The sequence below is a fragment of the Tachypleus tridentatus genome, chromosome 10 (genome assembly GCF_004210375.1).
Source record: "Tachypleus tridentatus isolate NWPU-2018 chromosome 10, ASM421037v1, whole genome shotgun sequence".
Classification (NCBI taxonomy): domain Eukaryota; kingdom Metazoa; phylum Arthropoda; class Merostomata; order Xiphosura; family Limulidae; genus Tachypleus; species Tachypleus tridentatus.
The window spans coordinates 144,437,756-144,581,934 of record NC_134834.1 but is presented as its reverse complement, the minus strand read 5'-3'; the positions used below and the strand labels follow the sequence as shown (position 1 = coordinate 144,581,934).

Below are 144,179 nucleotides of genomic sequence, written 5' to 3'. Positions count from 1 at the left end.
CACACCAAATATGCTCGCCATTTCAGTCGTGGGGGCGTTATAATGTGGTTGATAATTCCACTATTCGTTGGTAAAAGAGTAGCCCAAGAGTTGGCAGTGGGTAGTGATGACTAGTTGTCTTCCCTCTCGTCTTACACTGCTAAATTAGGGATGGCTAGCGCAGATAGCCCTCGTATAGCTTTGCGCGAAAATTCAAAACAAACAAACAATCGTCTGGTTTATTTAACATCTTGTAGTTACATCAAAACGCTAACTCACGGTCTATTTAATCATTTGCATTTTGAGTAAATATGTGTGTATAAGATGATGCTGGCACCAACTTCACTCTTGGTAATGTTAATATAACGGAATATAATGTAAATTTATAATCACAAGAGGGGTTGTACTCTTTTGACCTACTCTGTGAATAAATATCCTACCAGAAATTTCACTGAGAAAAAAAAAAAAAAGAGAGAGAAAAATTGTTTTTATCACTCGATATTGAAATGCATTTTTGGAATATTGTTTTTTCTTAATGGATCTTTCCTTCTGATTCTTTTCATCATTCCATTATTATTGATTTATTAATGTTTATGATAAATCGTTTGTTAATATTGGTGGGAAGTCCTAGCCAGGGTCTTAGATTTTGTTGTTAAATGTGTTTTGGAGTCTTTTTTTTTATATTCATGCGACCTAACATCAGTTTCTAAGCAAAGACAAACATACTTTAATACCTACAAGGGTCCGGCATGGCCAAGTTGGTTAAGGCGTTTGACTCGTAATCTGTGGGTCGCGGGTTCGAATTCCGATCGCACCAAACATGCTCGCCCTTTCAGCCGTAGGGGCGTTATAATGTGACGGTCAATCCTACATGTAAAACTATGCGTTGGTAAAAGAGTAGCCCAAGAGTTGGCGGTGGGTGGTGATGACTAGCTGCCTTCCCTCTAGTCTTACACTGCTAAATTAGGGAAGGCTAGCACAGATAGCCCTCGAATAGCTTTGTGCAAATTAAAACAAAAAAAAACCTATAATTTGGGAATCTCTCTTTAGTGGGTCTAACGACCTACTCTGAGGTAATTCTGTGTGATAATAATTTTGTAGTGTAGCTTTAATTTCAAATAGTAAGTAAATGCCTCATCTAACAATAAACCAATTTAATACACCTTACACAGTTTTAGGCAAGATAACATTGTACTTTGATATACATAAACATTACTTAGCTGACTTTATTGTTAAAAGAGCAATCAATAGTTTATGACCAAACAAGTCAAATTTTGTTTATATTTTACTGGATTATTTGTTTGCCAGTCCCTGAGCTAATACTCAATTTCAAATTTCAAAATTTACCTTCTTTTTTTTTTTTTTCTTTCATGTCGATTTTGTCACAGAAACTTGCTTTAGTAAATCCTAAACTTTCCCTATTCTAGCTTTTCCATGGACCTAGATTTATTAGTTGGTAATTATATTCTCTTCTGTAATAAAGAACTTTTGGTATAGAATTTGGATATAACTCTGATTAGGAAATAATGTAGAAAACTTTTTTATTCATTTTAGATGTTATAATAACTCGCAGAGTGAGAGTTTCATCTACCTTTTAATATATCAGTATTGCAGTTTAACTTGGAGGGCACTCTGGATTGGTGAAAGAGAACTTAATTATGGTTCATTTCGCCAGTGTAATACCTTCGACCCTTTTTTTTCTTTTTTATTTGTGTTTCTTTTGTTTTCGTACTGGTGATTGTAGTTGGGCATTTATGTGCCTTAACTTTTTATTTGATTGGGCTTGTAAAAACTTCAGTAGATACTCCTAAGTCTGTGCACATGCATTGTCTTTATAGGATGAGAAGTGTATGACATAGAGGGAGATGAGTTAGGAGCCGAGGCAGGATGGTTAAAGTTGGAGCACGTCATCTCCTGGATCTGTTATGAAGATCTTTAATGGTCGTTCCTTTGCTGTCACGAGTCCAGCTGGAGCACATAAAAGTATTAACAACGTTCTCTACCCGAGGTTGAGACTGTGAGACTGTCCAGACTGTGATAGATCTTAAGTCCAACAGATCCAACGAATGGTAGCAAGGAATTCTGTGATATATGGGCTTACCATACGATTTTTAAATATCTTCTGCTTCTTAAATAGTAAACTGCTTCACATAAAATTGAGGAATAATCCCAAAATGGCCACCCCTCACTGGTGTAGAAGGTGGTGGTGGGGGTTATCCCCTGCTTTTTAATCTGTGCCAATAAAAATGCATCTAAATTATGAAAACTACTCTCAGGAAAGATGAAAGAATGCTTAAGATTTAATCTAAAACCCAAGGATTCCAGGTTACTCAGGCAAACCCTGGCTGTTATGGGTGCCTGTGGAAAACATACCTTTGGTCATGCTCAGTAAAATAAACCTTGCTTCACACACACACACACGCACACAAATTCTCTTAAGTTGACTCCCATAATTTTGCCATTGTCATCTTCCAGTAGTTAGCCTCAGATGGGATGGAAAAATACATAAAACAATCTCAAAATCAAAAATGGTAAAAAACCTTTGTTAGGCCTATTAATAAGTATTCCACCAAAGGAATTTTCAGTAAAATAATTGAAGTGTGAAATAAAATCTCACAACAAAAGCTTAAAACAATGAACCCAATGAAATAATTTAAAAATTTACAGTTAACAGTTTGACACTGAAATCATGGGCACCTACTAAAGAGGGAATTTGCTCCCTACTAGATTAGTTAACAAAAAAATGGAGGGAAAATTTCTACTTCCCTCTGTGTCCTATTGATGTCCATGGTTAAAATCAGTGTATAGTTGCAGTAAATACATAGCTTTTAAAACTATATTCATACTTTAACTTAACAATTGCATGTAAATACACATATACACACACACACATATACAGGAGAAGACAAAACTCCTAATTTTCCCTACTGTTGCAAAGTTGGTGTGGAATATTGAAAATCTGCTGACAGATTGTTTAGACTTACTGGGGGGCATTTGTCACTGAAGCAGAGTAATTTCATCAATTACCTATGACAAAGAAAATGTAAAGTGTCAAATTTGATGAGAAGAAACTCAGAATAAAAGCTACCCACTGGAACAAGCCAGATCTCATCAATAAGGACCAGATTAAAAAAAGGCATGAAGATGGAGAACAGGAAAGATTCAATGGAGTCACAGACAAAAAGGTAATGGAGAGGTAAGCTGGAACTGAAGATGCCACAGAAGCCACAACTGAGCTGGCCAGTAAGGATTAATCAGAAGGACTTAAGATGGAGTGGCATGGATAATGAAATCATCCAATGAAGAAGTTGAATGGAAAGATAGACGTAAAGGTATTTGTTGGTCGTGTCCTAGCTGAAAGTATTGACAGCCAAAGCAAGAGGCTGAAGGACCAAAGACAAAAATAAAGGCAATTTTATGGTTGAGGGACATAGCAAAAGCACTGATGTGAGGTGTACTCCATGAAATCAAAGCCACTGGAAAACAAGACTGAGGAAAACCAATCTGTGAAAAGATTTGAAAAAGAGTTATAAAGTTTAAATATAATTGAATAGAGCAAATATTAGACTATCATGTAATAGTAATAACATAGGATAAAGGATTATTGTTTTTTTACTAGTTTCCACAAATGTTCCTTTCACTTCTGAACAATAAAAGTACTTCAATCATGTCAACCCTTAAGTAATGTCCAATTTTAGGTTCAGAAAAAGAGAAAGGATTTCAAATGCTTTTCATGTTATTTAATCAACAAAGTATGTTCCATTATTATTAATTACTTCCTGTTAACAATTCAGAAGCTTCTGAATACCACTTCTATAAAATTCTTGGGGTTTGGAAAAAAAGAATGTAGAGAGGGTAGTTTTGACATCTTCATGCGTTCCAAGCTCTTTTCCATCAAGATAGTTCTGCAAACTTCGAAATAGATGATAATCAGATGGGGGTAAGGTCTGGAGAATAAGGAGGATGTGGAAAATTTCCCCAGTCTAGCTCTTCTATCTTTGCAAATGTGATCCTTGCTGTATGGAGAAGTGCATTATCCTGGTGTAACACATCTTTATGACCAATCAAAACAGGCCTCTTTTCTTTCAGTGCAACATTCAAGTACTCTAACTGTTGATAATAGAAGTCTGATGTAATTGTTACATTGAGTGGCAGCAACTCAAATGGATCACCCCAACAATATCCCACCTAACACTTAACAAGACTTTCCTAGGGTGGAGGTCAATTTGGGCTGTGCTTTAGCCAGTTTATCTGCACTGAGCCATTGTCTGCAGCACTTAACATTTTTATAAGATATCCATTTTTCACCTCCAGTCACTGACCTGTCCAAAAAAAAGTGAGTTACATTCACAAGAATGCAGAGAAGTGGAAATGTCCACTCTTGTTCTAAGGTTGGCTTCTTTCAAATCGTACATTGCAGATGACAGTGAACTGTTGAATTAAGCTTCTGTGCTAGTTCTTCAACAGTTACAGCACAATCTTCATCAAGTGCAGCCAACAGCAAGTCATCATTAAACTCAACAGGACGACCTGAACGTGGCACATCACTTTAGCTGTAGTGAACTGATCTGAACTTCTGAAACAACCTTCAACATTTTCTTTCATTGAGAGAGACTGCACCATAAACACCTTGAATGTTTTGTGTAGTTTCTGCTGCATTACTGCCTTTTTAAAACTCATAAAGCATTATATGTCTAACGTGCTCCTCAGACAAATCCATCTTCATTAGGGTTTATTTGATTAACGATCTGAAAAAGTGGAGTTGGGTTAGTTTCTTTTATTTGTCTGAACATTTATATACATGTCCTACTACATATTTTAGTCATTAAAGGACACAACCTAAACAAAATACTTACACTAACAGAATACTTACAGTACCATGCTGTATGGTCAACTAACAGAACACTTATGGTGCCGTGAAGTATGGTGAACTAAGAAAATACTTACAGTGTCAATTTGTGCAATACACTAACAAGCAGCAAACATGGTTAAATGTACACTATTTTTTTGTCAATAAATCAGTAATGCCATATTTTTTGTTCAGAGAATCTTTATCTAGCAGTCAAGTTCTCCAGTCCACAATTTTCCTCTGTATGCAACTTTTCTACAGTTCCAGTTTTTTAAAAAAGTGTTTGCACATTATGTGAGCAATCAGCAGATACCAACAATTTACAGAAGTTTAAGGAAACTTAATTTCATAAAAATAAAGTGTGGTCTTAAATGTACCTATCAAGTGTTAGCATGCAAATACACCTTTGAAGGAATGGATAAGCCCTAGTTTTCCATACATTAACAATTTGATATTTTTATACTGAAACTGCCACAACTTGTTAACTCTAATAATACCACTGTAAAATAAATCAAGACAAAATTTGAAACACTCATTATGTTACTTTATAGAAAATAACTAATAATTTTGAGGATTTATTGTCAAATATTTTTAAAATTAGTTACTGTGCTTTACGAGTCCTGTTTTTTTCTTTTAGATATGATTATTTAACTTAAAAAAAGTATGACATCATTCTCCTGCCAGTTTTGTTATGATATTCTTAACTTTAATTTTTGTTTGAAACTAATTACATGGGTTTATGAAAGATTAAACTGCATTAATGAGTCAAACATTTTCAATTTTGTACTATACAGTTGCCCAAATCTTTGAGGGTAGAAAGCTAACAACATAAATTAACCAATCATTTATTATGTTAGAAGATACTAAACAGGAAAACATATAATCAGCTGTAAGTACAATTAATTCTGATATACCTTTCATCTTTTTCTTTTTTTGACATTTTCCTATCATCAGCCATTTTCTACATTATTTCTTATTTCATATTTTTTCCTCTTCTTTATCTTACTTTATTGTAAGGTACAGATATTTTAAATAAATTTAATCTTCAAAATATATCAGAATTCTTTGTACAAATAGGAAAAATAAATATATAATAATGCATATAATATCAAATCTATACATTATGCCATCAAATCAGTGATGAAACACAACTTTAGCATTTTACCAGTATTTAATATACTTTTACTGCAAACTGCAGTTAAATAAGAGTGACATTAAAAAATAAAAACAAAATATTTGCAGATAAACATAGCTTTAACTTCCAGAACATTGATTGATGGGCAGACACACAAGTGAAAGCATGACTAAAAATATTAAAGGTCATGGAAAGAATGATATGAATCATAGACATGTTTTACAATAACTTTCAATTGCTTTTCAATTGTAGAGCATATCTTCAACTTTTTAACTTCTAAATGCATGGTTCATTGACATTCAGGTGATAAAGGATCAAGTGTTTTTTTTTCAAAACTATCATAAGCTTCAGAAGTCTGATCCAAACAAAGCCTGCCCTCCAGGCTAATGCTTGATGTACACAATGGTTGATACCTAAATCCTGGATAATAACATCTTCTACAAGACATATAAGAAAATGGTTGAACTTTACGAACCTCTCATTAATTTATTACCACCTCTGAATCAGATATTTAAAAGAAAGAATACTACGATATGAGTTCAGTAACACTGAGTAGCTGATGAAAACCAAGTTAACTGTTTCTACAATTACCAAGCATGAAGAAAAACACATTCTGAATGATCTTAAGAACAGCAAGGAATCTGCACCTTAGCAAGTTTATGTGGCTTCAAACATTCTGGATTTTGCATTCACAGGAATGTCTTTCTTCCTGGAAGATGATGTCAATGGATGGTCCCACTTATTAAAAATAGCAAAAGCAGATGTAATGACACCATCCAGTTTGGTCCAACACAGAAGAAGCAAAACTTGTTGGCCAACCACTGCCACAGAAAAATCTGAAAAGTAGAACTGATGACACAAATTGTCTACTCTAATATGGTAAAAATGTCTTTCTTCCTGGAAGATGACGTTAATGGATGGTCCCACAAATTAAAAATAACAGAAGCAAATGTAACGTCACCATCCAGTTTGGTCCAACACAGATGAAGCAAAACCTGTAGGCCAACCACTACTACAGAAGAATATGGAAAGTAGAACTGATGACACAAATTGTCTACTCTAATCTGGTAAAAATGTACTTGTGAGTCTTCTCCAAAGAGTAAACTAGCTGTTGCTATTTTCAACTTCCTTTCATCATTTGCAGTAACTGGGCACTCCTTTAGTGCATTGGGGTTTGTGCACTTTAAAAAGCACAAGAGACTTACTTCAAACAAGAATGATGTACTAATTATTAAAGTTTACAGTACACAATCTAAAGATCTTGGTATGGACTCGTGTTTCATACTGATTGGATGAGTTGAATATTTTAAATAATAAGACTAACAAGTTCACTTAAAGGGTGAAGAGGATCTTGGGAAGGGTAAGAAGATGGCTGAGGTTGAGGAAAATTCCCATTAAAACAGTACCATTAAAATTCAGTCTAACCATTTTACAGTTACAATAAACAGAAAAATCATAAGTCACTGTTGAATTAACATGTTTATATAAAAAAAATGAAATGGGAAATGAAGAGTGATTATTTTGTAAAATCTAACAGTTACCCTGTGTAGCTTGTAACATTACTACTATAAACGTTATCAGAATGAGTTTTGTTACTTTTGTGAAGTGTAAATGCTTTCATCATTATTCATATCAGTAATGTTGGTCTAATTTTTAATGATATACTAATAATCAAACTGTAAAGATTTTTAAGTCATATTTAAATACTAATAATTATTTCTGTTTTAAATTGCGTTTCAATTCCCTAATTACTAATAAGAGAAATACCAGTTTTTAAATTAACAGCAGGTAGTAATTTAGTTTATATCACTAGACACTACTTTAGCAACATCTACGTTTCTAAATCTGATAATTACTTACACCTAATGTTTCAGTATCATAAAATTTACAAGCAGAGTGTTTTAATAAACTGATCACATCCACTTTGGTGGATGTTTATAACTTGTAGTTATAAAGGCAAGAAATTATATTCTTCCTAGAATTACATTAATGATTAAAAACTTCCGTATCGAACCATTTTCGTCATATGTGCATTACGATATTCGAAGAATATTCTTAAAATACATGCACATTTGGCCACTAGTGAAAATCAAACAGTTTAGCATCAATGTTACACGTATAGGCGAATTAACTGCTTATATGCGGCTCCCTTGATCACATCGTCCGCCAAATAGTCATCGTAACCTTATACAGTTACGCACGAACAGTAAACTAAAAATAAGTAACGGTAATATCACACTCAGAGTATTAAAAACATAAGAACCTTGAAAATTCAGTATGCATCATTTACTCACAAATCGGAATGGCGGAAACAATAAATGCATTTCCATAAAACAAAGCTGAAGACTTAGTAGACACATTTCTACTAAAGTCTTGTAATAAAAGTTTATCTTCCTTGGTGAAAGATATCTCACTTCTAACACTTGCTATCTTCCAGCCCAATGTAAAACGTGATTATTGACGTTGCAATGAGTTTGAAAAAAAAAAAAAAGAGAGAGAGAGAGGTAGACTGCTTGAGAGAAACTAAGAAGTTGAGAAAAACCTGACGGTCAAATTAAAGAAACGGAAAAAACAATGATTGTTTAGTACAAGAATGTAATATTTTTAGCTAATAATATCTTGGACAGTATATATTAAACAAATATTATAGAAATATATTTAAATAATTTATACAATAGGATCTATGTTCAACGAATTTTGGATGCTATACACACTTTTGCAACTTATGCTGCTAAGTTGTGATATATAGTTTTTTTACTCACCACTAACAACCTAATGTATTTTTCTCGCGAAAACTGCGTGTCTTATTGATAAATTTATGATGGAAAGATTTGTAAGATAAGCCTAGAACACTTAAAAAGTTCCGAAAAATTTAACGTCAAGTTTTCTCGTACATTTGAAGATAGCTTATAACTATGAGATAGTTGCGAACATTGTAGAATTATTTCAAGGTATATGTTTCTAGCAGGTAACTTTATTGTATATATTAATATAGCGCAGCGTAATTTAAAAACATCGCCTCCAAGTTCTATAGTGTGCAAGCTTCTGAGAAACTGAAATGAACTAATTTCTTATTGTTTATAAGGGCTCGACTTTGAATTATTTTCACCAATTAAAATAAAATAACCTGCCAACGAATGAAAATCTTATAGCATTGCTGTCAGAATTTAGATTATTCAGAAGAAGTTTGTTTGTTTTTTGGAATTTCGCACAAAGCAATTCGAGGGCTATCTGTGCTAGCCGTCCCTAATTTAGCAGTGTAAGACTAGAGGGAAGGCAGCTAGTCATCACCACCCACCGCCAACTTTTGGGCTACTCTTTTACCAACGAATAGTGGGATTGACCGTCACATTATAACGCCCCCACGGCTGGGAGGGCGAGCATGTTTTGGCGCGACTCGCGCGCGAACCCGCGACCCTCAGATTACGAAGCGCACGCCTTAACGCGCTAGGCCGTGCCAGGCCTGTTATTCAGAAGAAGATGAAACAAAACTTTGAATATACTTGAAAATGAACCATGAGGTCAAGTATTGACATTTAAACATTGCTTTACATTATGAAATTGTTAAGTAAAGATTGAAAGAACAATATATATATATATATATATATAATAACAAGATCGAAAATTTAAAGATAAAGATGATAGAAAATTTAAAAAAAGACTTGGAAGAACGAGACAGAAAATTGGAATAGTGTTATAACAATTTATTAGATGAGTTAAAATAAAAAGACTATTTAAAGAATAATTAAAATAAAAAAACAAGTCTGATGGAAGACAAGACTGATAAAACTCTTGGAGATGTAAACTGAGATTATAACAATAAACCTGAAAAATTATGAAAAGGCTGTAATGATAAAAATAACGAAGTAGGAAAGAAGATCTGTGACAGAATAAAACATTTAAAGAATTATTTATTAGCCACACCTCTTTCTACACGGCCGCTAGAGTTCTAAACAAAAACATCATCTGCTACAAATATGAATTAGGAAGTTACTTGGTCTACAATTTTTACTACTATTGCTTTCCACGTGACATTTAACACATCTATTTCCAGAATTTAGCTGCTCAGTTCAAAATTGGCAGTTAGAGAAACCGGTGAACTATGGTAGGAAAGTAAGTACCATTTTACTTTACTCGTAAAATCGAAGTTTTTTACAAAATAAAATTGTATGGGTCTGCAAAAATTGGTTTGTTTTTGAATTTCGCACAAAGCTGCTCGAGGTCTATCTGTGCTAGCCGTCCCTAATTTAGCAGTGTAAGACTAGAGGGAAGGCAGCTCTAGTCATCACCACCCACCGCCAACTCTTGAGCTACTCTTTTACCAACGAATAGTGGGATTGACCGTCACATTATAACGCCCCACGGCTGAAAGGGCGAGCATGTTTAGTGCGACTGGGATGCGAACTCGCGACCCTCGGATTACGAGTCGCACGAGTCGGCCATGCCGGGCACTGCAAAATTTGGAGATTCAAAGAACTTATGTGTGGGTATGTTTTCTGATAGACGTGAAGTGTTGTGCAACAAAGAGTGAGACTGATGCAGATTTTACAAATAATGTAAATCCTTGATGAAAATATCAACACAAACAAGAATATCCTATAATATAATTCGATGTCACACTTTATATTGTTAAAGAGCTAGTAATGATGTAAAAATGAAAAATGTAATCAGCTGAAGATAAAAAAAAAAACTTTATGGATCATGTCCTTCAGGGGCGTAGCCAAAAATGGCCAGTGGGGGGGGGGTAGTTTGAATGCTTGATGCAAGCGCGCAGGCGCGAAGCCACGCTAGGGGGGTCCGGAGGCATGCCCCCCCGGGAAATTTTAAATAAAAACACAAAAGAAAAGCCTGAATTATGCATTCTGAGACCACCTTTTTGGCAAATTTCAGAATGGCACACTGAGGTGTTTGTCTTATTTTTTTAATCATAAATAAATATATAGGCCTATATATATAATATATAACTTAAAGTTATCAGGCCCAACAAAGTTGGCCTACAGTCCTGTCATCAACATATAAAATATAGAATCACTCAGGAGAGTGCAAAATATATGTATAGTGTCTATAATCTGTATTCAAATATCATGGACAGTGTATGTTCAGATTCCCTGGATTTCAAGAATTAACTTCACAAATAAATAGTGGGTGGCACCGTGGTAGGCTGGCAGCACCATGACACTAACCTAGTACCATTAGCGCCATCTATAGTGAATGATTCACTATAGATGGCGCTAATGGTACCGTGAATGTTAACAAACAGAGGTTGCGATAAACAATCATTCACTATGTCAAGCCTGAAAAACCAAAACACACTGCATGGGTTCTTTAACCCATTCATGAGGCTAAACCTGATCAATCTGCTGCAGCCAATCAGGTTAAATCAGAATTGTCAACTGAATTGTCAGAGTCATCACCGTGGCCTTCTACCAGTGCTGCCACTACCACCTCAGGTCCAGTTTGGGACAATGGAAATTACATTTCTGATGATGTCAGTATTGGTAAACAGGTAAGTCGACTTCTTATTATATTAATTTTGTATTAAAATCATGCAAACACTCTGATGAGTTTTAGACTGAATATTCATTGCTGCTAGTGATTGTGAAGTACAGCTCTAAGCCTTTCAATTCGAGGTTATTGTACTCTCATAACAAACTTTCCTATGTGCAAAATAACTTAATTAGAACTATGTCTTTCTGTCTCTTTTAGATAAACACTGAAACCAAAAAACGCCTCCTTCAGAGTGCCTGGAAGCCAGGAAGTGATTATATTTCCCCCAGTGTGGTCCAAGAAAGCTGCGTTTTCAGCATCATTGGCTTTAACAGTGGAGATGGCTACTCTACAGTCAACATGCAAAGGGTGCTTTCTGCAAGTACTGCTGTCATTTTGCTCCTGATGGTGCTGGAGTTGGGAGCCAGAAATTGAGACAACTAGTGAAATTTCCATACACAAACTGGAAGAAGGCTGTTGAAGACTTCTAGGCACATGAATTGAAACAGTACCACCAAGACATCAAAAAAGACGCTAACAATTTTCTACAAGTCGTAAACACAAATTTGTCTGTGCACTTGCAGCTTTATGCAACTTACAAGCAAGAAATTGAACAGAACCGGCAATATTTAATGCCTATTATTCATACTGTATTGCTATGTGGGTTTAGCATTGAGGGGAAAATATGATTCTGGTCCAATGTTTGTTGGTGAAACTGATGAGGAGTCCATCAATAATGATGGGAATTTTCGGGCAATTTTCCACTACAGGGCAAAGGGTGATGTAAAGCTTTCAGCAAGCCTTAAGAGTACAAAGAGGAATGCTACGTATCTGAGTCCTCAAATTAAAATGAAATCATCAATGCCTGTAATACTCATGTTCTTGATGCTTCGGTCAACAGGGTTAATGCTGCAAAGTGTTTCTCAATATTAGCTGATGAAACAATAGATATTTCAGGCATTGAACACTTTTTGCTGTGTGTTAGCTATTTGAATGCCAATGACAACTCTGTTGCAATGAGAGAAGATTTTTTGCAATTTATACCTGTTTATGATGTGACAGGCAGAAACTTGGCTGTTGTTATCATAACCAATCTGACAAAATATGGTATTGACATAGCTTACCTACAAGGACAAGGGTACGACGGTGCTGCCTCTATGAGTGAGAAATTCAATGGCGTCCAGAGGCACATAGCTTATAAATTCCCACTTGAACCCTATGTACACTGCAGTGCCCATTCCCTAAACTTGGCAATTTCTGATGCTTGTAAAGAAGTTCCTGTGGGAAATTGGTTGGGAGTAATTTCTAGCATTAAAAACTTTCTTCAATACACCCAAACGAAAGCACGTTTTGGCTCTTTCGGTGGAGAATAAAGCACCTGGATCGAAAAAAAAGTTTGAAAGGTCTATGCCCCACCCGGTGGGTTGAGAGGCATGACTCAGTCATTGTCTTTCTAGAATTAATCCATGCAGTTGCAGATGCCCTTGAGACCATATAAGGTTGGCAAGACAAAGATTCTGCCACGCAAGCCAATCAATTGTTGTGTCCTATAACACAGCCAGAATTCATCATCACTCTACTTACCATTGCTAAATTGTTTTCCTTTAGTTTACCTCTGTGCAACTTACTGCAGCAACAGAACATTGATTTAGGTGCTGCGATGCATCACGCAGAAATAGTGGAAGATTTAATCCGTTCACTCAGAAATAATAGTGTGAATGAATTTAACAACATTTTCTGTGAGGCTCAAACTCTGTGTAGTGAGCTTTAAATTGACATCATAATGCCAAGGCAGGCTAAAAGACAGATGTACTGTGCTAACCCACAAACCACTAGCCCTGTATTGTTGTATTTGTACCATTTGTTGATCACTTTCTTTCACAAATATGTGACCGTCTGTCCAGTTACAAAACTCTTCTTACAAACTTCATGTGTCTACTACCATCAGTATCTACCACAGAACGGTCAGAACCTACAGCACAACAATGTGACCAAATTAGAGTTGGTCAATATATACAAGGCTGACATTGACGGCACTTCACTAGTTGCAGTAGGTGAACTTAGAGTTTGGTACAAATCACTTGAGAACAACAGACCAAAAAATGTTATAAATACATATGCAATGTGCAATGCAGAAATGTTCCCACTCATTTCTAGACTGTTGAAAGTATTTGCCACGCTGCCTGTGTCAACAAGCTCAGTGGAGCGTTCGTTTTCAACTCTCAGAAGACTCAAAACGTATTTGAGAAAAACCACCACTGAAGATCGATTGAATCGCCTGGCCTCATTATACATTCACCGTGATATTAAAGTTAAACCAAACTGTGTTGTAGATGTCCTGGCAAGAACGAACAGGCGTATGAGCCATTCATAGATATTCGATTGTATTTCTCTAGTTCTAACAAAATTTGCTGCATTAAAAGAGTGTTCAATCAGAAATTTGCATTTGACCATTTGTTGAGTGTGAAATTATCTGCCATGCAATCACGGATCTTCATGAAACTTCACAGGTAGCAACTGAACTTGTCTAAAAAGTTTGAGTCCATGGGGGTTAACCCCCAACCCCCCCGGCTACTTCCGTCAGTAGTCTAGGTAATCATATAAAAGATAATCTTCACAGGTTAACATGTCAAACAGTAGAGTTAATCTTCAGTAAAATTCCTTCAAAATCCAATTTTACTCTCAGGTTTCATCACAATAATAAATTATAACAAGGAAATTATTTTTACAATATATTAACATAATGATCATTTGCGGGAAACTTGTACTACTAATTATTAAATTTAAGTGTGAAGTTTCAATATCCACAGAACTGAAAATGAAAGTTAACTCCAAAATTACAAAAAATTCTGTGGAACTCTCCACTAGTTAAATTACACAGAAATAATATAACAGCTTGTGATTATTACAGCGAGTAGCAATAATTTTAAGAATTCTTTTAAATTTACTCAAACATTACTCATAAATTCAAACAAAATCTATATAAGAAAACTGTACGAAACAATGTAAAATTCTACTTACATTTTAGTGAAAGTCTACACAAAACTAATTGAAAAATCTTACTAAAATCTATGTAAAATCTGTTATCTAAAGTCTCAATACTGTCTTAAATATGGCAATATACTCTCAAGCTTTTGGCATCTGTTAAATCACTTGACCAATCAATGGGTAGTGAACATCATGGGTGAGTCCATCTGCAGATACTGCCTGATTTGCTTCCAAGAATTACTTGGCACGTTAATTAAAACCACATTATACTTCCTGTAAAATAATCGAAGAAAAAAGATATTTTATCTTCACTTGAACCAGCTAATCTCCAGGAACGTTAAAGCCAGAAATATGCTTGAACAATGCTGTGTCCCATCTGGAGAACTGTATGCAAACTTTTAAGAATTTAACTTTAAACTAAAAGGAGTGAAAATCGTGTATTACAGTCTGTCACTATAAAGATAACGTGGACGACACAACCCTTTAACAAAGAATTACATTAAACTACAACAAGATAAAACCATGTAACTTTAACTTTAAAATGACACAATTATTTCACACAACATGGAAAGCTATACAATGTACATTACGAAAGTAAAATAAAAATGCTTCAACTTCGATCCATGAATATTTTAATACTAAAAGTTACAATTATTTAATGATAATCGAATAAGATCTACAATACGGCAATACATGAAAATAGCCCTTTAACACTAAATATTTCAGTATCCTTCAGGATGAAAATGAATTGCACAAGAACGTACTTCCCTGAACAAAAAGCAAAATTAAGTAAAGAAAACGAAGGTGGGCAGGCTAACACAGAAAACTAATTATAAAACTAACGTAAAATGAGAGAAAAACAGAATTAAAACTTTTAACAAATAATAAATTGTAATTATCAACTTTATCTACAAAGCTCATATAAATAGTTAAGGACCTTAACTGGTGAAAGTGAAGAACAATGAGAAATAATAACGTTAAAATCAAACTCCACGCAAAAAACAACAACACTTTAAATAGAAAAAGTCAACCATTTAAACTTAAATAAAGAATATCCCTAATAATGAATAAGAGTTAGTGATGACAGGTTAAATGCAAAAAGAAATATGTATATACATACAAAAGCTTCTAAATCTCTACTCTTTTAAACACGTTCACATGTTTGAAGATGTATGTCACATTATTAAAAATGTAGAAACCAAGCTGCTCTCTCCTGAAAATGGCATTCGAATACTAGAACCTGCTAACATTCGGTGCTTCATAATTATTTTAAGTTTATTTTGTGGGAAGTTCTACACTTAGCCCCTTTTGAGAGATTTCCTGTGGTTTCTTTGCCAGTGATGTCTTGGGGACAACAGTGTTGTATGTCTTCCTCAATCATTCAAAGCTAAAACTGCTTTTTGGTGGCAAGAAACTTAGGACTAGCTGTTTGGCTTATCTACACTATTGTTGTTGTCTGGTTTTCCTTGCTGTCATCACTCTTGTCTTAATTGCTGATCTCATAGCTTTAATGGACCCAAGACGCAAATATATTAATAAAATCCTCTTGGTGGTTATTCTGTTGCACTCACAAGAGAACAAATTACTTTCCTTTTTTTCTTTCATTACTCAACTCCTTGAGCAGCACAAACATTAGAACTGATTTCTACTGCTGGATCACTTTGAAATTCAGTTCTTCTTGAAATAATGGTGTCAACTCCAACTATCCAGCATGGGTGACTTTCATGAACTTCCTAACATCATCAGAACCTTCGTGATTCAGATTGACCCTCGGAGACATCAGTTCCAACTCATTTACCAAATCAATTATATCTTTCAAATTAGATACATCAGCAAGAAATGTATCTTTGTTCATGGGTTTACTAATGGTAAGCATTAACCTGGCACTTTTCCCCTCCTCAATAACTTCATGTCCCTTGCTGTAGAGGAAATCCTAGGCATCCTGGAGCATACGTAAAACTTCAAAGGTTGGATCATGATGGCAAGCAAAGAGATCAGAAACGGGCATAGAATACATAAACCGGTCAGTTATACTTTCAAACTTAGTGCTCACTAAGTTCTATTTAGTCAAAGTTTCAGTTGGGTACATTGGTTAAAAAGGGGTTATAATGCTCAGTCACAAACGTGAACTAGGTACTAGTTAAACAAAATAACTCCAATACCCATAAATCATGCATTCAAGGAACTTGGAGTTTCAGAGAGCTAACTGTGCTGCTCTTTGTTTTTTGTACCGAACAATGAGAACATGCACATCAAACTTTCACGTCTGTCCTCATCCCTAGCCTACTATTTAGGTCTTGTACAATTATTTTTACTTGTGTTAGGTACTGTTAATCTTACATTTGACTATTAGCCTGTGCCAACACTTTAATTGCCTTTCTCCCAGTTACAAAATGTATAACAGTTATGGTGTAAATCACAAGTGAACGTCTTTGTTAGTATTGTCTCTTCTATGAAAAATCTATAAACCTACAGAATGTATCAGTGTAAAACTTGAAACATTCTCTCGCTATTCACAAAAATCACATGCATACTCCATCTTCCAATCTTTCTTCTCAGGTTATTTATCACAGTTAATATCATATTCATCAATTCTTAATACCGTGTTTAAAATTTTTTGTCTCCACATTCTCATTGATTTCTTCTTAGTTTTTGGTGTCTTATTATTTATTAGCATTGTCGTTGTTTAGAGGATTAATTTGGTTTAACTTATTCAAAAAATCTATGGAGTCTGTATAATGTTTTAAACACATGCAAGTTGCTACACATTCGTGTTTGTTTCGATACGCATATTGTTTATTAATATTCTGCCATCATGCTTTTATAGGTACTCACACCTCTGACTAGTATATAAAGAGACAGAATTAGTGATGTCTAAGTTACCTGCCAAAATTAGTAATGACGTTAGTGTCATTTAGGGGCCATCAAACTCAACTGAAGTAATGGGCTATCGTGGCGTGTTTATTTGGGTTAACCTATGATGCATTTTTTCAGAAAAAATTGCACTTATACAAATGCAATTTATTTTTTCCAATATGTTTACCAATAACTCTGATACATCTATCAACTTAGTTTAATCTGCAGCAGAATTAATGTTTAGTACTTTCCTTCCCTCGGACATTATTCCTTACAAATGTTGTTAGACTAGACAAGAGATGGACATTAACTGTTTACAAGGTGTTTGTAATGATGCATAGTTTCAAAACTTCAGAGTATGGACATTCTGAAATTCTACAGGAAAGCTGAACAAATCAGGACCTGCTTCCACAATCAATGTCGAAGTGTTTTATATTACTTAATATAATTATCATTCATTAAGAAGTTCAGCTTTCTTAATTCAACACGTGCTTCTTCTAATCCATTTGTTACTTGTTAATAGTTTGGACAGATCTTTTTCTGGGCACTTATACACTGACATGGAAGTAGATATCAGAACCTACGAACTCGGAATGTGTAGAGAAAGAGTGATTATTTTTGCTCTTGTTACATATATTCTTCCACTTGTTGCTTTCTTTAATGGAATTGCTACTGCTGATAGGCGCAAATAAGAAGAAACATTGGTTGCTACTTCTCATGCGTTTCCAGCTAAATAGTTTAATGTATTTCGAGTTTTTTCTATCTTTTTTTTGTGATCTTGTTCGATCGTTAGCGTCACACGACTTTTGTTAACGACCTGAGTTAGTTAATAGTCCCGTTATGTATACTTTATCTCTTTATTTGTTCTCAAAGTTTCAAACTTTTCTACATTTCGAATTTTATAAATCATTCACTTATTTTATTTCAGGCTGTACAAAATAAATCGCTGCTAAAACACATACGAATTACGACTTTGTGGAAGGTATACTGAATCTAATGAGCACCAAGACGTGTACTCAAGTTTCTTACCATTCAACTAGATATCATTATTGATGAGGTTTTGCATCAGAAAGGTTATTCTATATTCTATGCTTCTGAAAGTAAGAAGTTAGTCTTTTCAATAACTGATTTATAAATCACATGTTCATTCTAATCGTTATTAATCTAGTGATATTCTACAATCTACTACATACATCACATCTCAGTATCACTTGGAAGCTTGAAAAGCAAGGAATGCAATCTTTTTAAGTCCATTACTATTCAGATCAGCAACTGTTCTGTCAATAATCGATTAGCAGCCACAAAATGCAGACTGTTCAATGAACAGCCTGTTTATCCCTGTTCTATTCTCTATATATCATCATTACATATAGAAAATGTTTGTCTCAGTTAGTTTTGTCGAAATTACAAACAGTTTAAGCATATTACTAGAAATTTGTATTATCCGTTCTGCTAAACCATCACTGAGGCTGATAAATTGAAATACGAGTCATTACCACACCTAAAACTTTATTGAATTCAGAAAATAGTTTGTTAAAATTGGCTCATTGCTGTGAATTATGCTATCCATTTCTTAGAAATATATTCATGATTGCCTGGACCAATGAATAAACTTTGGCTTACTATGTGAAGTGAGCAAAGATGAGTTTAATAGAAATAGAGCAAAGCATACCAGAGATATGCAGAGTTACCCTCTGCAGAGGAGACCAAACAATTTTTTGTTATGGTTTACCGACTTGACTAGTCTTTTCTCTGGGTGACACACACGTTGCACACATTCTTTGTGTTGTGAAAATTCTTGAATATTACTTGTCACAATACTGTTGTAAGCTGATAACAATGGTACAAAGCATCTTGTAGGTACCATAGGTTATACATGTTTGTATTAAGCTATTCTACTTATTGGCTGCCTGGCATGGCCTAGCGCGTTAAGGCGTGCGCTTCGTAATCTGAGGGTTCGCGCCAAACATGCTCGCCCTCCAAGCTGTGGGGGCGTTATAATGTGACGGTCAATCCCACTATTCGTTGGTAAAAGAGTAGCCCAAGAGTTGGCGGTGGGTGGTGATGACTAGCTGCCTTCCCTCTAGTCTTACACTGCTAAATTAGGGACGGCTAGCACAGATAGACCTCGAGTAGCTTTGTGCGAAATTCCAAAACAAACAAACTTATTGGCTTGGCAGTGAGTAGTGTACTTGCTAGATCAGTCTGCGAGTTGCTTGATCCATTTGAAAGGCTTGAAATAATGCAAGGTCCACTATTGTCATCTTAGTTCCTGTTTCTACATCTTAACTTTTAAGTCTCTCATGTGAAGACTACTGGTTGTTAACCCTCTGATTGAGCTTATTCCATCACGATGGAAATATTATCCAATTATTACCACTAATTGTTAGTGAAATTGCTACTACAGCTGCTGTTGCAGGCTTATTCCTCTCAGATGGTCGATGTAAAGTGACTACTTCTAAGCTTATTGTAATTAACTTACTTATCAAAATGTCCTAATCTACAAAGCCTATTACCAGTACCCTTCCTATACAAGTGCAGATCACTTGCACAGGAAGCCAGTCTCTCAGTACCAATCCTCTTTTCAAGTCTTGAGCTTAGCTTAATGATTCACGTAATCCTTCACTAGGTCGAACAGGCAATGCAGTTAATATAGAACAATTTGTCAACTATCTTGCTGCTCCTCATTCAGGCGTTTGATAACCCTGGGGGCTAAATCATCTAAGAATCAGGTGTTGCACAGCAATAAACTGCTAGAAAAATTACAGAAAATCTACTTGACCTGTTAAACAAGGTCCTGTGTAACAGAACAAAGCTGTTTACTCATAATACCAACAGATGCCAGAAACATATGCCACTAATTTTGTTTCTGGGTGGAAGCCACTCACAATGATTGCAACATTATAGTAAACAGTACATCCCTAATCCAGATCTACAGGGCAACAAACCACTGCATGATCCAAAGATGTTGAAGCTACTGTCAACATGACAGGGAAGATTTCCGTCATGAAAGGTACCCCACTCTCTTGATCATGGCTTTCACCCAATTGTGTCATTACCTCACCAGCTAGAAAACTAACTAGTAGTAAAAATTATTCACCAGTAGAATATTCAGTTGATTTGCTCTATTAACCATGTTCTCATCTAAAGCTGGAATTGCTGTTCTTTGATTGGTTGCAATTTGAGAAATCGGTAGATCTCCCCGCACTGTCTTGAAGTTGCCAGGTTCTTCTGACAATAGTTAGTCGTTCACGCTTCCCTTCGCCAACGTCGATTTTTAAAGGGCACAATCTGCAAGTAACTCCAAGTCAGCATTTGTAGCATGACTGATGCAAAAGTCCTACCTCTAGGAGATAACTCCTAGACTCGACACCTCTCCCATATACCAATCTTTCTTTCCACTTGTAAACTCCTCCTCCTCTATTTCGAGTACTTTTGCTTCCAGAAATGGCCACTTTGGCGTTAGAATTATTCATTAAAATTCGTGAGAATATTATTTGAGAAACTGTGTAATGGCACCAAAATTTCTCATTCCTATCACTTATGGTATTTTAAGATAAAAACTACTAATCTCTCTGTGAGTATCCGATAGACAGATCCACAAATAATTATTGATTCTTTATAGTGATTCTGATCAAATAATTAGAACTGAGACTTCCTAGCACGAGCAAGCGTGTATATAAAATGAGACCGACAAAAAATAACGCTATGTAACACAGCTTTTGTTCCTGGAGGGTATGCGTTATCTTTTAATTGCTTATGTTGTAAAAGTACAGAAAATGGCCATTATTCCCCTTCAAACTGTGCTTTTGTGACCTGGATAATGAAATTTAGAAATTAACCTATTTTCGATGTAAAAACGGGCAAATTTCCACATTTTCATTTAAATAAGGTCTGAATAAAACATAAACCAAGATTTACATGTATTTACGCTAAAGTTATGTTTAGCAGTGAGTAGTTTTTCGAGATTTGAGACTAATGTAAATCACTTTCACGTATCAGCCCCCAAATGTAGTCTCCCATCATGTTTTCGTTATACGCTCCTTGGTAACGTCGTTCAAAATCCAGTAAATCTTAGTAGAAGCACTCGCCTTGCTCCTCTGAGTATGGCTCCCATGTTCTCCTTGAATTTATCAAGATGAGCGTCAAGGATATGGACTTTCAGGGACATCCTGCAGCCCATTTTGCTGTAGTTCTTCACCAGATCCTCAACCAGTTCCACATCATTTTTGGCCTTGTGATTGCCCAAAAAGCCGCAAGGTCTTGAAGCTGTTGTATTCCTCTTTGAGGTGCACTGAATGAGTCAGGGGAAGAGACAGATACTTGTACCCCTTATGGAGAAGCACAGCTTTGAGGCTTCTGGATGAGCTATCAATGAAGAGGCGCCATTCGTTCGGGTTACAGACAATTCCAATTGCCTCCCACAGACTGGATACATTGTGGCAGAAGCAGAGTCACTCTTAATGAGTGAAGAAGCTTGAAAAATGTCGGTGACGCTTGCGACTTGCACACATTCATCTAACAAATCCTATTCCTTGAGCCTAGATGTCAAAAGCTCGGCATTCGACTCTATTAGACCATGATCTCTGATTAAGTAATTGGAGTCTCTTTGGTTGGGATAGCTAACCTCTGAAATTGTAATGTGGCTCTCTAACGCCTACCCCCTCTTCTGATTTGCTGTTCTCTTCCGAAGTTGGCTGCTTTATCTCTGGTGGAGTGGGTACAGAGAACTCAGGGCAGTGTGCAACTGAGGCAATGGATGATAGCAGGTGTATTCTTGCCAGCCTGAGGTTTGGAATGGTCCACCATGCAGAAGTAGTAATTGCTCGAGTGATCAGTGGGTTCACGCCAAATTCTTGGAAGATCAAACTTCATGGCTCTCTTTTCCCCTCGGTTTTACATTGTTACGATCATAACCAATAAAAGAAACCAACGTTTATAAACGATGATTTGGTGCAACAAAGATGGTGAATAATCACTACACAAAACTAAAATATGACAACTTGCAATCCTGTTTCCAACATCGTTTATTGAATTACTGTGTAGGGAATAAAAACGTCAAGCTTAATTCTTGACCTGTAATATTTGCTATACTTGAGGCATTCTCTAAAGACTAACCACAACAGTCGGATAATGAAATGCCATTCTTTTGCAAGTTGCTTAACATAACACCAACTAAGTATTCTATTGTTTGATCATGAATCGAGATAAATTGCAGAAATCGCTAAATTGGAACATGACCTTTAACATATTGACCTGAAAAGGTTAACTGATCAACACGTGATAAGTATGAAGTTCAGTCCACTCAGTGAATAATACTTTAATACTCCTAATAATTCTGATAGTGGGGTGAACCTACACTTAAACTATTTCCACAGAATGTTGAACTTATTATTGCCAAGAGTTTCGTAACATTTTAGAACACTTTGCCAGTAAAACTGCTCTTTGGTAAACTGTTTCAACAATGCTTGGTCCACTTTAACTCATTTTTTTTGTAAAGACTGTAGTAAATAAAAGTACACTTTTGATGTTCACGATTATTTTCATGTTCAGAAATTTGACGAACTGCATGTTTTCAATCATAAATCATTGTAGAAAAATAGTCGAGTTTGTACTTGAAAATAACATTCACACAAATCATCAGACCGAGCTATAGTTGACGGTGAAGAATATGGTAAACAACCACAAAAAAGAAATTCACCATAAGGCAATTTATGCTCAAAAGAAATTTCGACAACTTTTAGGGGTTATAAACATCATGTATTCAGAATTCTTAAAATAAAAAAAATTCTGGCATAACAAACGATCATTACCAACCCAAATAGAACGTAACTCATTCCTGGCAAAATGACATCATGGGATCAGTCGATAGATTTGTTTCAGTAGAAGTGCTTGACACAGTTGTCAACTCATGTTATTGGCGATCTGTAACTTCATTAAATGACGATATGGTAATAATGTTATAGTTATCAAGTTTTTACACACAAGTGAGCTGACGATTCTTCTGCAGGAAGTGTCTGACTTGTTGGGGATAAATTCTAACAATAAACGCACAGCACACAAGCCACTTGTCTTAAAATATATTCAAAACATGGTGAACGTACGTTCAAAATTTATTACCTTACAGTTGTTACTCTCTTCTTGTCAAAAGTCCACTCAAGCTGATTCAATCACTTCAGGATCCAACTGACAATAAGAACTACTTTTCTCTACTTTGTTTTTTACTACACAATCTGTTATAGATTCACTTACATTACTCTGAGTTACTACAGTTTGATATACAACTTATAATTCTCTTTTCCATCAAATCCCACACGAGTTTAAATACTGTTGAAAACTCTTTGGCAGGCCAACTTATTCTCCTCATCTCCACTAAACTGGGAAACCCGCTTTAAAATACTAGCCGTTTTGGTTAATCACTGACATACTAGCTAACTTCATATTTTTTAGCTTTCTTCTGATTGAAGTCTTCGGTGAAGACTTCAGATTTTTATCCACTAAACAAAAGGTGCTATAACGTAACAATACTCATTTAAGGTAACAAAAAATACTGAAGATTTGAGGGATGTGACGTCAACAATACTAGTAAAATCTACACAATGTTATTGCAAACAATTACAGTTATGTAATAAAAACTGTCACAGCTAACACTTAATCTTCTACACTGCTGTCATGATAATTATTAGATATTACGTCGCAAAATAAATTACATTATAATACACAAAACAGTTTTGTACATTGAACAACCTTTTCCATCACACCAAACATACTCGCCCTTTCAGCCGTGGGGGCGTATAATGTAGTGTTCAATCTCACTATTCATTGGTAAAAGAATAGTCCAAGAGTTGGCAGGTGGGTGGTGATAACTAGCTGCCTACCCTCTAGTCTTGCACTGCTAAATTAGGGACGACTAGAGCAGATAGCCCCCGTGTAGCTTTGCATAAAACTCAAAACAAACCAAACAAATCTGTTCACTGGGGATAAAGCTTATTGAGCTAAGATGGTAATTATGATTGCAGAACTGATTGTACAGTATCTTGTAACCAAAACCACAAAGTCAATTTTGGTAATGTAGCTTTCTTTTACTGTTAACGCTTGTCTCCATTTTAAAACCTACTCTGATCAGTCCTGTCGCTCATTGTAACAAAATAAAATTTTAAAGCAAAAATGAAAATATAAAAAAATTAACACAATAAAACAGTGAAGAAAATAAACGTGTGGCTGTTAACCATTGCTTAATCATATTTTTTGTACGTGTTACGTTAATGCAACTTGCATAGGTTAAGGTGCAAAAACATAATTGGGTATAATAGACAAGAAAAATAAATTAAAAATGCTTAAAAATCTACAAAATAGCATTTATCTCAGTATCAATATAAAACGCAGAAAATATCTTCATGAGGATTCTCCTTGGACAGTGGAAACACTTTGGTGCACCACTTGAATTATTTATTTTGAATGTGGGTGAGAGCATGGAAGGTTGTAGCCCAAAGCTGTAGTTTAGTTAAATAAGACTTTTCTACAACTTCTAAAGGGTCACTTTAACAAATTCAAACTTTTAATAATTCGGATCAACAAAAATCTCATCCTTATGTAACTTTCATAATTCAAGTTTATAGGTTTTATATTTTATTTATTACACGTTATTTTATACTTTATAAAGGAAATAACCACTTTAGAAACAGTGCAGTAAGTAGAGGTAACTTAAGTACTCTTAAGCACAATATTGACATATGAAAGAAAAACACATTAGTGTTATTTAAATCAACTTGTAGAAAAGCCTGAAATCAACGTATCTGTACAGCAGTTCTTACAAAATATTACTGAAGTTGGGACCGATGTCCATTGCTACAGAGAATGAACTACCTCAGAAATTCATACATAAGCAGACCAAACCAAATATGTTTACACTGTATCAATTTATTATTTCACAAACAATAATGGAGAGACAAAATTATGTACATACATTATTAGTACATGATGTCCACTCTCACTTTCTATACGTTGTTGTTTCAGAATAGAATTAACAAACTACCAATGTATCAAACATTTGACAGACCACATTTCTTAGCACATTAAAGACAGACCAATGAGAACAAGTAACAATACTAAATGGAAAGTGTAATTTATACTTGACAAATTTCCTTTAGTAGAAAAAAAGAGACTACTGATTGTGAATGAAATCTACACTTACATTTTTTTTTTGTTAGTGTTTACCTTTTGGTGATAAAGTTTCAGTTCGGTAAACATACATTAAGCACATGGCAGAAAGGGTTAAGCATGACTACATTTCATTGTCTGAAGTAAAAAAAGACATTCTTACTGAATACAGGATAATTTACAAATATTAAATAAATTGATTTACAAAGCATCAATTTTACACAATTTGATTTTTAACAAATTGTGACGCATGTTAACTTAATTCAAACAGACAACAAAAACAAATAAATAATCTTCACTGAATCTTTTTTCATTCCATCCCTAAAAAAATTTTTAATACAAAAATAAGTAGCTGTTATATGGATCCATGGCATTTGATGTACTAAACACACTAAATACTGACCATAATATAAAATGGAGTGGCTATATGTATTTGGTTTCCTTTCTTAGCCAACCAACTTTATTTGCATTATTATTCAAAACATAAGAAAGGTTCAATAAAGGTCAGTCTTTCTTTACAAAACATTATCCCCATAGATTTCCCAACTACGAAAAAAAACAAAAAACTACATTTGTATTAATTTAACTAATTAATCTGTTATTTCAAGACTCTGGCTCAGACTCCTCAGATTCCTGCTCAGCTTCCTCTAACCAGGTAAAAAATGACATCACTGACTTCAAAGCCACACCTTTCCCTTCTTTTTCTGCTGGGTCATCACTCTTCTGCCATTGGGTAAAGGCATCATCCGATATTAAATCCTCATCATAGAGAGCATCAAAAATTAAACGTAAGAGACCTATAGAAAGAAAATAAAAACCACCCATATTTCATGTAAGATCAGTCTGCATTATGTATTTAATAAAGTGTTAAGTGTATCAGTGCTTTGCTTGGTAAATATTTTGTCATAACAGGTATTTTGTGCATGCATGCAAAAAGTTACCAGGTCAATTGAATATGGAAGATCAGAAGTTAGCTATGACATGTATGCATGTGTGGCATTACAAATCATGTAAGTTCAGCACTGGTTCATGTAATAATTGAAATGGTTGCTAAATGCAAACCAGTCAAGATTATTTATCATTTGAAAGTTTGTTGTCAGGTGGTTCCCACCAGACATTCTGTACCAAACTTTACAAAGAACAGTTTAACCTGATTTTACCACTTCGTGACACCCTACACACAGTCACAATACACTTCTTTACCTACAGATTAACTTTTGATTAAATGCTTCACAAACTTAACCCATAAAACCCACTTGCCTTCAGAATGTTGTGTGTACAACTTGTAATGCAGTCAACCACTCACCTTAACCTGTTGGGTGGAATCCATATTGAGCTTTTAATTGGTTATTCATGTGTAATATATAAAATTAAGTGGGGTGAGCAGAGTCACTATATCTGATTTAGCATATTAGTAGTATCATACAGAAATCAGGTTATTTTTATATTCTAGCTGTTAACTTTCACTAATTTGAGCTCCTTGGTTGTATAAAACTACAAACTTCGTATTTTGACATCACAAACATCTATTCTGAACCAGTGCTGCATTCAACTCACAAAAATTGATGTAGGTGTTTTTTTAAATATTTAATTTTAAATATATAATATGAAAATTTGAATTATAATCTACAGTTTGATACCACACTAATTACATAAACTCACAAACTAGTTTATTAAAATTTTATGCAAGTCAGCAAACACGATGACATGGCCTTAAAACAGTGACTCATATCAAGACAGGCTTGACACTAAAAAAAATACTTATATAATTAATATTTTAATGTATTTTTCAAGCCTTAAAAGGGATATTTAAATTGCATACTTGGAAAAATGCATTAGACTTTTAATAAAAGTACTCTTCACAAAATCCATATTTTTGTACAAATTCTGTTCAAACATTTTATGGTTATTTTATATTTTAGCTTGTCAAAACTGCTTATCTGAGTTCCTAATTCATAAAAAAAAAATAAACTTAGTATTTTGACAAACATCTAATTTCAACCAGTGTTGCAATCAACATACCACGACTCAAAAACTGAAACTGTTTAATTTATTAATTCAAAAGACCTATATTAAAGTATAATACTAAAATTTGAATTATAATTAACAGTTTGATACTAATTGTACAGACAAATTCATAAAATATTAGTTGAATAAAAAAATTTGAAAGCAAATCAAACATGATGACAAGGCCTTTGAACCCATTGCAATAGAGTTAAAAATGTTCTGTCTATAATTTGTAATGCTGTAAGCCACTCACCTTTAGGATGTTCTAACCTGTGTACAAGTGCTTGTAACGCATAAAGTGCTTGAAGTTCCAGTTCCTCTTTGTGGTCAAGGTAGCGTTGAAGTATAGCAGTCCTTAATGCAACAGTTTTGGCTTTCAGTTCACACCTGTTTTGGTTTCCTAAACACAAACCCATTACTTATATTTTAGCTCCTGCAGAAATGAAAAATTTTAAAAATATGTTTAAGACAACAAACATTTTCTAAAGATTATTTTAAGTTCTAATTTGCCAAAACCTACTAAAATAGTTTCTTAACATCTATAGGCAAACACAAGTAAATCTTTAAATTAACAAAATATTACTTTGGAATCCACAAACCTTCAATACAACTTTCTATAACTGCAGTGACCAGCACACGAACAAACTGGATGTCTTTGCTTTGTTTCTCTCCAATATGGGCCTAGAAAAATGAATCAAATTTGTACAAACCTATCTAAATATCTTTAATCAATGTTTAAATATTAATCTATCCTTACAATACACAGACATGTTTCTCTTATATCCACATGCATAAATAAATGATTTACAATTCAATACTATTTGCCAACTTAAGTACTCCCACTAACAAAGTTACCAATACTCGTATTTTTATACAAATTTATATATCCAGGACATGCACTTTTCTCTAAGCTTACAGGTAGAATTATCTTTAGTATTATCCAACGGATGCATAACTGTAAATGAACTAAACAATCCTAAGTGACTCAAGGAGCTCTCGACAGTTAAAGTTCATTATTTTACCTCTATCCAATCAAGAATTTCTTCATTATTAGCTTTCTTCTTCTGTAGAAGGAAATCAAGTTCTTGTTTTATGTCACCCATGGAAAGGGATGTGTCAGGTGGTGTTTCACTATCCTTTACTGTAAACTCTAGCTTCTAAGGAAACAATAAAATAAACATTACTTTAGTTTTATTCACCAAATCTTTTTCAGCTGTATTTATTGTAAAACTTTTACACATAACATGAGAAATCAGAAAGGTCACTTTAGACTACAACTTAAAAATAATTGCACAATACATAACTTATAAACAGAGACTAGTGCTAACAAAATACCACATGATTCAGTGTTATGAAGCCACCATTTTCAGGAAGAATACTGAAAGATGTAGTGTCTTGTTAAGCCTGGTCTATGTTTAATTTAATTGCGTTAATGTCTGTATGTTTTTGGATCTACTTAAAATCACTTAGTGAAACAGCTTCTGGCGAGTCCTTTGTGCTAACACACAAGTACCACAACCAGTTATAGCATTATCTTAAAGAACTGCTAAATGCTAAGCACAAATATCTAAACTAGTCAATTTGTTCATCTAAAATCAAATGTTATGTTTGATATACCATGTACACTATTTGAAATAATTATGGAACTGAACAATCAATATATCAGTAGCACATTATTACAAATAACACCAAATAACTAGAATTTAGTATCTGTTTAAACCCTTTCCAGGCTAATATTTTTTTATGCTCACAGTAGAAGTATTTCATCATATTCCATAAAACGTAATACAACCTAAACAGCATTTTTAACCCCACATTACAAGTTAAAAATTAAGTTATGAAACATTCAAAATCTCACTGTGAGCTCATGTTAAAAATTCAAAGCTCTTTCCATGTCTCAACATTTACATACATATTTAATATTGATTCAAGAGTTCCATTTAATACATCCAGTTTCAAATCATTTTGATACTTAACAGTATTGTATTCAAAGTTTGCCATTACAAACTAGAAGAAAAATATTTCTGAATATTAAAGTTTATGTAGCACGAAACTGCTGTTAGAAATTAAAATAACAAAACTTTGTTCAAAAAAGATTCTTCCAAAGATTGGTACATTCCATACAAGTTTTTCCATCCACACCATGTGTGTTGTGAATCAAACATGTTGATAAACCACAAAATTTTGCTAAAATACTTTAATCTACACCAGTGTTAGTAGCAGTTACTCGCACCACACTTGCAACACATAAAAAGGCTCAAAACATATGGGGTTGTAGTAATGAAGCTCACTAAAACACAGACACAACAAGAAAGACTAAAGGTCAGTTTTGTATTATTGGATACAGTAATAACTGTTTTACAATGGTTATGAGGTCAGTCAAATTTACAGATATACAGTTAGGGTATAGAAAGGTGACAAAATATAAACTTTTAGTGAAAAAAAAACATTTGAAATGTATTTAGATGGTTTTAGAGATCACACAAATATTATTCAAGATATTTGGGACAAAGAGTATTTTTTTTACTGTAACATGAAAATTGCTTTGCACTTTGACTAGTAATGAAATAGATTATAAAACAAATCTTTAGCAACAATATTTAATTAAAAGATCTGATTTTTTTTTTTATGTACAAAAACTTGCAATGTTTACTAAATGTCAAAGTTTGTGAAGATACACAAGCTGTATCAAGTTATAGTATAAATATTTAATGTGTAAATGTACACGCACTAGTTTATGTTATAGTGAGCCATTCTCAAAAGGGTTACATTTAAAATTTTGGAATGAAAATGTACATTGAAAGTTAAACACCATTTGTAATAGAGTTAAACATTGTACACCTTGTTTCATTTGTTCCATAACTATCAAGTAAGTGATTGTGAAATATTACTACCCACAATTCAACCAATTTGTTTGGGTGTCAGACCAAAGTTACCATATAAACTCAAAAATTCAATATTGATACTAAAACCGTGCAAACCAAATCATTATTGTCACAGTTACATTCTTTCTTTCAGGCATGGTTTCACTTGGGGTCACTAATTCACTAGAAGATGAATCCTTGTCCAGCAAGTCTTTTTTCTGGGGGATATTATGACAATCTCCTGGTCCTATCAGCAGTCAGGGTGCCACAAATTCTGCATAGGTTTGCAACAACACTTCCTTGGAAGCAGATTGCACTTGTAATGATCCCTACACATTTGACTGCAAATGACGTATGCTGACATGACATTGTGGTAATGGTTAATGAGAAAATGGCAGAGACGAAAACACAGTATTAATTTACATTCATCTGTAAAGAGCTCACATTTTACCAGATTCAATTGAAGTTCGATTCCCATTTTGAACACATTGGTTTTAAATTTCCTGAACAGTGGTTTTTGAGCAGTTACACGTCACCTAAAGCCACTTGTTTTTGGTATTACTCTTCTGAAAGGAGAGTCCTATTTGTAACTAGTTCTTTGGGAACATATCTTATTGAATTGTTCTCTATCTTGTAAAGAGCATGCTCTGTTATTTATTCTCAAGCTACACCTATTATGAAGAGTATGTTTCTTAACTTTGTTAAAATTCCTGCTTATACAAAAATTTCCCACTCAACATGTTGCTAACAGTAGTCTTTACTAATCAACACTTAATTTCTACGTATTTATTATATTTCTACTTTAGGAGTCAACTACATTCAAGCTACTTCTAGTAATAACAAAATTCCATGTACTTTTATAGTCATTACACTGGTTTGGCAATGTAAATGATCAGACAACAACCATCAAGTCTTTAAAAGTATTAATACATCACTGTATTCTAGGGCAGTTTTTATACAATAGATGGGAACATTCACCTTTCAATAATTATTTTCAATACTTACAATGATCAAGATTTGATCAAACATAGAAACAAAAATATATATATAGTTTTTACATTTTATAAACAGTTCAGAACTTTCAAATGTGTAATCTAAACTAAAGTAACTACGTTAACAATAAATGAACTACAGACCAACTACTAACATCTCCACTGTTATAGGAATGTATATTTTGTAGTTTTATGTATCATATTTGATAACTAACTCGGCAAAAACCTCGAGCATTTGCAGTTTTTTTTCTAGTATTTTGTATGCAAAATAATAATGTCTCACTTTAGATGAAATCATAAAATTTATATTTCTGTATTATTTCAAACTTGGTCAGTAGTTCAAATTACTCATTACATTAGATATCTGTATCTAACCCAACTGATTCCATAGGTGGTGTTTTTATTGGAAGCTTAATCAGACTTACATTAGTATGAATAAATTTATCAACATCCTGACCAGGCTTCAGGAAGTCTTTCCACTTCAGACCAGAAGATCTCCATAGTTCACCCACTTTAAGAGATCCCTAGAAATTGATTTAAAATTGTAAGTGTGGGGTGACAAACAATTTCATACTCAAAATCTCAACTGTCAATGACAAAGCCAATTCTGATTTATGCATGATGCCAACAAATCTCCATTTAATTCACCAATGCACCTTCCTAAAAGGAATTCTTATGTTTGGGATACATGTCTAAAACATTCAATTTAAACAGACAATTAAAATCTCCAGAACTGTGGTAATGTTCAAGAAATAATATTACAAGAACTAGTCCTTACAAGACGTGGACTGAGAACAAAAACATTTTTTTCCCACTTCTTGAGATTTTATGATAAACAAGTTTAATAATAATACTCTACTGCTACATTATGAATTTTAAAAACAAAAATCAAGTCAACAGCACTAAACAACTCTTGCTAACCTAACACACTAGTGGCTCCAAAATGCTGAGCTACTTTTCTGAAGCAACAGGACATAAGCACAAACCCTCAGATTTACAAGTTGGGCAAATGAACCACTTGGTCATACCAAGCAAGTAACAAGAAAATCTTAAACTGGTTTCTAGGGATGGAAGTTTCAGAATTTTTCCCTTTACACTGAGTATAAGCTACTATTATTTTTGCAACAACAAAGATGACCATCAGCAGTCGGATTAAAATCTTACCAGTTTTTCTACAGCTACATGAAGCACTTCTGATAAGAGAACTCCTGCTGTACCACTAGCTATACACGGTTCAGCTGCATCTTGAAGAAAAACAAGAGATATGCTTCCATCCTGGATCATGGGGGCTATGATTTCACCCAAATACAACCAGATTTTTGGTATGTCTATCTCAAAATCATCAGCTAATTGCAAGATGGACTTAAGCCTGAAAAATAGAGAGAAATTAAGACACTGTCATGACATTTTTTTCAAACATTCTTTTACAATATTCCAAACACATCGTATAAACATAAAAGCAGACTTCACATAAGTAATTTAAAAATTAACAAATTCTGCAAACTGGTATTAAAATACTTTTAACACAAAGAAAATTACAAGTAAAAAAACTGTCATCATTTATATTGATATAGTGTACTACTTTGCGTTTTTACTTAATATTATAATACTTTATGTAATGTTAATCAGTTGTAACTCACCCTTCGATGTACTGATCGACAGTAATCATGTTTTTTCGAATTAAGTCATGAAAGAGCTGGCCCACCAAATGGCGAGCCTGACTAGACCGTTCAAGAACTTGATTAAAAGCATAAAAAATAAATAGACTAACAGTAGATGAAGAAAATATTTCAGCAACACAATGCATGGCTTCCTATTGAAGAAAAAAATTTTTGATCTATTTAGTTTTAATAAAACTGACAACATACACAAAGCATGAAAGACAAATCACTGAAGTTTGAATTTCAACATTACTTATCAAAATATTTAAATTTAGTCATCAGGTCTTTAGAGAATCTGTTCAGTTAACTTAATTTCACTACTCCAATGTACATAGTTCAATAAAATAACTTACCTGCTACTGTTGTATGAAGAAATACAGCAAAAAATATATTTAATAAATTAGATGAAGTTTTGCTGCTTTCTTTTGTGAACAAAATGTTACAAAACAATTTGCTTCTATATTTCTCAAAAATTTTTTGTTGTAGTTAGTTTATTTTTAAATCAAGAAAGAAAATATTATGAAGCAAGAAAAATAAGTTCATTTTATACTTAGATTCTAAGTTACAGGTTCTCAAACACTTGTATGCCCATAGTGATGTTGTGTGAAATGATCCACTTGTACATCATGACAACCTATACCCCCTACAGCAGTTATGCAGCCCATTTATCTTTACTCTGGTTTATAGAGTAATCAGCAGATTAATTACATGTACATTCTTATTTCACCATACTCTCCTACAAGTATAATGTATTTCTTTCCTGTTTTAGTGAGCTATTGTTCATAAAAATTTAAATTTCACCACAATTTTTAATCACAAACAATGGGAAAAGAGGGGGATAGATTGTAATGACTGAAATGTACTAAAAAATACTTCACTTTGTAGTAATAAATGTATCATTGTTTTTGCAAGTACAAAGACAAATACAAAACGAAAAACATGGCAAGATCAACTCCAACAAACAGATGTCCTTTAAGCCTTAAAAAGAAAACTGAAAACATGAACAACACTGGATGGAAAATGTCGTTTAAACAGTTGCAAGATAATATCTAAGTTATAGCACATATAATAGAAATATGCCCCAAATACGTGCAATAACATTTAAGGCATAGAGACAATCCTATGTCTACAAAGTACGGAATGGATGTAACAGTTTTTCCCTGGCCGTTGTGTCATATGGACCACCATAACAAAATATAATGCATGTCTCTATAATCACATATTATTAGGGTTAACCTTAGAATAATACAATTTAGGAAAATAGCGAAAACAGATTTCTGTACAACCTGGTTGCATTTAGCTGTCAAAAACAACAACAAAACTATCAGTTTTACATAGTTCATTCAGAGCACAGTCATATGATCAAGTAAAAACAAGTGTATCTGAAGGCACAAATACTGAAAATGTTGCTTAAAATGAAGTTTAGTAAACAACTCTTTCAATGAGAATTCAAGAGCCCTAAGTTTCAAACTCTTGCTTGAAATATCACTATACATTTTGTTAAATTTCAATGTTTTATTACCAGAATGACATCATTTGGGAAAACAAATCTGTCCATCTATTGCATATGAATATGAACAATATAAAAGTATGGAAAAAATGCATTTACAGGGAGTAACAAAAAACAACTTCCTTACTGAGAAATTAAAAATTAAATAAAAAGTGTACAATACTATACCATCAAAATTTTCCGAAGTCAATTTTCTCAGTATTGTTTGTTATCTAAAATTTTAAAAAGTTATATTTTTAAATTTTAGGAAAAAATCAACATGCAATAAGTGCGTAGCTTTTTAAAGTTTTGTTTACAAACTCAATGTTCTGACAATTCTGTTAGCAAGTAAACACACCCTACAGGTCTAAGTAAAACCTTTAAAGGAAAAGTGTTATAAATTTTGTGTTTTGTTGAAGTTCAAAATGTTTTAGTAATAAATACATTACATTTTAAATTTGTAATTAATACAAAACATGTTCTCCCGATCTCCTAGGACTACTCTGTGAAATTAAAATATAGCAAGTATATAATGTCAAATTATTACCATTTCTGTAACTACATCTGTGCATATTTTCATAAAGTGGGTCAGACATAAGCAAGACAAATCAAACTGGAGTAAGGAGTTTAAAGTGGATACCTTTGACTCGCTGTTGCAGAGAAACTGGTTTTTCATATTTTACCTACATTATTATTTGTCTTGAAAGTAGTTTGAGAGGTTAGAGTGTAGGAGATTGAATTTTGAAATTTCTCCATGTTAGGTAACTATATAGTCTACTCATTGTTTCCTGTAGCAATCTAATCTTGGATTGAAACAAGTAAGGCACAAACAAGACAACATGAAAGACAAATTAGACAAGTACGAAATATCACGTGGGATAAAAACAAGTTACTAATTGAGTTTTTGGAAGCACTTTGAGAAGAAAGAAAACACTGTGAAAATTTGAGAATACAGTTTATAGTTTTACTGATATGTCAAAGATTTTATCAGGAGTGCAAACAAATTTTGTAATAAAGTATAAAAGCTAATTTTTGCTAAGAAAAACAAACAAACTTCAAGCACCATTGAGAGGTTAATAGGAAATAAAAGAAAACCCAAGACACCACACCCCGTTTAATATAGCTCCAAAAAATGACCAAAATGTTTTTTTGTCTTGGTAAAGAATCAAGTATAATGCTTAGAGGATATTTGAACATTCACTAGAGAAATATAACAAAAACCAAATGACTGAAAAATAGAAACCATGTTCAATTACGTCAACAAAAGTTTTTACAAATTATTTTATTAACTAATGTTTCAGCTTACACCTTTTAAAGTTCTATGAATATTGTTGAAAAAGATCCCCCCCCAAGATGTCAAAATTGTTACATGAAAAATACTTAACTGATAACTGCTATCATTACATAAAGTTAACTTGACTACACATCTTAATAAATCTTAAATTTTATGTAGTGATCGTTATTCCACTTTGAATTAATTGTTTGAAAATTTCATATAAAAACGATACTGAAAAAACAAGAAGCACTGAAAGCAACAACACTGAAACTTAATACAAAATATTTCTACTGATTTACAAACCTTAAAATCTTGAAGATGAAGAAACTCATCAATTAAGAGTTTGGCATGCTTTTCAACCTCTTCACTGTTTAAAGGTCCACCATGTAGCATAAGGCCTAGAAATGTCAAAGTTACAATACTAACTTAGATGTATAAAAATAAACAGCAACCATACTTAAACTTATCTGTATTACACACTCGTTTCTTTGAATGGCAAAACATTGTTTTATATAGCAAGAGACTGATTTGTTTTGATTTAAAATTGGATCACAAAGTTTACTTCAAGATGCAATAAAATCTGTGGTATGTATAACAAAGAATAATCTCAAACTTAAATGGGTACAAATATCTTATAACTGCTCATTAATAAATCACCATTCTAGTGATAATGTAAGTTAAAAAAACAAACTAGAATAATGGAAATGGTAGTCTCCAAAGAAAACAAACCTTGTTCCATTATTTTCTTAGGCTCAGTTCTAAATTTCTCTTTGTTAGAGTTTAGCGGAATATCTGTTAATTGTTCCTTCTCTCTTGGTAGTGTTTGGGAAGGTGTCTTTCTTAGACCTGGAGGCGGAAGTTGACTAGTACGACCTCTACTGGATTCCCTACTAGAAGCTGCTGATCTATTTGATAGACAAACATTTCATAACTCTTTTTTAATGTATAGAAATATCTCATTCCATACAAACATAGTATTGGAAAACTAAAATAAATGTAAGTGCTATGTATTACTCTCTTGGTAGTGTTTGGGAAGGTGTCTTTCTTAGACCTGGAGGTGGAAGTTGACTAGTACGACCTCTACTGGATTCCCTACTAGAAGCTGCTGATCTATTTGATAGACAAACATTTCATAACTCTTTTATAATGTATAGAAATATCTCATTCCATACAAACATAGTATTGGAAAACTAAAATAATTGTAAGTGCTATGTATTACTTTTTTAATTTCCTGAGTGCAAAATTATCCAAGTTCTGACAGTGAAAACATTTAACTAAATTGTCCAAAAATGGGTATTCAACTTTTGAAGAGGTATTTCCTACATCAAGAAGTTCATGAAATATAATTTTGTACACGTATAATTTTGTTGGGTGAAAGACTTTTTATACAGTCGTAAAATAGTTTTAAAAAAGAATGGAAGTTTGTTTTTAAGCATATATCAGTGAAGTTGCATTTTAATACTTTATTTTTGCCAACTGATATGGTCAACTTCCTTAAATTATAAAACACAAACTAATGTGTTAATGAGTGTTACCAAGTTATCAGGTATGACAGCACATTTGACAATATTTTTGGTCAAGATTACTTACACTTAGTTGTTAAAGACAAAGTTTTGTTCTTTCAGTGTGTTGTTTATATACAATCAAATTAAAAGTTATTCAACAACAAATTGTTTATGTTATTTGGATAGAACATAATCAGAGTTAAAATTGGTCCTCATTAAACCCAATTATACCTTTTCCAATGCTAGCTTTTCAACAGATAAAAAAAGTTGAAAGAAGAACTGTTCAGCCTTGACTGAGAAACAAACAACTGATGTTTAGGAGCTAGAAATAATATTTAAAACAATCTAGGTGCAACATAAGTTTATTTCAATATTTGAACTCCTATTTTTTTTTTTTTTGAGAAAACCAAGTTGCAAATGTGCACTTGTAATGATCCAAAGTGATTTAATAGATACAAATAAAAGTAGGTTTCCTAATTATATTTCAACAGTAAATATATGAACAGATCAAATTAGTTATTCTGTAATTAATAACTACAAACTTTCAAAGTTTTATTACTCATGGTTGTAACTGTATTAGTTCACTCAAGGACACAAATATACTTTGTTTTAATATTGAAAAAATCTATAAACCCTTTTCAAGATGATCTCTATCATTATGTCAGAATATTACAACAGAAATCGCTACATACCTCTGAGAACTTCTTATAGATTCAGTATATGTAGTTTGATCACCTGCTAAAGCTGAAAACCTAGTTAAAAGAAACCAAAATTACACACAAAAATTTGTATACTTTAGCATTCATTTTTGTGTTTCTATTGCAAGTGGCCTTGATGAAAATAGTGTAGATTTAGTCTAATAATGTCAAAAGTGGTATACAAATGACAAGAAACAACTAAAATATCACTTTTCCTACAACAAGCCTGTAACATCCTTTCTTTCACAAATTTCCATTAATTCTCTACAATGTTTTCTATTACAAAGTTTTGTTCTCACTACAGGTTAAGTTATTTCATCAACAGACAACTTTTGCCAAATTAGATTGAGTACCTAAGGGATTTATTTACTTATGACTTATTCACAAAGCTAGTTCTTATGTGCATACTTCAAAATAGTATCCTATAATTCAGCAGATCATGGAAGAATAACAATCACAAATATACAAATTTATGACTGTACTAATACCATTTACAAAAAAAAGTTGGCTAAGTTTCCTTGGTAGGCCAACAACAAAATGCATGTTCTATGTCAATCATTTTTATCTTTAATGAAGTAATTTTTTGTGCTGTTTATAAGATCAATCATGTCAAAATAGTTGGGATAAATAAAACAGATATGAAGTTTTATTTTGAAAGAAAAAAGTGTTTGATAATAATTTAAAGTTTTTTGAAGTCACATAAAAAAACTGAAAACAGCATGATGAATAAAAGCAACTTTTTATCTTAGTACGATAGTCACCTTTCATTTGAATTACACAACACTACCTATGTTTACAAGCAGATATTTGGTACAGATTAATTTTTAAAAATCTGATTTCTCTGTGTACAAAGCACTTGTAATGCTTATTAAAAGCTTAAAAAATATTGAAGATGTACACAAATATATCAAATGTTACTAGGTCAGTCAAAATAACCAAGCCCACATGCAAACAGTTACACCAATAAAAAAACAATTGTAATGCAACTTCAAATAATTTAAACAATCTTTCAATTAGTATTTTTGTATGCTGTAACTGAGAAATAGTCTCACAAGGACATTATATGAAAGAGATAACAGAAATGCTATTATACCCTTAAATTTAACAGTATTAATTACGTCAGTGAAAATAAACATGACAAAATACTCAGTATTTACGAGATAAAAAAAATGCTAAGTTTAAGTAATGGCACAGTATCCTCATTTTCACTTGCACAACTACTTTAGGCCTGACTGTGCACTTTATTTTAAAAAATAACTTATTTAACAATAATTCTGTAATATTCCAGAAAATTCTGAACCACAATTCAAACCTCAAAAAACACATTTACCTGTTAGAAGGTACTAGTACTTTTGGCTCATCTTTGGAGGTTTGTTTAGTACCACCACTACTTCCTCGACCCCAGCTGGTGAAGGACCTACCCCCAGGGCCTAACTGGATGTTTTCTGTGTTCTGTTGATTCTGTATGGTATAAGAGCAATAAGTAAGTTTTATCTCTAAAAAGCCATTTCTTACATTTAAAAACACATTTCTTGAAAAAACTGCCTCAGTAACGAGGAATTCCACTGTTTTCACCATCACAGTCTGGAGTGTTTCACTTCATCATTGGCAGTTACAATAAATATCTTAAAATGAGTTCAAAAATCATAATATAAATACCAAATTTAACACCAGCTTTTGAAATGACCATGTTCTCACAAGTATAAAATACCAATGGCTTAATGTGAACAAATATCACATAACTCATGTTGTACCATTGCTTATCAGTGAAAAAGATGTATACTAACACATTCACCCAATGATTGTCATTACTATCTGCGACAGCTTTTAACATTTTTATTCTTTTAAACTATCTAAACTAATTAAAGATAAAAATATTGCAAAAGTACTTTATGTTTCAGCCAAACTCAATTAACAAGTGTTTCGGTCTTACTTAACGCTAGATATGAATTCTCCAAACATACATTTTGTTTATAGACACCTGTATATCTTGAAAGGCAACACAGTCACTTCCAAATTTTTATTTTCCAACAACTATCATAACTTGTATCCTTTCTTTAAGGTTATTTTAATTAAAAGTAGTTATTATATATCCTTTATTTTTTTCATATACAAGATATTTTGGTACTGTTAACTTAGTTCATGCATTTAAAGATTAAATTTACTAAACCAGCAAAGCATGACTTACCACAATGTTGTAGTTTTAACAGATACCAAGTGTTAGCCACAATATTTAAATATATCCACTAATTAACTATAACTTTTAATTTCATTGTTGTTTTATTATAACAGTTGTGTTGGTAGCTTGATATGTTTTTATAATTATTTTAGCTCCCCTAGCCTTGTAAAACCTCAAGATATTATTGGATTAATGACTAAAAATATTGTTACCAGCAAGGATACCTGATAGATGAAATAGTGAATTCTAGTCATTCTAAATGTTGTTTGAACAGTATATCTAATTAGCTATAATTTCTTAGTATATTTTTAATCAGTTGAGATCTATATAGAAAACTTACTTTGATTAGAAGTTGAAATAAGTTATAGTATAAATATTCTTGTTTCTTAAGGAAACCTATCCTATCATGTTCAGAGATACCAGGATCACTTTCTCTCAAATTCAGTGCTTTCAAAATGAAGTGGATTGTGGATTTTTCTCACTAAAATATGCAATCTGTATTTGATTACATTTTGCAAGTTAGCAGCTGGACTTGTACAATTAATGTCATCACTAATTTATGGTTGAATAAAATCTTACCAAACAGTTTGTGGTCACATTTCTGTTCCAATTACCTATATCCTGTGTTTGGGAAATATAGCAGTAAACCAAAGAAATTCATTCTGAAACATGAATTAACTCTCCTAATATCCTTAAAATTTAGGTCCAGAAACACAGCTGTCTTGACAATGCACAAAATTCCTTCCTAAAAGGAATGGTTCTGATGATGCACAACAAAAATAGCTTTCAATCAGTAGTGTGAATGAGATGAATATATCACAGTATAGGTGTTGTCAAAAATATCCAACTCACCTTAGCTAATTGTTTTATCTTATTAGGATCAATCTGAATCCTGTGCTTGTTTGATACTATATTCCAAACATCTTCTGAATATGGAGGGTTTCCACGACCTGTCAAATATTCAGAAAAATATAAAACAATTAACAATCAGTAAAAAACACTCAGAAGGTGGATTATTTTCTTGGTTTGTCAGATGTATACAACTAAAACAGTCACCCTTGCTTTGAAGAACATGCAACTGCTTAAATAGCAAAAGTAGGTTAATCTAAACATTGCAAATTTCAAAAGAATACTGGTATATAATGAGTACTGCTATTAACACAACTAATATTAGCTATTTATATAATTTATTATTCACAATATAAAATAATTAAAATCTTAATTACTGCTCTTTTCAAATATGGAAAGCAAAATAGAATTGATCTATTCCATGTTTGAAGTTCCAGTGAGTGTGCATGCAAGTGTGCATTAGTAACAAAAAGGAACAAAGTTTGAGACTTGTTTACAAACATTAAAAGATACGTAAAAACTAAACATTTAAATTCAGACCAATATATGACCCCGAACAAGCTGACTACATATTTCATGACATTTCCTACATCATTAAGAATATAAAATACTGAAACATGTACAGTCAATATTTTAGTTGTCTAATTATATATCTATTTCAATAATTGTTGTTTAATTATTTTAATGAAAAAGAGAAGCTAAAAAATTGAATATTGCACAAGTTTAGTCAAACATTAGAATGCAATTATGTTGTTATAATATACATTCAAATGATATTTATTTACACTAATGCACTCATTAAGCCTACTTCAAGAATTCGATTACACAAAAAAAAAGAACAAAATACAACTTTAACAGACTAATTATTCATGTGTAACGTATTCTTTCTCTGTCATAATAAACTGCTTTTCTTTTAATACAGATTTCTCTGTAGAAGTTTCTAGATCTGGTGTCTTCAAGATCCATAACAATCAGTACACTTATCTTCTATGATACGTTTTGTATTTAAGCCCCTAATTTATCATTGACAGACTAGAGGAAAAGGCAGCTAGTCAAGACCACCCACCGTCAACTCTTAGGTCTACCTTTTTACCAATAGTAAGGTTAATTGTCACATTTTAAAGTTACCACAGCTGAAAGGTGTTTGAACACCAAGATTTAAAAATGTAACCCTTAAACTAAAAATCAAACTATCCACCTGGCAATGCTAGTCCTTTTTAGTTACAGAAACAGGCAATATGTTAATTTTGTTTTGAAAAAATAAATTACACAATTTTAAAAACATTACTATTCTGAATAACTTCAAAATGACAATTTAAAACAAAAAAAACTTTGAAAAATTTAGTCCATTATTGTCCCTTATTCAATGATTTTTGTAAAAAAAATTTTTTTTCTTAAACAGTGCAATGTTCGATAATCCTTCAATCTGTATCTTACATAAATTAAGTGCTTTGCTGTACAAGGTTTTATACATTATTTGATTAATTTAGAATTAAAGAAAATAAAAAATTGCAGATTTCTAAAGAGGAATTCACAAGTTAGGTAGATTTTAAAATTTTTGAATGTTAAATGTAATCCTTGTAGCACGAAAAGCATCTAGTTTGGGGAAAAACACCACTCCAATACATCTTTTACCATCATAAATAGCTGACAAACAGATCACCCAAGCTTGTGTCTAGCTAATAAAAACAATGAAATTACTTTTTCTCCTCTCTCTATCTTCAGGTCTTTTGTGAGGGATCACCTGCTGCAGTAACATCTGCTGCTCCTGGGCTTCCTTCTGAGCATCTTTGTGGATCTGGTCAATTGTCTTGGGGTCATTCTGATCTCTCCTTGGAATCCAGTTTTTCTGAAATTATTGCATCATTTAATCAACAAACATTAAATAACATGAATCACAGTTCACACATTGTCAGTGATGCAATTCACAATAAATGAATGGAACTCAAGTCCTATTTGAGCAAGCAGTAAACACATAGAAAACAGAAATCCAATATCAATAAATTTGAATAAATAGCTGTGCCAACTGACAAAACTTTACAATTTTTATAACCTTCCATAATATAAATGACTAATTAGATCACACAATTATATTAATTAATGCTTTATAGTTCAGTGCACTAATATTAAATAATTAACTTAATCTTTTGGACTCCCACCTGTCGAAGTTCTAGGACATCTTGTAACATAAACCTTATTCTGGAGCATGTAAGTTTTCTATTTACTATATCTTTCATTGCAACACAGTAGTTGTCCATCTGAGGAAAAAGTTTTAAGAACACAATTTAGTAATAAAAAACAAATTTATATAATTCAGATTAATGGTAAAAATCTTCAACCAAATGGTGACATTCAAAAAGTTATTTTTTAACAAAAAGAATTCATTCGTCTTGCACTATTAGAAACATTTCATATTATCAGGTTAGTTATCCTAAAAAGTTGCTTATTATTTTGAATTATTTTCACAGGAATAAAAATACTCAAAATTGAAACAAATATAAAATTCCTAAGAATTTTTAATACACACGTCTTTCCTAACCTGTTGAGTCCAAATTTTATTTTTTCCTTTTTCACCTTCCAAGTCTTTTCCAACAGTGGTCAAAAGCCGACAAAGACATTCTAATGAGTCTTCATCTCCTTGACGAAGAAGACGTTGTATACAACCATCCATGATTTTTGGGGTTAGCATGTTCTGTTTAAACAATTCACCAATAAACCTATAAAAATTACACAAATCATTAGTGTGATTAAAGATACTTTCCACCAAATACAAACATAAAACATGTACATTTGCTGAGTAAAATAAAATTAGTTTCTATACAGGAGTTCTGGTGATACAGCTTAAAACAGATTATAGAGTTTGAACGTTTTTATTCTAATCAGTGTCCATTACTTTTCCATACTTGAAAACTTATTTCTATGACTACCAAAGAATAGTAATAAACAAGTACATTAAATATAAAGTAATTTTGGACTAAAATGACATTCGATACTGCATTGTTTTGCAAAGAAAAACTAAATGTTCATAAAATGTATTGAGTAGAAGGTTCAAATATTCAAATAACTCAGACTACAATTTTCATCTACATTTATTATATTGCTTTATAAACTTTCATGCATACATATGCAAGTTTAATTAAAATGTGTAAGCTATTTATGGATTTTACAGACTAACACTCACATAAGCTGGTAGCATGAAAGCTATGATTAAAAACAACTATCAAACACTATAGCATACAATGTCAGAAAAATTCTAATTCATTCGTTACAAACCTTCATGAAATTGTTTCACTGCGAATGTTAGCTAAACCTCGATTGTTGGTCAGTTACCCGAATTTTATTTTACTTGATTACATTTTTTTTTTTTTTTAAAGACATTTGGTTTATCTATCTCTTCATTCAGATGAATCCATCAACTACACTGGTGAAATTGCACTATTATGCATATACTGTTACCTGACCACTGGCTATCTCTACTTTGCAGCTGTTCATCTGCAACACAATGGCTTTCTTCTATGTTTCAAGGAGGGTTACTTAAGTAAAAGTCAAACCAAATTATCTTTTCCTTTGAAACACTTGCAAACATGTTATGCATTCTTAACATCCAAAAGTGTTTGCTTAGATCTTGTACATTAGAGACAGTTTGTATTTTATCTCATTTTTCTGCAATTACTGTGAAGGTTATTCTTGTAACATTCATTGGTGGTTAGAATGCTCAATCTTATTTTACCACACAGTAAACCATGGTAACACAAGACATCAGTTGTTCCAATCTGGGTACCATGATATTTCACAAGAGTTTGTACTCTGCACTCATGCCAGAAAAACAGTTAAAACTAATGGAAATTTCCCATCAAAAACAAAATAACAGGTGTAATTAAAAAAATACAATACATAAAACAATGGCAGATAGGCCACAAAACCACTCAGAGCATCATCAAAATGATAGCACTGTCAGTTGCAACTAATGAACTGTCACTTAGAGATGCGAAACCCGAAAAACAGAAAAAGTTTTATTTCAAAAAGACTTGGTAACATGTAAAGTCTTGTCTTAATTATCCTAACATGCAAGATAGCCTCAACTTTTCAGTAAGAGTGACTAACAAAATATCTTAGGTAACAAACAAAAAAGTGTTTGCATCTATGATGACTAACAAAAAGATGATCTGTTGACATTAACCATTTGATCACAGAAGTGAGGAGGTTATCATATCACTTGTTTTGCTGCCACAAAGTGGTATTTTATTGCAACACAATTACAAGAGTATATTGGTATTGAAATGTGCATGTGGCATGAATACAAAAAACCAAACAAACAATGACCATAAGAAGGACATCATAACATCCATGTTGTTGCTGTTTAGGGTTTCACTAGTACAGGAATCAAACATACATAATTAGAAGTGTTTTCTATCATGAGAATGTCATGCTTTAGCTCCCATACCCATCAGAAGTGCAAATAAAAAGCTGGAAAGATAAAAGATTCAGCATATAACAGATAGTAAATTTTGCATTAGCATTCAATAGTTTCCTCCATATGAAAAGTTTTTTTATATTTTCAAAGTAACTGAAATTTTATTACAATATTTATAGATTTTCAATCATCTACAACCTAATTTTGTACAACCTAACAAAAGTGCAATTTCTACCTGTTCTGATAAAGCTGATTTCCCAATATCAGTATTTATTTTTACCCTTGTGAATTAAAACAATGATTTTAATGTGTATATTGTATTTTAACAATCTGTTATGAATATAGTAAACAAACCAAAATCTTATTTTTCTAGTTTAGTAATTTTAACTACTTCTCAACAACCAATTTATGATAGCAGGAAGACATAGCAGGATGTAAAGGAAGACATCTTTATAAAAACTGGTGATGTGACACATGGACTGGGTTTCACACATCATTGTAGTTTTTAATGGAATCAGATAATTTACAGATAGGTATACTTCATGAGTGGCAGTTATTAGTGGCTGTTCACAACCAAAATTTATTCTTGGACACAGAATTCAGACTTAAATAATGAGGTAAAAAATTCTATAGAAAACCAAAAAAAAGCTAACATTGAACCACAGAGAAAAAAGATTACAGGCTTGAGCCACTGTTTCTAGAACTAAGAAATGTAAAAACACAAAGGGTCATTACAACAGATTTTTATGAAAAGAGAAAAGATAGTAATGATTGAGAAGTTTATTTTGTTGGAGAGATGTTCAAGATGAGATACCACATGATTCACCTCCACAGTTAAGCTTTTATTTTCACAATTTCTAAATGAAAAACATTCTCCATGAACTCAAAGAATTTCATTTTCAAGCAGTAACACCATGAATAATAGATTCAAGATTAATTGGAAGTATGGTTTTATAAAAAACAAATGTTCATACAAATAAAAGTCAGAAGTCACAAAAAATAAAAACATTTTCATGTACTGTGAAAGACAAATACACCATACACAAAGACTAGTATTCTGTATGGTTTATTTCTCTATTCACAAATTGTACATTGTATTATAGAATTTACTTTAGTAGTACCATAATCATTAGATACCAGCAAATGGTTTTATATAGCAGTTTATTATACAATGTATAAACATTTTTAATTTACTTTATAATTCAAACAAGTTCTGGGACTTCTATTCAACTCAATATTAATGTAACTGTTTACTTCCTGATCTATATTACACCCAAAGAAATGCAGTTTTATATAAAATTATTGGCAATTCATGTTATGCAATTTTCATTTATGAAACAATTCACACAGAATTTTATGTATTAATAATTTAACATAAAATAAAAGTATACGTATCTTACTTAGAATTAAAATCTAATTATTGAGAGTGTCACTATTTCAAATGTTCAGATTCTCTTATGCCTTTAACAGATTTTTCATCACAAAGTAAATAAATTTTATCATCCACTAAATTTATGCAAACTTAAAGGGCTCCCTATGTTTGCAATATTGCATTCTATAATTACAATTTGACTGCTTATAGCAAAGTTTAGAGACAAACTATTCAAGTATATTTTTTGTGTCTGGTGCACTATTAATAGTAGTGTAACTACTACTTAAACTATTAACTTAAATATAAGCTTATCAAGTGAATGATGGCCCACAACATAACAACATACATGTACAGTAGGTTTTAATGCTTTTGGGCCATTTTGTGTGTCGTGTGGATGCAGCTAAGGTTCACCCTAAAAAATCCATTATTTCAGGATCTCCTTTGTACTAAATACAATACTGTGCAAATAAACAAGCACATTTTAATTAACTTGAATTGTTTTTTTTTTTTTTTATGGTACACAAACATAGAACTAATTCCAAAATGGAAGCCATTTGCATTCTTCAGTTCTTCACTTACAAAATGTTTCCTATTGTGATCTTTCATCAATATCAGTCACTTTGTACGCATACTGGTCTCAAAACTAGCTCTTGTGATTTTTATTCCTTACCTTTTAACAGCTGGAATCTTATAAGCTAGAAAAAAGTTTTCCTACTTAAAAACTGTTTTATACAGCTGAACAAATATTTAAATGTATTACTTCCTGCCTTATTTCTTAAAGCACTTAATTCACAACATATAGATTGGAAAAAAGTTATTTTAAAATTTTAATTAAATAACTAAAAGAAATACAACCTTGCAAGCAAAGGCTGAATGAGTTGTTTCAGTTGTGCAGTAACCAAATCAGTGATTATAGTGCAGCATAATTATAAATGAACAATTCAGGAAACAAGTATGGAAGTATATTAAAAATATCATGTAATCACACACCTACAACTAACACTGTGGAACTAAAGACAGTATAATGGATGCCACTCCCACTGTAAACGTGTTACAATGACTGTAAACTGAAATCAAATAACAATTAGACCATGTTGAGAGCTACGCATGGTGCAAGTAGAAGTCTACTGACATGTTAGTAAAGACTGTTTGACTACAAGAGGCTGAGAACTATAGTTGTATTTCCTTAGTTAATTACAAAACTTTGAAATGAGAAAGATAACATTGGACCTCCATTGTATTTCTGAATCTCATACTGGTTTTAATTAATTTTGAATGCATACACAGCTACTAAAATATGTTTACATGACTAGTTTACAACTAAAAACTAACTGATAAAGCACACATTCTAAAAGTTATGATTTTACATTTAAAGTATCTGATTATGAGCAAAGACTAGTACATGAAATCACGTGAAATACCAACCTGCAAGTTAGTTTTTTTTTCTTTGTTTCAAAACTTAAGATTGTCAGATTTATATTTCAAGCTGAATGAAATGTAAAAAACAATCTGTTAAAAAATTGCATAATGATCAAAATAGAATAACTTGTATACCTAATGTTTCCTAAAGAGCGTCTCTTTGCCTTCTTTTCTTCTTCTTCTAAATCATCTTGTAATTGCTTTTTCTCTTCTTCCTGCAGAATAACCGAACATAATTGACTTGTGCATGTCCTGTTACATAACTTAAGTGATGCTAATTTCTATGGTAAAATTTCAGATTCCCTAAACTGTTTCCACAAGTCCAAAACTATTTTTGCATTTGTATCCTACATATACAAGACTACTGCCACACCTAGCAAGATTTATTACAGATGTTTAATGCAAACAAGAACAAAGGACTATCTGAGCTGTGTTCATCATGAAGCATCATGGATCTTAGCATCCTGAGCCCATAAACTCACAGCTGATCTACCAGGGGACTATAAACCACATTTTTCAAAAAGTAGACACAACAGATTTATATATATAAAATACAACTGTGTATAAAGACTTAATCATTTTCACTAACCTTTAAACCATCAAGTAACTATGAAACTATACACAACACTATTTTCATGAAATATGGCTAGCTTTTATTAAACAATTTTGTTGAGTGCAAAAATCCATTAATTAACTAATTTTACTAGTGATTTGTGAGAGGGACATTTTTCATACTAAGAATAAAACTCATCTTAATTTCACAGTTTTCTTATTTTATCTGCATAACCCTTAGAACCTCCTACATGAACATCAAAAGGTTTTCAGTAAAAAACTTATTTTCTACATTCTAAAGTTGAAAATTTTTTTCTATAATAGATGCAATTGCAACAGTGAAATGTTAGGCTGTTTAAGATAATTGTAAGAATTTCACATCTTTCACTTAATTTTGTTTCACAGCTTTTAAATTATAAATTAGTTTAAACTACATGGGAGTTCAATTCAAGTTACAGCAAATCTTTAATACATCTGGCAGCATTCCTCAGAAATAAAGTTTTTACATTTTAATTATTTTTTTTAAAACATTAATAAATATCCAAACTAAGGCAATTTTGAACTCTTGTTCAGACATTTTTTCCCAGTCCATTTCATAGTTTAGTAAGCCTTCATTTTCCCATTATGCTGCTTGTTAAAATTATCTTGTTTTGAAATGCACATTTGACAAAAATGTCAGACACTATGATGCAACCTCATGAAACTACTATAAAACTTTCCTGGTTGTCTGGCTAACACATAAGCAAGTTAAACTTTGTTACTGACCAAAGAAATGTCTAGTTTTCATGATGAATTGTTAATATTTAAAACTGAAACAAAACAGATAACCTGATATATGTAGTGTAAAATTTGCTCTTTGTATTGGCTGAAGACAGAATATGCAGGGGGCATGTCAGTGTGAGTTGAACAAATATGGATGGTTTCTTACAAATATCTTGCATGGCAACACGAGCTACCAGCATTTGCCATCCCTAGTTAGGCAGTGAAAGACTAGAAGGAAAACAGCTAGTCACATACCCACCAACCACAAACTCTCAAGCTACTCTTTTACCAATGAATAGTGGGATTAACCAAATATTATTATGCCTCCACAGTTGAAAGGACGTGTATGTTTGGTGGGACAGGGATTCAAACCTGCAACTTGAAAGTCAAGAGTCCTAACAACCTAGCCATGCCAGACTTGAAGAAATAGTGATATCTTTATAAAGCAATGAGACAAAAAATTTAATTGTTATATCCTAAGATTGTTAATATCTACTGTTGTTTCCAGTTAGTTAAGCAATTTGAAGTAAAGAAGTATAATTACACTCCTTAAAATTCCAAGAAATGGTTTTAAATAAAACACACGCACTGCAATCATAACAGCAAGTGGGAGGATTTCATTTTCTCTAATCATTTAGTGAATTCATTTTAGACATGACGTGATTCAATGATGTATATGAAAATCAGTTACTTTTAGACAAGTTTCTATTGGTGATTAACCAACTACTCTAACTGGTTAGTAGAACATGTTCAGTTAGAACAGAGCCAATCAGTATCAAATTTGGACAAATGTTCAACCATGAAAGAGCAGGTGTAACACAACTTATTTAATCATGAAATGTAACCCCAAAATGAGGGCAAAAAATATACGTACACAAGTGTAATTTCCCGATTCGGTTTTTTCTGTGCAATGTAATAGCTTTTGACAACAGTCATTATGGTGTACAAAATAAACAGAAGATATCAAAGAATACTAAATGAAAGAATTTGTTCTGAGGACATCAATTTGCTTTCCTTGGTAATTTAAGGAGAGCGATTTACAGCTTTCCTTGTATTATTAAACTAATCTGTGTTGGGGAACAGATTAGTGCCACAAAGATGCAACTCCAAAAGATTCAGATTGAGATGTGAAGTACTACCTTAAGAAGTTACTCACTGGTAATATAAAAATTTGAATTATAAATTACATTTTGATTTTGAGTTCAGTAACATACATAGATAACAGTTCAATTTTAAAAGTAACTCCATTAAAATGCTGCAACATATCCACTATGTATGTGGATATAAAACTGACATTATATTCTAAATAGGATGTAAACACCAAACAAAAATCAGACACAATCTAGTTTTCACAGAACTAGTACCAATATTCTAAATGGAATGTAAATACTAGATTTCAGACAAAAATGTTACACATTTCTGATCTTATAGAACTGATACCTATGTCTAAATGGAATGTCAATGCTGAACACCTTAGGCAAATGATCAAATTACAGATTTGGTTTCACAAAACAGATACATTTACACTGATAGTGAAACAGGATAAAAATTGGGAAAGTGAAAGCAAGTTTCATATTTTTTATTTTTAAATATGTAAAAGTACCTTTTAAAGAGTTCTTGGTATTCTGTACCATTATACAACCCCAATAGGAGTTCAAAGTTACTATACATCATTATTTACCCCAAAATACAGAATATGTATTTAAAAAAATAAATTGTTCTTTTTACAACTTTTGATACCTACTAACAATTTTCTCACTTATTACTGAAAAAGAAGTGTTAAAGTATAAAAATTGACTGTAAAACAACGAACTCACCGTTTCTGCTTCCTTCATCTTCCTCAGGTATTCATTCTTGTTGACATAATCTTCAACATCTTTTTCAAACTCCTGCTGACATTTAATTAACAACAGTTTGCTGAACTTAACTTGCTGACCAGTTGCTGAGGGTACTTGAATCTAAAGAGGAAGGAGATATTAGTTTGGTTTCAGAGCAACATATTTTTTGTAGATGTTTATTATAAGGCAAACTCACGAGTGCTTCTGTTGCTTAGCAATTTTAATAATTTCCTTTTCCCTTTGTTAACAAGTCATTGTATTATTCGATCTTTACTTTTCTAACATGTCACAATTTAGTAAATATTAATATGCTATCCATGTTATGAGCACCACAATTAATGCACATTGCCACAAAGTTAGCAAGTGCTTAAGTTGTAGAATCTTTAAAATGTTTACATTTTAGAAGTATGGCCTAAGAAAAAGTCATCTTTTTCAAGAAACTGACTTGTACAGCATACTGCCTTATTTAATGTACATGTTCTTTCAAAAGAACAAACCATCACATACAAGACAAAGGTAAATACTTTGTGTGCCATTTTTTGCTACTTTTCCCATCTCAACTTTACAGCATTGGTAAACAGGTTTAATACTGAAGGGTAGAGATAAAAATAAAATTATAAAAATGACACGCATCTACCAATCCAAAAGATTAAGACTGGTTTTATACCATTATAATACATTATATGTGAAAGCATAACATACATTTGTTACAGATACACATGAACACTTAAATGTTATTCTACTCTAGTTCCTTAATTTTATCTTTATTATGTTGGATATTAACTGCTTGAAATAAAATATAACAATAACAATAAATAGAATAAAAAACCAGATTTCATAACTTTAAAACATATACGAGTTAATGTCCTAGTTCCATGTTATCCTCAAAACCACTTTCTCTGTCAATAAATCTCATGGTTACATACTATCACAAAACCCACAATTTACACTGGAAAACTGTTCTATTATTCTCCAAATTATAGTAAAACCATTTTGAAACAGTTAAAACACTCACCTGTACCTCTTTACTGAACTCATTTTTATATTCTTGCAAAAGAATTATGTACAACCTTATGACAAAGCAACTTGCAAATGAGATTTTTCAAATATCACAATGCAGTTACAATATTTTAAACAGAATTTGGAAATAACAAAACCTAAGCTTTCAACAGGTTAAATAAGCTAGTTCTATTAACATTTCAAATATGATTAAAAACATAATTATACTGTTATAATTCTATTGGAAGTGTACATCTTCTACAGCATAACCAATTTAATTTCAGCACTTGTGCATTAGTTAATTTTAGTATGTACTGAGCATATTTAAAAAGTTGCACTGTTTAAATTATTGTATTCAAGAAACTGAAGAAAACTGTTTTGAAAGCATTTGCATTTTTTTGTAATACTATTTTGAAATGCTTCTAGAAATGAGAAAATTTCTTAACATACCAATACACATACATGCAATACAAAGAAAAGCTGAGCACACCTAATAAATGCATATGAAGAGTTAGAGAATGATGCCTTCCAGTTTTGAGAATCAACTGTTTACATTTTCTATCAACTGATGCCACAGCAGATAAAAATCTATGAACGTTTATATTAACTTTATTAGACTGGACACAACTTCAATAAAAGGAATTAGCAGGGAAACTCTGGAAAGAATTTGACCTGAAGATGATAAGGAGAAATACATGAAAAAGGCTGTCAAATTACAATTTTCAATCATAACCACTTGTTGAATTAGTTTTTTAGTTCCTTAAATTAGGAAGAGTCGTAAGTGAATCTGTTGTTGAATTTCATTTCTAAGTTGAATGTGTAAACTACTTTGAGTATACTAATGAAGCCTGCATAAAAACTCATGTCTGGGAGCTAAAAAAAGAAAAGCCTTTCTCATTCGTAATAAAGAAGCAACTGGTTTTGATACCAGTTTGTCAACTGAAAGTATTTACAGTCTTCTGACTTACAAGAAATAAAAAAATTTGTTGCTGGTTGAAGAAAACTGATGCTGCCAGATCAACTATGTCTGAACCCATAACAATGTTTAAGATAAACATTTCCTGCACCAGCTCCATGCAAGTACCTATGGCTCTCTCTCTACAATGTTCAATCTTACCTGGCAAGTTCCAATGTTACCATGACCATATGTTGCATTTAAGTATAACATCTATGATCCAACAGTATACAGAAAGTTTTAAACAAGTCATCTTCTGACACATGCAAGATAAACATATTTGTAATACATGTGCACCATATACACTGCTACACTAAATTAAAACACTAATAACTTTTAGGTCATTTATTAAATTTATCAATTAAGTTATTCTTTTAAATAAACAAACTTTCATTAAACAAATACTACTCACCGAAGCTAGATTTTTACACAAGTTGGCATATGTCACACTAAAGTTAGGTTCGTCAATAGCCTTTTGAAAAACCAAGTCAATTACACCAATTAGTCGATCCTCGGTGTCTATCTGCAAGTCAAATATCTTTCCAACTAATGTCTGGAACATCTGTGGTGTAAGCTTGTTTAGTATGCCCTTCAATCGTCTGTACAGTTCCTGAAATGAAAAAATTTGACTTGATATAAAATGGGCTTTTGAAAAATAATTTTTCAAATTTTTGAAAATATTTTCAAACCTTAAAGGTATTCTTCTGTTTAAGGTTGAGTAAACCTTTGGTAACATACGATAAAAAGAGCACGACTTAAAAAAAAAATAAATATTTAATACAGTTTACAGATATGATATGAAATGAAAGTTAATTACCTTACCAGAAGCTTCTCACAATAGAGTACAATATTTTAAAAAGTTTCTCCTGAACAAAAAAGTAGAAACCTTTACTGACATTGAAGCAGAGTTTTTAGGGATTGTTTAAATTGTATATATTGCATACTCTTTGTTATTACACAAAGCTTGATTAATTCATAAATTTAGGAATAAAAAATACTTAACTTTCAGAGAATTAACAAGTACATGAAAGCTAATACACAAAAACAGAAATGGATAATACCTATTACTTTATAAATACAATGAAGAAGTACCATACCAATTTTGTTGTATATAAAACATTAAATTGACACCAAGTAAAAAGCAAAAGTATACTGGCATACTTTTAGGTTTCTTCACAGGTAAGTATTAAACACAAGTATCATTATATAACTGCAAACCATGGTGTCTGTCTGAATGTTCGCCTGTCCCACGTTTGAAAAGCTGTGTATACAGGCAAGGCAAAGAACTTTTGAAATGACAGGAGAGCAGGCATGAATAATGTTGATGTGAAACTTCACTTCACAAGCAAGATATTCTACATTAAATTGTTAATCACACAATCACGTTTCAAAAATGTGACAATTTAAAGAATAAAAACACAGACCCACCATATGTTATTATTGAACAGTACATGTAGCTCATAGCCTTGGCTCTGAATGAAACAGATAAATCAATTTAATCTTTCCCCCGTCACTAAGGACAGGTAATTTTGCTTTCATTACACAAAACTTCAGTACCTGAGTCTTGACATCTTCACCATCAGTCTCTGTGGAACCTTTGTGTGATGGTTTCCATGCATTTTGTGCTTCATGAAGTCTAATGTCCTTATTAAGTGATGTAGAGATACTTATAATTTTTTTGGGTTTTTCACTACTAGGCTGACTAGCCCTCCGACCCATGCTGCCAGGAGGCTTTATGAAGAAAAAGCATTGCAGTTTAATGGATACAACTGACAGTGAAAAAGTATGTTTAAGAAAAAACATACTATACAACCATAAAAACATACAACTATGAATGTACTAGGCATAATTTTACAAAATTTAGCCAGCTTTTATTAAACATTACAAGTATGTCATACATATACACAAATGAGATTTTTTAAAACTATTGTTTACTATAGATTTTTGTGCACATTTTATTAGCTCCATTACCAAGTCAGACTAAAAAAATACTCTTCATCTTAGTTTTTACATTTCACTTATGCAGCCTCAAACCTTAAGATTTTTTCTCAGTAAAATCTTTTTCTCTACCTTAACTATTAAAATCAGCAATGTAGAGTAAAACAATAAAGAAAATATGAAACCTAAATTGCTTTGTCTTTCTAGAACTATAACAACCAATTACACACTATTTATTCTTACAGTCAATGCTAAAATGCTTTTCAATTCCAAGATCAATTAGTTTTGCCTTACAGTCTCAGAGTACTTTGTTTATTGAAGCCAAAAAAGTTCTGTCAACAAACAAGCCACACACTATGTGCATACTAGAATACAGAGTATCACTAGAAATTATTTAGATTAAGTTTCCTTAACTCTAAAATTATGAATGTGAGACTAAAGGATACTTGTAGTGATAAACTATTTTTGTGTTACATCAGTTAATATAATATGAAACAGTAACTAATAATCCAAATTTCAACAATATACAAGTTTTACATTGTTAATCTCATACAAAAATATTTTTAAAAATCCTGTTTACCGGACGAGGTGAGCCAGTTCGTGCAAACAGTGGAACAAATGGATCTGTATGATTGCGCGGTTGGAGTGGTGGTGGTCTCAGATTGATATCTGGTAATTTAGTATGAAGCATCTGCAAATAAAATACATGTAATGTGGTCACTTGAAGACTAACTTATCAATTGAATATCATAAGAAAAGGTGGAAATCTTACGTCTTCATTTAAAAAAGAATTACAAGATTTGAACTAGAAACAAAATATTAAACGTTGTATTTTGGATGAAGTAAACACCAACGTCAAAAACACACCTTATCTTTGATGATGTCAAGATCAGGCAAACCTTGAGGTTTCTTGCACTGCTGAGACTGCAGTAGAAGCAAGAAGGCACGATCATATTGCTTCTTTCCCTCCAGGTTCAAGGGACTCCACTGGTCTATAAGTAAAAAACTAGCCATTATTATATTATGAACACTTGCATACAGAAATAAAATAGGTTATTATACTTATATTTGCCATTCATAACTTTATCAAGAAAATCCGTTTAAATATAACAGCCTGACAGTTATTGTGCAAATAAGAGCTGATGGCATGATTTTTGTTAGAAACTTGGATTTCTAAGAATAGAAATAAGAATAAGACAGTAACGAAAAATATCGAACATGTCAACTGACCTACTTTGCCACATCTAATGCTGAGGATGCTTTTTGCCCAATACCAGAATTCAAACCAACTGATTTACACCATAGTGGAAGTAACAATAGTGATAACAAATGTGGGGATTTATATTTTTGTGAACTAACTACTATCACAGCATGCTTACTTCAAACACGTGCATCTCAAAATAATTAGCCTACTGTACATCTGAATGTACTCACATACCCTTACATACACTGGGATGCTGATTAACTTGCCTGGTTCAGAACAAGTATATATAAATGTTTATCTTTAATGAGTATATAACATGAAATCATCTATTAAACAAACTATGCAAGCCACATAGCTTCTAGCTATATCCAACATTTATTTAAATAGCATCTTGAAAATACATATGTAGTATAATAAATTCCATTCAAATAGCATAAATTTCTCCACTGCAAAGAGTTAAAAAGTGAAAACATCAAGATTTATTGCTCAAATAATTAACAGTGTGTGTGTGTGTGTGTGTGTGTGTGTGTGTGTGTGTGTGTGTGTGTGTGTATGCAATACTGTTTTGAAATATTCATGTTACGACTATTAAACCACATTTATAAACTATCAACTTTGCATTTTCACAAGTTGAACATTTAAGTTTCTCTGATTATTGGGTAGTGTGACGACCCTCTGGAACCAGTGGTTCACTCAATGTTTAAGTGAAAGTTAGGAATCATAGAAGAGGTCATTACAATAACTTCATCTAGCATGAACAGTAAAGAAAGTGATACGACATGTGTTGAGAGTGAAAACTGTTCATGAATCTACTAAATGCTAATGAAATGTCTTTACAAATATTTTTAAAATTCTAAAAATGTACCTTTGAAGCTATAAAAAGCAACACTTAGGTCTGTTAGGAGAATCAAAATTCTGATTAAAGAGAAACACATTACAAGCCTGATGAAAACTAGAAGCTCAGTGTTCTTTGATGCAAAGCTAAATTAACAGTGGATTTATTTTCTGAGTAATAATTATCCTCAAGATAAATATTAACCAAGTACAACCCTTCCCAAACTATTTTAAGTATTAAGTTTTTATAAATTCACGGTTTACAGGTTGAGCTAAATTCAAAGAAATTTATGTCACTTACTAAAGCTGTTAATCACGTTTCTACATAAATTGAATAAATTCAACATTAACAACCAAATATTTTTTCTTATTCAGTTTTAGGTGTATTAAATAACAACCTCAACCAATTAATGAAACAATTCAGGACCAAGACACAAAATATATACAACTACTATATACAACAATAATTACTAAAATATTTCTAATAATTGAGTTAACATAATTGAACTAATGTTTTCCATGGTGATGAGAAACCCACTTGAAGTAAAGATGTATTATAAAGAAAGCTGATATGGGTATTAAAACTTTAAAATAAAGTCCAGAATAACATTTGACCTTAGGTCATATTCAGGTTAATAGAGAGAGTTTGCAAGATAACCTAAGAAGGTCAGAACTTTGTTGTGTACTTTAAAGTTTTAATACCATACGAGCTGTCTGTATGATACCTTTTTAAACTAATATTTCGATATTTATGATAAACTTATTAAACCAAACCAACCTGCCCGGTACATGTACTTCAGTTTAATCTCATCTTCAACTAGTTCAAATTCAGATGCAGTTTTTCTTCCCACTTCATTCTCTTGTGACACTCTTATGTTCTCTTCATTCTTCTCTGCAACTTTTCGTTCTACTTCAGATATCTCCAGTTTGTTATCAGTGATTGAAATGGAGGAGACCACTGAGGAAACAGAAGATATGGAAGACACCTGGCTAAATGTTGAAAATACAGGTTCTACTGTTGTCTTTACAAGTGACTCTGAAGTTAGATCATTGCAGGATAATTCAACCTTGACATCATTAATAATTTTGTTGAAGCCAACTGGTAGAGGCAATGAAGAAGACACTACTTGACTTGTTACTGATGGCACAGGTTCCGACACTGTTGTGATTATTGGCTGCACAAGGAAAATAACTTATTTTAATCTATACCATTGCAGTATGTCTATTATTATTAACACACAAAGGGGAAATTTCTAATCTCTTAGAATTAAGGTGCATTTACCAGGTGCTTATTTCAATGTCAATGGTGTATATTTTAAAAATGGTAGTTATCTAACAGTACTTTGTTTGTAAAAGCATAACAGGTATTGTTATTATTAGCCAGACATTCATGTGAATCATTATTTCCACTTTAATGCTACAAATGAAAGTCAACTACAAATTATTTCAAATGAGACCACAGAATCAACATAAACCTGCTTGTCTACATAGGCATCCATTTCTCCACCTTCTTTATTATCTCCTTTTCTATTCAGTTCTCTCACTTTCTTCTTGCCTCGAGTTTTCTTACTTTCCTTTGCTAAAAGAGAACCAACAAGGGTTTGACTTAGACAAAATACTACTATAATTATTTGAAAAACACTTCAGTAAAAAAAATTTAAATTTTTATTTAAAGACTCATTTATACTGTGTTTGCATTATTTCTATTGTGTTTTCATTATAACAGCAGTTTCCAAAAGACAAAGTTTAAAAAGTAAACCAAGCACAAATTAAGAACAATTATAATTTTTATTTGTAGACATTCTCTACTGGTAAACTTAATCTGTTGTCCTATCATTTCATATCTATATGAAAATTTACTTCTAATTAAACTGGGGATGTATCTCAGAATGGTTGTTATGGGTATTAACACTATTATTGATAAGGAGAGAACGTTTCAACCTTCCTAAATCATCTTCAGGTTAAGAAAGATGAAGATGGCCTAGGAAGGCTGAAATGTTCTCTCCTTAGCAATAACGTTAAGCACCCATAACAGCCATTCTGAGATGCATTATTTTAAGTGGGTTTCCCCTCAAGAAACTAGCATTATGTACACACACACACACACACACACGCAAGCATACAAACACCATATTATCTGAGCATATGGTTTTATAATGGTACTTAATACAAGATGTTCATTATTTGCAAACAGATTGGAATGTTATGTAACACACTGTCAGAAAACTAGAGTATGAAATGAATATTTAAGAAACCTCCATACTTAAAATTTAAAGAAGTCTGATGTAGGCTTATTATCTCTTAACCAAACCCCACTAACAAACATGACAAAGTTACCATAAATATTTGATATGCTGTGATAAGTTTAAAAAAACAAACAAACTGGAACATAGCAACAGTTAATAAAAATGTACAATGTGCTGCAAAATAACAGGTCACACACAAAACTAATTACAAAAATCAATTGTCCATTAACTTACAAATTTAATAAATAACTAGTCCAGTTACTTACACTGAACAAATGATTGTCACCCTACTCAACCCTTTGAAATAAATGTGAATTACAGTAACCATCTACCAAATTTTACAGTCTTTTGATATCAGAAATAAACTCTTCTTAGATTAGAAATAAAGAACTTAAGTAATAAGAGAACATGAGTAAAAGTCATTTTAAACAAACTGTGTTAATATGAAAGTTTTGAAATTCTCTAAAGTAAAATATAAATCTGAAGGAATTTTGACAATGCTTCTTAATGTATTCAAAGTGGAAGTAAAATATGAGTAAAAAAAATTAAAATCACATAACATTACTAAATAAAAACTTGTGTCAGTACAGTTTTCAACACTTTCTACCCTCTATCACAGAATGTGGTGAGCCTAAATGAGTCATTTCCAAAGTTCCAAATAGATGGAACCCCATTGGAGTTCACTGTTCATTTTACTCAAGTTTAATATAGCCAAAGTCAGTGACTTGATTGCTATATATAGTACATTGAAAACAAGTCTGAGTTTTGTAACTATCTTGAGTTGAGAAACTCCTACACTAAATATCATTCTAATAAAAGTTGTACACATGACTGGCAACAAAATAAACTCATATTAACAATCCTTGTACAAAAAACAAACTGTTTACCATACTGCAACAACATCATAGAGTAAACCTTTAATAGAAATAAAATCTGTTGCTTAAACACCTATGCACTTAAGATAACTGAAATAAACTAATTAATATTCATAAATGTTCTTAACATTTCACAAATTCCCACTTTTTTTACTTCAATTCAATTCACAAACTACTTATGCAAAACTGTCAATAATCAAAAATTATTATTAACCACACAATTTCCTTTTCAAAAAATATTGTATACTTACATCTATAAATCACGAATTGCAAGAGAAAAGCATTGTATTTAATGTATAAATATTCACCAAGTTAAAATATATATCTAAAACTGTGCTTAAAACTTTCACTATCTTTCAGGCAATATTTTCCAGCCAACATATACTATTATGTTTACTGCCAATTGTTACAAAATTCCAATGGTACTTAAATACAAGAAAAAGAAATTCAAATTCTATAACAAGTTAATTATTATATAACAAAAGAATTAACAGATGGAGTAAGGACAAATGATATAATTTTAGCTCAGTAAGAAAATAGGCTAACATGGTATCGAGGGCTAAGAACACAGCTGGTATTCAAAAACAAGTTTCATACTTTTCCAAGAAAATCAAAATGCAGCATGAATGTACAAACTCACACATGGATATTCCAGTTTAAAATTAGTTGGTTTTGAAGCAACAAGCATCTATAATTTTTTACACAGGAAAACAATATTTTTAGAAAAATTTTCCTAGAACTCTAGCTTGTTTAAACGCCACACCCCATGAAAGTTTTTTTTTTTTTTTTTAATACCACAAACCAGAGATAATACAAAATGTTCATTACATTAATCTGAATTTAAAAGTTCAATTCATGGAGTAACAATGGAGAAGACCTGAGTTAAGAATAAAGTAATTTGCTGAATCACTTTTTTCCCCCCAATCTGTCAACTTGAAAGATACAAATTGGATTTAAATGTTCATAGTCTGATGAAACTGAAAATTTCAAATCAGTTTCAAAGTAGACAATGTACAGTGTGTGTGTGTGTGTGTGTGTGTGTGTGTGTGTGTGTGTGTGTGTAAATTATAAAATGTAGTTGCAACTGAACTGAGAGTACACAGAACTAATGACTAAAATACAGGCTATTGATTTTGGATAATTATCATTATTGTTTAACAAATGGGGCCCTGCATGGCCAGGTGGTCAATCCCACTATTTATTGGAAAAGAGCAGCCCAAGAGTTGGTGGTAGGTGGTGATGGCTAGTGCAGATAGTCCTTGTACAACTTTGTGTAAAATTCAAATTATTAAAAAAAAAAAAAAAAAAGATTTAGTACTCCAGAACCCAAACCCAATAAAAATGTTTCAAATACCTAAATAGCCAAAAGTAAAACTGATCAAACTCCACACGAAAGTTAAATCATCCTACCTCAAACTGCATGCAAGAACACACATCACACATAGAAGGTCAACCTTTAAAAAACCCACAAGGAACTGAAAAATACATAATGCTTATTTGTATCAGATTTTCAGTCACGAAACTGACATTAATCAACTGACTATTCACCATATAATAAAGGAATTTGTTGGTAATATTTTCAAGATCTGATAAACAAAAATCAAAAACAGTTTCCTTATTCCAAAATACAGAACCCAGTTTTTGACTATGTTTATGAATCAAGCAATGCCGCAGGTTCAACACAATTTCACAGCATGAAATAACTACTATTTCACAACTCCAGTTACAGATTACTGACAAGCAACCCCGTACACACCGCTAGATGGTAACTTTATTTCTAAATCGTAAAAAATTACGAACGTTATCGAGACTGGTCCTTACATTACACTTTTTTTCTAATATCATATCCAACTTAACAGAAGTCACTTTAACAAGACTTCATAAAATTCACACGTTTGAACTTTTTAGCTGATGATAGTTTTAATTTTTGTCTAATTTCAATCCTTTTATTTCTTTATAACTGCATGTTTCTACCCTTACCTCTGTTGAAACGAAAGTTGTAGTAGTTAGGCTTACAACTCGACATTTCTGAAGTATTTTCCAAAACTTTTATTCTTCCCAGCAAAAATTAATTTCAAAACATTAATAAGAAGTTAAACTGCTGTTAAAATGGACAAGGTCAGCGTCATGGCCGCCGAAACTTTAGTAACGCTAGTTAGATTATGACCAGTTTCATACTACAGCAACACCGGACGGGTGCGTCAGCCACTATTTTTTGGGGGACCCTATTTAGCTTTCTACGCACGATTCCAGTTCACGTGGAAACACGCAAAATTATACGCTGTTTACACGTAAGACTGAAGTCTAGACAACGGTGGTAGTAGACTTGGAAAAGACTAATTCAATTTTATTCAAAAGTATACACTGACTGACAATAATTATGATTTAATACGCTTTTTACCCATAATACAAACAAAATCTTAATGTGCAGTTTACCAAAATAATTTAATCAGTTCATACCATAATATAATCAGAAGCAAATGACGTAAATGTTTTCAGCACGAATCACACTTCACGATCTGCCAGTAAGTGATGCAGACTATAACCACCACTTAATATTATAACAAAGTGTTCTATTGGCATTTCAAAATATTACATTTCCCAAAGCAGAAACTCCTTACACTAAAAACCAACAGCAGAGAATGCTTTTTCACTTCTCAATTACATCTAAGGACTTATTGATGACGAAAAACCCACTTGAAATAAAAATGGATCTGAGAATAGTTTGTATGGCTATTAATGCTTATCGATAGAAGTATTAATACCCATACCAGCCGTTCCGAGATACAGCTAGGACTATTGACATTTTAACGGAATGGTCAGGAATATATTTCAGCAGTTGCTAAGAATAAAAATAAAACGTGATGGTAATTATGTACACAAAATGATGCTTAAAAGCTAAATCATGTGACTGAAAGTATATTTCGACATAAGCATGAGGGCAGGATAATTAAAATGCCTGAGAACGATGCATTTAAATACTTCTAAGTGAGAAAAAATCGAGGCTTAGTCATACTAATAATGAGTCATGCTTGCTAAATCAAGCGAGGAAAACGCAATGTCATGCGTGAAAGCAAACATTACAAAATTACAAGAACAATAACTGTACGTCGTGCTTAAGATTAATTTGGTGAAAAACAAAATGTACCAATTTTATTCAATCGAAAAATAACAAAAGTAAAGCCGGTCCCAGTTTTTGTTACCCGTTATTCATCACAAATGTTTTTTGTTTTTTTTACTACTTGCGTCATAATTCTCCATTTCTAATTTTTATCCTAATGCGAAGATGCAAGTAGAAGAAATCTTCACTTGTTTGCTTTAGAAGCTGAAATGGGTTAGTCCGAAACGTCCTCCCCTTCATTACCGTGGTCGTACACCTGTTATCTGTAGCACCAGACGTGGTGAATCTTACAATAAAATGCCATCATTAAGTCTGAACAAACGATTACTTTACACAATACCCCTTTCTAGTACGTACAGTTTCAAATACAACTGAGATACAAGCCCTAAATGTTAATTCCTGATAAGTGAAAAATGATTTTCATTTACGAAAGAAAACATTCTATTAATTTATTTTGGAATTTTTTTAGATGGGAGTTGAAATAAAACAGACATTAAAATAGTAAATTTAGTACAAGTTTTTTTATTCATAGTCTAAACACTGCTTGTTGACTAAAGCTTTTAAGTTCAATCCTTCTTGGAAGTCAAGGTTATATTAATTCATAAATATTACGACAGGTGGCGAAACTGATGGAGTTCGAGTACACAGTTAAAGTGGTATGTGTGCTGAGATTTATGTCAAAATGTCATATCGGATAATTCTCACTTATTATACTGCAAACAAAAACAATCAAACAAAAAATCGTAGATACCCAACATTTACCAGAATTAGTTAACTACGTGTCTAAACAACATCAAGTTTGTAACACTTCAAGTTACTCAGTACAATTTTCTTTGAAGGCCCGTCCATACCAATCAGCTATAGATATAGTAATATATATTTAAATACCCGCAATATGATAAGTCTGACAGTGCGCTGCTCAAACGATAAACTAACCACTAACAGAAGCTGACAAGGTTGTATTACGAAGTTGTAATTCTTGTAAAGTATTAATTAACGGCCAAAAATAAATACTAGTTGTAGCACTTCTCATCGTTCAATATTAACAGAAAGTTACACCGTTTCCAATACTTCCCCTCTTACAATATACACACTAGAAAATAAACATGTTGAAATGACAGTTAATATACTTTGAAGTCAGTATTCAATAAAACGTGTTTTGCCAGACACTCTGAGAAACTAAAATTATACATCGACTGGACATGGCACCGTACGACGTGTTTTAAAACCATTATAAAACTACCATTTATTTTTATCTGTACATAACTTCATTTCGGTGCATTTTTTATATATATCAAACACTCCTATATCATCTCTATCACAAAAACTGAGAATGAAAAAGGCGGGTTCCATTACTATACTCCAAGTTTATTTTTAAATTGCATAGTGCATCCTTTCGTTGTAGTCTACTCATTACATCGACCTATATATACACACACACACACACTTTTGTTTTAACATGTTATTATCAACTGCATATTCCTTTTTCCAAAATTAAATTTCGTTCAGGTTAACTTAATTTGTATGGTATCCAGCATGTACAAAAATTTCATATAATCAAAAATACCTATTTTGATCCAACGTAGTATGGTATACCAAATTTGATATTTAATAATACAGAATTTGAGGTTAAAAATTAGGTTTAACCAAGGACAGACAAAAACGCATTGAAATAGAACTAGCTTGTGATAAAATATTTTATGTTATTTACTCCTTTATAAATATATAGTTCACATTTGACCTTGGTTGGTCTCTGCAATATATGGCCAGCATGCTCAATAGATTGCTTATCATACCAGGTGAGAGAGATGCTGGGAACACTGGTTTCCCTTTCTATTAACAAAACAAGACTACTTAGCTGATATCAGTGATACTTGATTCTGTGTTCACCAGTGGCACACATTTGTATGTCTGTGGCCTTTAAAACACTGAAAATCAGGTTTTGATACCCATGGTGAGCATAGCACTGATAGACTGCTGTGAAGCTTTGTTAATTTAAAATAACTTAATTCTGAAAGTTCTGATATTCTATGGTGCCTACCAAATTAGAAATACAGCTACATGTTCTGATAAAAAGTACATCTGAACCACTTATTTTAATTTATTAAAATATTAATTTATGAAACCCACAAGAGGAGGCCCTATCATCTTATTATACATTTCAAATAAATTATTCACTCACCTATCTGTATGATGGACAGGTTTATAACCAATATAAAGAGCATATTGTAGTGTACAAAAACCTTTTTCACTTGATTAGTTCAGGCAATTAAAGAAAATAGCTTACAAGAATATTCTGATGTTTTGTTCTGAACAGTTGATAAGAATTTTTTTAAGCTTATTTATGGCCAAATAAATCATAGTAATTTGGGAACATTTCACTCTAGTGCTCAATATAATTTTATGTTTTAAATACATATTTGAGAGTCATGACTTATTTTTGGGCAACAAAATACTAAAACAGTGTCCAAGTGCAAACCTCAATGTTAAATTTTTTTTGTATATTTGTTTTAGCAAAAGTATCAGTTTACGTATTAAGAGGGTTCCAATTATACTTATAAAACCATACAATAAGATAACATGCAAAAATTAGAAGTTGATGCTGTTAGGATAAATAATTGCAATTGTCACAAGCTATAGGTTATTCTCTTATTATGAAAAGGTATAAATGATTCTATTACATATTTTAGGACTATTCATACTTACAGATAATTTTATTACAATTAGTGTTGAGGTACACTAAAAAAAATAAAATGTTTTGCAATACAAAAATAAACTTAATTATTTTAGAGGTTCTTAAGGTTACGAAACTGAAAGAAAAAAAAAATTAATATAAAGATCACCTTTCACTCACTCATTTTATAACAGCTCCAAAAACCTCCAAACAAGTCTTAGAAATATTTTACTAAAAAATCTGTTTTATGTTTATTAAAAACTTGCCACATTTCATGAACATACATACACCAAGTTACAAGTAGAGTTTCACAGTTATGATGTTTATCAAATTGACCAAGCCTGTATGCACAGGTTTAATTCCTTGGAAATAATTTCTGATCATCTTGTGTTCAAAGTCAATGATTCATAATTGCTGTTCTTTAATTGTGACACCAAATCTAGAAACTTTTGTTGCAATGAGAGAATAACATTTAATTCTGAATATTTTTTTATGCAGGGTGAAATAATTTTTTAACTCAACCTGCAAAATTTTAAAGTAAATTTATCCCATAACCACTGTAGATGTACTATGACCCCAGTCAGATCTACGCACAGGTTTAATTCCTTGGAAATAATTTCTGATCACCTTGTGTTCAAAGTCAATGATTCATAGTTGCTGTTCTTTAATTGTGACACCACCAAATGAATGATTTGGATTAATTTAAAAATATGGATTGTCATAACTTAGTATTTTATTGATTTATCCCAATATAATATTAAACTGGGCTATTGACAAAGATGCTATCAACAAATATGTTTTTCCTCTTATCCAATAACATTGTGTTGTAGGCCAAATAAATACAAATTTGTGTGGCAAGAAGTGCATGAGTGCGTTAAATAATTAAATGTATATTAAAAGAGAAAAGAATGCTTACCATCAGGTACTTTTTCTCCTTCAAATAAATTGGTATTTGGTAAATATGAAATATCTCCATTTTCATGAGATTTCTGAAACTTCGATTTAATGGAATCTAAATCCTTTTTTTTCTTCTTCTGCTTTAACTTCCATGTGAATTTTATCATCCGAGATAAACTTTGTACTTTCTGTTACTTTCTGTTTACCTTCTGAGAAATGTTCTCTTTCAACTAGCAAACCCTCCTTAACACCAGAATTGTCCTTATTTGGTGTTTGGGTTTCCACATTTATTTTTAAATGCACAACCATCTCATCAATTGTAGATTCAAATAATTCTTCACCATTAACACTGCTGAAAGCACAGCTTTCTGACTGAACTTCCTGTTGTGGACCATTAGCTGTAGCAATGGGAATGTCAGCTTTTCTGGATGCAACACCTTTATCTATTTCATCATAAGACTTAAATGCAACAGTTTTCTCCCTACAGATATCATGTTTATTAACTATAGGTTCAGATATGATGAGAGCTGCCTGTTCTTTCTCATTTGGAACTTCAGCCAAAGAAGACATAAATGCTTCAGTTGAGGGTCTATGGTTAATACTATCCTTTGAAATTGTACTAGATACAAAAACACTTTTATTACCTTCTAAAGGAGTACTAAGAGAAATGTCCGAATTACAAACATGATTTGTAACTAAATTCATAGGCTGACTATCTACCATCAGTATATCTTTTGGTGCACCAATATTTAACATATTTGTTGCAGGCTCTACTTGGAATGAGTTTCCAGAAGGTGTCAGCTCTTTTTTAGGTGTTACTGAGGTAGCTGCAGCAGCAACCTGGGTTGCAAACTGTGCAATAATACTTTTTTCCTGGACTATCCTATAAACAGAACAAATCACTTTCTTAACAGAAAACACAAACATTTTGTACACGACACTAGTCACATACAATTACAAAGTTAAAACACACAAGTATTTCAGTAAATATCACTCCTGATGGGTTTATTTCTATTCAACTTACAATGATTTCCAAGCCTTAACAGTTTATACTATCAAATTTCATCATCAATACTATTTATCACAAAACTATAACTCATCTCTATGTATCAGTTGGCCTCACATTTGAAGTATTTCTTTATTCAAGATATGAAAATAGCAGTTGCACTTTATTTTAAAAATATAATTAAAACTTACTTTACATATATACTTATATACAACTGTCACTCATACCCATTCTATGGAACATTTTTTTTATAGCAATCAATCAGATAACTCTAAAATATTTAAAAGTTTGAGTCTTGAAATAATGTTAATAATAAAGTACTAGTCTAAAAAATTTATCTTGTGGTAATTTGATCAAAAAATATTTTTAAAAATATAATAATGTATTAGCCATTCTTTTATTACTACAAGTACATTACAAACCTAAACTTAACAAAAGCTTCATTACATTATACACACAAATAAAACTCTTAACTTTGTATTTCCATTTTTAAATCTTTTATTGCAAGAATTGTGTATGATTGAGTGTAAATTTTAGACAATTTTTAAAACGTTATACATTTAAATGAAAGCAATTGTTTCAATAAGTTCTCTTTTGGTTGTTTCTCAACTAAAATGTAATGAAATAAGAGTAGTGAAAAAATATCGCCATCTGATAAGTTAACTCCAGTTTTCACTTTATAGACTAGGTGTAATAATTTAATAGAAAAAAATGTCAAAGGTTATACCGTATCAGAAATGAAATAATTTACTTTTCTTTTGTCCATGTTCCATTAAAAATAATTGGAATAAGATTGGGCTTCAACTCTTATTAAAGACAAGGAATTTCAAAATTTGTATCTGTAATGTCAAATCAATGCCATTTTCAAGACTTAGTGGAACTGAACTACTTTATTCTAAGCTTTAAAAGCAACTTTGTGGCTGTCCTTCACTTGTATACAAACAGCTGAGCACTTGTTCACACAGTCACTTATACACACTATATTGTGTATGTGTGTTAACATTTTAAAAAAAATTATTGTAACGTTTTTTTTTTTTAGTAAAAAATGCATTTTACAAGTACACACACAGAAGACTGAAATATACATATTTCAAACATTTGCAAAAATGTTATCACTATCCATACAATGTTTCTTTGCAGTGTTTATGATTCTGAAATCTTCAATTCTAAAATTATTTTTGATACTCCTTTAAGATATGTTATGGCAACATCTTCATGTGCAGGCCAATAAAACATCTTGTAATGAGTTACTCCCTATACAAGATAGGAAGTGATATGGATGAGAACTGATTGAAGTTGTGATGAAGATCCTAACTAACTAACTATCATTACCTTTTATTTTCTCAGATTTAGATAAAATGATCTCAGTGCTTAAAAAGTCTGAAATTTTTCAGACCTGAAAGAATATTCAATCATAACAGTTAGAAAGTTCTTTTATAAACACGAGATTTTCTAGCAGGGCAAAAAAGTAAAACAAAACAATTTACAAAAATTCACTATCAGAGTTTCATGCCACTGTATAGAAGTTTTGTATTGTCTTCCTGAATACTTAATTTCTTTAAATTTCATTGTAATAGAAAGAAAGAATATATCTTACATTAAGCAAAAACTACAAGTGTTCAACTTTATCACCCAAAAATCAGAAGATGAGAGGTTAAGATAAAGGTTAGACCTATCCAAAGTATTCACTTACAGTGGAAGTATTTTGAGTTCCTTTACTATTCAAAATTGTTTCTGTTAAATCCTGCCCCGTGTTTGGATCCTGGAATCGAATAATTTTCTTTTCTCTCATAGCTGTACACCCAAGCACATTAGGGAGTGTTGGTTGCATTGCTAGCTGTGGATGTCCCATCACAGGAGGAAGAAGTGAATAGTAGTCTGAAAGAAAAATATTGCAAAAATTGGAAAACGAGTAATCAAATTTATCTTCATATCATTCTCAATTTCTAGCAACAAATTTGTTATTTTTGGTTCAAGTCAAATTTACTCTCTGATGTTTATTGCTTTATTAAAAGTGCACTTTCTAGTTAACTATCTTTATATAACACTTACCCCACATCTTGATCTTCTTTTTGATAGTTAAAATTCAACAGTAAAATAGAAAATGTCATTTGCACTTGAATGACAAACATGTTTCAAGTAAAAAAACAAAACTGAAATACACCTTACACACCTATTACAAAACTCATAAAAGCACTGCAAGTTCCAGGTGTGACACCTTTACATTTATTATTCCTAATAAGGTAGAGTGTGACAACGTACTGAGTATTCCTGAGCAACATCTGTAGTTTTGAAAGTTCAAAATTTTAAATACATGAAAGTGATGAAATAAGTAACATTTCCACTTAAACTAATCTTTAGAATCTCATAATGAGATTTCTACATATAAAAGTCTGAGATTATTTTATGGAAGTTTCCACACTAACTGGGACCCAACTTTATACAAGGCATGTTTAAGTTTATATATTTTTTTAATCATAAAAATAACTACAATTCCCACTATGGGGCTGCAAACAATGAGTGATAGTTGCATTTGGGACAATGTGGGGTCTAGCACTAAAGCCATTCCTATATGCATACAATTTCCCTTTCAAAAATTTTATTTTATTTTTTTTAAATCAGCATTATTTTGAATTACATCTGACAGTTTGACAGACTAAAGTGCTGTGAGTGTGCTTCTATGAATTTCATCTCCCATCTTATTCACAGCTTATAATGTCCTACTACTTGGAGACATTCCTCACTGATAATAGACTCCACAACCCTTAGCTGAGTTAGAAAATCCCCAATACATTTAGGAAATTATTATGATAGACTTTTTCTCTAATTATACTTTTCTATTTTCATGACAGTTTTGTTTTTTTTATTTGTTGTTTCCATGATCATGTTTCTATATTGTCTAAAAAATATGTTTCATACATATAAATAAAGCCTTATTTATTTAGTTATAAAGCAAAATCTCAAACAATATTCAAATAATGACACTTCTTGACTGATTTATCAATTAGACTAAAACTTTCTCTGTATGTTGAGTTTCCTGCTGTCACTAAATTAATGTGTTCTTTATGCTTGTACATGTATCCATATAATATATATCATAAGAACAAGGGACATCTGTAAGTGGGACTTGCATATTTTATAAAATAAAAAGCAAGCAAATTGCACTTTAGCTTTCACATTAAAAATAAGATCATAGTTCTCATTGCTTTATCAAAAAAATGTTTGTACTTGCTTAAATTCATGCTATTTAGAGAAATTAGCTCTGTAATGGTAATTTTCTCTGATTTTTATCAGCAGGTCCTAACCACAGCTAGACAGTTTAAATCATTGGCTCCCAATCACAGATCCACAAATGTGGTTGTTTCTTTGCAGAAGTGTTTAATGGAAGAGAGAGAGAGAGAGAGGGAAAAAATTACATGATTTCTGAATCCCTAATGTGAACATAACTGTATGAGCAGACAAAACTTTATCACTTGTTGGACTGCTGTTACACATATCATTCCCAAGAGTGATGAATTTTCAGTGGCATCACACTACCTCCCTAAATGCAAAACATGCCAATATGTAGTTCTGAGGCATTTTGTTCCAGTATGACTTGATGGAGGCTGTAACTGTGACATTACTTGCAATTTGACATTTTAAATAATGCAGACTGTCATAACTTATTCTTGTATCACAAAAAGGCATACTTCAAGTTAGTAGCATCTTTTATTTGCAAAACTTGCATGTTTTTGCCAAATTAAAACTTACATTGACACTGTTGATGCATCTGTGGGTTGTAAGCATACTGAGGATTACCAGTTGTCAAATATACATGCTGATGAGCATTTGGCATGGAATACTGGGGACTGGCTGCATACTGTTGAGGCCGATGATGATACTTTAGAGAAGTAAAAAACATTTTACGAGTAAAACACTTGAAATATTTACTTATCAGTAAATACAATTAAAGCCTACAATGAAAGCAAATAGCTAGACACATTACTATTCAACAATACAAAAACATTCAACTTAACACTGTGCTCTTCAGTGTCCATGCTCTCCCCCTTTTAATACACTGCAAGAATAATATTCTTATATAAAATAATTTTTTTCAAATTTGAATTTAGCTGTTTAACCACAAGGCTACACAATGGACTATCCTGTTTTCACTGCTGGAATCAAACTACAATTTTTAGCATGTTAACTGTTACTCAACAAGTGTTGTGGGCCTGGATTTCAGTAACGAAATGTACTAAACCCTTTCCATTATTAGTAGTTATCCTGTATCATATTCAAGTGTCTCTACCACAAGTTTGTGGTACTTCTAAACCACAACCCATCTTATATCTATCTACATTACTGACTGGAAGATAACCCCTGGGTCTTTTGATGTATTTCATTCTTGAACTGATACACTGTGGCTATCATTTTCAACAGTTTTTATAAAGGATTAGTTCCCATTATGAGAAAATGATAAAGCATTAAAGTCATAATAAACTCAATTGTTTTAGGAGATAAATCTTGTAATAATTTATGTGAATTTGCTTCTCACCTCCTAACTGACTAGAACAGTTTTCCAGCTCAAATAAAACTTTGAATGTACCTACACACATTTTCTCCACAGTAAAATGTTCATTGGAATCAAAGATTTAAATCTTTTTCTTATATTGAATGAAATAAGTTTTAAAATAATTAACCCCGTCAATTCTTAGACCCCTTTTTATAATTTGTATTCAGGTCATAGAAGTTTCCACCTGCATAGAAACAACTCAAAAGTCAAGAAATAAAAAGCCAAAAATACATAAATGTGAAAAAAAAAAAAATTACCATTAGGAAGAATAGCTTGAAATAAATTTTTGTAGTTAATTTTTAAAAAATGAAAATCAAGTATATGCACAGTTTTAATGGTTTTGTTTTATTTGTGTGCTGTGGAAAAATAACAGGTTGACATGATGGGTTTTCACACATGTTTGTTTTGCTCAAGTACTTGGTTTGGTAGTTCAGTTTCTGCATGCAAAGAAAAAAATTATAATTTGATACATAAGAGAAAGCAATCATTTCTAGTTTGTAAAAAGAGAAATAAACAAAACACATTGTGTACATTACTTTCTTAGACTACTATATGAAGCAGTTGTATAGAATAAAAAGACATGTATAAAATTAATAATAAAAGTATTATATATTTATATTAGTTTAATGCTTTAGAATATATTTTATTGCATTACTGCTTTTAACAAATAAGCTAATGCATTATGTCACTTGTTACTACTGCTCACAACTTTATTCTCATATGATGAGACTCATACAAATATATTTTGCATGTTTGATGAAGTTTAATTGAAGAAATAATATAGTATAATAATGTTTTATGAAAATCTGGCATCAGCACAAGACATTTTATACTTGACAAAGTCTAGAAATGTCTGATCTTAAAACAAAGGTAATTATTATGCAAGGTTTTTAACCATATACATCATGAGCATTATAACAATCAACTCATTAGAACGTTACAGAGGTAGTGATTTAAATGGCTCATTACTTAAACAAGTTACAATAGGATCACAGAAAATTAAGCACTACTTTTGCTGATTCCACCTTAAGAATACATAAAAACAAATGGTTATGTACAAGATGTCAGTAGAACTTTTCCAAAATGGAAAGTAAATAACAAAGCAACACACAAATAAACAATCGAAATCTGTACTTACAGAAACAGCTGGAACTGGATTCTGTATCAGTAGTTGCTGATGAGTTATAGGAGATCCAAAGTTTGGATTTCCAGAATAAATAACTCCCATTTGTGTATGGTTCATTGCTGGTGGATTTGTATTTATTGTAGCCATGTTTGGTCGAGGAATGGTGTGTACAGGAATCGAAGCACTCTGCCGTGAGGATGGGTGGAAGAATGCCTGAAAAACATGCGACATGTTCAAATATAAAACTATTATCTGTCCAAAGTAATTCAATCTGATCACTCATTTGACAGCTTCCAATTCAAGTTTAGTTTTGGGATAACTGACTGTTCCAGAAAATTTATAAACTGACTAAATTATTACTTTAAGTTACTTGGTTGCTTGATACTAGAAGAACAAAAGGTTCATCACCATAGAGCTTGGCAGAGCTTGGCATTAATATGTCCTGGAGTTGTTAGTTAAGCTACAGCCAGGTGTTTATGGGAATACCTCAGTTAGAACATCACTAATTTAAGAGTTTTGCATAACACACTAACAAGGAACTGCTGTAATGTGAAGTCACTAATACAAGTTAAAAGTTTCTTGATCATAAATAAACCACTTGAGAAGAAGACTTCCCAATTCTCAAGTTTTCATCCACTACAACATCAAGAATGTAAAAATTAAGATGCTAAAGCACTGTTAGACAAATATTACCACACTAACACCTCACAATTCAAATACTATCCAGATTTTAATTGTCATGTTAAGTTACATAATCGACAATACAAATTATCACATAGATAAATTTCAAATGTTGTTCTCTCATTAAGTTTGCTTTTTATAGTTAGTTATATAAATCAAAAGCCAAGCAAAAATATAGAAAAAAACAGCAGGTCTTTAGTTTTTTTAATGCCCAATAGAATATAATTTCAATAGTTGTGGTACGTATTTGTTATAAAAAAATATGTTTATGAATCAGTATCTTATAATAACTTTGACAACACTACCTCCAAATTCTGCAGTTGTTTTTTTTTAATATATTACTATTGTTTAAATAACTATGGCAAAACATGCATAGCTGATACTATGTCCAATTCACTTTCACAAAACAGTGTTGTAACTACAGGAATAAAAACAAACTCAAATTTTATTCTATACATGTTATCAAACATTATCAGAATTAACTAAAGTATGCAAATCATTTTCATGACAAAATATGAATTTATTTCATGTATGGGATCCTATTCTGAAAATAATGCATAATGTGGTAAATGTGGTTTACTTTCAAATTAAAGAAATTTTTTTATTTGTATAAAAGAAAGATTTTAAAAGAACCCAAAGAGTTAGATACTTAACAACAATTAACTGTTATACTCCAATAGCAAAGAACTACTATATAAAATACTTCTGTTTAAACTTTATAAACAATTTATATTTGTTTGAGTACAAGTAATTAAAAAATAAAAATTCTCTGTATTAGCTGAAAAAAATTAAAACATTACATTTGAAAAAAAATACTTGACTGTTTACGACACTGTGCCTTCAGTTAAACCTTACAAAAATATTTTTCACTTGCCGTAATTCCAGTTTGAGGTCTTGGAATCTGCTGGCCCTGATGTTGGGGTAACACCCCAGTTCCATTAACAGCTGAAGTGGGCATGCCTGGTTGAGACAATTGGGGATGGTAAGAAAGTTGTGCAGTAGGAGCACCCTGCATGGGCAGAGGTCCAGACTTACTCATGTCATGAGGGTTACCACTCGAAACAGGTGTATGTCCATGTAAGTGCTGTCGGAATGCCTGATGCTAGAGAAGAAACAATAAAGATACTGTGATGAATTTCTTCACACAAACACTTCACTGGGTAATGGTCTTGAAAAACAAAATCTATTGCTAAATACTTATCTTTTCATAATCTCCAAAATTATTTTAACTTTAAAGTATATAGAACTACCAAACCTGGGCTTTTTTATTATTAGAAACCATGCATTTTTCTTTATAACAAAGAAAAAGTTAGTCATACGGGATAACATTTTATGCCAAAAAAGTCTGTTTCAACCTTAATTTAGCCCTGGGCAAAACCTTAGTAAGAAAGAATATTTCCTTCCAGTAAACACTTTTGTTCCTTTTATCATCATTGTATTTTTTAACCATAAACTGAGGTCACCTACTTTGATTTATTTAAACTGGAAATTCTTAACCACAGTAAGCTCTATTGTTTAATAAAATACATCCGAAACATTAATATAAAGACCATCAGAAGATGAGTTTGAACCATATTTATACAAAGACCACTAAGATCTATTCTCACAAATACATCAAACAGCCGAGCAAATTTTGTTTTGTATGGAAGTATATTAGGATTAGCAAGAGTTATGCATCTCAGTAGAACAAACACACTATATCTTGGACAATCTATTGCAAGCAAATTACAAATATTGAATGCTATTTTTCCCACAAGTAATTTAAAATCCTTAACAAAAAATTTAAATACAAGTAATTTATAACTTTCAATATGCATAGCACACCACTTGTTTACCATTATGAAGATTGCCTGAACCTAAAAATCAATGCAAATAAAAGTAATACAAGCATTCTATTCATAACCACACAGCATTAAAAACTGCCATTTGAGACACTAAAGGGACAAACTAGAAAGTTGTCTTACTAATGAATTATCAGATTCTTTTATGCATAACCAAGATGTAGAGATGTTATAAAGAATTGCTGGATTTCCTCTTAGGCAAAATAAACTTAACTCTGGTAACCAGGCGCTAGAGACAGCCATTGGATTTCCTTTCACATTTAATAGCACAAGATTCTGTTTATATACTAACCCTGGCAACCAACAAGAGATCATTTATACAACAGCATATTGTCTTTAATTTAGCCAGTCATTAACACTAAAATTATGTCGTATTATGGATACTAAATATTATAATTCGTACCCTCATGGTATTAGCAACACACGCATGCCACTAATCACAAAAATTATGTACTCTGTAAATAACAACTGCATGATGTATGAACTCCAATTGTTACTATTAATTTTAGTTTTATTTATTGTTGAAACAGAACACTTAGAGACCATGTGAAAAATATCTAGAATATTACCCCTGATATATTGCATACCTAATTATTCATACTAACCCACAAAGTCTTGTCCTATTGTCTTCTACTAACTTTAGTTTGAGAAAGGATAAGGGCAGATTAAAATCTGTGTGGATAGGTTAGAAAATCTTTTCTAATACCCCTCTTCTCTTATATTCCAAAGTTTCTAGAAACCTGGCCACACTTTTCTACTGCCCCTTCTGATTTCATATTGCAAACATTTCTATTCAGGTAACCATTCTTCCTACTGTCACTACTGACCAAATATCAAACTTTCATACAATTAGCCTGATTCCTTACTTCCCTTTTCATACCAAAATGTTTTTTTTGCCACACCAATATTTCTAAAACAATAATACAATATGGTTAATTTGCAATTAAAACATCAATACTTTTTTTCTAAAAGACTGTACTGACCAACTACTGCTGAATAAAGTAAATGTTACTAAACCTTTAAGCAGAAAACATCATTAGGTGAATAAAGAAAAACTTCCATCAAAAAAGCCTTTTTATAAACTTTTGGGAAGAATTCACAATCACCTAAAGCATTAAAAGGTTATATGATAAATATTCTTTGAGACTAGCAAATAGAAAAATTACACATTAAATAAGAAAACTAACTTATGACTCAAACAATAAGAACCATATTAAATCATTAATTATCAGTATTTTCATGAACACATCCACTCAAGTCTAGTAAGCTTTTGCAAATGTATTTTTTGCAACTCAAAATTGTCAAAATACTGCTGCTATTTAAGAATATTAACACCATCCAATAGTTACAAAACCTTCATTTGCACATTAAGTCATGCATTTTCTTAAAATGCAGTAAAACTTATCTGGAAACTTTGATGGTAATTTTAGGTATTTCTACTAGAGAATTCTCTATCTGTCATGGAAGACAAGTTTACTGACCAATCAGACTGAAACTTGTGGTGTAGTTTAAATTTTTCTTGCTTTGATTATTTTTCTTTCTAGATGATTAGTACACCACTGAGAGAGTGTTGTTTTAAGTTTTAAACTATTTTTGTATCTATTGATACATTTAGGCTTTGATAAGTTTATACAATCTTTTGTACAACATACTATTCTTAGTCAATTTACAAATAAATGGCAGTCCAGCAACTCGACTTCGTGAACATTAGAATTTATAAAACTTTTAAATAATAAAAAATTCACAATTAATAACAAATGAGAACTGAAGTGAATTAGAAACCTCACCACAAAAAATAAAGAAAAGCTAATACTTGAGAGTGCAGGGAAAGCTTTAATATTTTCTTTTCATAATCATAGTTTAATATGAAAACCCTACTTACTTGAGGTAGATAAGGCACTGGTGGTCTAACAAAGTCTTCTCCTGAAAGCAACATACTTCCGAGTAAGTAAAAATAACTATGATAAGGTCATCAAATAAAATCAGAACTTTGTCTTTAACCAGTTTGACAAAATCAATATATTTGCAAACAACAAATAAAGAGAAAGTAAAATAACAAACAAAAATGTCACACAGTACAAGCACAATAACTACAAAACAAAAACCACACTGCACACACAAGGAAAACTTTCAATCCAATGATTTAAATATAAATGAATTCTGTATAAAACCTCAACATTTATTGTATTCAAAGCCAGTTATTTTATTCTCTTGAACCTATAATCCATAAACACTAGTGAACCTTAAACAAAATGTTTATACAACTCATTTTACTTTCAAATACAGACCTTCATCAGGAACAAGTATCAGATTTATTCAAAAACATCCAAAAATAACATACCCTAACTAAAGTTTTTATAAAGTTATCACTTACACTGGTGAAAATTAGTTACAGAAAAGAAACATTAACCTTTTTACAACAGGCATGGTATAAACATGCACCTTCAAAAAATTTGGTAGCCTTTTAGTAAAGATTGCACATCTTTTGTATATGAAAAGAATCATTCTTAATGAAGTAATTTTAATAAACATTTGCTTGCAAAAATACTGTTTTATTACTAGTCCAAGTGCAAAGCGATTTTTGTGTTATAATCAAAAAACTATTAATTGACCCAAAAATCTTAAGTATTTCTGTGATCTCCAAAACCACCTACATACATTTCAAATGTTTATTTTCAATAAAAATTTATATTTTCTCTACCCTAATTATATGGGTAGTGTCAATTTGGTTAACTTTGTAACCATCATGAAGATATCAGGAAATAAATTATGCTTTTTGGTGGTCTAGAATAACTAGAAACAAAGGTTTAGTCTAAACAGTTTAAAACATTATACATTTAAACATTTTTGATATGTCAGCCAGGTATAGTTGGATGGTTAATGTAGTAAAAAATAATGATAGGCACATATAGTCATGTTACTATATCTAATATAAAACTGACATTTAGTCTTTACAAAATAACCTGTCTTGGCTGAGTTTTTGTGGACTAGAATTTCGCAAAATAATCACATTTAAATTATTATATATTGTATAGATAAATAGAATACTACTATTTACAAAGTATTTAAAACTTATTTTTCTCAAAACATAGAACAGTAAATGAATAGGTATTGCAAACATTTATATTTTCCAGTTATGGCAGCCTCTGTACTTGTTTGCTGTTTGCCATAGGTTGCAAAGCATCTTCCATCTTCAAATATTGCATGTGGAGGATATGAAACAATGAGGTTATATTTATTCATTTGAAATAACCAAAAATCAAATAGCTATACTGATACTACAGAAATACACTATACAGTATACCCTCACCTATTCGCGGCCCCGCATATTCGCGGGTTAGGCTCTTAACCCTATCGCATCGTATGCCGGTATACCAGGCTAGCGTTATAACGTCATAAAAACGAATGCTCGGTAAACCGGGTTTTTGTAGGTCATAGAGACTAAAAGCACTTTTCGAGGGTATGTCTGTATTTACTCTCTCAAGCAGTTTTATCGATTGACGTCTTTATCGAACAATTATTACTGAATTGTACTGTACTGTATTATTATTACCTGAACTGTGCGTACTGTATTTATCTGTCTAAGTTTGCCTTTAAATTTGTTCCACTTTCTGTCAATTCTAATACATGTGTTGTACGCATAGAAAATGACTTTACGGTACAGTAATACAGTATGGGTAACTGTACTATGTACGTTTCTTTTTGATTAAAATATTGTTGCAGTACAAAATTAAAATGTGTTTACATTATCATTACTACATTAGTGAAATACATGACTGCATGCAATATTACTACATTATTACTATATTAATGAGTAAGAGTGTCTTTAGAAAGTGTCTGGGAAGCATTTAGTACCGTATATAATCTCATACATAGAAGTTTTAAAACTGCATCCAATATTCTTTACCCCCCGCGAATAGCGAGGGAATACTGTACTTTAACATTAATAACTAAACTGTATTTTGTTTAAAAAATATTTCAAGCAGATTAAAGATAACCTATCTGCTTGAAATCTTCATTTGAAAAAACAAAGTGGCTTTCTAACACTTCAAAATGACCCAGAAAGCCACTAGATGGGTATTCTGAGCTTTCAATTGGTTATTCATGTCATATTGAAAGGACAATTTACAAAAATGCAAAAAGATGCAAGTGGGGCCACTGCATTTGCTTCAGCACATAAACCGTATCTCAATAAATGTAAAAGATACACAATTTCTATTTTAACTCACCAATTAATTTGAGTTCCTATTTCATACAAAATCATAGATTTTATGTTTGTACAAACATAATTTAAATACTGCATTCAATGTACCATGTGACACACAAAAACCAGTATCTAAGTATTCTTTTACAATTTACTTTTAAATTAACAAATATATACTGCAATTGAAACTATAATCTGCAGTTTAATATCAAACTTAACAATATAAATTTGTAAAATAGTTCAATAAAATTTTAAACGCAAATCAAACATGTGACACAGCCTTTTATAAGTGGCCTGTCAAGATAGGGTTAACATTCATAACATTAGAAGAAAAAAAAAACGATACATTTAAAACAGTGAATTATATCATTGTTTTACCACTAAAAAAAACAATAATACCACATTAATATCTTAATGTATTTTCCAGCCTTGAGAAGGAACATTCAAATTTCACACTTTGAAAGATGCAGACTTTCGTTAAATTAAAAGTACACTTCACAAAATCCTATTTTTGTACAAAATCTGATTTATTAACCATATTACAATTATTAATGGTAACTTACTTCCAAACTGTGGTGATGTCTGTCCACATGGTTGTAAGCTACAAGTCTGTTAAGGAACACTGGCTGGTATTTCATTCCAAAAGCTAACTACGTCTACCATAAAATACCCTGTGAAACTTGATACCAGAAAATAAACGGTCTGGACATCTTAGCACATAATGTTCATTCACATAAGGCAGTGACCATGTGACAGCATATTAGCGTAATTAAGATATACATTACTATAGAGCCTATATTACCCATTATAAGTATATATAAGCCTACTGACACTTGTTAAAAATACAATTTCCAATTGGTAAAAGATTGTTTTTTTTTACTTAATCCTTTTACTACTTACTTTCACTTCCTTGAAAGACTTACCCTCCAAAAACTGATCAAAAATGCAAACTAAATTACCTTAACTTCCACTAGGTGCAACTCTACTGAAGACAAATATATCTTTACAGCTTAATATATTAATTTTTTTTCCTAACTTACACAAATATTATGAATACTTGAATACCACTATTTATTTTTTTTCAGGTTTACTTAAAATTAAAAGCTATTCCTCATCCGGATGGATGACACGTACATATTTGTTTCAACCGTTGTGGATTTCATTTCCGGTTTAGGAGCTACAAATCGTTCACTTCTGATTTATTACATATGATACAATCTTCTCATTGCAGCATCCTCATGACGTAGAAGCGTTCACACGTGCACTAGTCTCAGCTGACCAATCAAAACCAGCCAGTAATTGTGCTACTGTTAAAACTAGGTCGCAAAGATTCTCTGTTAAATTCACAGTTCTTCACTTACCGAGTAAAGAGATTGTAACTGAAAGCGGATAAAAGTACGAGTAAAATAACCAAAAAAACTTATTTCCGTATTCGTGCGTGTATTTCATAAAGTCAGATACTTCCAATACAAATTCACAATACTAGGAGCTTTTCTTGAACATTCTAGAGGTCATTAAATGGTCTGAACATCCAAACTGATAAAAACGCGTTAACTTATCACAATGTTACCAGTCAATTATTCATACGCCGTGTTTATCATGTTAAACAACGTTACTACTTTCTAATCCTGTTTAGTGTTTTCAACAGTACAACGTTCTGATTTTTTGTTTTGTTTTTAACTTAAAGCGTCTATATCTACGGTGTGTTAGATTTTATTTCACCCCTTCCTAAAAGCACTCGTTAATACAAATAATGTTTGAAATGGTTCGGTACTACCCGTGGTACAAATACTTTTGATAGACATGCATTTAAGTGCGTACCGAGTCTTTTCATGTCTTATAATCTTTAAGCGATAAGATACTTCATTTCAAACACCAAATAACACTGCACAACAATTTTTTTTAAAGTTTTGCCGATTGTGACAGGTGGGTACGCACAAATATAGTTTTGATTTTGCTTCATCACGTAGGACCTCCGAGAAATACAGTTAACTGTTTACCGGCAATAAAGTATTTAATTGCATTTATGTTTCTAATACGCTATTAAGTTCAACATAATTAAAAGTGTTTTGCTCCTGATTTTCGTTTGTATTCAACGTCCGGTGCATCACGTTGCAGTGTCCAACAGTAGTCAGCAAGCATTGACGGATTCCAGTTGCCCTGATATAGTTTTTTCCATTGTAGCAATGTCCTGATAAAACTGAAGATTTCGATGAAACGGTACGTGATGGGCAAATTTGGATGCAATTTTCGTGATCAGCAGCGAAAAATCTAAGGAACACTCAACAGTGTTCAAGAAGCAAAAAACTTTGTTGTGCAGTGTAATTATTACGCACCAGTCTGCGAGTTTAGAAGTACTAAGTGTTTCTTATTATAAAAGCATATATTATATATCACAAGGAAATTCTTATGGGTGGGCTTTGCATCAACGGCTCCCAGTTACTAACGGATGTTTTGATATTCCAAAACTAATAGATCTAATGCTTACTATGGTTGAAATACTACATAAACAGCAGTATAATGTTATATTTGGAACATATACCGGTAATAAAGATGTATTTGTAATAATTCCAGTTACTAATACTATTAGTAATTACAGCTTTCTCATCTTTCGAAAAAATACGTCAAAATTTCCATAATAATAGAAACAAAATTAAAAAGATTAATAACAATATACTTAGTAAGCTTCAGTGTTAGTGGAGGGAATTTTTCGAGATATCAGTCTATCCCCCGGTTGCACTGTGGGGAAAAAAAACCTCCATTACGACCCGACAGTTTACGATATAACCATGTTTTGTAAGTAGTTTCTACAGACGGAAACACATACAAGCTGTTAAATCGCATGACCTGTTTCCTCCTACGAGTTGATTTTTGGCTATAATTTATGTAAAAATAATCCCAGAATTCATTAATTTAATGGCAGATTTCTTAATACAAATAAGAGTAAAAACGGTTTTAAATAAAATTTAAGTACTGAAAAATATATTTTAAAAAAACGAAAGTACTATGAGCGACCAACAAACAGGTAGTTTTATCGTATTTTCCATGGTAAAATACAGAATTTTGTCACTAATACAATAGTATTTTTTAACAGTACCATTTTGTTTTCCAGAAACACTAACTCAGTGTGACGCTATTACAATACATCGTACGCCACCTATTGGAAAACACTTCAATTACTGAAGCAGGGGTGAGAGGCGAGGGATGGAGGCATGGTCTAATATTACGACTACTTTCTCTAGTAAATTTAAAAGTTTTCCCGTGTGCTTGTACTGTATTTATTAGAGCTCAAGAACCTAGCAATGGTCGTATCATATAAGTTCTGATATGAATTAGAACACAGGATAGCACACGAACGGTGCGATAGTCAAAATTCAAGCGCTTTCGAATAGTTAACTTTTTCTTCAGCAGACATATAATCTTGGAGTAATTTTCCTTAATTTAGAATGAATCGTGTCTAAAAACTGTGAATATTAAGCCCTGAACACATAACAAAAATGAAACGAGGAAAATCAAAATACTTTACGTGTATAGTCCAGCCGCACAGAAAAAAGGGAGCAAGTGTTGAAAACATTTCACCCCAGCTCATTCGGATTGGTTAAGTCCCGCGTCAGAAGAGGTGTTTCGTACTCGCAGGTCAATGAAACTTACCGAAAGGAGTGACGTCTCCTCACATGTTCGCTATAATACTTCACTGAAAATCTTCAAAGTTCGTAATCGTGTAAAATTACATTAGTCTCACAGAAGCTTTTCAACCTAACTGTTTTCGTTTTATTACTTAATAGAACAGGCCCCACACACAAAAAACACGAAATTTTCTTTGTTGGTTTGTTACTTAAGACGCAAACTTACAAGCTACAGACAATGAAAGATTTACATGTCTCCATATAATGACGATACGCATTTTATCACTGAACTCTGGTTCACGATAAAAATATCTTTTACAATATGTTCACCCGACTCACCCCGATATAGGCCCGAAGTTTATACGAAATATCGATCACTAGAGCGGCAGTATTTGCTTATCGTGAAAGATAGAGATGGTCCGTTTTAATGTTTCAACCTTCCAAGATAAAGAAATGGGTACTGCAACATTATAAATATACTCTTCAAAAAAAGAAACGCAAAAGGCAAAATATGAGACAAATTGTTAACAAGTTTATTCCGGGTAGTTCTGTATGACATGTGTGAAACTTTGCACATTCACTGCTGAACATCCAAAGTCTGCAAAGGCGAAGTCCACGCTCACTAGGTGAAGTTTAACGTCACTCAACGTCAATAAAGAGTATGCCCCCCGTGAGCGTCAATAACTGCTTGGTATCTCCTGCCCATGGAAGCGATGAGATGACTAATCACATCCTGTAGAATGGCTGTCCACCCAGCCTGCAAAGCTGCTGCAAGCTGAGGTAGAGTCTGCGGTTGAGGTTGTCGCAGACGTCGGTTCAACTCGTCCCAAAGATGTTCGATGGGGTTTAAATCTGGTGATCTGGAGGGCCAGGGAAGAACGTTGATGTTGTGGTGTCTCAAGAAGACAGTGGTTAGTCGGGCTGTGTGAGGACGGGCGTTGTCATGTTGAAAAACGTCGTTGACGTTCACCATGATGGGTTGCACATGGGGCCTAAGAATCTCGTCGACGTATCGTTGAGCCGTAAGATTCCCTCGAATTTGCAAAAGGTCTGTTCTGGCATTGTAGGCGATGGCAGCCCACATCATGACGCTGCCACCACCAAATCTGTCAACTTCCTGCACACGGTTTGCTACAAAACGTTCACCTCGGCGACGGTAAACACGAGTCCTTCCATCCTGCCTACGAAGAACAAAACGTGATTCATCGCTGAACCAAACATGCCTCCATCGTTGATGAGGCCATACCCGATGTGCCCGAGTCCACTGTAGCAGTGCTTGACGATGTTGCTGGGTGAGGATGACGCCTATGACTGTAAGTCGAGTTTGGACTCCTGCATCTCGTAGACGGTTGCGTACGGTCTGATCGGAAATCCTACGCAGCCCTGGTATGGTTGAGACAGTAGACGTCGCAGTTGTGGTCCTATCCCGAAGGTGAAGTAACCGGATGTTGCGATCTTGTGCGGGCGTGGTCACACGAGGTCTGCCAGATCGTGGACGGTCACGAGTTGATCCATGTTGGTGACGATTTCATAGCCTTGTGATGGTGCTTGGGTGGACATTCACAGCTCTGGCAACATCTGATCGAGATTCGCCTGCTTCCAAACGACCAATGGCGTTGTTGCGTTGTGCTTCAGTCAGTCGTGGCGTAACTATATTGCGTGTCGGTGTCTTAACACTGAGCTATGGAAACCGAGAACCCGTCACTTTTATAGGGATTTTGCACATGTTGCACTTGCATAACATGCAGATCTCCCAAACAAATTTATTGGACACGAATACGTTTTGGCGAAAAATCCGATGTTTTCCTCCGTTTTCAAAGTGCACAACTTTTATTGTCATTTTCGTCTGACAATCAGTGCCTTAACACGTGTAACATCACATACTCTGAGCTTGTAACGTTATTACATATATTTCTCTTTAAAATAACAAAAATATCCCTTCTGCGTTTCTTGTTTTGAAGAGTATACTAATGCGACTAAATGTGTACTTATCTACATTATGATTGATATTTAACGAGTGTTTTAACAACTGATAAAAAATGAGGACTGGTACATTATTTGTAGAATTACAAAATCCATTAAAGCGTTGCCTTGGATACCAAGCATCAATATTATGATGCTGTCAAAAGATATCGTTTGGCTGTAGGTGTAGGTTAGCGTTTTACAAGAAGTTTGATTTTTTAAAAAAACAAAGTTTAGAAAATTCAAGTAGAAATACAGAAAATTTTCCAGAGTTTGCGAAATATTACTTACATTAAGTCCAACTCGAATTTGGATCTTACTATTATGACGTCCGGTCCGAGTTCTTCCCACAAGTTGGGTCTGATCAAGGCAGACCTCGACTATGGCCAGTTTGTTTTGAATTTCGTGCAGCGCTACATGCAGATTACCTATGCTAGCTGTCCATAAATTAGGAGTAAAAGGCGAGAGAAAAGGCAGCTAGTCATCATCACCTATCGCCAAATCTTAGGTTACTTTTACCAACGAATAGGGGGATTCACTATCACATTTCTAGTCCATACACCTGAAAAGACGAGCATGTTTGGTACAACTGAGAGTCGAATCCGTGGCCCTCAGATTGCGAGTCAAGAGCTCTAACTAGATGACCATTGTTGGACCAACTTTAGCCAAAAATCTGAACCTTAATGAGTGACAGTCTTCAAACGGTATTTTTATGATTTTCAATCTCAACGTCACCTTGAACGGACACATCGAATAAGTGAACATTTCAAAAAACCTTAATGGTTCACATGTAGCCGTTCCTTAATTATACTTTTAGGTCGAGGTAGGTTGGTCACTCACAACAGTATTACTTACCAACTACTCTTCACAGATCGGCGAAAGTGACTGCCAATTTTCTAACGCGCCTACGGCTAAAAAATATATCGCGGACTTCCGATACACAACCTGGCACACTCACTTCACATACGACCGCCTACTAAATACAGTAAATACATACAGAATGCATCAGATGTAAAGCACGTGCAATTTCTACTCTGGATAAAATACATTGCAATTCAATCATATTAATCAGTGATGATGAGAAAACCCACTTATAGAAAAAAATATATGTGTGTGTAAATTTTCTTTGTGAACCTGACGATGACCGAAGAAGGTCGAAACGTTGTTTGCTCCTCTACATTTAAAAAAAAATTATCAATCCAAACCAACCGTTTTTTATATATATATATATATATATTCAATCATACTGTTCAATAATAAATGTTTCTCTTTCTTAAATAACGAACAAAACTTGATGAAACTTTGTAGAATGGATGGCAACTGCCTGTTGTGGAGACACAAGTGGACGACATTTCGAAAGTCTTCCTCGTCGTCCTCTCCACTTGTGTCTCAACAAACAGTTGCCGTCCATTCTACAGTTATCATGAACACTGCCTAAACAATCTATCAAAGAACATAAAACTTGATAAATAACCAACAAAAGGCTTAGATATAGCAAATTACCTGTACAACTCTGCAGTTTGTGATGCATTATTCAGCTCAGACATAGAAACAAACATTTAACGTTACACTTGATCATAACAGGCACTCGCATAGCAAGATCTTTGTAATAGGTAACTAACTCAACACTGGTCAAGTTAAGCACACAATTCAGACAGTTCTGATAAGTCAACATTAAACAGTTATGTCCAGAGCTAAGAGTATTCGTTATCTAAGAATAAGGTCTTATGTACAAGATGATCATAGTCATCCACTTAGATCCGAGATGTCAAGTTTAAAGCAGTTCAGTTGAGCTCCTTTACACAGAAACGTTAGAGTAAATTTATACTTGTAGCACCTTCGTAACAAAGTCTCTTGTCATAACGGATATGAAAGCAACCTTCAAAACATGGAAAAAAACACCATAACCCTGTGTGCGAGAAACTGTTAGGGCTGTTTTTATTAACGGTTTATGGTTTTCTGTTATCTTAGGAAAAAAAAGTATTTTTGACAAAAGAGATTAAATGTGTTTGTGACTGCAGCAAACAAGTACCTAAGGTTCACACCACAGTTGAGTTTTGTGAAATTCGCTTTCAAGCGATTATTTGTTACGTCACTGATTCACAATTATGAAAATATTCGTGTTTCGTGGCTAATAACTAACCAGTCTTTTAAAACTTTACAATAACTTACCCATGCCTGAAACGGGTACCTTTGTTACGTTTTTAAACTTGAAAGCCTGAAAAAACCCAGTATTTTTTACTTTATGTTTTTATCAAAACAGTAAGTATTAACACGCATGTTAATTAGTAAACGGGCAAAACCTCAGTGGATTTTTAAAATGTTATTAATTCATTAACACTAGCTGGCTACAAAACTGTTAAGCAGATAAAGGAAATCTATAGCAATGTTTATTAACATTTTATTCTCGTAAGAAGAAACAGTAAATATATATGTTTCAACTTCTCTAATCATGGCTGACCACTGAAGTAAATGATACGTTACCGTTACACCGAACTAGAGACGTCACAAAAACCATATCTAATGGATTTCATAAATACTTCAATGTAATCCGCGATAAAAGAGTAACAGCAAATTATCGAATTTTTGGTTAACCTTTTTTTCTTCTCGTAAACTGGAGCACCAATATATTTTGTGCTTTTTGAAAATTTTTTTTTAATTTTGAAAACATTTGTTCTTCGAAAAATCGGAAAGGAAAAAAACGCCCTCAGAGGGCGCAGTGAAATGTTTCCTGTCCATGCCTAAACAAATATTAAGAAACGATTATAGCCATATATAAACGTTATGTATAGCTGATAACTGAACTGGAAAAAATACAAGGTGGAAGTGGACATAGTATTTGATCCGCTAACAATCAAATAGCAAAATAAGCTGTCTCGCTTTACGTGGAAAAAAAAACAAAAACAAAACAAAAAACCCTTACATTACTGGTTTCCCCATTTCGTATAATAAAGACTTCATGTTTGTATAGAATTTCAGCTTTCATCACTGTACCTTTATTTTAGTAAACTTTAGAATTCTACTTTTATTGTTGTTTCACAAGAATAGCATTTTTACAACTAAAAATTCTGGTTATATGTTTTGCCAGTGAGGAAGCCTGTCAGTACGTAATAGAAAAGTGAAACACGAATTGAGAAAATAATTGATACGTTGTACGTGCAAAACCATTCTTTAACATCTGATGTAAATAAACTTTGTGAACTGGGCTAAATAAATAGCACAAACAACTAACAAAGTAAAAAATAATAAAAGTGACTCCATCAGGCCAGGTAGTTCAAGTGATTAACGTCAGTTCGTACTTGTCTAAAGCTTGTATTAATAAATAAATAGAACAGTAACAATATTAAAAGCTACTCCCTAATTAGGCCAGATATTACAATCAGAGACCACCTCGTGCTTGTCTCATCAAGCGTGCATTTATAACTAGCATGACAACTCGTAATAATGGTAAAACATCGACTCATTTTAAAATCGTCTATTTAACCCAATAGACGTATTCACTATCTCAATTTGTCTACGTTTTACATTTAACATCCAGGAACGACAAGTCACCACTTGAGTTGGTTACGAAATAAGAAAAACTTTTTGTACTATCACAGTAATTACTAAGAAATACTTTACGAACAGAATCGTTTACAAAATCGATTTACTACATGCTAAAATGCATCATAATATAAAGAACAAACAATAACACCAGTTTATTTCTAAATATTACCAACGCTTACCAGCTATATTCAATTTTAAAGTTTACATGGTTTATGTAAATCCCGTCTTTATAGGACAAAACAATGCGAATATTGATTATCTTGTCAACTTAATCAAGCTGAATCGCAATAGGTGATTAAACTACGAAGTTTCAATAATTTTAAAACACCTTTTTAGATGTTATTTTCAAACAAAACCTTGCAAATTCTACTTTTACAATTAAATGTATAGATTAAGCCATAAAAGCGGAACCTGCACTTCTAAACTAAAAATATATAAATAAGTTATTCAACTTAAACTTGGAAATAAGTGTAGTAACAACCGAACTCTTGGCGTTAGGAGAAATACTCTTAAGAGTCTGTGATCCCGTGTCCACTGGTTGAGTTCTCTCAGACCGCCAGACTGTCACTCTCCCCAGGAGCTGGCCTGAGGCATTGTGCAACAGCAGTTGTCAGAGCGTTCAAATAATGAAATGTTACAAATGTGACAAAACAATACAAAAAACACTCCTCACAACAGCATAGTTCCGAGAGCAACATCACCTCAATTCATACACAAATATTCAAACATACCAGCCATAGCAGAAACACTCCTACATAGTACAATAACGTATTTTGATAAAAATTGTATTAAAAATGAATTATACGAACTAAACAGTTATCTCATACATGAAGATAGTCCTAAACACCTCTCAGCATATATTTTAAAACAAAAAAATAATAAATGAAAAAAGGGAAAAAATAAAAGGCCACCAAACTAGATTTCCTATTGATAGGGTAAATATCTACAAATGTATGAAACTAAAGCAGTAAGCAACACTGCATGACTACACAAGTAAAGGAAGGAAGGAAGAGGTCAAAGTGCATCAGACCCTCCAGGGTATACAAGATACCCAAAACCCGAGAAAGAGCAAGATTATTAGAAAGAATATCGTATCAAAACATAGTAATTTTACAATCACTGTTTAAAATGCGCTCACATTAAGAAAAACGACAAACGTCTCTTTTTGTCATGAGATAATTTTTTCATACTGTTTGCAGACTGAAGCTGTAGGATGTATATATATATATTAATAGGAAGATGACGTCACATGTCGGCCTTCTTTAATACAAAATTTAGTACTACACAAAGCTTACAGTTGAAACTAACGATATGTAATTGCAAGAGAACCACACTAAACTGTGATAAGTACCACTCACCTATTAATATATTCCTAATGATGGATTTACATTTAAAACATTCTAATAATCGCATTAAATGAGTTTGAACATTACTGTACACACAATACATTTCTGAACAATACCTTAAAGCGTTCAAAATTATGGAATAAAACCAGTAAAAATATTAAGAAAACACCCCTTATTCACCAGTCACGTCATACCTTGAGAAGCTTCCTCGAAAATACTGCATCAAACAACAGATATAGGACAATGTGGTCATGCTTAACTAATCACAAAAAGCAGCAGTTACACTTCACAGTTTCACAGTGTGAACCAATCCTTCAGTCAAACTCGAAGTGATGAGTATTGAAACACTTGGACAAGTCTATTTAAACCAGGTGGATGATACGAAGTACCTGCAAGTACACCTTAATCACCGAGATACAAAATTTTCCTGTTAATACAAACGGACAAGTCAATTACCAGCCCTTTTCCGGCGATTCTCAAAAGCTGTATTATTACAAGCTATGTAATTAGTTCTCATGGTAATGCTATGTTCTCAAACTAAGTTGAACTTCCTGTCTCTTTGTGACTTTAAACGTGAATGTGCATATTCAAAACATTAATACTGCTTTTACTAAACGCCTTTAAAGTCAACAAGCTTGTACATAACCATGCACATACAGTACATACAGTGATTTTTAACCAAAATAAAATATTAATATTGCATAAAGTAAAGTAATGCAAGTTACGTAGTTATTCGTTATTTTTAAAAGCACCAATGGGACTATCGTGTTTTAAGACGTTGTCAATTAAAAGGGAGCTCGTAATATGGATATTTGAAGTCTTTAGAACAGTAATCAGAACCCACGTGATGTTAGAACCCTATATATATTCGATTTATATAACTACTTTGTATTTAACTAGGCATCCTAACTTAGTTAACTCCTTTCTACACCACTGAAATCAAATTAGGTGTGATAAATGCTGAGTTAATATTACAAGTACTAACTTTAACGCACGTACCTGTGTAGATATACACGAGCAGTTTGTTTATGTTTTAAAAGTCAAACCCTAAACCTCGTGTTGTTACAGGTCCAGGTCAGGATCAGAAGAATGCCTAACGTGAGAAACGTTTAGAATTGTTTTATATTCTAAACTAGGGTGTGAGGGTTAAAATTTATGTAACTGTATTCGATGAACACAAATAGTTGTATAGGGAGTTTGTAATCTGATGTCTGGAATAATACGGATAACAAGCAACAATAACATTTAAGCTGTCCTGTATATAAAGCCAAGTAACTTAGACATTAAATGGCAGCCTACATTTAATATTAAACATTACAGCTGGGCCGACGTATCACCAAAATGTTTAGTTCAGCTGCGGTCGTTATCTTAGGGTCCTTGGAATCAATCAACTACTTCTTCGCAAGTGGTGACAAAACACTTTTTTGAATTTCGTACAAAAGGTGCGAAGTTACACGAGGGCTATCTGTGCTAGCCATCCATAATTTAGTTGTGCAAATAACCACTCATAGCAAGCTCTTGGACTACTCATACCAACAAATAGTGGGGATTAACCGAAATTTATAAAGCCCCCACGGCTGAAAAAGCAATCATGATTGGTGGAATAGGGACTTCGAACATGCAACCTTCAGATTGCGAGTGAGGCGCCCGTAACCACCTGCCCAATTCTCGTTGGAGTCTCGATTTTTTTTTTTTTTTTTTTATAACAAGTTGTGTCAAATAATTACCATTTAATAGCGTTGAATTACAACGCTTAATATTACCATCGTTTTCAAAACAAGACATCGAAGACAACACTTCTAACATTTAAAGTTAGGAAATTATAAAATTCATGAAATGAGGCTCTTACCATCAGAACACTTAGAATCCATAACAATAACAAACTAAAAGCCTACAATTTACATAATTTTACTTTAAACTGAACTTCTAGTATTAAAATAAACAATCATCTTCAAATTACAAACCAACTGCCAGAATTTATCAAATTTTATGTCAACTCTGACGCGATCCAACTTTTTATTGCTTATGATCAAATAAACCTTCAAGGTTCACACGACAAGGGTCGTCCGCGTTTTTAAAATGTGTTATTCATTTCCACCTTATTTGTAAATAAGCAGGATAGAAGTTTTACTCGGGTCAATGACACTTGGAACATGGTTTTCATACCGTACATACGTCCACAGGACGAAAACACTAACAATTGGGATATATAAACAAGCAGAACACGACATCTGCAAAGTTGCTTAGCATTTTAGGAATATATCAGAGCAAAGATTTAATTTGATACGTTAAAATACACAAATATACTATTATATTCTTCTACGGGGAACTAAATCATTACTTTCGTCCTTGCTTTATAGCATCATAAGAATATCCCATTTTACTGAAAGTTAAAAACCGAAGATGCTTAATTATAAGTACATAAATGTGTTTCTTGAACTTCGGGTGGCCTGGCATGGCCTAGCGCGTTAAGGCGTGCGCTTCGCAATCCGAGGGTCGCGCCAAACATGCTCGCCCTCCCAGCCGTGTGGGCGTTATAATGTAACGGTCAATCCCACTATTTGTTGGTAAAAGAGTAGCCCAAGAGTTGGCGGTGGGTGGTGATGACTAGCTGCCTTCCCTTTAGTCTTACACTGCTAAATTAGGGACGGCTAGCACAGATAGCCTTCGTGTAGCTTTGTGCGAAATTCCAAAACAAACAAACAAACATGAACTTCGTGCAAAGCTACCCGAGGGTTAACTGCGCTAGCCGTCCCTATTTAGCAGTGTAAGACTAGAGGGAAGGCAGCCAATCGTAACTACCCAAGGCCAAATGTTTCTCTTACTAACGAATAGTAGAACTGACCGTTGCATATAACGCCCCATAGTTGAAAGGGCGAGCATGTTTGGTGTGACAGGGATTAGAACCCGCGACCTTCACATTATGAAACGAGCGCGATAACTACCCGGCCATGCCGAGCCCGACGTAAATGAAAACCATCCAAAATGTGCGTGTGTATGAAGGGGTGTGGTAGGGCTATTAATAAGTTATTAATTGATGAAAAATATCTTTAAAAATATGTCTACTGCAGCTGTTGGTCTATATGAACATTAAAAAAACAATAGCTATTTCCGGTATACTTTACTCCGGTTTTGGTAGTTAAGTATATCGGTAGATAATTATTTCTGTTAAATTTATCTGCAAATATTTTAATTTAGAGATAACATGATTTTATTATAAATTAAAATTGCGGTATTTAAGGAGACGGTCAAGTAGCGGGAAACAGTATTTTAATTTTGGCCACTAGTGTAAAATAACGGAAGCATCAAATGGCATGTTCCACAAGGTAAAAATTTACATAACTCAAATACAGTCGTGACATGAAAGGAGACTTAGAGGGGGGGAGTGCTTGCTAATCATGCAAGTTAATAACTGCTGCAAACATTAGAACTACAGCGCCAGCGGCTATCACCAGGCCTTTTCTCGTACAACGAAACGTAAATATCCAGACTCAAACACAAGTGTGGTTACGCGAGTTTAATTCTTGACACACAGATGCTTATTGAAAAGTTAAAAAAATTCTGATAAGAAACACAATCAAAGTTTAATTTTTAAACTATGCACTGTGAAATATCTTTAAAATTATGAGCATGTTCATGTATACATTTAAATGAGTGGTTTCAATGACAGCGAAAGTTGTTGAAATTCTGAACAATGAATCACTTGAAGATTGTTTCAAATATAAAAACTCCACACGTTCTTGCATAATAATAATAATACAAGTGACATTTATAACCTGATTTGGGTCAACTCTAATATTTCCCAGTTTTCTAAGGATCTGGAACATAGATAAAATCCGCTACTTAAAGACAGCTATTTAAAAGCTCAGACTTCAACGAAAAAACAGTCTGTGGAATTTCGTCCCACCAAACACATGCACTACTCCCCCCCAGATCAAGCTGTCTTTTCTCAGTTTTCCCAAGGGACATTTACCCCATCTATCCCTTCCAGAGACTTACGGCTTTCAGTGGAATCCACCAATATAACTCAGCTCCATATCATTCACTTTATCCACAAAACCACGGGACTACCAACATATTTCATGAAAATATTTAACACTTCAAGAACAGTCGAATCTATCCTAAACTACAGAATAACATACAACCTCTTTCATTTTTTGGCTGAATCACCATGCTGTAAACGATCTCTTTCGGCCAAACCAACTAGTTTCAACCCACAGATCCAACACCCAGATCATCATCATATCCCCTCAGTTCCTCTGTGTTAACAACTTGGACTCCAACCTCACAAGTCAATCCTTAATTTCTCCCCAGACAACTCAAACCGAAGCTTCAACGCAGGACTCATCATCGCTGGCATGATTAGTATTAGTGAAATTGGGTTTTCTCAATCCTTCAGTTTCAATCCCACTATTCTTCCACCACTCTGAAGGACCTTAAATCCACACAAACGTTGATTTTGTGCTGTCCACTGTTGGTTTTTGCACTTTTGCTTGCTTGCTCGCTCCAAGTTAAGTTTATCCTCTCACATGCTAGTTCTTAATACTTAAGCCCACCAAAACATTCAAATTGCAAGCAGAACAAAGAAAAAAGGAATTTATGAACACCCCCCCCATTTATATTTGCCCAAGTTTCTCTTTAAGGCCAAATAACTATAAACCAAAATCCCTGCAATGACAGTTTTGAAAAACCTTGCAATCATTTCTTTAACCCTTTCCAAGCTACAGAGAAGCAAGACATATACACTGACTTTTTTTTTATTGTATTGGAAATACCAAATCAAATACCACAAACCTTAGTACAAACTTACAAAATATTACACACACTCTGCTTCTCATGAAAATGTTTTGCAACAGGTAGGCATACTCAATTTCTCATGTATAAAAAGTCCAGATACATTATCAATTGTGCTATTTTAAAACAAATGGGTCACAATTGACAAACAAGGAAACTTACTTCTAGAATGTAAAAATTCAGTTTAAAATTTTAAAATCAAGCTTTGTGTGAGTAACAGTGTACCTGATATACCAATTATGTATAGAATTATACAAATATACACACTACCTTCTCACAGCCAGCTACTAAACTTGTTTCAAGGAAAGAACTGGTTTAAATATCTTTTTTGAATTAAGAATTTTTCACTTTGAAGTAATTAAGAATTCACCAACAAAGATTATGTATGCTTATCTATACAATAATAATGTAGAAATAAGACACTTATCACTATAGTAACAAAAACATAAGTTCTAGGGTAGCAGAAGTCTCAGTCAATATATCTTGTGGTTGAAACATTAAACCAAATTCAAAATCACAATTGTGATTGTGTGTGTGTGTGTGTGTGTGTGTGTGTGTGTGTGTGTATACACATTTAATGAGCTTCTCTTAGCATTTCACAAATAAAGATTAACTAATATTTGAAATTAATGCTAATAGATTGATATTAATAAGTATCCCATCTTCACCAATCAGAACCTAAACAGGTCAAGGTTCTCTTAATTTAACAAGTCTTATTAAATAATTTAAAATTTACATTAAAAATTAATAATATTAAATTTTTTCTAACATTAAAGGCTCACTCACCAAATACTACATGAAATACAGATATAAAGAGCAGTTTTATATAAATAATAGATTTACTGGTTTCAAGTAAATATTTGTACTTTTTGGGTTCAAAACCTGCAACTTCACTTAAACTGGTAACAAACCTGTACATGTAGTAATAAGCAAACAAACTGTTTTTAAAAAATTCCCATTAAGTATGTATTAAAACTAGCTTTTTACTTAATATCTATTTCATAAAGCAGGTTCATGTTTTATCCAATGCAAATATACTACAGAAAATTTCTTTATCCATAGTTGATTGAAACTTATCACAAACATTCACTTTGAATCAGAAAAAATGAAATGCTGATTCCTAAAAGCATCACTACATAGTAACTTAGCCATGTAATCTGCATAATCAATAATTTAATTACCAACATGTCACAAGCTGCTCTTCAAATAAACGTTTTTGTAAGATTACACTAATTTCAAATTAATATTTTGATATTCATTGGACATTTAAATGTTTTACTAAAATTATATTATACAAGTATATCACAAATGTATGATGCATATTTTCCCAAAGAAATCAATGCTTTCTACATCCATGCCACTATTCGGCCTCATTGCACCCTGGAGTTGGCAAACTTTAACACATGCAAGATCCCTACAGAATACAACTTCTTAACCAAAAAATTACATATTTTCTTATCATTTTACCCATTAGTTTAAAATAAATGTTTTTATCTACTTAATCTTTTCTTTTGTGGGGTACATAACTAAAAGATTCTATGATACTAGAGACAAATTTTTTGAACATGTTAATTCATAACAAATTATATAAATTTATCACAAATCTGAGATAGATTAAAAACTAAATCAACTTTGTAAAATAAATTCCCCCTAAACATGTTTGTTAAACATTTAAAACTGACATTAGAAAATATGAGAATTTTCAAAAGCAAATATTCCACTACTTCCATACTAATTATACTTGCACCATTATCATGCAATACTCTAAATATTGCAATATGAATACTAAAAGGCAAGTTGAAGATCCCTGATAATGTTTTCTGGTATTTGAACAGTGAAGATACCTGATGAAGCAGTTCATTCTGATAATTGTAATTTTATAATTCTTACTTCTTACAGGTCAAAATTAATACCACTAGCATGAAGATACCAAACTGATGACATAAGGCAAAGTGGATAAAAGCATATTTCCTGGCTTGCCTGTTTTTTTTTTTTTTTAAATATATATACAAGACTTATTATATAATTAAAAAAAAGTATTAGATGTAAGAAAAATGTGGTCAAAACAGGACTGAGTGCACAACTAATGAATGTTGCTATAAAAATCCTACCAGTTTGGCTACTAATTTTGATTTCATTACTTTAAGTTGAACACACAATCCTATCCTAGCTGCAGCTTTTTTTGACACCAGAGGTATTTTTGATTAAAAACAATGTTAATAGCTTTCTTTATTGTAACCCCATGAAATTCAAGTTTCTTGTCATTACTTGCATGTAGTTGGTACTGTCATATTAAGCATCATTATTTATGCTAATTGATTAAGCTAATATCACGTGATGCTAAACACTTTAATTATGATAACTTCAAAAAATTTAAAAGTTGATAATGAACAACAATCTTCCCAGATACTTGTTTTGAAACCTGGAGCCAAAAACTCCAAATCTAACCAATACTTATGTATTAGTACATCCTTTTACTTTATATTTTTGCTGCTCCAAATCAGCTGCCTTTAATCCAAATGACAAACTAAAAACCAAGTCCACTTTTACTCTCAGGTGAAACTTCATTAAAAATAGACTGGCAGATCACATGACATTTTTCATAGGCATGTGCAAACGTTTGTCAAATTTGAACAGTTTTTATTCAATAACTATGCACATGTGGCTTATAATTTTACTAAATTAAATTTTTAACTAAGTTAAAAAAATCTAACTGTTCCAAATATAAAAATTTAATTTTCCAAACATTTTAATGTAAAGAAAAGAAAAAAAAGGAAGAAACCCCAAAACTGTAGATGTTATAATTCAGATATTTATTAATGGATTGCCTTTAAAGTTCATATGTAAATTAAAAGTCCAAAAGAGCACATCCAAAGATGTAATACTTTGCATTATAGCAATTGCATACAGAAGGTGGAATTTATATTAGCCATCCCTACATTTAATGCATTTTTTGAAATTCAAGTTGTTTTTTTTACTTTTGATGTACCAGATCATAAAGTGGTCTGAAACAAACATATCTGTTCTTACTGAGGCTATTAAGTGTGAATTAAAAAAAAACAAAATTATCTTAACTGTATTGAACAATTAGAAAGTTACCAGTAGTTTGTTACACTGTGGAAATAAGAGAAGCAAAACCACAAATCAAAACTAATTATCTACAACAGTAGCTCATAAAATGGTTGTTTTTCAAGTACAAACTTTAAGCTCCTATTTCCATCTCTTGACAAATTTGAGGTCTAATTACAGTTTTGGACTCAGGAGGTTAAACACTTTCAAATGATGTATTTGATCACACCCAAGGTGTCACAGATTAATCTTGTCTAAAAGAGCTTCAATTTTAGGGTTAATTGGCAGAGATCATGGTGAACAACAAACTCTAAATTGGGTATACACAGACCCTCATTTGACATTGTCAATACATAAAATTATAGTTAATCCAAAGGAAAAAAAATCTCACAGATGAATTTAATCCTGCCTAAAAGAACATATGCACAGCTATTAAGGATTCCCTCATCTTTTCCTATTTATTATTAACAAGAAAACAAAGTTAAAAGAAGAAATTACAAAATAGTTTTATATTAATATAGTGTAGTATGCACATTTATAATAAACAGAAAATAATGACAAAGATTCTAACTAATTTTGTTTACAACCAATATCAATCCCAAAGTTCCATATATGAAAGTTTTCATACATCTCCAAACATACAAGTTACATTAACTTTTATTTAAATTTGAATAGTTCAAATCTTCAACTATGTAAATAGTCCGTTTTACTTTGGGTAAGCCAGTTTCTCCAACTACCTACTTCATACATTGCTCATTGGTCCTACCATTAAGACCAGTTCACAGAGAACATGATGCTTCTATTAGTGGTTTATTACAGATTTTCTTCTTCAGAAAAGGCAGACTTCATACTATAGAATTTTCTGAATTTAAAAATATCATGTTTACACAGTTTATTTTTGATGCAAAGTTTATTCCAAAATGTTTTTGTTAGTATAATAACCCTACCTCTTCATAAAAGTTCTTATTCAAATTTTAATAAATCGTATGAACAGGCTAAGTTGCTTAAAAAAAATAAAACTGGAACACATATTTTCCTTAAGTAATGACAGTAGAGCTTGTTTATCTAGTTTACAACACTGTTCATAGCAAATTATACCATAAAATGGTTTAGAACTAAAAGGAAAGGTTCTATCAAAGCAATTGACCAGGAGCAGAACTGCAAGAAAAATGAGTTTATATATATATATAAATCAATACTTTCTGAAATTGCAATCCAAATCAACGTAGAGAAGTAAAACACCGATACGTCACTACGGTGAAACGAACGCACTTGTAAATTGTAAAAGATAAATATCAAGTTAAGGCCTATTACTGGTAATTCTCCGTTACAATATTCTAATACAAAATGAAACTAGTTTAGTTTTGTATCTAAATCTTAACTTCGACATAAAGCAAGTACATTTTCGTTACACACAATTTTATTTGTAATACATTAGGCTTAACAATCACACGAACCAAAATCATCTTTCTATTGGCCATGCCACAAACCGCAGCCACATGTTAAGCCTAATACGAACGGTAACACTTAGCGCTACAGTAAAAAAAAAAAAAAATAACCATTTCATGTTTATATATTAGTTTACAATACATACTTTATCCTAATTCATGTATATTTTTCAACTTATATTTACTTCAAAAAATGGCAAAAAGATACTTGTGAGTTCCTCTTTGTTGATGTTGAATATTAGGTGCTACAAGTTGATATTTTCCTTTCTGTAAGCTCATTGCAAAGTCCTCCAAAACGACTGCATGAAGGGTTTCCTACGAAATTGTAACACTAGCAACATAGGGAATAGACGTCTTTGAAAATATAAAATGTAGTTTCTATGTACTTGAATATCTGGGGAAAATTATACTAATAAGTAATGTAATTTATATATTTCACAAAGTTCCAAGATGACTCAAGATTTAAATACCTGGTATACTACGTGCTACAACATCACAACACAAATACTACAACTCACACTCTCGCAATAATATCATTCCGCAACTCCGTATCTCATTCTAAATATAAAGAAAACGTGATTTCATTTTTTTTATCAAAGCGTTTTATTTTTTATGTACATAAAATTATCGTATACCTTTGGATTTGACAAAATATTTGAATTTTTTAGTGCAAGGAAAAAGCTGTATCTCGATGTCTTTTTAACCATTTAAATTTTTAAATCAATTTTAAATAAAATTATTTATTCATCAGTATGTTTTCTGGCAGTTTATTATCGTAATATCATATAAATCTGATAAATGGTATTTCTCTTCGCAAAACAAATATAAAACATTATAAATTATTTTAAGAATGTGGAACGAGTGTGGAACATTTCTTTCCTGTTGTTATATATCATGTGAAATGTTTCACATTCTATTTGCAATCATGAAACTTCTTTTCTTTTTTTTCTATTATTCCGGACTGCATTATATTTTTTAATAACTAACTTTTATGCATGTGGCCTTGGTGTTTTTGGTGTCTTATTTCCAAGCGAAGTGACGTTTGTCCAATATATTTTTTCTCTCATTCGCATGGGATACTATATATATCTTGTTTTTGTTCCTTCAGTAAAAGTTTTTTGTCGGGTTAGATAGTAAAGAATTTATTTTACATAAAAGTTTGAGTGCAGCAGTTTTTACGTCAATGCTCAAGTTATTAAATTTACTTTTAATTTCATTAGCAATTTCTGGTATAAAAGGTGATGAAAGACATTAGTTAGGCTTAATGTTGTTGCGGAAAAACTAATTTTTTACGGTTTATTGTTTAATGAAAGCTCCATCTGAGGTGTTGGGGATTAAACGTCTAGAAAACTAATTTTTTTAAGTAGTTCGTTTCAGCTTCTAAGTTCTTTGTGAAAGCAAAACTGAGTAGCAGGATTTACGTTGGTGAAAAAGGTATTTTCTGTTATAGATGGTAATTAGTTCTTATATGTGACGGCATGAAGTATCCTGCTATATACTGGTGGTCATTTGATTCTTTTATTTTTATCTCGCTGTATACTAAAAATATAGTAAAAGTGTCTTAATCGGATATCATGTTTCTCGATGTGTGCGTTTGTGAATTTAATCCCAATTTCTTGTAGTACAGACATGTAGACGTCACTAAATAGAAGCGAAAAAGGAAGTCGCTAGTCCATTATTTTGTTTACAAAGTAATCATCATTGGTAAAGTAAGTGTTGTTTATGCAGTATTCTGTTAAGGTGAAAAAGTGGACTGTTACAGGGTTGTCTTGTTCTGGTTTCTCTCTTTAAACAGTGTAAGGCTCGTTCGACAAGTAATGAGGTGATACTTGTCTGTACATATTTTAACGTAGATAGAAATCAGCTTCAGACATTGATATTAAAATGTTTTCTTTAATCAGTATACTTTCACTCGCAACAAGTATTTAATGGATAAAAATGAAATAAAAAAATACAGTCTAGTTAACTTCATTATATTTAGAGGTATGATAATTAAGAGAAAAGTGCAGTAAAAACATTTAATAAGTTGCAGCTGGTTTGATGGTTGTTAAGAACAAAGCTATACAATAAGCTATCTGTGCTGTGATCACCAAAGGTATTAAAACCCGGTTTTTAATGTAAACCTTCAGACTTAGCGTTAAGCGAATGGTGGCCTATATAGGTTGTAATATATATTAGAATCGAGTTATGTTTAAGAACTGCGACTTTCAGGAAACACAGAAAGACACAATACATACACTGCAGTTGCAGAACTTGTGTTCTAAAATATAAATTCGAATAGCTTTTGGAAAAGTTGCGTTGTAACAGAAAAACAGTAACACAGAAAACAAAAAACAACAGTTTAGAAACAAGAAACCAATGGAGTAAGACCAGATAGCCTTACAGTAAAGTTTGACATAGGGCGGATGAGAATGAGAATAATCTGTTTACAAGTGTAAACTGTATGGGCATATAGTCAGGTTCAGTTAGTATTAGTATACTGACTCTAATATATTTGAACTTGTGGCTACTTTTCGTAAAGAACGAGATGAGCAAAAGGTTTGCACAGTGTGTGTGTGTGGGGGCTCTCATTAATTGTTCTGTTATAGTTACTTGTAGTTAAAAGCACAGAAATGTTAGGACTAGAATTTACTTTAGAAGATATTATAAAGCAAGTTGATAGTTTAATTGTTCGTACAAAGGAATTTTTTGTATGCATATAAAAGCAAATGATTTTGGAATAAATCAGAAGAGCTGTTTAAAAATAGAAATATTCCCTTTTGTGGTTTAAGGATAGAAACAGACCTTTGACCTTTTTGTGAGTTTTTCCTTGCACTAGATGTAGGAATGAATTAGTTTGCATGATCAAAAGATTAATTGCAAAATTACCATGATATACTCAGACAAACAGATGAACTAACTGAACCTGTGGAACAGTTTCCAAAGTAACGATGAGCCATATTACTAGAGTTGGGAGTCAGTTAAGCAAACTGAGTAGAAGGTTGATGTTTGGAAAACTCTAAATGTACGGATATATTTATATTAAAGTATTATAGTTGTAAGGAAGATTGGCAAATTTGGAATAGATAAATTGATAGCATAGGTTGGACGACAACGAGTTTGGGAATAGGAGACTTAAAGCAGGAAAATTAACTACCTTTAATTAGGCAGCAAAGAAAAACATCAGGGTAATATATGTAGAATAATTTTAGATACCTTCAATTTCAATTTAAGCAACAACAGTCTGCAACCAGTAGCAACACCTTTGGCTTTTAAGATGCGCTACATACTCCCTGTCCTGCAACGAGAAAAAGTATAAAAAAGATCTTCGATGTGTATTTAATATATATAGATACATAAAAGCCAATTTTTTTAGTCCTCTCTTCATCTGTGTTGCTTAGTAACAAATGCAAGACCTGATATTGTTGTCTTAGGTATGTAATTGGAGAACTGTTTACTTAGAATTGAAGAAATAAAGCACAGGATGAAAGATATTTAATTGAAACTTAAAAGTTATATTACCAGAAACTGCAGTCAAATATATTTAGGAATTTAAAAAAACTACCTGTTCCTCAAGGATGACAGGAAAAGGAAATTACTATAAGTTTAAAAAGCAGAAACATACTACATCAGAGACCGGGATGAATCAACAGATGATTATAAAATAAAAAAGACGACAATAAACAGGTAAAGGGAGCAAAGAGATAACCAGACTTCAGAAAACAGGAATTGTTCAGACTTAAGAGACGAAGTTTAGTTGAAATGTGCCATCTGCCCAAATTGAGATAAGTAGTGAAATGTGTAAAAATATCAGTTTATGAGTCGAAAACTCATCAACATGAACCCATTAAACCTCTTGATTAACATTGGTTTTACAGCTACTATTGTTCAATGCAATCTGGTTGTAGAAAAAAGGTGCATTGCTTCCAGAGATGAACATGGAGGATACAAACAGCAAGATAAAAACTAGAATTAACTCTCACATGGGAACTTTCTTTGCACAACATCATTGGTGGGTATTTGACATAAAAAAGTGTGAATATTGGGAATATGCTTTATGTAAAAATTGAGACATGATATTAAACTAGCTTTGGGCAGTTTCTCAATCTATAACCAGAAAATTCCTGTGCACAATACAACAGTTACAACAACAGACATTGAGCTTCCAGTGACAACAAAGATAGAAGTACAAGTTGATAAAGACATTCATTTTAAAGTACAACAGAGCAGAATTCAGAAAATCAGGTGGTCTAAAGTAAAGGTCATATGTCATAATCGTTTTTTGGAATATGTATACAAAAAAGAAAAAAAGATGAACAGGTTAGCTTTAGAAACGACTTCCCCAGAAGTGAATAAACCTTTCAGAGAAATTGGAATTCCTGTTGAGATCAGTTCCAAAGTATTATTAGGACTGTGGCTTTCAGTAGATACATTTGATCATCCACTCAAAGATAACTTTCTCAGAGATAAGTTAAAGAACATTAACAAAGGGCTAGTAGTCATTCTATCTTTGAGCCACAAATCACAGAAAAAGGAACTATCGATTTCTTTGGTAACTGGAATACTATGAAAGCAAATGTGTAAGGAAATAACATTTTATTTTGTTATCCCAAATTTTGACTGTACTTTATGTCACAAATTTAATTGACCAATTAAGGATTGTAATGTATCGATTTATTAATATTAATGTTGTAATTTTTAAAAATATACATTAATGTTAATCATGTGTGATTTTAATATACGATTTATTTGTTGTGTAACAACTATTAGGGTTTTACAATCCAGAGAGGGAAAATGTTGTAGGCTATGCTTTTCTTGAGTTGTTGATATTGTTCTTTAGAGAGATTTGTCATTTTACGTGTTGAATTTATTTGAGTGGGCGATTTTGCCGCATGGAGATATTTCACAACTTAAAATAACCAGTTTGGGTCCCGAAATGAATAAACTATCTTTATTGACTTATATACACTTGCCTTCGATCACTCTGTCTTTCCCTCTCTATATACACATATAATGTATAATACTCTTAAGTTGGTGAAAATAATGCCTCATGAGGGACAGTTTATTTGTCGATACTAAGCCTCAAAAAGGCTTGTATGCACTGTTCCTGCCTGGTGTGAGTCTTTTACAAGTGTTCCCCGCTAGTACAGCGGTAAATCTATGGATTCACAATGCCAAAATCAGGGGTTCGATTCCCCTCCTTGGACTCAGCAGATAGCCCGATGTGGCTTTACTATAAGAAAACACACACACACTTTTACAAGTAAATGGTTGGTATTGGATATATTAATAAAGTACAAGATCATGTTTTACTGAGTTTATCTTTTGATGGAGAAATAGTAATACGTAAGAATTAATAAGAAACAAATAAAACAATTTTGGTGTTTTTAAATAGATTGTATCTTGTGCTCTTCTTTCCACACAATAATCCAAAGTATTCCACCCAACAACAGAAATGCACAATATAGCAAATAGCCTGACGTGGCTTTGCTACTAAAAAAACACACAAACAAATGACATAGTCAGGGGCGTAGATCCTGGAGGGATGGGGGTATACAACCCCTTCATTTTAGGTGGGGGTATGGAGCATAAAATCATCCCCCCTACAATTTGGTCTGTTGAATTGTTTTATTGCATCACAGGCTTACAAATTGTGTGTTTGTTCTTGTGATTCTCGTGTTCTTACCAATCGAATTACATAATTAGGCCTAGATGTAGGCTCTTTCAGTAGCTGAAATGTACATCTTTGATATAGACGTGCTTCTAAGCTTTTCGATCTAAGCGATAGTTCGTAAGTATCAGTCAGTAGGCCTAAGTATACATGCAAGGCTTGCAAGCACTATCACAAAATCTACCTACGTCTTGTACGTAGTGTAAGAATAAGTAAAATTTTCATCACAACAGATTGAACAGAGCATGAAATTCGAAAATATTACTCCCAAGCGTAAACTCCTATGATGTAGATCTGGCAGGCCATTTGTAGCTTGTAGCTGCATCAATCTTACGTGTTTATTGTGCGGTTTTCCTACGCCATTTGTTCTTATGCATGTCTAGCTGGTTTTATTCTCGAACGCCTTACTCCCCTTAGCTGCCGAACCGCTGACCATAGTGTACGTTTAGTGTACAATTAACGACAGGTTCGGGCTGCTCGGATCAAGACGCGCCCTACATCACCCCCCTCCGCTCCCTTTCGTCTGAATCTCGATTTTACAACAGGGCTCATTAGACCTGTGTTTATGGCCCTCATTAATCCATGAAATTTCAGATTATCACCGCCCTCTAATAAAGTGCTGGTGCTTTATGGTAAAAGAACAATTTCTTCTCATATCATAGATAGTAAAAATATTGTATTTTCTTGTGTAATTAGAACACAAAAGGAGCGATTTCAACGGCCTAAAGCCTCTACTCGAATTGTATTGTTAGTTTTTGTTTAGGTATTTTTATTTAATACACGTGCTTATAGACATCATATCACAACGTGTTTGCCTTTTGATGAGCTTTAACAGGAATATAATATATTTGTGATTATTTAAGTATTTTTCGAGAAACTTGCAATTACTTGTGTTGTAACTAGCACACATTATTGTCCCAGCGATGCCCAGGCGGTCAGTCGGGGCGGTAGTCACTGTAAATGTCACGCGTTCGACTTAAATACATTGTAGAGTTCAGTCCTACTTCCATTCTGTTCTATCTTCGTTCGTTGTACATTAGAGTTTTTCAATAAAGACTGTATTTTAGCCTGTTGAGTCATCTGGAAAACAGATTCTAATTATGACAAGCAAGCGTCTGAAACTTTCCGATATTAGACAGTTCTACAAGCCAGTTACTAGTACTACAAGTGACAATGCAGATGCAGATAATCCAGCAATTTAAAGCAAAGGAATAGAAACTTGCCATACAGAGGAAATACCATGTTCATCAGAGGACGAGTCTGAAAATGCTTGTGCAACTATTGCACATCATGAACCACCAGATAGTTGTGAAACAAGATTGTGCAGTAATGAAAAATCTGACACTCCACAGATACAGTGTGGAAAGCCACATCATCCAGACGCTCAACTAACACCACGACAGAAAGCAGAATCTCAAAATATCAACTTTCAGGGCAAGTGGTTTGATGAGTTCCCATGGCTGCCCTTCGACAATCAGACTCAAAACGTCATATGCTTTCATTGTGCCAAGGCGGAAAATAGAGGCCTTTTTACAGGGAAATTGGAGAGGCCAGTGGAGTATACCTTCATATCCACCGGTTTTAGCAACGAACACCAATCCTCCTCTCAGCACAGATTCGCTATATCTCCAGAAGGTTCACTTGATGTAACTCCAGTGACTGTGCAGCTACATGATGGAAAAAGGAAGCAGCAGGAAGAATGCAAAAGAACTCTCGCTAAAATATTCAGAAGTTTACGTTTCTTACTACATCAAGGTTCAGCATTACGTGGACATACTGATACGGAGGAGAACTTCCTGCAGTTAATGAAGCTCCTGGAAGAGGAAAATTCAGAGTTGACGGCCTACTTGTCAAAGAAAACCACATTCACGTCACCCCAGGCTCAGAATGAAATAATGGAGATGTTCAGCCATCAAATATTGAGGAACATAGCACACGAAGTGCAGCAAAGTAAAATCTTTGCATTAATGGTTGATGGCACTCAAGATGTTATAGGTGCCGAATAGGAAGCAATATGTGTACGATACGTAGATGAGAACCTTGACGTCCATGAGATATTTCTTGGTTTGTACAGTGTTTCCAATACAACTGGTGAAACAATATCCTCGACTATACTTAATGTACTGACTAGACTCAATTTACCACTGTCAGGATTAAGAGCACAAACTTTTGATGGAGCTGCTAACATCAGGGTTGCGTACAGTGGATGCCAGGCAAAATAAAAGAGAAGCAACTGTCAGCTTTGTTTTTTCACTGCAGAGCACACAAAGCTAATTTAATAATGTAACATACAGTTGTAGCTTGTGAATGTGTTCGAGATTTTATCCAGTAGGTACATGAACTTGGTGTCTTGCTTCAGAGGTCAAGCAAATACAAGACAATCTTTGAAAATATTGTATCATCAGACAGCCACAATGGTCCAGTTAAATACATCCGCCCACTGTGTCCAACACGCTGGTTGTGCCGCCTATCTGCAATTACATGTGCTTATGATTAATACAGCGACATTGTTGATTCTTTGTCTGAATTAGCAAATGAAAAATCAGATGTAGCATTGAAAGCATGAGGTCCGCTGGACAGATTTGACAAAAGAAAGACAGCTTTAGGGTTGTTGATGGCTCAGCATTAGAGGAACTAAACCTTGCATTCGAAGCAAAATCAACAACAGTATCTGGCATGATTGAAGCAACTGCAATGACAATTGAGCAACTGCGGGTATTGCGAACAGAGGAAAATTAAAACAAGATATTTGATGAAGCTGAGAAAAAGGTAACTTCCCTGAAATCTGGTGCCTATTGAACTACCATGCATTCGCAGACCCCCCCCCCCCCAGAAGGATCACAGGTGATGGCTCAGCGCATCATTCTGCAACAGCTAGAGATTACTACAGAAGCCAATATTTTGAATTTGTGGACACAGTCATAGAGCATCTGACCACTAGATTCAATGCAGACAACAATGACTTGAGGCAATATTTGGAACTTGAGAACAGAATCACATCTGGCAAGATTGACAACTCGATTATAAACTTCTATCCAGAAATCACTGCACAACTGCTCGAGTTTCAGTTGCTCAAGTTCAAAGGAACAACAAAAGCAGTATCTCTGAAAGGTGCGAAGGATACTTACTGCAAAATGCATGAAACAAGCCAGCAGATGTTTAGTGAAGTGTTTTTTCTCATGAAAATTTTGCTTGTATGTCCAGTATCCAGCTGCGAATGTGAACTCAGCTTTTCTGCATTAAGACGGTTGAAGACGAGGTTAAGGTGAACTATGTCTCATAAAGATAAGGTCAACAAGATAAATATAGAAGAGCTTATAAAAGAATTCATAAACAGATCATCACAAAGGAGTTTTACGTTTGGGAACATGTAGACTAGAGGACTAAATGAATCTTACTTCAATGAAAAGTATGAATAATTATGTGCTACATTGTATTGATGTGTAATTTTCAAGAGTTTGCAAAGACATTTTAATTATTTTTATCAAACAACATGAACAGTTTTTCAGTAGATATAAACTTATCAAGGGTAATTATTAATATTTGAAAACGTCATTCATGCAAGGAAAGTTATTAGTAACTTTGTCAAGTATAATGGCCATCTTTTACACTGTGCAGTGTACAGGAATAAATTCATGTGGCAGTTAATTTGTGACACATTTGTCTTTATTCTATTAACATTTTGAAAACTGTTCACAACACCTCACTTATACAAACCTACATGGAAACCTTGAAGTATCATGGCAACAAGATTACTCTGTGACTGTATGTTTACAGCTTTCAGGTTCACGTAATCAGAGATTACCAATTTGCAAATTGAACAGTCCACATAAGTGGTTGCAAAAATCCCCCCCCCCATCGGGTGTAAAAAATTTACGCCCCTGGACCTAGTATCGTAACAGAAGCACTGGCATGGCCAAATGGTTAAGGCACTCGACTCGTAATCCGAGCATACGTCTGAGATGGAGTGGTGGACAGTAACTTTCGAGCCTCAGGGTAAAAAATGTTGTAAACCGTTTTCAAACGCTGTAGTACCTCTTTTTCTTCCATCCATCTAGAGCATGAACGAAAGTAAGATGGGTAAGAGCCACTACAGTTGGTACAATGAGGGTCTACTTCACACTCAATATGCCTCGTGGACCTTGCCACCGCAACAAGCAAACGACAAGGAACCACGATATGATGTCTTTGTGTAACGATAGTCTAGTTATTTTTTTATTGAAACAAAATATAACGGAAACAAATAATTGATTTAGAATCCCTAACTTAATCCTAGGATTTGATATACTAAAATTCCTAAATAGGAGAATTCAATAAAGTTTCGGAAATGCAATCGGTCATCTAAATGTTTTCAAGTATCTTGGTTGTATTGACTTTTAAGTTAGTGTGTTATCATTTAGGTGGATGTAAAAGGCTTCTTTTATTTATTTTTCTTGTTTATGGTTGAAATCCCATTGTTTGAGTATTATGCCAATTTATTATAAACTCTTTTTCGCTGGCAAAATGGACTGTTGCAGGTAAATCGATATTATCATGTTTAGTGTGTCTAATATGCTCTTGAAAATTTCACCTTTTGTTGGTATTGTCTGATTTCAAATTAGTGGAATCCACAGTCGCGGGGGATGTTGCAAATGAATTTTTTTCTCTTCATTGGTTCTTTACGTGATTTGGTTTGTGGTTGTATTGTGCTGTGGGTTCTTTCGAGTACTGTTATAACTTTCTGTGACTTACATATTTCCTCTAGGGTTTCATGGACACCTCTGACATAGCGGAGGATGGCTATGTGCCTGTAATATTCTTCCTGTTTATTTGTGTTGTTTATCTTCTGAATTAAGTATTCCGGGTATGACATCCACTGTTAAAGAGCGTGTAATGATGTTCTATGTATTCCAACTTAGATTTCTCAGTATTACAAATCTTGTTCATTCTTGAAAGTAGGCAGTGTATAATACATGTCTTTACATTGTTGAACTAATTTGGTATTATAATCGATATATTTACGTCTGTCTGTGGGTTTTGCGTTAAGCCCTGTAATGTATTAATTATTTCTCACGGTAATCATAGCTTCAAGGAATGAAAGCTTGTTTTATTTATTTTCTGTTTCCATTGCGAACATAGGAGCCAGTGTTGTAGTCAGACCTTTCCACTTGAGAAGACAGGACGAATGGTGAAGCTGAGGAGGAGGGTATTAAAACTAAGATTCAACAAACTAATAGTGATATATTTTACTATTAGTACTATTGGTTATGACATTTAAATATAATTTTTACGAATTTGCAAAAGAATAAATAAATTAAACGAAAACATGTACAGACGTTTCAGGCATGGCCAAGTGGTTAGAACGCTCAAATCGTACCCTGAAGGTTGTGGGTTTGAATCCCCTTTGACACAGAACATGCTCGCCCTTTCAGCCCTTCAATCCCACTATTCGTTGGTAAAAGAGTAGCCCAAGAGATGGCGGTAGGTGGTGTTGACGAAATGCCTTTCATCTAGTCTTACACTGCTAAATTAGGGACGGCTATTGCAGATAGCTATCTTGTAGCTTTGGGCAAATTTCAAAAACAAACAAACATTACATTCAGATGGTTCACTAGCTACCCTTAGAGACAACGAATGCATCTTGCTTGTTTTTCCTACCCGCATATAAGTCGGTAACTCTTGATAACTAGGTGTTTGAAACTATATTAAGCTCCTCGAAACTAATCTTAATGCAGCTTTGAAGCGTGTCTTGTTCTATTATAATTCTCAACTTATTTAAAATAAAGTTCATGCCACTGAAAGAAAGCTCGACTTCAGCAATCGAAACTGGCACCACCACCAGGAACTGAGTTAACTGTTTAAAGACTCGTAACCGATGTTTACAGCGTTTTAATCTTTATCTTCTTGCTCAAGTCGTTCTACATGACACCAGCATCCAGTCTATCAAAGGAGCTATATCCTCTTTTCACGTCATCATATGTCAAACTGAACAATGATTGGACCATTTGGAACGAATACCATTTGTTGATGAGGGAGACTGTTTGATCATTGAGTCGGTGTTCTATTCGTTTTTTCATAGTGCAATACATTTTTTTAGTTTTTGAGGTTTGACTTTCTGTCCATTTACCAAGAATTGGGCTCACACCAGAAGCTTCCGTTTTGAGATCTACGATAGCTATAGCAAGAAAGTTTTCTTTACTTAAATGAGCACACTGAGTCCTTATGTATTTCGAATGTGTTATCGTCGATGTCCCAAGTTGAGGAACTGACGACAGGTTTAGCTGTTTTCTTGTAAAACTTTGCTGAGATTAGATACTGCACATGAAGTCTTATCCAAAACTGCTTTGGTGAGAAGAAAACCAGATTTTTCCAACAAGATACCTCTTGCTAAGGATACTAACTCTGTAACATACTTGTGTAGATGCTCACAGGCCATCACAGTTGAACAGTAACAAGTTATGAACAGATTTGTAATTACTGAGCTAGCACCTTTTGACTGATTCCAGAATTTTATTTCAGGTTCTTCTAATGACGTCTAAATCTCGTGCAACACGCATTCACGCTTTGATGACTTGTAGAAAAGGCCCGGCATGGCAAGGTGGTTAAGGCGCTCGAATTGTAATCACACCAAACATGCTTGTCCTTTCAGCCGTGGGAGTGTTATAATGTAATGGTTAGTTCCACTATTCGTTGGTAAAAGAGTAATCCAAGAGTTGGCGGTGGGTGGTGATGACTAGCTGTCTTCTCTCTAGTCTTACACTGCTAAATTATAGACTGTTAGCGCAAATAGCCTTTGTGTAACTTTGCGCGAAATTAAAAAACAAACAAACAAGTCTTGTAGAATAGTGAATATATGTCTTTGATAACATGAAGGACCTTTTTCAAAGATACGATTTTATACCTAGTGCTGGTTAAGGCTAAATATAAATGTATTCTTAAGACTGCTGGTATGGGTATTAAAATTTTAATTAAAATAAAGTACAGAATAGCGTTTCCACCTTCTTAGGTTGACAAAAAGGGTGGAACTGACCGTTGCAGGGCACATATCTTAGGGACAAGAGTGTAAACGGGCACTGTATTATAGGGGCGATGCAGTTTTACATTAGGTTATTAATTAGCATAACTATAAAGGTGTTACTTTATACTGGTTTAATTTTGGTTCAATATAATAAATGAACCTTGAAATGTACAAAAGAAATTTCTCTTCCTCCTTTCTCTGAAAGTTAGTTATGCACATCACTTATTTCTCCAGAGAAACTCGAGATATCAATAAAAGCGCAAGAAATTATTTTATTGTAATCCAGGTTCCTTTTCATCAGCTCTCTATGATGAAAACTTTCAGTTTTTCTTTTACTTCGCCGTAGTCAGTCATAGAACAAATCGAAATTGACAAATGGCTCACACTGTTGACATTTGACGATTCGTCAGCTATTATAAGGTGATATTTGTTATTTAGTTCCGAAGCGTCACAATCATCTAGAATTTCGGCAGATCGAAAACTGTAGCTTTGTTTTTGTATGTCGAACAGTCACTCTGATTTTCCACCAATTGCTTCAACGTGTGGTCTTATATTTTTCTTTTGTTGAAAAATAGACACTATCACAAACTCAGCATTACTTCTCTGTCGTGACTTCATTCCTGAGTTAACTCTTGAACAAATAGAGTTTGGACCAATCTTTTGAGACCCTCTTTACGAAGCTTATACATTGATAAAGCATGAGACGTTTCTCAAAGTCAGAATATTTGTCGAGCTTCCTGGTATTTCCACTTGCTTTACAAAAGTTGGTTAAAGGAGTTGTTATGAAAACACCTCCTTTTCCAAGTAGTTCATTTAAATCGGTTTTCAAAACTTTTCTGCAGTACTTACAAAACGCCTTTTCAAGAAATGTGTCAAAGAACAGCCATTTATAACTCATATTTCTCTTCCCATTTCTTCTAGTATTTAACCGAAGTCGACAAAGGCGGTGAAGACGTTACAACAACAGGAAATGATAAATCAACATCATTAATTACAAGATGCGGCTGCTTAACTTTAGTTTCAGACAAAGATTCAGTATCACTACACATTACCTGTAGTCTAGATTTCTTTGTAACGAACTGTGGAACTGATTTCTGTGACATACTCCACCACAGAAAGGTTCAAATCATAAAGTTTAATCACAACAACTAGTTTCCACACAAGCATATAAAGCATGAACCGTTTTTCTAGAAACGTCTATATGTTTAATAGTATACTTTGATAAATTTGACGAATGTTCTGTAATAATTTTCTGTTTATCTTGTACAATCTAACGTTAATCCTCGGTTCTTTGACACGAACTCCTTCTCGAGATACAAATTAGTTAGCAGTGAAGATCAAACACACCTTTTTTCGGGAATTCACCATAATTTTGCGTTATTCCGTTTGTATAATTGTTGGGTCCAGGTATTCAGTGAATTAACGGTAAATTTCAACTTTCATTCGGTTGTTACCGTCTCTCAAAAAAGAAAGAATAACGTTTGTGAAAAAGATAAAAGAATTAAAATATTTTAGAGGGTACCTTTTTTCTTGCTACCAGATTCATACATCCATTCAAAATTTGTACTTTAAGCTTTTCAGCAGTTTAACTTAACTACTTAGCTTTCAATATGCAGCTGATATAGTTTCTTTTCTATCTTAAAAATATCCATGCACAACAATAAAAATTTGTGTACTCTATGCTTATTATATAGTATGACGATTGGATACCAGTTGATATCATTGTTAGCAGTAGCTTATTAAATCAGCTAAGCATAAGGTTTATTTGTAATTTTTTTATTAATTACTAGATGATTATAGTTTTTATCCTATGTTAAGATTGCTAATCTCTTTCTGTCTTCCGGAAAGTGCCAAAATGATTATTTCTGTGTTGGTTGTGGCTAGGATTCGATTCTGGATTTTCTTCATATGAATTATGGTGAGGTATCCGCTTGACTCGGTTATTTCCAGTTTGAACTTAGATTCACTCAGCTAGCTGAATGTTTTCAATATAACTCTGCAGTTTTGTTGACTTAAGTAGACGTAAAGACTAGTTTTATTTTCATTTTTCTCGATTTCCAGCCTGAAGCATTAACCACTCGGCTAAGTCCTGATCAAATACATAGCATAATATGCAATTGTAGTTTCTTTGCTTTGACTTTAACTAAATATTAAAGAATTTTTATCGATATTACGCTTAGTTAGGTAAATTAAAATGTGTCTTAATTAGTCAAATGGCCTTTACTGAAACGATATTTCAAGAAGACAGTCCGATTTAGATAAATATTTTGGAATAGTATTTTAAATATAGGCCTGGCATGGCCAAGCGCGTAAGGCGTGCGACTCGTAATTCGAGGGTCGCGGGTTCGTGCCCGCGTCGCGCTAAACATGCTCGCCCTCCCAGCCGTGGGGGCGTATAATGTGACGGTCAATCCCACTATTCGTTGGTAAAAGAGTAGCCCAAGAGTTGGCGGTGGGTGGTGATGACTAGCTGTCTTCCCTCTAGTCTCTAGTCTTACACTGCTAAATTAGGGACGGCTAGCACAGATAGCCCTCGAGTAGCTTTGTGCGAAATTTCAAAACAAACAAACAAAATTTTAAATATATTATTTCATTTGGGATAGTAAAATTTGCATTCAATCACCCTTGACCTTGTAATTTTATATAAGTGAATGGCGACTTACGCACCCTTACCATTCCTATTTCTGAGGACCCATAGAAAAGTTACGAGAATAAATGCCATTTGTACCAAGTTCTAGTGGCTTCTCAAAACTAGTTTAATGATGCAATGAGATGGGTTAATGAAAACTAAATGACCTTCAATCATATTGTATTTTAAACCATAATGCTTTAAATGCTAATAGCATAAGAAACATTAGAAACTATGTTTTCTAGCTTTTCAAATTCAAACCGTAATTTTCAATTTGAAACGTCTTCGACTAACTTCATTTCTAATCATTCACCCTAATAGATAAGTTCTGGTAATGTACAAAAGGCATTGGTTTGTGGAGGACAAAAACAGACCTGAAATACTATTTTTACTCACCTCTGATTCTAAATTTGAAAGAGACAAATTAAGAAGAATGTGGAAAAACATACTTACAGTTAACGTTATTTTAATTACAAATTTTTGAAATTTTGTATTTTCTTTCGTGCTCGCGTTCCCAGTTTATAACGTTAGAGGGCGCTGTACTTTATATTTCATTTTATTTTTTATCTTCCGTCGTAATGGCAGACGACGTGTCGGAAGATGTATGCGACAGTTGGGAAGATATGATTGAAAATGGGGTAAATGTCTATATACGTAACATTACTCTACATCTTCTGTATATATATACTGTTATTCACTTTCAATAGAAACAAGTCGCTCTTGGATTACGTATTAATAGGTATTACTGCCTGTTTGACCTTTGTTGTAATTTGTAGATGTACAGCTTGGAATGGATACCAGTTAGTAATACAAAAATACTGCTAATAACTTTGTATTACTGTTAGTGTTGTTTGCTATTCTAACTTATTCTTAGTGTATGTATGGACTATTTTAATAATGTGTAGATCAGTATTAGATCTTAAATTTAAATTAACTTACCTTTTTAGAATCATACTAAAAGTAAGACTGCTGTAGTATAAAACTAACAGTTAAAAACTGGAGTGAAAGAACTAAGTTGATTTACATGAGAATTAGATTTTTAAACGTATAATGTACGGATAATTATATATTATTAACTTAAGAAATGACATAAGGACAACATATGGAAATAAAATTTAAAATTTCCCTCTATTTCTTCAGAAATAATGAATTTATATCTGATACTCCTGTAAATGTTGGCCTGCACTACTGCTGATGTCAACCAATTCTAAAAATCAATCACCCCAATAAAAAAACAACAACAAAAATCTCTTAACTGGTGTCTAGTTTATGTTTTCCAAATCTGAAACTTCTGTCTTTTCATCAGACTGTCCTTAGAACATAACACAAAGAAACCAGTGACCTTTATGTTATTGTTCACTTTGATAATCTTGTAAGCTTTGATAAGATTATCTCTTACTCTTCTTGTCTCAAAAGGAAATAAGAAAATCTTAACCTAATGCTGTAAGATAACCCTTCCATTTCTTAAATCATTCTAATATCTTGCATGTAAAACCTTTTCAGCAGTTGTTATCCTTTCTCAGATGACTTGAGTAAGTTATCTCTACATATCTCGAAATAATTTTCTTAAGTTGCTTTGCTGAGTTGATTCTAATCTATATTAAATGGTGGTTCAAGTTGTGTAAAAGGGCAGGCATGGCTAGGTGGTTAAGGTACTCGACTTGTAATCAGAGGATCCTGGGTTTGAATCCCCATCACACTAGTTATACTTGCCCTTTCAGCCATGGGGTATTATAATGTGACAGTCCATTCTACTATTCATTGGTAGAAGAGAAGCCCAAGAGTTGGCAGTGGGTGATTATGACTAGCTGCCTTCCTTCTAGTCTTACACTGCAAAATTAGGGACAGATAGCCCTTGTGTAGCATTGCACAAAGTTCAAAACAAACCAAGTTGTGTAAACCAAAAGCTTTACCTTGTGCTTATTATAATTAAAGGTCATTTACCCCACATATCAATTTATATTTATAGAAATAAGAGAACAAAGGCCAAAGCACTGACCATTAGAATGTATGACAAAAATTAAGGGTCAAGTTAGTATTCTGTGTTATATCTTGTCAATAGCTTTTTGAAAATCAAATTTTCACCTTCTATATTGTCTAGATAGCAAATGACATCAAAAAAGAAAGTTTGTTTTTCCATGCCAGCTAAGTATAACATTCACACTGTACTGTAAAAAGTGGTGATTTTAACTTGGGTAATATAATTATTTTCATAAACTTGTGTAGATATCCTGGACACTAGGACATTTTTAATATTATTAATTATTCTTTTGTCACTTATGTTTTTCTAGTGGAATTTTTTTCGTGAAAATATACTGTCTGAGAGACCTAACTGTTATAATTGGTATTTTCAAAAAATGTAGTTATCAAAAGTGTTAGAATAATATTCTCACTACACCCAAGGAAGTAAAATGATGCATTGACAAGTATTGTGATAAGAACACGAATGCAGTAACTAATGAAGATATAATCATGGATGATTATAAGTTTAAGTGCATTGATCAAGAGAATTTAATGTCAAATGGTGAGAGTGATAGGTTGTTGGAAAATGTTCAGATGATTTTTTTCATCAAACAATTTTAGGAACTTTCTTGGAGGATACAATTTTTAATTTACTACTAACTTACAATGTGGATATAGTTAAGAGTGCAAAATTAAAGGAGTCTCTGGGTCAGGACTACCAGCCATCCATAAATTTATTGTTAGGTAGTGAAAAATGAATTCACATCTTAATGCTATCTGTAAGACTATAAAGAAAATATATATATATATGATTTTGGATTGAAATAAATGAAGGTTTAATATTTATTGCTCTGCAACTTTCTCAATAAACTCCAATAACATGTTTGAACTCACACCATCCCTTTTTTAAGAATTTCTTGTATTTCTGCTGTTGTGTAATTGCACTTCAGAAATCCATTGCAAAATTCCTACTTTTGAGCCTAGAACATCTCGAACACTAAGCTTACAGTTGTAAGAAGTAGATAAGACGTAAAGAAATGTGAGAACACAAAAATAGTGTATTTATATGATGAATTTTATTGTTCCCAATTCTATAATGTTAGGAAAAACAAAGTTGTAAGGTTGGCAAATTTGATCTGGTTAGAAGTGATCATTGAAAAATTAAGTTTCAGGAGGAATGGTATTATGGTTCAAAGTTTTGGAAAGGCTGATCTTGAGGGGAGGGTGAGGGAGAATTTGATCCTGAATAATTAGGATGTAGAGTTAAGTAGAGATGCTTCTCAGACATGGGAGGTTTATAAAATTAAATATTCAATATAAGTTTGATTCACAGAGTCAAAAAATGGTGGCTGTAAGTAACAGACCAGAACAACTCACTAGAATTATTAAAAAAGTGAATATTCGAAATTTAAAATAATTAAGTCTGTTGGCTACTAAAATGACTTAAAGGTAAAGGTTAGGTAAGGGCTTTCTTGAATACATTAAAAGTAAACATAATGTTACAATGAGAATTGGGCATTTGAGGGATTGGGATGCTGGAGTAAGATTATTTATAGAAGATTATGAAATCATTGAGTTGTTACATTTTTTTTCATTTTTACTAGAGAAAATGTGAATAATATTTATATTCTGAGAACATACCAGTCAGAAATATGATTGGTGTACATAAGCTTCATATTAGCCATAAAACTATTAAAGAAAAATTAGGAAGTTTGAAAAATGATGAGGCTCCTGGGCCAGATATTTTCTCAGTGGTACTAAAAGAGGTTAAGAAGTACAGATTTAAGTACCTTACTTGAAGTTTTTGTGAGTTTTGGAAAAATGAACAGGTGCCAGAAGACTGGAAGGTGGTTAATATTATACCTAGTTTTAGAGAATGTGACAAGAATTACTCATAATTATAGACCACTTAGTCTTACCTTTATGATGGTGGAAGTTTTGGAGAGGCTAATTAAAGATGCTTTGCAAAGTCAATTAACAAGAATCAGAAATTAGTTGGACAGCCAGCACAGTTTCACACAGGGAAAGTTTTGTCTCATGAATCTTTTAGTCTTCAGAAATGTTGTTGCTTACATAGATGAGGGTAGAGTGTGGGTTTGGTATATCTGTAACTTTAAAAGGCTTTTAGCAAGGTGCAACATAAAAGATTAAAATAGAAAATTATCTTTGTGGTTGTGGGAGATAAGTTAGTTCAATAAATTAAAGGTAGATTGATCAGAGAAAAGGAAGAAAACAGATGTAATATTTACAAGGCTGGATTGAGGGTTTTATTGTCCCTAGGCTTTTCAACTTGTAGATGCCACCTCAAGACAAAACCTCTACTTACACTACATTTATAGCCATAGCTTGAGGACCCCTAATTAGTGTGAGGCCTTGGGCTTCAGCCTGATGAGCCCATGCCTTGTTCTAGGGTTGAATATTCACCTAAACCGAATTGGAGTTTAAAGTGGGTTTCTTCAGGACTTTCTGCTGAGACTTTTTTTTTTTCATATTCACTAGTGACATTAATAAGGGAATGGTCAGCATTTAAATCCAAGTGAAAGTGCGGTTGAACAACATAAAAAAGACAGTTTTTTACCTTCAGATGCCATGAAATATCTCCTGCAAGAATTTACCTTTAATAACCAATTAGTTGATACAGTCCTATGTGTAACTACAGTAAGAAAAAGTCATTTACCTGAATGACACTCAGAGTCCCAACTGAAGTGAAAGAAAAATTAAAATTTTAAAGATTTACATATCAGGAAATACCAGATGCATGCAACCATCTTGTACCACATACTATGTATATAATTAGTGGTATGGGAACATTTTTGTACCTAATCATTTGTCACTCATGCGTTCTGGTGTTTAGAAAGCAAAATAAACAAAGCAAGAGGAATGTGAAAAAATACACAGTTTATGTTATTTATATAACAAAATATACAAAAAGGCTATTTGGCCAATCTACTGGATAGCCACAATTTCTCTGACTACTCTATTTCAAACTCTTTCCTTATATCCAGCCCTGGACTCTTATTAAATATTGATACTGTTTCCTTCAAACCTCCTTGAATATAAATGTTTTCACACACCTGAAGGAAGTTTATTCCATAGGCTGGCTACTCTGTTAGAAAGGAAACACTGTTAACTGGAGCCATGTCTTAATTTTTTGTGCTATAAATTTTGTCTTCTAATGTTATTGCTAATGGGAGAATTTCCCTTACTAATTTGTTAACTTAAATCAGAGATGTTGTATGTTAGCTGTTACCTTTAATTATAGTAAGTTCAGGGTAAATTTTGTGGATTATCATAACTCGAACCATACATTTAATATAGGTGTCAAAACAATCAACAATATCTTTGAAGACAAATAACTTGATATAGCAGTGGGTAGGCCACTCAGTGTGTTGAAGCAGTGCATCATTGTTAGTAGTAAAACTAATATAATTTTAGGATGTATGTGTAGACACATTGATAACATTTCAAAAGAGGTTTTCTCTATCCACCAAGTAATTAGGCTTCATATGGAATAGGGTGTATTTAGAAAGGTTATAGAGGAAAGCACCCAAGATGTTTTTAAGGATAGAAGCATTATCATATAGATAAAGATGTGATTATATTAAAGCTTACTAGATACCAGATTGAAAAGATCAATAGAATAAAGGCTGATTTCTAAATGCTTTATTCGGAAGATAACAGGATAAAGTACTCATTTAAGATTTGGAAAAGTTAATTTTTATAATAGCATCATTGGCTTACTGAATGGATGTTCATTGGGAGTTGTGGAGAAATTTTACAAGCTTTTAGAGGGAAGCTGGATGTGCTCTGAAAAATTGGGTTTAACTGGCTCTCGACTCTTAATCTGAGGGTATCTTATTCAAATCCCCATCTCAATAAACATGCTTGCTCCTTCAGTTATGGGGCCATTATAATGTGATGGTCAATCCCATTATTCATTGTTAAAACAGTAGTTCAAGAGTTGGCAATGGACAGTGATAATTAACTGCCTTCCCTCTAGTCTCATGCTACTAAAATAGGGACAGCTAGAACAGATAGCTCTTGTGTAACTTTGTGAGAAATAAACAAAGTTTAGTGGTACATTGTTTTGTTTTTATTACACATTAGTTCCATTGATCTTATTCCAGTTTTGTTTTTTATAGCTATCACATTTTTACTTTAGGCTTCTTTTGACGATCTATGACAAATAAAATATTTTTTAAATTCCTGAGACTCAGGCAAAGTTGGGCAAAGTGTATTCCTTGCTTGAGAAGGATGCAGTCTTCCATTGGGTGCTGCTTCACTAGATAACCTCTGACTTTGTGGAAGCCACACCCCACAGACTTTTCTTTTCTGTTGCTATTTCTGAAAGAAGTTCATCTTAATAATTGATTGGCACCAGCCCCTCCATTAGTTAATTTTAATATTCCAGCTCTTTAAATTGCATAAAGGAAAGTACTGTTTATAAAGTTAACATTTTCTTTATCTGAAGATGTACCTTAGATAGATATTTAGCTCTCTGTATCAACTTCTCACTCTTTGTCCTCAATTCTGGTACATTTTCTTTGCCTCATCAGGAATAAGCATATGATCATGTGCTAGTGTTCGCAAGGACTTCTGTACATGAAGGTTGTGTCATTCCCTTGTTTGTGCATGACCGTAGCATGATAACTGTTACATCATATGCTAGCTCTATACACATAGAAACATGTAGAAGTGGGAGTTTGTTAAAGGATTGGGGCATGTGCAGGAAATTTCAGAGGAATTGCACATGAGGTAATATAATCTTACTGATATAAACTTGAGTATCAATTTGAAACTTATACAGTTTCTATTAAGGATTGATATTTGTTCATTCATGAGGATCAAAGGAGTTTCAAGGAAACTTGGTATGGTCCTATGAGATATTGTGTAAAATAATTATCTGCATCTAGACTTTGGAAATTTTAATCCTAGGGTTAATTTACCATCAGATTCTAAATGGCCAATAATATGTGAAAATTCAAATTTTAGAATGTGATAAAAAATGGATCTTTCAAAGTGTTTTCTTTACATTTAGCTGTGTTTGTCAGAAACCAAGTGTTTAAGCTTATAGTTTTTATTCTTATAAAGATTTTAGAAAAGAAGCTTGAAGAACTGACAGTTAAAGCAGAAGAAAAACCATCGAAGTAAGTGTATGGATGTGTTACCCATAAGTAATGCATGAAATGAAAATACTGTGGAAATGTTTCTAAAAAGTATAAATATTTCTGACATAATATGAAAGATACTTCTATAAATGTTCTAATTTGAAGAATTTATGAGTTTTTCATCTTGGCCTACAGGTGGTTGAAGTTAGCTGTTTGTGGCATTAGGCTAATACTGATCAGTTTTAGGCATTATTTTTTTCTCTCAGTTGCAGCTATAAATAGTTATTAATATTATTATTCGTAAGTGATTAAATTTAATGAGAGTACATGTAATTGAGGGATTGGCCCTCTGATATTCTTAATTCAGATAAGCCTCATATTGATGCAAACATTACTTTCCTGTAAGTTTGCAATGATTACTACCAAAACTCAACACTTTTGGCATGGAGTTAAAACCCACATTGACATATTTTATGCTTTTCAGAACCATTTGTTTTGTCTCCTGGTGGGACAGCAGTAAGTCCAGAGACTTCAACCTTAAGCTCTGGGAGTTGATTTCTTGCAGTGGACACAACAGGTAGCTCAATGGGGCTTTGCTCTGAAACAAACAAACCATCTGTTCAAACTGAACCTTTGGGAAATGAACCATTGACTTCTCTGATTTGTTTTTTTTGTTTGTCATTCCTAGTTCATTTATGGATTATGATAGTCTTAATTTTAGTATGATATTCAGTATCTTTACACTTGATGGCAATGACCATTAAGACTGTCACCCGACATGTGATATTAAATTGAATCATCTTTTTTTTCTATTATAGCCCATTTTTCAAGAAGTATTAATTGCACTTGGTTTATGTATTTTAACTGTATATTACAGTGGTGGTTGCAATATTTAAGCTCATCTGGAGGATGATTAATAAGATAGGAATGGTGTGTTCTTACTGTCATACTCTATGAACCAGTTTTCAAGAACACAGGAATGTTATAAATGCATTATTGTATAGTGGATATGATTAGTAACAGTATTCAACACCTTTCTGAAGTAATTGAATGAACCAATGTCTACTACTAAAAATGTTCCCATTCTATCACATCACCTCCAACAGTATACACCTCTAGAAATAACACAACCATGGTCAAGTGCTTCATGTGGATTTCTTCATATATTTACACCACTGTTAGTACAGAAAAGGATAAAATGGATTCATTAGATCCCTAGTTTATACTTCTAGTCCAGTTGTCCAGAATTATTTCCATAATTTTAGCAGTGATAGATCAACTAAATTTAGGTAAAAATGTACTTAGATTACTTGACCTTCAGTTGCCAAAAGGATAACATCTTGAGATGCTAGGTAAACCTAATTTTTCCAGTTGAGTCTTTTTATAAGTCTGTAATAGTTTACTAATTAAATTCATGCAGAAATTGTTTTAATATTATTATCATTCAAGTATGTGATCAAAATCAAGAGCATCAGAGATTTTTAAACATCACTGAAATCATGTTCCCATGTGAGATAAACAGTTGTCTGTTGTAGGACATTTTTATAATTACTACTGCATGATGAATAAAAGATCAGTCAATGCAACATTTAATATTGACTCAAATATTTAGGAGTCTAATAAACAAGGATAGTTATAGAACACTGCACTATGCACCTTACAGAAAATTGTCCAACACTTAAGTGGCTACTATGAACCACTGTGCATCATGCATTCAGTCTTAGTTTAAACCATGTGTTTGTCAGTTTATGTGTAAACTTCTATACTCCCCCCCTCAGAATCCCAGGGTCACTATTTTTAAAATGTCCTTCTGACAAGTTAGTAGGACCAAATTTGACACATGTTCTGCTTCCACTAACAGATATTCTAACGGTATTTTTTGTGGAGTAAAAGTGGGAGTAAAGATCCTTGAGGGAAGCTATAGAAGTAATTGGGAATAAGAAGAGAAATAAGTACACTGAGGCTTCAGTAAATAGTGAGTTTATTTTATGCTAGTCATGAGTTCGAGTCAGTTGTGAGGTTTAAAGATACTTCTTAGGCTTCATTCCAGATTTGAATGATTTTAAAGAAGTATATTATTGTAAAGATTGTATTGTAACTGTAGGATGTACTGTTTTGTTTTACAATCATTAGTGAAATTTCACCTTTTTTGTTCACTACAGTCATCAAGAAAAGTGTTCAAACTCTTATCTGTTACCATGATGAAACCAAAAATATGTTAAGTTGTATTTTAAATAAGAAAGGCAAATGCTTCAAATAGTAGCAAATCTCTTCATAGTGTTTAACATTTGTTTCAAGTAATATTACAGACTGTGGGTTATACTTTTGGATTCTTTAAGAAGTACTTAAAGATACTTATGTGACTTTTGTTTGTAAAGTACTTTTAAATGTATTTGTAATACATGTGACTTTTGTTATGAAATGATGAGACTGGCAATAAATATACTCAGAACAAGTGAGTAAATTCATGGCAACTTGAACTGTGGCATTTTTTTAAAAAGAGGTGATGTATTTTTGTTTATTATCCAAAGAAAAAAAATTGCAAAAACACATTTAGGTAAGCGATAACCAGGTATTACTATAACACATGTATCTTAGCTTACATGTCAGTAAGTTGTAAAATATGGAAGAAAACATTGATTTTATAGGTTGAAGCTGGATAATTTTTTTTAATGTTGGGTTGAAGATTTAGTAATTATTTCCTTACAGAGTAAAATTTCACATATTATAGACTACAAATGTGAAATTTCGAGTGCACTGTTCATAATTTATATAATATTAATTTATACTTACTAGTTGTTATTTTGTTTGACTTCTGTATTTTCAGTTTCACCATTGTTATGTACTGAATTGTAAATTACTAAAACATCTTTCATCTAAATATTTTTAGTTATAGAATCCTAGAGTGCAAAATGAAAATTTTTTTCTTCCTATAAATGTTCTATACAGTTTTGAATGTTTCAGTGTTTTGTCTTCTTGTTCTTTTGAGTAAGCTGACAACAGAAAAGACAATTGTTTCATTTTGAAAATTCACTTTAATTAAAAAAAATGAAAGTTTTAATATCCATACCAACCATCTTCAGAACACATTTTCACTTCAAGTGGATTTCTCATCATCATGGATATTCACTTGTATTGATTTCCATACTGGTTTCTTTTCATGTATTATATTGGTTTGTTTTCCATTTTGTTTAAAATTTATTGACAGGGCTATTCATCATTATACATTTTAGCTCCATACAAGATGTGCATACATTTTTATACTCTTTTTATTTTTATTATTATTATTATTCTTGGTATATTTACAATGATTATTTCTTAAAACTTTGTATAATTCAGTCTGCTTAGTTTAAAAAGATTTATTTGAATAATGAAGTTTTTAAAATTTCATCTAAACACTTTCAAGTAGATGAAGCATTAATTTTCAACTAAAATTACTTTAAATTTTCAGCCAAGAAGGATTGTTTTTTTTCCCACATTTTACTCTAATTTTCTTGTCTGCTTTCCTTCAGAAAGTTACACATTTTACTTCTATCATACTGAAGTCATTTAGTAAACGAAGTTTGCAGTTAAATGTGAACAGTTAAAAGTACTTCTTTAATAGGACAGAGCTTGTTTTAACTTCTGCAATTACATACTTATGCACAGAAAATACAACGAGGGAAGTGAAGGTCAGTGTGTGGGAGTTCCACAAGTAATGTTAGAAGATAGTTCACGAACACCATATATGCCACAAGTGAAGATTTTGAAACGTCCTTCAGATGCTAGATTTGGTGGAAATGGTGAAAAATCACCCAATCGACAACCTGTGAAAACATTACAGCAGCGAGAAGCAGAGTACGCTGAAGCTCGACGGAGAATTTTAGGGTCTGGTCCAAGTGAGGATGAAACTCAGAAAGTCATGTAAGTCCCTTAGGTTATTCTTCTGTTTAATTCAAGTAATAACTGTTTTTCTTAAAACTACCTTTTTGTTTTGTAGATAAGTTTTTCAAAATGCAATATTGATGGGCATGAAATTCCTACCATTTATGTTTTTTTGAGAATAACCTTTTCAGAATGCATGAAAAAAATGGTTACATTTTAACTGGTCCCTTCATCTGGGTTTTTTTTTTTAATCAGTGAGTTTTTGCCTGGCTATGCTTCATATTGATGCATACACATCTCATTGGAATGCCAAACTTCCTTCTTTTTGGTCTCCCGTTCCACACACACCTCACTTCTGGAGGCAGATATGTTCAGACAAGATTGTAGGGTTCCTTCACCTCTGTGCTTGCCCTCCATTCAGGCTGTTTTCCGGGGTTCTTTCTCTGATACAGACTTCTTGTTATGTTACCAGTTGTTCCATATTAGAGCAGAAACTCCTTCCCTTATCTCTGTCCAGGTGTCTACTTTGGCAACCTTGATTGGATGTGTTTCATCCAGACATTGCCAAACTCCATCTTTATGCATGGGTTTTGTCTGATCCATTGTCCTCTCAAGGACTCGCTACCCATGTAGCTTATTTTCTTACTTGGTCCATGCTTTTTTCTTCACTGTCAGTTTATCAGTGTCATAATCTTAGTCATATGTATTCACTTCATAAGAAGAGAGCTGTTGTCTATATTTTGCCCATTATTCACATGTTACGGCACTATTTATCATGCATAGTGCTTTCACTGGATGTTTTCTGCCCAGATGGACTGTACATGATATAAATCTCATGTATATCAAAGGGTTTCCCTGAATGTTTTTGCCTGGGTGGACCTTCCTTGGCTATCTTGATATCAATTCAAGGTGTTTCCCCTACAAGTTTGCTCAGGCAGACCACAATTGTTAATTTCTCTGTCATTGTTTCATTGTTATGCTTCATATTACACTTGCAATATATGGCACAAAATATATTATGCAAGGCACTTCTGTACATTTTTGCAACTTGGACCACACTTGACATATTCCAATTTTTCCCTCAGATGTCTTTGTCTGGGTGGCCCTCATTTGGTTATCTTTCTTGTTCTAAGTCCAAAGCACTTCCCCTGAATGTTTTTATCCAGGCAGACTGCACTTGGCATGATATGTCATTCCAAGGTGCATCCATTGAATGATTTCTGCCAGGGAAGACTACACTTCACCTATTTTTATATAGTTCTCTAGCTCTAGCCATGTATTTTCTTCATTTTCACCCCACACATCTTTATACTAGATGAAAAGCATATCTGTTGACTTCTCCATTGACATGTTTATCTTAGGATATGGATGCTTACAGACTATTTGCTTTTTCAGGATTGTTGTATCCCATTTCCTTTGAGTGTGATGCTCTCATCTATGTCTCTAGGTGTAACTGATGGTTGTGTTCATACTAAGGATTCTTTTGTTTCAATTTGTTTCTTTTAATAATTGGTTCTATATATCAGCCTATGAAAAAGAAAAGGTCATCTGACTTAATTGTTGAGCTTCTTTGGTCTATGTGTACTTCACCACTTTCTATTGTGGCTGGTTTCAGTAATGAGGAAGTGTAGTTATACTACTGTGTGTGAATTTGGTAGAAATTTGCATGAAGTGCCTGTGTCTCGTTGTTGTTTTTTTTAGAAAGTACAAGCTATCTGTAACTAGTTATTCTTTACTGGAGAAGCTGTACTGCTGTTTTATTGTTTAGGCCAAATCCATTCCATCCTTTCCTTTAGTTCAAACATTCTAGCAAAGTGTGATTTTATACGTTAAAATTATTGTAAATAAGTATTTGCTTCTTACACCATGGGCCCACCTTTATTGGGAGAATTTTATACCAGGGACATTTTGGTTAAACCATCTTAACAACAGTGATTGGCTGTGAATGGAAGTCACATTCTTGCAATGAAAATGCACTGTTGGGTTTTTTTAAACCACATCAGTTCATGGGTGAATGTATGTAGGTTTTGGGACATTTTCAATTTAAAATATAAACCATGAAAAATCTGATAATATACAGTTCTATGTGATGTGATGAGGGGTAAGTGCACAATCAAACACGTGTAACTTTAAAAAAAGTGTCATAAATTTTCAAATACATTTGTCATTTTTTAAATGTTCAACATAGTTTTATTATTTCATCTTTAATGGCCAGATATTTTTTACTTTTTTTTTTTAGGATATGTAGAGATACAATAAACATTATCGATAATAAATGTGATGGGAACAATGTAGTTCGTCAGCCACGAGGCCCAGATGGAACATCAGGATTTGCGTGTCGCAGATAGCATAAATTAAATAATTATAGTATTTTCTTTTGTATTCTTCTAATTGCAGAATGTCTTATGTGGTAGTAATAGTTAGTTTATATTGCTGTCTTGAGATGGGTCAGTGGACGCTATCTCTCGTACTTTTTACTAATTTCTGTTGAAACTATTACATTAACTGCTGTCTACTAACATATTTAAGTACAACATTGGCAAAGATTTTTGCATAAAATATTGTAAAAATAATGTGTGGTTATGAGTTTGGTGTAATTACTGTATATTTCTTCTTATAATTCTGATCTTGTACATATCATGACATAGACTGGTCCACGTTGTTTTTAATCCTGCCTATTCTAACTAAAACCTTAAAGTAACCATAATAAACCTTCAATCCATGATGTGTAATATTCTTGGGCAAATAGATATTTTAATCTTTGTACATGATAAACAAATTTTCAAGGTACACTAATATTTTAGTGCTGAGTTGTATTTTATGATATACAGTTCAGTTGTTTAAAGCTTGAATTAAAGTTTTTTATGTATGGTTAAATTCTGTACTGCATATATATTTCTAAAATAACTTCCAAAGTTAACAAATGCAAAAATGTTTAAAATCTCCAAGAAAAAGAAAAAGTCAATTTTTCAGACAAAACAACCTTTGAGACTAAAGGTCAGTTGGTTGAAATTTTTACTGTATCTGTCCTTCAGTGATTTCCAACATTTTTGTATTTTAGACTTTATTACTGATTTATCTGTGTTCATTATTTTTGTACAATCCATCTAATGCATAAATAACTATTACCAGAATTTCTTTCTTTCTTGAAGCATGCAATTATTGTGTTTATTTCAGTCACTGTCTTTTTTGGTTCATGACTAATATTATATATTTGAAAAGTGCCTCCTGACTAATCAGAGAAGCAGAATTGCCTCTAGCAGTAATCATTATTATCTTCTTGCCATTATAAAATTTGTTTGAAAAGTAATGTTTTTGTTTGTGTGTGTGTGTAGATAATCACAGAATTTCACAGCATATTTAATCTAGATTGTTGTTAGTATCAATACAGTTTTGTATGATATTTTATGCAGTCTAGATTTGATGTTTTAGTGAAATATGGGTTGTTTAAAGGGCTGTTGAAATGTCTGTACTAAATTTGCAATATTGTTTATGTTGTGTAAAATAAATTGTTAAAACTTAAGTATTCATTTACTTTTAAGACTTGTATGTACACTAGCAGTAAAAAATGTAACTTGTGTGTTACAAAAGTTGACTGTGTTTAATGTTTTTTTTGTTCACCCTTCTGTTTGATATAACCATTTGGTTCTTGCAAGGTTGTATTATGAGTTGAACTATTGTTACAATATACAGGTATAATAATTCATTTTGAAATAATCAAACCAAATATTTTAGTCTGTCTAAAATAGGAGAAAACGTTTTCTGCATAACCAAGAATATACAAAAATCTACTTAAAAGTAATTTTTCAAATAATTCATTACTTTCTTTCAGAGTTGTAATTTTGTGTAAAGTTTATTTTTTTTAAATTAGTGGTTTACAGGAAAATTACACATTTATTACTTATCTGATTTTTATTTAGAAAATTGACCAAAAGCATTGAAAGTACTATTTATAACATGGAAACCGGAGTTAATTTAACATTAATATTTCAGTTAAGTGCAATTAATTCAAAAAGCAAGTTCTGTTGAGTAGTATTCCAACTCCAATACTCTGAAGTAATATATCTTAGAAGCTTGACAGGTATTTCAGTTTTCTGTTTCTGTAGTAACTCACTTTTATGGTAAGATTATCAGAATTTGCAGAATGTTTCCCCATAATTTAATAACTAAATCAAGTAATATATATTAAGTTTTAAACATGCAGTAATATCTCTCATTATAAATATTATATCTTGCCAGATTAGGATTTATTTGTATCTGCATTTCAGTCTGAAAAACAGCAGTTAACTTATAAAAGACAAATTTCTTTTTAATATCATTCAAACTTATTTTATAGATTTCAAAGCAAAAGAAACACAGTGCTTCTAGTTTCTAATGCATTTTGAATGTCATGATTAATGCAAGGTTTCTAGCTATAGGTTAAAACATAACCTTCAGTACATGGTGAGTTACGAAGTGTAGTATTAATTTGATAAAAAATTATTTTTACTTCTGACAGAATTTCAACAATTCTTACAATCATCTTGGTTATATATTTCATTACATTGCCTGGTGGTTTTATTATAATTTCAATGAACTTTTTAACAGAAAATTATTTTTATGCATTATTGTTTGACATTTTGATTTTGTTCTAAAAGAAATGTTTCATTAAGCTTTGTATTTGCATTAGATACTTGAACTAATATTAAGGATTAAGTGTGACTGATCTTTAGCCTACTATGAGTAACAGTACCAAACACAGATAACATTTGTGTCTAGCTCTTGATATTCAGCATGTGTGTCAAGGTTGGATAATAAATAAAAAAAACTTATTGTGATATTTGCACAAAATGTTTGAAAAGTGTAATGTTGTCATTCATTAGAGTGAAGTTAAAAAATGTCTCTGATCAAATACCTTTTTCATAGTAAGGCAGCCAGATGCATCTATGTTAAAGTTTCGTTTATGTAACTCTAAATCATTATTTGTAAGTACTTTGGTTTATAATACCATGGATAATGTGGATTGAGAAACACTTGAACATAAAGCATCATAATCATTTAACTGCACATCATAGTGGACCAGCTTATATAATAACATCTTTTTATAGTAATTTAAACATCAAGAAATATATGACTTTAATAAGAATTTTTATTTTTACAGGAATTATGTAAAATTGTTCATACAGGACACACAAAATCTTGTAATTTCATTTTTAACATGACAGGCCCTAAAAGGTTCAAGGAATTTTCATTTTGTTTTATTGTTTTTGTTGTTGAATTTTGTTTTCCAAAAATTGTTGTCTTTAAACTATGTTAACTCCATGAGACTAGTTGGTATATTTAATATAATTTTCATGTTATCTGTTACTAAGAAACCAGTGTTATTGGAAACGACCATCAAAAAGTTTTGGAAATTTGTTGGTGTCGGTGCTGTATGTGTTTGCCCCTTTTTAGTTGTGATTGAAAAGAAATAAAAAGATTTATCTTAAGCTTTTGAACTCATAGCATTGTTCCTAAATCTTGTATGCTTTAGTTCTCAACCTGAGTTTTAATAGGCAATGAATCTTTGTAACCTTAACAAAGGAATGTATATTTGTTCAAAAGCTTGGGATCAAATAAAGTTGTCTTTTTCTGACTTAAGTCGAGAATGTACATATGCAGTAGGACATTATTTTTTTTTATATATAATGTTGCTCTAAAACTTGTCCTTGTAGCATGTACAAAGTCTAAATAGTTGCAGGTGTCAAAGTGGTCAGGCATCTGTTAGCTTATGGAAGCAGCAGTAGATATTTGGAAACATAAACTAGGAATTCTCATTCCCAAGACAGATGGAGGCAGGGGACTTTTTTTTTCTCTTCTAAATAAAGGTTAATATCATTTTTCCACGTTCACTGTTGTAATTTTTGTTTTTTCTTAAAAAATAGTTTTTACTAGACATCTAATAATGAAGAGCTACGACAAATCAGAAACACACATTGTTGCAAATCCTAAAAACTGAGCTTTCTGTGTGCTCAAAAGAAAAGTGTGTATTAGAAATATTAAAAGATGCTTTAATATTGTGCAAAACAAGTGATGTACATACAGCACACACCAAATTTGTTTTTCTAGTACCTGACAAGTGACATACTACAACATGTTTCATTGGTTGCTTAAATTTGACCCAAGTTGATGCACTTCATTAGTTAAATATAAATAAAATTTTATAATCTTTTATTTGGTTATCATTAGCTAACTAGAATATGTATTGAGGGTAGGAACTTACACGCAGTTTTGTTTTTATGTCTCAGAATATATAATATTCTTCATCTGCAATAGAAAAGGAAACCAGTTACTTAATAATTCTAAACTGATATTTTTTGTAAATGAAGTTAGGTTTGCTGGAAGTTCCTGTAGGTTACATGAGCAGGTAATCAGTAATTGTAAAAGGAAATGAAAGATTTATTAGCATATTAACTTCTTTTTATTGTTTAACGATTTTTTTCAGTATCTTGGCACTTTAGTGATTTCCTGTTCAAAATTTCTAAACTTCAGATTTAACCTGTTTACTGCCAAGTATTTCAGCTGCTACAATACAACTCTAATGCTTCTTTATTTTGTAACTTTTTTGTGACGCCATTTTGGATCGGAAGTGAAACAGTTTGTAAGTAGGTCAAATGCATGTATGGTGCTGACATCTAGCGTTGAAGTCAGATATTATTGGGAACGAATTAACTCGTCCGTAGCACTGTGTTACCGATCGGCTTGGATGAGTTATCTTGTCTATGGTACTGAACAGGTTAAAAGTAACTTGTAAAATTTAAGAGATTTCACAAATTTAAGTTTTTGAGGAGTAAGTGGAAAACTGGATCAGTGATATTCAAGCACACAAACTGATTCTTGTTGCCTATAAATGATGTATCCTTTTTTCAACCAATATTTGTTATGTGATGAAAGTGCTATTTAATTATAAGTAGTGAAGTTTCCATGTTTGTCTCTGAAGCATCTTCCTTGTAAAAATGTTTTACTCAAACATTTTTTGAGGTTTAGTATATTTTTTCATCCCTACTAATTATAATAGTGAAACTAAGCTGTTTAATAATATTTAGGTATATTTTATGAGCTATAATGTGATTTTGATGAAACATTACAGTGTAAGCATTGCAAGTACGAAATAAAGCAAGCCAAATCTTCAGCATATTGAAACATTTTGTTTCTAGCAAGATGAGTCACTTGTAAAAATTGGATTTGGTAGTAGTGTGTAAATATCATACCACTTCTAAAAAATGCATCAATTAATAAGGACATAACTAAACATGACTTATACAATGTGTAAAATGTGTTTACTAAAATAGCTTCATAGTAGATTTCTCTATGAATGCACTGTATGAAGATTAGTTGTTTCTTTTTATATTTACTTATGTGCTTTAAAAAATAACAGTATACAAGTTATATTTGTCCCTTCCTTTTATGTTTGTGGTGATAGTTAACTAGATTTACACACTTTTTGATATATATATGAAACTGTTTTCTTGAATTTCGTGAGCATGAACTTAATGTGTTTAAGATCTGTGTTTTGCTAATCTTCTATGATTTATTGTGTATGTGTATATGTTATTTTTAAGATCTGTGTTTTGCTACAAAATCATAGCAATGGATATATATCAAAAGAAACAATAGTTTTAACACAACATATTGAAACCTTAGAAGAAATATAATTATTTTTCATTTTCTAAAGGGGGACAAAATATACAGTCACAAAACAAACAACCAGTTCCAGGGTATATACCATAAGGTGGATTGTTATGTAATGTACCCTTGTTTTTGAGGAACTGGAGACTAGGGTCAAGTATTTAGCATAATAGTACCATAACATCTTGATTTTTATCAACAAACATTTTACCGGCAGTTGGAATGCCAATTTCAATGACAATTTTGCCATATTCTTCAATGACGTGTATTTCTTTATTATTATTATTATTTTAACTTAAATGTAACAAGTAGCATGTTTTGCTATGGATAATGAAATGAGCTAAATATGTGGGATGCTGTGAGGGTTAAATTACAATTTATTGGCTATAAAAATACCCATACCTAATCATTTGTTCAATGAGTACCAGACCACTTGATTATCTAGTTATAAGAAGGGGTTTAAACATATGGAAAAACACATTCTATGATATTATGAGCACCACACCTATTCTTTTTTTCTTTTTGCAGCAGTATCCTGTGTTAGAATATTTGTTGTTTGGGTGCATTTTCCCACCACATAAGTTAAGTGTAATAATATGTACATCATTCATACACGTATGTGAACCTATATATATGGTAGTTTAACATCAATGTTATGTATTCACAATTTCTTAACTGTAACATGTCAAGTGTGTTAACACTATAAGAATATTTAAAGTTTATGAAAGCTTCTACGGAAGTCATAACGTTGTGGCTAACTCTTAAATTTATTGAAAATGCTTTGTGATGTAATCATGGCATGTTCCCTGGTGAATCTGCAGGCAGATACGGCTAATTGTGAAAATCATGCATTTGTCAAATCATAGATTTCTTTTTTTTAATGGAATATTGCAGACAATTTGGTACATCTGTGCAAAATTTAGTCCTAGATTATCAATGTTTCATATTTCTAGTGCATGCTGGTGGATAATTAATCAACATTAATCCTTCAGTATTATTAATTAACAAAGTTTGATTTGCCTCTTCAATTATGTTTGGTTTTAACATAGACTTGCTCTTACCTGTGCTAAATTCTTATGTAAAAAAAATTCAAAGAGGTTAAAGTAACCATTTATTGGCTATAAAAGTATCCATACTTAATTATTTGTTTAATGTGCCCTCAGTTGTAAGAAGGAGGCTAGAATGTATGTTGAGCAATTCAATCAAGCTGTGTCTAGCTGATACTGTTTTCTAAATATTTTGTTTGAATAATTAAAAAGAAATCAACTTCACTCTCTCAAAGCATTAACACCTATAATATATATTAATTCTTTGGGTGTGTAGTGTGTTTTTCACTCATTTTTGTACAAAATTTGACCTATGCAAAGTACATTTTCTATTTAAAGCAGAGAAAACAAATATAGTTTCTCTACACACACACACACACACACACACACACACACACACAGATTGATGTTATTATGCAGATGTGTAGTTACATTGACTTTATGCTGTAGTATTAATAGTATATTTGTTGCATCAGAAATTTGAACCAACATGGGAGCATAATTTATATTTTCCAGATTACATATTCTGATACAACCAAAACATTTTGAGAGTTTAAAATTCTGAAAGATTCTTGAATTGTACTAATTGTTTTAAATGTTTTATGCTAAAACTGTAAACAAAACAAAAAAATCTAAGGCATTTTGTGTCTTCTAGGTGCTTTTGTGTACACCAAGGATTTTCAAACTGATATTTTTACTACTGGTGGTATATGAAACAATTAACATAAAATGATAAAGTTTGTAATAACCCCAACCTTTTCTTCCCACATACATGTAAATGCTACTTTTCTCACTTCTAGACTCATTCCCCACTGAACTCAGTGTTTTCTTCCCTTAAAATTGATAAATATTGCATCATATATTCTTTGATTTTATCAAAAGAAAAACAATCACATCCTTTCCATTAATGGGCAAGTGTTATAATTGTTAAATTTTGCTTTTTTTTAATGTAACATTAGGACTGGGTTTCAACTTCAAAAAGTGATATTCAAGCCTGCACAGTTTGAGAAACAATGGTGTACACCATGTTTAACTCTGATGTTGTGATGTTCTTTTTTGTTTTTTTTTAAGTTTGCTTGCAAAATAAAAATCCATTATGAAACTATCTTTTATTGCTGCCCTGAATAAAGGTGGTTTAATTGTTTGTTTGTAAATATGTGCAAAATTGGTAGATCCATGTAATACAGGAAGAAATGGTTTAAGCTAAAATTAATAGTTTCCAGTGAATGTGTGTGTACTCAAGGGTTCTCTTTCCATTCATGTTCATTGTAAATGTGTTACAACTTTTTATATTAAAACATTTTATATGGATTTTGGTACTTTTGTTGTTGTTGTTTTTTTTTCCTAAGTTTAAACAGGGAAAATCATACTTGAAAAGAAATGCAGTTTTGGCAGTGCAGAAAACATTGTACCGATGTTGAAAATTAAGCAACTAAAGTTACTAAAATTTTTGGCCTGGCATGACCAGGTGGTTAAGGCAATCGACTCATAATCCGATAGTTGCAGGTTTAAATCCCCATAGTACAAAATATGCTCTCCCTTTCAGCTGTGGGAGCATTGTAATGTGACGGTCAGTCCCACTATTCGTTAGTAAAAGAGTAGCCCAAGAGTTAGAGGTGGGTGGAGATGACTAGCTGCCTTCCCTCTACTTTTATACTGCTAAATTAGGGATGGCTAGCTTCAAATAGCTTTATGCGAATATCAAACAAAACCAAAAGTAAAATTTTTTCCACATCAAAAATAAATAGGTCAGTTTTAATATTTCAAATGAGCAAAAACAGATAGGTCAAAATCATCCCATTTTCCTATAAAAAAATTTAAGCTATAATTATTTGTACACCATTAATGCAAATTAGAACTGTATATTTAATTATTTCATTTAAAACAATAATAATAATTAACGTATTATGGAATTAAATATAACATATCGACAGAATGTTAAACTTGTATATTTTTTCTTGTATTGATACGAATATGCGAATACTGTAATGCGTTAGATGTAACTGTGTTAGCATCAGAGAGAGGTACATTTACAACATTAAAAGATTATGAGAAGTGCAAAACTCTAATTACAGCTGTTTATTAAATTAACAATATTTGTTTGGAGGGATGAATTTAAAAGTGAAAATCGAAATCCCTCTATTATATTTTTTGGTCTACCTGAAAACATATTTCAGATGCTTATTAGAACATCATGATGAAAGGTCCTTAGTGGCTCAACAGTAGGTTTGAGGACTTGTGGTACTAAAAATTGGATTTCAATACTCACAATGAATACAAACAGACAGTTCTCTCCGTAGCTTTACAAGATCACATACATTGTGAAAGACGTTTAATAATGTTTTGTTATAATATCAGCGCCACTCCAATGGCTAAGTGGTAAGATTGAGTGTGTATAAAATGTAAAAAGTTAAGATTTGTTCCATGCAGTCTGTATAACGTCTATTATAAATTGGCGAAGCATTGCGTGGACTAACAACAATATAACTGTGTATTCCTCTTGTCTGAAAAAGGAAACACTAAAATATTGGTTCAGAATTGATTCACCTGTTAGGCTTTCTCATTTGAAAGCAAAAACCTCTTATTAATATGGTGACAGTTTTAATTTTCTGTCTTTGTAAGAAATGGAAATTAATTCCTAGTTAACTAGAAAGTTGTATAGAATTTCGGAATTTCTTCGTTCAAATTTTGTAAACAACCAGGAAAAAAAAAACTCTTGGGGAATTTTACGTATTTCGTTTTCGGTTTTCTGAAACAACTGTCTTGATAACGTTAATCAGTTGTGTGAACCACTCTAAACCAAAATCGTGAATGGCGCGTAGAACTTTTTCTTTTTTGTCTTAAAGACTTTCAAACTTATCTTTGGACCACTAGATGACGTTATCTAAACAAATTATGCAAGCAGTATAATATATTTTTGATTGGATGTACTATTTAAAATTTTCTTTCGTATACCAACCCAAAGATTCAAAAAATTTCTATACATCTTCCTTAATCTGTATCGTATCGTATGTATTTCAGTCAGCTAATCGATTTTCTTCAAGCTTAGAAAATAAACAACTGTGTATAGGAGCGGATTGACCCATCGAGATACCAGGCAATTGTCTGGTGCATTTGACGCTTTCTGGTTTAGCCAGAAAGCTGCATGTGAAAAGCTACTGGGCTGCTCTTAGTGATATTTTCTTGGTTAATCATTTAATGCCAATTGCTCTCGGTGGCAAAGCGGTATGTCTGCAGACTTATAACTCCAGAAACTTGGTTGGGTATAGCATAGATGGCCTATTGTGTAGCTCTGTGCTTAGATGCAAAATAATGCCAAATTGCCCCTGTGTAGTTTCCTTAATCAGAGGTCAGTGACTTGTGATTCTCGAGACACGAATGGCTCTTTGCGTAATTATTGGAGGCTCTTAACAAATGCCCTCCCACACACAAAAAATATAAAAAACGTAAATTCTTGTCTGTTAGAATTTTAAAAAAATTAGACAGAATCAAGTATGCAGATGGAGTGATAAGATTTGCTTTATTTCTTTGAACGTTTTTTATTATTTATTTTAATAAAATATATATGATACAGTTCCACTTCTATTTTGTATTCAAATCCTAAATCCTTTATCACTAACACAAATAGAATTTAAATATGAAATGTTGGCTGATGTGGCGAGACCACATTTGGCGGTTAGAAGTTCAAGGTAACGTTAGACCTAGGGTGTGTTGTAGCTCTTAAAATGTTTTGGTCCTAAACAAAAACAATAGCTCTTTCATTTTGAAGAGTTGCCGATCCATGCCCTGAATGGGTTATATAAAGTGTTATGACAAAGAGACAGCTTTGTGAAAAAACAACAACAACCAAAGACAAATAGGTGTCCTGTGTAAAATCTGAAACAAATTATTTGTGTCTAAAACTTCTTGTCATTATGATTGTGTTACTTACGTTGGTGGCATTTTAAAAACGCGACAATTTTTATTGTTCTTTAATAACAAATATACTTGACAACACATAAGTTGTTGAGAAAGCAGTACAAAAATTATAAGTTTCAGTAATTTATAAATTTCCTAAAAGCACCCGGATGATGAATATTTCAAATTGTATACATATAAATGTAAATACAATGATTCTTTAATTAAACTGTATTTTTAGATTCGTTTTATTTCAGTGAAAAGAATAAATTATTCAAATAAAAGTTTGCAAATTTTCCTACAAACACTAATATTTGCGGCCATAAATAAATTCTTAACCTAAACAATCACCGGGCTCAAAAAAGGTTAGAATATCACTATTGTAAAATATTTTTCGACGACGTCTACTCGCACCAAGAGTCGTGATGATGTCAGGAAACAAGTTGTTTGCATAGTTCTTTAAAATATTTCGGAGACACTCAGGTGTGATTTAAGGAGAAATTTCATTTTGATGAAGTTAAAATCGTCACGAATTCTAGAAAACAAAAGAAACTAATAAATAAAAACTTGCATGAGTTTCAGAGTCTGCCATACTAGTCTTGTTTTTTTTTGTTGTTTTTTTTAATTTCATATGACATCGAAACACTTTTACATCAAAAGATTTTGATGCTAAACGTAAATGTAAAACGAGATAGTACCAATTGATTACCAGTTTGTTTTCTATTTAATTTTTGGCAGCATTTAGAAACTTTAATATTTTTGAGCCAGTATAAATAAATACTCACCATTTCTATACAAATTTTGGTAGTTGGTTTTTATGTACGAAATCGAATAGAATGATTTTTATTTATCATTTTAACATTCAATCACAACGGCTCGACCAAGATGGCGAATTTATTGTTTCAACTCTGGATCATGTACGTGAGAAAAATTTACTTGTAAGCAAGTTCATATACTTTTAATTTTAACCAATAAACTGAAAATAATAATAAAAAAAAGATCAGTACGAAATACTGGCAAGCAAAATCGTTGTTCATCTTATTATTTTGGGTAGTTTCATGATGAAAAGTAAACTGTGAACAAACTTGCTTTCTCATTAAAAAAATAATTACATATTGGTATCTATTTCTCACGATATAATTCAGAATGCAGTGACACAAAAATTTGTACAATGAGTAGAACCGATGAAGTCAACAATTAATTGTGTTTGAATCACTAACAAAAATTAGCTATGATGACTCGGTAACATAGGTGTTAACGTAATTATTAAAGTAAATGTTGCTGTTGTTGTGTTTGAATAAGCACATATTAACGTTTACACACTTATGACAGTTGTGTTGCGTTAGGATCACTAACATATATTCACGTTCAGACACTAAACGTAAGCCTAGAATCATGTAACTTGCGTCTTATTCTTAAATGAACTATTTTGATACCCAGTATATTTCTGTTAGGCTCGAAACATTCATCTATTATTATACTTATTTACTTAATATACCACATCTTTGTTATTCAATGTTATTTCTGTGCTAGAGATATATTTTAAATTGCGAACAATTTATTAGCGGTACCATTTCCTATTCAAATTTTCAACTTATCCATATAATTACCGAAGAGGGTCAATATGGTTTCATGGGCTGAGATCTTTGTAAGTAAAATAGCATCGATCTTGTAATTTAATTCACTATGTGAAATTACTCATTTTATTTGCATTTTATGTAAGATAGATAAACGATTTTATACATCGTTTTGGCTATTTCTTGTACTGAAAGTAACAAGTGATGTTTTAAAGTGAGTTTAACAGAAATAAGGAGGATAATTTGCTTTGTCAAAGGATGTTCTAAAGTAATTGAAACTGCCTGTGTTGGCTTTAACGAAAAAGGAGGCAATTATTTAAATTTCTGGCTACAACTATGGTAACCCACGGGGTAACGTAAGCGAATTCATTGCAAATTGTGCAGTAAGAAACAGTGGAAAAATAATTCGTCTTGTTAGTTAAATTATAAAGTAACTAAATTAACCTATGCGAACTTTTGACGTAAACGATAATTATTTAAAACCTTGTATACTATTGCAGTAACCAACAGAGTAAAGCAAGTGAATCTATCACTGATAATATTGGGATAAAAGAGGAGGGAAGAAATAATTCGTCATGTCAATTGGGTTCTAAAGTAACTGAACCAACGTATGTGTAAAGAATTTTTGTACATACGTTTGACTTGCTTGGAATATATTATTTTGAAACAAGTGGATTGTGGTACTTTTCGTTTATTGTTTGAATTTATCGCCAATAAGTCACAGACACCTACTATAAAAGAATCTGGTCCCTACATACATAGAAATTTACCAAATCTAGAGTTAGCATGCTTGGACTATGAATATCAGAGCTTGCGTCCTCTTGCCACAAGAAAATACTCTGCTCTTTAGGACTTTGGGTGCACAATAAGATTATGAAATCACTATGTGGGAAGACAAGATAACCCAAGATTTAACAGTAGGCGTTGCTAACTTTGTTCCCTCAAGTCAGAATGGTTATGCACAAGTAGCCATTGTATAGATTAGTGTGAACTTGTTATAGAACATTTGTTTATTTTTAGCCAACGTATAGTGTTTGAAGTGTATTGGAAAATTTTATAAACTTGGAATAAAATGCTCCCAGTGGAACAGTGGTAACCCTGTAAACTTACAGTGCTAAAAATCATATTTTGATATCCATGGTTGGGATAGCACAACTATGGGTTACTACATAGCTTTGTATTTATCTACAAACAAATGTGAGTTTAAAATTCCATACTATATATGTTAACCTATATGTTTTAAGTTTCCTTTTAAAATGTGGGGTAGCATCTGGTTGTACTATATGTTTTCCACTCTTTGTTAACTTAAAAGTTTACAAACCTTTACTTTTTTCTATAGTTCTCCATTTGGTTTGTTTGTTTGTTTTTTGAATTTCGTACAAAGCTACTCGAGAGCTATCTGTGCTAGCTGTCCCTAATTTAGCAGTGTAAAACTAGAGGGAAGGCAGCTAGTCATCACCACCCACCGCCAACTCTTGGGCTACTCTTTTACCAACGAATAGTGGGATTGACCGTCACATTATAACGCCCCCACGGCTGAAAGGGTGAGCATATTTGGCACGACGGGGATGTGAACCCGCGACCCTCGGATTACGAGTCGCACGCCTTAACGCGCTTGGCCATGCCGGGCCTTCTCCATTTGAAACATAGCAGTGCTCAAACATGTTTCTTTCGTTAACTTTTCCTAGATGTCAATTCGCTCAAGTGTAGATGAGGTGCCCTCTTTTCTTATTCTCTTGTAAGAATAACAACATGCTTTTTTTTTTATAAAAAAGGGTTTCTTTGTAATTTTGGAGTGAACTTTCATTTTCAATTACGTTGTCATTAGTCTCGTATGTCATGAAGCAGGGGTGGGCAACTCCATGGCCACTGGCCACATGTGACCAGTGGATAGCACAGTTGTGGCCAGCTCGAGTTTAGGAATCTTTTTTTCCCACAATTTATCTTTTATCACATATTTGGTAATCAGCAAATTTTGTAACGTCAGTCTTGGTTTAGATGTTTGTTTTCGAGTGTGCGTTGTTTTGCATGCAGTTGCAAACATATTTTTATTATGCAACCTACAAGTTTATATATATTTTGTTCTTAATCCCGTAATATGGTAAGTGGATAATTCGAAAGCAAAATAATCTTGATGATGGCAAACACCCAGAAAATAAAGACAACTTAATTGATTTTGGCATTTACTGCCAAAAAGAGAGAATGACGCGTGACTCGAAAAACGTGAAACGAGAATTTAATGAAAGTTGGGAGTTGAAATTTGCAGTGATTGAAGGAAATAATAAACCAGTGTTTCTCTTGTGTAACAAAGTTTTTAGGAATAATAAAGTATACAACCTTAAGCAACACTTTAACAATTTTCACAACGAATTTTATGCAAAATTTCCAGTTAATAGCAAAAATCGTATGAATGAAATTAGCCGTCTGAAAGCACAACTTTCTGAACAAAGGAGGCCTAAAATTTTTTTTATCATCGATAGAATTAGTTACGTTAGCTGGCTATAGAGTTGCTTGGATTCTAGCTCAAAAAAGAAATTATTTTCTGATGCTGAACTAGTAAAAGAAATAATGATTGTGGTCATTAAAACTCTGTTGGAGAAATATGATTCAAAATTAAGATATTCTTCAAAAGGTAACTAATTTGCAATTAAGTCGAAGAACAATTATCCACAGAATGCTAGAGTTAGCGAAAGACATAGAAAATCAGTTGCTTGAACAACTAAAAGACTGTCTGTATTTTTCTTTAGTACCAGATGAGTCAACAGATGTTAGTGACACTGCACAGTTGATATTTTTGGTTCCATATATAACTTGAGATCTTCAAGTGAGGGAAGAAATGCTTGGTCTTTGTGGATTACGAGATCGAGCATGTGGAAAACCTCTGAAAATTTTCTTGAAATTTCAAAAAATTCAATCTGGATTTTAAAAAACTGGGACGAAATTAGGATTTGTTTCTCTTTTGAAGCAGTATTTAATTGAAGATAATGTGAAGTTTACGCTGCCATCTTTCCATTGCATTTCGCATCAGGAAAACTTATGTGCTCAGATGTCTAAAAGTGATGAATTGAAAAACATTGATGGATATTGTTGTAAAAATTGTGAATTATATTAGACATGGAAGCTTTCTCATCCATCGACAATTTGTTGAGCCTTTAAAGAAAAGCAGTGACTGTACTTTTGATGATCTTACTGATTTTGCAAATGTAAGATGTTTAATTAGAGGAGAAGTCTTGGAACGATTTACTTCCTTATTTCCTCAAATAAAAGAGTATCTTGCTGAAAAGGTAAGATTAAAAATTTCCATGAAATTGAAACTTTGTCATGGCAGTGTGATTTGCATTTTCTGTTTGACATGATGGGTCACTTGAATAATTTGAATACGAAGCTTCAAGGAAGAGGTAAAATAAAAAGCGAGCAATCACAGTCTATTCGTGAATTTCAGTTAAAGCTAAACCTCCTTGTGAAACAATTACATAAGAATGATTTGACACATTTCGCAAAGATGAATAGTTTTCTAAAACATAATA

General features: G+C 32.5%; 3 protein-coding genes and 1 long non-coding RNA gene across 6 annotated transcripts; 1 reads left to right on the top strand and 3 right to left on the bottom strand.

The window, feature by feature from the left end:
* Positions 1–3,707: 3,707 nt before the first annotated feature.
* Positions 3,708–8,454, bottom strand: LOC143230525 (uncharacterized). 2 transcript variants are annotated; one of them, XR_013016489.1, is made up of 2 exons: positions 8,227–8,454; positions 3,708–4,727 (listed from the first exon to the last, which is right to left on the bottom strand). It is a non-coding gene; the product is annotated as an uncharacterized LOC143230525 (long non-coding RNA). The 2 variants fall into 2 exon arrangements; XR_013016490.1 differs by having other exon boundaries at positions 8,258–8,409.
* A 16,740-nt stretch (positions 8,455–25,194) lies between these two features.
* Positions 25,195–67,241, bottom strand: LOC143230523 (eukaryotic translation initiation factor 4 gamma 3-like). Its single transcript, XM_076464245.1, has 24 exons — positions 67,094–67,241; positions 58,737–58,840; positions 58,040–58,436; positions 56,091–56,215; positions 55,804–55,914; positions 54,843–55,016; positions 53,698–53,895; positions 51,311–51,451; positions 48,315–48,394; positions 43,514–43,691; positions 43,134–43,232; positions 42,676–42,823; positions 40,978–41,075; positions 39,277–39,407; positions 37,941–38,000; positions 36,473–36,648; positions 36,047–36,141; positions 32,958–33,130; positions 32,482–32,686; positions 31,743–31,841; positions 28,484–28,618; positions 28,061–28,142; positions 27,715–27,861; positions 25,195–26,251 (listed from the first exon to the last, which is right to left on the bottom strand). The coding sequence occupies exons 1-24, from the start codon at positions 67,239–67,241 to the stop codon at positions 26,058–26,060; spliced, it is 3,498 nt and encodes a 1,165-aa protein (XP_076320360.1). The 3' UTR covers positions 25,195–26,057.
* Positions 67,095–100,849, bottom strand: LOC143230524 (uncharacterized). Its single transcript, XM_076464246.1, has 8 exons — positions 100,484–100,849; positions 81,048–81,085; positions 78,163–78,203; positions 75,314–75,541; positions 73,771–73,971; positions 71,831–71,960; positions 69,774–69,958; positions 67,095–67,957 (listed from the first exon to the last, which is right to left on the bottom strand). The coding sequence occupies exons 1-8, from the start codon at positions 100,552–100,554 to the stop codon at positions 67,883–67,885; spliced, it is 969 nt and encodes a 322-aa protein (XP_076320361.1). The 5' UTR covers positions 100,555–100,849; the 3' UTR covers positions 67,095–67,882.
* Positions 100,850–116,089: 15,240 nt separating this feature from the next.
* Positions 116,090–136,500, top strand: LOC143230522 (SUZ RNA-binding domain-containing-like). Of its 2 annotated transcripts, XM_076464243.1 has the most exons (5): positions 116,090–116,189; positions 122,605–122,660; positions 123,106–123,198; positions 126,270–126,524; positions 128,725–136,500. In XM_076464243.1, the coding sequence occupies exons 1-5, from the start codon at positions 116,130–116,132 to the stop codon at positions 128,831–128,833; spliced, it is 573 nt and encodes a 190-aa protein (XP_076320358.1). In that variant the 5' UTR covers positions 116,090–116,129; the 3' UTR covers positions 128,834–136,500. The 2 variants fall into 2 exon arrangements, with proteins under 2 accessions (XP_076320358.1, XP_076320359.1); XM_076464244.1 differs by lacking the exon at positions 123,106–123,198.
* Positions 136,501–144,179: the final 7,679 nt, after the last annotated feature.

Coding starts and splice junctions, on each gene's coding strand:
- LOC143230524 (XM_076464246.1), bottom strand. CDS start 100,554: ATGAGCTTACAGAAAGGAAAATATCAACTTGTAGCACCTAATATTCAA. Junction 81,086..100,483: donor CAACAAAGAGGAACTCACAA/GTATCTTTTTGC, acceptor ACAGACTTGTAG/CTTACAACCATGTGGACAGA. Junction 73,972..75,313: donor GACCTCAAACTGGAATTACG/GCAAGTGAAAAA, acceptor CATGTTTTTCAG/GCATTCTTCCACCCATCCTC.
- LOC143230522 (XM_076464243.1), top strand. CDS start 116,130: ATGGCAGACGACGTGTCGGAAGATGTATGCGACAGTTGGGAAGATATG. Junction 122,661..123,105: donor GCAGAAGAAAAACCATCGAA/GTAAGTGTATGG, acceptor TATGCTTTTCAG/AACCATTTGTTTTGTCTCCT. Junction 126,525..128,724: donor GATGAAACTCAGAAAGTCAT/GTAAGTCCCTTA, acceptor TTTTTTTTTTAG/GATATGTAGAGATACAATAA.
- LOC143230523 (XM_076464245.1), bottom strand. CDS start 67,241: ATGATAAAATTCACATGGAAGTTAAAGCAGAAGAAGAAAAAAAAGGAT. Junction 28,619..31,742: donor ATAAATTTATTCATACTAAT/GTAAGTCTGATT, acceptor TTGTTTCCTTAG/AAGCTAGAGTTTACAGTAAA. Junction 28,143..28,483: donor AAATTCTTGATTGGATAGAG/GTAAAATAATGA, acceptor TCATTTTTCTAG/GCCCATATTGGAGAGAAACA.